The sequence below is a fragment of the Rattus norvegicus genome, chromosome 5 (assembly GCF_036323735.1).
Source record: "Rattus norvegicus strain BN/NHsdMcwi chromosome 5, GRCr8, whole genome shotgun sequence".
Taxonomy (NCBI): Eukaryota; Metazoa; Chordata; class Mammalia; order Rodentia; family Muridae; genus Rattus; species Rattus norvegicus.
Genome location: NC_086023.1, coordinates 59,994,486 through 60,116,381, shown reverse-complemented (window position 1 = coordinate 60,116,381; position 121,896 = coordinate 59,994,486). Strand labels below are relative to the sequence as shown.

Here is a 121,896-nt window from a genome sequence, read left to right as displayed (position 1 = left end):
AGGGAACTGTAAACTTCTGGATCATGCCCGTAACTGTTTTAATACACCATAAAATGTAACCACTACTCCACTTTACAAATCTGTGTTTAATAAACAGGTACGGGCTTGCTGGGGGCAAACGCTTAAAACTCTTAATAAAAATGCCAGCTATGATTATCTTCGTTTATGGCAACTTGACTAAGAGAACAGAAATTGGTCAAGTGTTAAATCACATCCGTGCTTAAGACATTTAACAACTTCCTAAAGAGCCAGTGGAACCCACAGTTCCTGTTTTCACAAGCAATGCCGTTTCACTCCTCTACCACCCACGGGCTGCTCCACACCACCTTAAGTGCTGGTACCCTTTGGACACTTGGGCTCCAGAGGGTGGTACTGTTGGCAAAGGCTGTGGCACCCGCAGGAGACGGAGCTTCTCTGGAGGAAGTGTGTCACTGGGAATGGCTCTAGAGACGTGATTGCTGGTTCCTCTTCCTGTTCAGCTTTCTAAGGGTAGATGCAATGTGACTAGCCAGCCTCTTGCTCCACCCACCATGCCTTCTCTGCCTGCTACTATGTTCTCTCTACCAGGGTGGACAACACTGGTCTGGAACTCTACACCAATATAAACCCTTCTCGCATAAGTTGTTTTTGTCAGGATATATTTCCACAGCAACAGAAAAGTACCATATTCGCCAACACGGTCCTGAAGAAGAGGCTGTGCCAAAGGTAAGGTTCTTCATTGATGAGTAGGAAGCCCTACTGTCTGTGCCTGAGACAGATGTTTGCAATGACAAATGATTAACTGTCACCGAAGAGCTGGGAGGGACTCAGAATAGGAGATATAAATAGAAGTTGTCTCAGAGGCCATTAGAGTGTGAGCTGAGCGGGGAGATCATGGGTAAGCATTTAAATCACTAGAACCAATTACGCCTCAGGTCATGATGTCACTATTCTGTTAGTTACATGGACCAATTTCCTTTTCCATTTTTTAAAAAGATTTATTTATTGCATATATAAGTACACTGTCACTGTCTTCAGACACACCAGAAGTGGGTATCGGATCCCATTACAGATGGTTGTGAGCCACCATGCGGTTGTTGGGAAGTAAACTCAGGACCTTGGGAAGAGCAGTCAGTGCTCTTAATGGCTGAGCCATCTCTCCAGTCCTACTTTTCCTTTTTGTTTAAGCCACATTGAGTTGTGCTTTTAACACCCCAAGACTGACATGACTAACACATTCTCCCTTTATATAGTATTTTCTATGACACACACACACACACACACACACACACACACACACACACACACACACAGTTGAAAGGTACGTGTACTTTGTTGCTGTGTTAAGTACATTTGCCATTTAGGTCACTGTGGATGCCAAGGGATGCCTGTTGTTTAGGAAGGATAAGGCAGTAATGAACTTGGAAAATCATTCACACAAAGGAGGTATCCATCCCTTTTACAAGAGGAAGGGAGGAAGGGATGGAGAGTAGGTGGGTCAGCACCGCATTGAGAACTCAGGTAAAGGCTGTACAGTCTAATGCTGGGCCAGCATTGGACACTGGCACAAAAAACAGAGGACACATTCAGCTGGAGGAGTGGAGAGCGGAAAAAGCTTGTTCCAGAGGCGTGGCCATGAGAAACTTCCCTTGTAGCCAGCGTCTTAGTCTGCTCAAGCTGCTACAACAAAAATCTCACAGAAGAGATAGCTTAATCATAGATATTTCTGGAGGTTGAGGAAGCCAAGATCAAACAGCCCCACCCCTACAAAGTGCCAGGCAAGAATACTGTTCCTGGCACAGCTGTTCTTCAAAACTGAAGAAAGGATAAAGGCTTTCTCAAATCCAAGATGAGGAAGCCATCCGTAACAGCAGCTCCTCAAGCCGGAGCTAGAAACAACCAAAGACACAAAAGCATAAAACTCACAGGGAGAGTAAGTACACACCCAACGAGAACAGCGCTGAGAGCGCTGCAGAACGGGATGCAAATCTTTCAACCATGTACTTCCACACCATTGAAATACTCAGAACCATGTGTCCCTAGGCGCATGAGTGTGGCATTAAAATCCAAAATGTGGAGGAAGAGCAAATTTTCACACATGCTTTTCAAATGCCTTGTGATAACACATGACGCCTGGAGGCCCGCCGTGATCCCAACTCCAAACCTGCACTAGACAGACAAAAGACCCCATTAAAGAATGTCACCCGCTCATACCGAAAGGGGCCAAGAGGGACAACCACAGCCACACCTACCAGTGACGGGAGGCATTTTAGAAATGTGCGAAAAGTGTATGAACGCCACGCTCCTGAACAACTAATGAGCCAGAGGGGAAATTAAGAAAATAAACTCCATGCGGTGAAAAAATGAAAGTCATTAACATGTCTGTGCTAACACCATGATTTGTGCAGATTCAATGCAATCCTAGGAGAGTCCCAATGCTATTTTTCCCCCAAAGATGTTTTTCTCAGAAACAAGGGCTGCCTTAAGGAACCACAGGACTCCCAACAGCCAGAGCGATACACCGAGAAGAAAAACAAAACTGAAATTATTACCATTATCAAACTTCAAAATATATTACAAAGACACAGCAATGAAAATAGCATTCTGCTAATGTAAAAAGAGATGCAGAACCCAATCCGAGAGCACGGAAGTAGGCCTACACAGGTGTGGTTATGACTTGACAAGGAAGCCAAGACACACAATGGAGAAGAGCTGTCCCTTCAACAAATGCTGTTGGAAAAACTGGATGGATTCACGCAAAGGAATGAAGCTGGACCCTTATCTCACACTATATAAAAACCAACTCAGAACAGATTGAGGACTGAAGCATAAGACCTCACACCAAGAAAGGACTAGATAAAGGAAATGCTATGGCACTGTTTATAGTTACATCTTCAGCAACAAAAAGGAAAACAGGCCTGTCAGACTGCTTCAAAACTAAAAGTTTTCTAGTCATGGAAGTAGTCAAGAGTTAGACTGACTGCAAGATAGGAGAAAACATCTGATCAATACCTACTGTCTAGAATAGGTGGTGATAGATTTCAACAACAAAGTGAAATAATTCGATTAAAAATGGGCAAAGGACTGGAATAGATATTTTTCAAAAACAAGTCACAAAAAAGATCAACACATATATGGAAAGATACTCAACACCATTAATCGTCAGGGAGCTGCAAATAAAACCATAGTTAAAACCATATCAAAAAAAGAAAGGCTAGCACTGGTGGGAGTATGGGAGGGGGATGTGCACACACAGTTGGAGGCCGTATGCACGTCCATGTAAAGACACTAAGGAGAGCAGTATGGAGAGCTCCAGAAACTCACCAAGGGCATTATTATGACCCAGAAATTCCACTGCTAGGTACGCAGCCAAAGGAATTGAAATGTTAAATGAGAAAAGCCATGCACAAAAGAAAAACAACCTCACAATCTCGCTATGTGTAACGTTAGTAGTTACAAGGGGGCCAAGAGGGCACCGTTGCTAAGGAAACCATGAAGAGTCAGCTATGAAATGAACGGGGAAAATATTACCAGCCGTACCTGAAAACATGGAAGGACATGGGACCTCACTCAGGAGGAAGGAGCTTAGAAGCTCTGTGGTACAGCATGGAGATCGCTGTTGATACCTGTGTATCATATGTTCTTTGAAAAATATATTCCTGGAAATATTCTCACCACACAGAGTAGGAGTGCAAGGCTCAATTTAGCCACTCTATGATGGTTACATATTAAAACATATCATGTACAAAGCAAATACAATTCTGATATTTTAGTTAAAAAAATAAAAAAGACACAGTTGCGTGGCAGTGGGGCACACCTTTAATCTGGCACTTGAGGAGGCAGAAGCAGGGGGATCTCTATGAGTTGGAGGCCAGCCTGGCCAACAGAGTGAGTTCTAGGACAGCCAAGGATACACACAGAAAGACCCTGTCTCAAAAAAAAAAAAAAAAAAGCAAAAACAAAACCACAACAAGAGAGAGAGAGAGAGAGAGAGAGAGAGAGAGAGAGAGAGAAAGAAAAAAAAGAATAAAAAAAGAAAAAGAAAGTTGAGACCCAAAGCAACCCCTCCCCCAATGGAAATTTTGATCCTAACAGGCACTGGTGGTCTGGAGACAAGGTCAGGGTTCAGGCCACTCATCACATAGTTCTCAGCTCTTACATAGGCATTTGTTACAGCAGCGTGAGCAGAATAAGGCACACCCCAAAATAATTCCAGTTATGAAGATCGGCGCACAGATTTTAGGGCACCAGGGAGCTTCGATTTGCTCCTTGCTGCTGCTGTGGCCGAGGCAGAAGGCATCCTCCTCTCCGCTGCTCTCGCACTGACAGGTCACACACTGGCTCCTCAATGTGCCCTCTGTGCCTGCTACTCAGATGCGGTGGCAGGAACGGCAGAGTCAAAGGCCTTTGGGGACTTACATGGCTCTCAGTGTCACAGCCGCTATGACATCCCCGACAAAATTCAATTCCAAAGCCAACACGTTTTCATGAAAATATATTTAATCTTATTCAATTAGAAATCCTGTCTCGCTCCCCGGTTACTTTCAAACCCTGTCAACAAATGTTGAAAATGGTAAAAGACAACTCACGGTGATTGGAAGGTAGGTAATCAAACACTTGGGACGGCCGACCTAGCCACAAGGTCTTCGCTCACTTGGAAGGAAGGGATCACACGATTACTATGAATTTGAAGTGTGACAGAGTCTGAAGCTATGTCGTTAACACTGGTGTGATACACGGAGGAATGGGCTCTCCAGGGAAGGGTGTCACTGAGCACAGACAGACAGAGTAACAGAAAGGGTAGGAGACACTTCTGAGATACTGGCTAGTTCTGCTGAAGATTAGTCAGAGTGAAAAAAATCAATGACCGGTGATGAGTGACTTTAAAGAGAAGGTAGCTCTCTTTGGGACTATGGACCTTCCCATGATTCTAGATTCCGGATTACAGAAAAGGATAAAAAGATTAACAAATCACCGAACTAGAGACTCCTGCCGCTGAGCCTCCAGGAATGGCAGGGCCCACTTGCTCATCTTGCTAGCACCCTCACGAGAAGTAGAGGTGGCTGCTCGCCAGGCCTCCACCAGCGGAGGCCTGGTACCTCATTGGGTCTAGCACCAAGCGCGGGTCTCCTGAGAGGCCAGCACCTACTGGGCCATCTTTCGGATCATGTAGTTCAGGATGCCTCCATTGTGGAAGTAAGTGAGCTCCACGTCGGTGTCGAACCTCATCACGGCCTGGAAGGTCTTCCCGGTGTCCAGCTGCAAGAGCAAAGAGGGAGAGCGGTGCTGAAGGCTGGCTGGACCGGGATGCCTGCCTCAGGGAGACTCCACCTGGAGGGGCTGCCCACTGGCCTCAGTGGGTGTGGGATATGCCGGCAGTGCCAGCAGCAGACGGAACCAGTGGTCTCTGCGCCCAACGAGAACCCTGGGGATTTATGTGCCCGATAGAGGTTGAGAAGCGCTGCAGAATTAATGACGCAGGTGAGAGGCACAAGGGAACAAAGTGGCCTCTCAGGACAACAGCTACGACTGCTGTCCCAATACTGTGATGCTTTTCCCGGTCTTTTCTGGACATGCTCTGTTCCAGCTGCTCGCCCTGCGTCATCCCAGGACCTCAGCAGCTGTCTCTGCAGTGCTAAATCCTCTGGGGACTCTGGTACAGGGTACTTTATTCTCGCCTCTCCTGTGTCATTACCTCTACATTAGTTAGTCTTCTGTCGCTGTGATCAAACACCATGGCCAAGGCAACTTACAGAAGAAAAGGTTTGTCTTGGCTTATGGTTCCAGAAGCTAAGAGGTCATCGTGGTGGCTGCAGGCTGCCTCATCTCCTCGACCACGGTACAAAGCAGAGGGAGGGAACTGCAAGTGGAAGCCTCTGAACTCTTAAACTCTGTTCCCAGTAACATACTCCCCCAGCAGGGCTTCCACTTAAGCCTCCCAGAGGCACCACCGCTGGTTACCAAGCGTTCAGATGCAGGAGACCGTGGGGGACTTTTCTCTTTTAAAGCACAACCATGGGGCTAATTAAAGCCCGGGCCTGGGCCGAGGTTCATGGAGGGAATGACTAGGATCTGTTGACCACGATTTCATTAAAAAAGCAAAAAGGAAAATTTAGATGACGGGAAAGCATCACCTCTGAACTTTCATCACTATTCTTTGGGCTGAAAGAGATGGAGAGAATGGGGCTGGTAGGGGACGGGAGTTCAGAATGAATTGATAAACATTCGAATTAAAAACCAACGCTAATCAGCGGATATTAGCCTCTGCTTAAAGGGAGGTACCAGACCACGAGGCTTCACATCTGATGTCATCGGGAATTAACTCCCCTCTGCCCCACTAATTTCTTTCTTCCTATCAACGGACGACAGACAAGCAACAGGCCCCTCGGGTTCTGCCAGCAGAAGCCCTGCTTACCTTTATCTGAACCTTCATGCGGGGCTTAAGGTCTTCGGGAATGTGGATCGTGTACCTTTCCCGACCCGTGAGTCCCAGAGAGTCTGCAGTTTCGCCGGGGAGATACTCAAGGGGGATCACCCCCATGCCAACCAGGTTGCTGCGATGAATGCGCTCGTAGCTCTCTGCCAGGACAGCTTTGATTCCCTGACAAACCGAGAGAGAGGTTTAGACATGGCTCCAACTCTCCTTTAGAAGGTGCACAGAAACTCCGCAAGATGCTAGATTGTAGACCCGTTAGTCCTTCATCTAAAATGCTATCTTCTGGTTATAAATAATTTGGTAGCGAGTTGTATCTGATTGCCTACCATACACCAGCACTCTGAAGGAACCTACTTGAATTCTTTCCTGCCCTCCAGCAGCCTCCAGATCTGGCCGATGCTATTACAGTTCCCTTTCACTGAGGGAGTCTCAGTGGTGGGATGCAGTGTCGGAACCCACGTGGTCTGACCATGCACTTAACCACTTTGAGATATCAGAGCCCTCAGCTAATTTGTACCTGGAAGGCACATCTCAAATATAAAAGAAATCGTTTTCCTTTCTTTGGGTTTTATTTTATTGAGGGCACACATCATCAGCAGACACCAAGGGTTTAACCAAAACTGACATTCAGAATGTACTACTAAGTGGATGGTTAGCACTCGTGGCTCTCACACCTCCTGTTACAGGAGCAAACTTCACTTAACAGTGTTGCTATGAAGCTCCCTATAAAGGACCTTTGATTGTCGGTGTGTGATTGGCATATGGCAATAGCCCATATGCCAGGGCACTGGAGTAACCAGGCTTTCCTATGAGTTATCAATTCTTAGACTCCACCTCAGCTCTACTGCACCAGCCCCACAGACTTCCCTCCAAAGTTATCCACAGACACCTGCAGAGCCGTCTGGCCCAAGCCTAGCTGATACACCTGAGCCAGTTCTCCTACGGACTGTTGCCTTTGGGTGGAAGAGGTCTACATCTACAGAGAAGCAGGCTGGGTGAGTATCACAGTCTGCTCTTTCCTGATGAACAAAAGCACAGCATCTATTCCTCCCCAGTCCCCTCCCAGCTCTGGCCCGTTCTGAGTGGCCTCACCAGGAAGCCTCTGTCCCGTACGTACCAGCAGGAAAGGACCTTTGGCTGCCCAGTCTCGGGAGCTGCCTGAACCGTACTCTTTGCCAGCCAGAACAATCAGGGGAAGTCCAGCCTGCTGGTACCGCTCAGCGGCATCGAACACATCGAGCTGGGAAGAGGAAGGAAAGTTTTATCGATGGACAAAAGGCAAGGGTGGGTACGCAGATCCAGAGGACACCGGTGACGGTACAGGGTCCCAAGGACCTCAAAGACAGCTAAGTCAACAACAACTAAAGACCCCGCCACTTGCTTGGTCTCTAAGCCATCTACTCATTCCTACCAAATGGAGCTGACTTCTGCCTGAGTTGTAACTGCTCTCCCATGTTATGAATTCAAATCCGAGGGCATCAGAGGGATAAAAGGGAACCACATCAGGTTTTTGTTTCCTTCTCTTTCATTGACTAAACCTTTTGTAACTAAAAACAAACAAACACCCCATGAAGCCTGCCTCTGTTTTGGCCCAGTACTAGAGGCCCGGTGATGGTCAGTTCTGAAAGGGAGAGAAAAGCAAGGTGGCATAGAAAGGTCAGCATAAACATGAAGCCCATTTGTCTCCATTTAAGGACCAGGCCTGATTTCGAAAAGAAGACCATGGGCACCAGCTCCAGGGACAGACCATAAAACCCAGGAACAAGGCCATAAACCCCCCTCCCAAAGACCAGCCTGGGGATAACCACAAGAATGGGAAATAATCTTATCTCAGAGCATCTGTTCTGGGCAGCCCTATCTTATCCTGTGGTTAAATTTCCTAAGAACACAGACCACTGAGCACCTGTGACTTCCTACCAGTGAAGTATTAGATTATCTAATCCTTCTAGAGAGCTCCCCCCCATTCCCTATCAGAAGGCCTGAGCACCTCTGTCCGCAGTTACAGGCTCGATGTTTCTGCAGAATAAACACTGTCTCTGCATACTGAGTCTGGGGTCTTCCTTCAGTGATTATCCGACCCTTACAGTGTGTTTACAGATCATATATCAAATGCACAGTCTTCTTGTCCCTCTACGTGCAGGCCATGGCAGGAGGCAGAAGCATGAAGCAACAGGTCAGGAAGGGTCAGCTAATTTAGTAAGTGAGAAACATCTTCCACAGACAAATTTGCTTCTCACAGGAGATTCTGCCAAGTTGAGAATTCCCCAGACATCCGATGGCATCACTGGTGATTGGTTCATTTGTTTATATAGCAAAGTGGATCAGAAACTAAAGCCCCTTAAAAAGGAGACAACTGAAAGGGGCTCAAGGCGAGCCTTCGGTTAAGCCCTAAGAGAGGCTTTTTCACATGTTGAAATCCTGGTGGACGGCTGGTGCTGTGCCTCATTTCATTTGTCGTCACCTAACCTTGAGGTAGACAGAACTCATGAATACAGAAATGCTACCTAACCTGTTGAGGTTTGGTCTGTTGCTATGTATTGTTAATGCTAAATTCTGCACGAAAAGGCCTAGGCCTATGAGTGAATTCTCACATTCATGTTTCTAAGCTTTTGTTGTGCAAATCTTGTTCCTTAATTTAAAACTACTGGTTAAATAAAATTGGATATACACCCGTTACTGGAGAGATTAGAGGCAGTCGGGTTTCGAGTTACCTAACTGGGTTTTGAGCTACCTGGTTGGGAGTAGAGAAGCAAGAGGGGGAGGAAGAAGAGGAGAGGAGGAGGAAGCCTCTATGAGCAGAGATGGACCGTGAGTAGGTGGCCAGGAGAAACAGCAAGTATCTGGGTACATCACTGGTGAGGTAGCCAGCCCAGGCCCACAGTTAGGGCAGTAATTAGGGGTTATCCCCCCAGTAACTGTCAAAGACAAATAAAATAACCCCTAGTCTGAGTCTCATTTATTTGTAAGTTAGTGGGACAAGCCTAAACTGGTTCTACCACCACAACAGGAAGTGTCTTTCTCTGCACAGGGAAATAGCAGGGGCATTAGGAAACCACCTGCCTGCCACACTCCAGAGATCACTAGCTTTGTGAACTAACAGCATGAGAGTTTGTGTCTTAAGTGCTCTTTTGAGACTGCAGCTCAGAATCCCACAGGGTAAGCTGATGCCACCTACAGGCTGGTGGTCCTTCCAGAGTTTCTGTTTTTCCTAATTTTAAGCACTGTGACTCAATGAGATCTTTGCAGTCACATACTGCTCAGAGGAGCTTTTCAAAACACATTCCTAGAGCCGTTTCTTAGTTCATTTGGTAATGTCCCCCAGCCCCTCCAGTGCCCATTAGCTCCTATCTATAGGACCTGGGGCAAATCAGTCCCTTTCCTTTGTCTTTCCCTTTGTCCCTCCGGTCTACTCCCAGAAATTTTCTAAAGAGATCAGCCTCACCTTTGAATCTTTTGATATTTTCTTTCCTTTTCCATAATGTACGAAGATCTTTGCTTATGATTGCTACTGCTGCAAAAATCTCTCTGGGGACATGATTTTTTTTTTTTTTTTAATTTTCTACTTCTTGCGGTGCCCCTGTGTCCTGCTTTCTTCCTGTCCCACCTGCCTGCTACACTTTGTTTGGGGACTGGTGTGCTGGGTAATTTTACATCAACTCGAGAGCCCTTTTAGAAGAGGGAACCTTAGTGGAAAAAATGTCTACACAAGAGTGTCTGGTGTGTTTTGTTCTATTCTAGTTTGCTTTTATTAAGTTTTATTATTCTTTAGATACCCATTTGTTTTCTAAGGCGTGAACTCTGATGAGAATGGCAGTGAAAGGAATTTGTGTTGTTGGGGAATTGTAATCAGAGTATATTGAATGAAAAAAATATATTTTCACTAGAAGAAAAGTAGAAAGAAGAGGAGGAGGGGAAGGAGGAGGAAGAGGTGGCAATAGTGACAGCAGCAGCTGGCAGGTCATTTTCAAGGAGGGTAGGCAGTTACCAGGCAGTCCCATGACGCACCTTGGGGACCTGCAGATGTGATGCCATCCTGGATCTTACAGGTCACCCTGTATTGTTTTAAGCCTCAAAGCCACAAAAGGCTGGTGTTATTTCTGGGTCATAAATTTATCAAAAGGCCTACAGAGTAAATAGCTGGCTCTGGGGTCTTACCTCAGGTGGCTGAGTCCAGGCTTTCCCACCCCATATACCCACACCTACAAATAAACAACTCCAGGATGTACACTAGCTTCAGGACTAGGCAAACCTCAGAGGGCCTCCATGGCTCTTCCTTTTGCTGTGGGTGCAGTGGATTAGAACAAGTACCAGTGGGGACACAGGATAGCCCTTCTTTTTTTTTTTTTTTCGGAGCTGGGGACCGAATCCAGGGCCTTGCGCTTCCTAGGCAAGCGCTCTACCACTGAGCTAAATCCCCAACCCCTAGGATAACCCTTCTTGATAAATATCTTAAATAATCTGAATTTAGTCTTCAAGTACTTTAAACACAGATGAAACTTTGCTCAGAGATTTTTTTTAAGCTCAACCTCCAGTGTAGGTTGATGTCAGGGCAATACATGATTGGACGGTAGAGAGAGGGGCGGGGACAAAGTTTTTGCAAGGTGCCAGAGAGAAAAGAAAGGAGGAGAATCAAGATGGAGACCCAGATTCCTGACCCATATCCCGGTGGTCTTGAATTGCCATGGTAGCTGGGATGGATTTCTGTAGGCAAATTTATCTCATCTTGGTAGGCTGTTTATAATCCTATCAATTGGTTGTAATTTTATTGTGTGGATGAATTGTGGATTGAGAATTTAACATGTAAATCTAATTGCTAAATTACAAGTTTCTGGAACTTTGACTGACTTGGCTAAAGAGATGGCTGAGAGGCAGTTGGAGTGTGTGGATCTGGTTCTGTTGTTCATGCAGGGCATGCAGAATGAGGGGTATGTGTGTGTGTGTGTGTGTGTGTGTGTGTGTGTGTGTGTGTGTGGCATGGTAACTACTGCCTAGGGGACTACACAGAGAGGGCAGCTAAAAGGGAGACAGCTGGGAGTGGGCGGCTTGCGGACCTCGTGGCAGAGTAGCAGCTGGACCATTCCACAACGAATGAAACTTAGTTGAACCCTGGTGCCCAACCACTAGTCAACAGGATACTGTAATCTCTACCATGATAAACGGCACACATACGGACACCTAGCAAGGGGACCTGTAGGAAGTCAGGCAGGCTGTGGCTTGAAGATTAGGAAAGCCACTGTGAAGATCAGGCCTCAGAGCCTGGTGGACACTGGTTTCTGCAGGAAGGGAGAGGACACTCACGGTTTCTCCTGAAGGAAGGTGGACAGTCTGAGGGGCCTGCTTGTTCAGAAACTTGTTCAGCAAGCGAATGTTGGCAAATGTCCCCCGTGCCATGATGGCGTCGTTACCCCGGCGGGAGCCGTAGGAGTTGAAATCTCGTGGCGTCAGGCTAATAACAGAAGGTGGGGTAGTGTGTGAGTGAAGAGTAAACTCAGCTTACACACAGATTAAAAAAAAAAAGCCATAAACCCAGGCATGTCACTGGATCTGCCACACTGCTCTGCCGTTTTTCTCACAGCCTTAACTGGGTTGGGCAGGCAGGAGTGGAGGAGCAGGAATCAATACACCCCAGGATCAACTCAGGAGTCTTTCATATCGGGATATCCTCTTAACTCAGCAGGAAGTTCGCACAGCTACACACACGTGCAAACTGAATCAAAAGCAACAGAGAGGCCAGTAAGATGGGTCAGAGAATGGAGGACAACCAAACAGGTTCCTACAAGACGGCCTGAATTTGGGATTGGGGATTTAGCTCAGTGGTAGAGCACTTGCCTAGCAAGCGCAAGGCCCTGGGTTCAGTCCCCAGCTCTGAAAAAAAGAAAAGAAAAGAAAAAAAAAAAAAAAAAAAAAAAGAGGGCCTGAATTTGCCCCTGAATGATCAGGGCCTCGGAGGCCAAGGGAAGCAATGCACAGGCAACCAAACATACATCTTCTCAGAGGAGAAGCCTTACGGCAGGGCCAAGGATCCTGTGCCTTATGTGTGGGAACTGATGAAAGGAACTTTATGATGCCGAGAACAGCATGTTTCAGCCAACGCAGCGGCGGCCTGTTTCTTACATACTGAGGGTCAGTGTTAACGTGATTTAACTGTCTGTATCTGGAGGTTGGCGAGCTTCCGTTGGGTTTCAGGAGCAGGCAAGCCTGCCTCAGAACCTCTGAAACCCTATCCCATGCTGTGGGTTTGTGCATGGCAGGGAGGGGGACATTATGCTTGCTCGTATTCATTGCCCCAGTGTCAGAATATCCCCTCCCCCGAGAAACAACTGTCCTGCTTCTCGAATTCCCTCTGAGCCCTCCCTCTCTCCAAGGGAACTGATTCAGAAGGGAAGGACAGAAATCAGGAATTTTTTTGGTCCTCACACGAGTCTCATGGAAATTAGACTCGGGAACCCCCAAACTCATCATCTGTACTGAGCTGACAGAGGATGATGTGGGTACGCCTGTGGCTGTCGGCTTGTCTGAGGGGATGAAGGGGTGAGTGAACGGCACACTCTGGAGAGTCCCGTGAGCACGGTCAACAGGACACACGAATTCTGGGTTATATCACTGCTGGGCCTCAAGCAGGTTCTGCCAACGATGAGCCTAAGGTGTATGCTTGCTTAGGAAGTGGTCCCTCCTGGTCATTTGTGACTCATGAGCTCTCCTGTGGTGCTGACAAGACAACAAGAGTGGGGAAACCAACTGGTTCTCGAGCACTGCTGCTTAGCACAGAAAGCGAACAGTCTGATCCCAGAGTCATGCAGGCTTCCTTGTATTTCTTCCCTCTGCCTTCAGCCCTTCCCGCTTCACCCACACTCACCCTCTGTTCGTCAAGTAGCGAGCGGCAGGGCTGTTTCTTGCAATGTTCCCCGCTGGAGAGATATGATCCGTTGTTACGGAATCTCCTAGATTTAGTAGCACATAGGCATCCACTATAGACTTGGGGGGCTGGAGATCTAAAGTCTGTGAAAGAGTGCACAAATCAGCATTTCCACCAGGTTTCCCAGACAGGTCACCAGGTGGGCTGGACACCAAGTGAACCGGACTGGGAGTCCTACATCAGTGCACGGAAACTCCTCAGGGACTGGCTCATAGTGACGATGCTTACGATTAAAAGTAAGGTAAGCTGAGTATTTTCGTCTGAACCTTGGACAGAAGGTGACATACTGGCACCAGCCCTCAAAGGCAAGAGGAATGTAGCTGCAACGACATTCTTTCTGCTTTTCCATAATTCTTCAGATGCCAAGGACAACTGGGAGGCTGACTTCTCCCCCATCACCCCTTCCCTTCACCACTCCATCCCCGCCCCAGAGCAACCCATCATGGAGTCGAAGATTTAAATAGACTGGGCAAGCCCTGAGGAGATTCTCCTGGGACAGTCCTGCAGATCTTAGCTGGCCCTCTCCTAGGTGGTGTCTCCTCACCAGAATGTCTCTGCACAGCCACACAGACCTTCTAGCCAGAGAAACAGTGCCCACAGTCCAGCCCCCGAGCCTCCTACAACTCTCTCAGCATTTTCAGGTTGAGTATGCAAACGTCTGACTGTCATAGGCAGCCTGCACAAGGCTGTGGGGTAAGAATGCACAGGAAAAAACATCTTTAAAAGAGCTTATGCTTAAAAGTAAAGAGCCAGCGGCTGGAGAGACGGCCCCGAGGTCAGGAGTACCAGGCGCTCTTAGCTTCTAGCACCCGCAATGATGGCTCACAACTGTCTGTTACTCTAGGTACAGGGGATCTCACGCCTTCTTGTCACCATCCTGGGCACTATACACATGTGGCACGCAGACATACATGCAAGCAAAAACAGTCATATGTGTTAAAACAAGAGCGATAGGCCAGTGAGATGGTACGCGGTAAAAGTTCTTGCCAACACCAACCCCGAGGGCCTGTCTGATCCGGGAACCTACCGTGGGTACAGAGAACTGACTCAGTAAACTGCTTCTGACCTCCACGTGTCATGGCACACCTGCGCCCGTGCTCACATGAGTCACGCGCGCGCGCGCACACACACACACACACACACACACACACACACACAGACACACACACACACACACACACACACACACACACACACAAAATAACAAATACAACTTAGGTACATAACATCTACAAATATAAGGAAAATCCATACCAAGCTTTCAAAGAATGGCGGTGACTTGATATAAGTAGACTTGGGGTTCCACGCATACAGCTTCTCTGAAGGGGCTGCTAAGGCATTCCAGCTTTTGTTTACAGTCTGAAAAAATTTCAAAAAAGGAGAAAAGAATCAATCACATTCCAGTCCAGGAAAAATCTGATAGGTAAATAAAACTTTGACTCCACTATGACTCTAAGCAGATACACAAAGTGGTTCCTTTGTCTTGCTAAGCGACAGGAATCCTGTCTAGTCCTGGTAGAAAGGCCCTTCGCCCTCCGCAGGGACTCACTGGCCGGTGAGCGCTCCTGTGAAGACACCAGCTACTCACCGTAGCTCTGATGGTAACTACCCACTGAAGGAGCCATGCTGGCAGTGCTAAGAGCCACTGTGGGATGGGGACCTCAGTGCAAAGCCCAGGGAGGTCCTCAGTAGATGGTGTCAGCCCAGATGGATGACTTTTGCTTGGAGCTTGGGAAGGCTGAGGCTCCCATTGGCTCTGGACCCACAGACACAACATGCTGATGTTTTAATTTGCTGAGTGTTATCTATTTCCAATATAGATGTCTATCTATTTTTTAATGATTTCATATCCATTTGTATGATGTTCTAGGGCATATCCTCCCCACCCCGTTACCCTCTTGTCCCCTCCATTTCTTACGAGCCTCGTTCCCTTCTCACCCCTCTCTCCTATGTTCATGCCTTCTTCTTCGGGCCTGCTCAGGTTAATTAGCATTGGCTCGTGAGCTCGGGCTGGGTGAGTTACTGGAGCCTGGATACGTTTTACTGAAGACAATGACTCCTCTAAGCAACCACTCATCAGGTCCATGATGGGCCCACAGATAACGGATATGTATTCTTAAAATAATGGGCTTCCAGGCCACATGGGCACTAGATAGCAAATGATAGCCACCGTGTGTCTAGGTCGGCGCGAATTTTCCTCATAGATCCTTAACGACCTTTGCTGAAACACATTTAGTCAGATGGCTCACAAGCTTCCTCACCCTACTTCCCGGTGAGCAGCTTGTGGAGGGGACAATGAGGGACTTCCATGCCACCACCCCATCCTACAGTCTTACTCCCATTTCAAACCATCACCCTGGTCAGAAGACCTTGGCCATCAGGGAAGAGCATCACTGAGGCTCTTTCTCCACCCATTTTCTCCTGTTTTATTTATTCATTCATTTAATTGCTCTGAGACAGGGTCTCGCTACATAGACCCTGGCTGTCCTGGGCTCACCATGTAGATCAGGCTAGTCTCCAATGCCTGGAGATACACCTGCCCCTGCCTTCTGTGCTGTGCTGGGATTAAAAGTGTGAGCCACCATGCCCGGCTTTTCTCCTATTTTACAATGTACAACTTTTCTTCCCCCTCATTTCAACAAGTTGGCACATTCTGATTTTTTTTTTAAAACATTCAAATGATTCTTTGAAAGGCAAATTTGATCAACTAACTTCACTCCAGTGACAAGATATAGGGACCACCATGGTCTCAACACAGACACACTCCAGGACATCTGAAAAAGAGTGAGGACAGCTACAGTGGACCTAAGGACTGCTACTGAGGCTTGGGCCATCCCTTGTCCCAATCTATGCATCATAGGCAAAGAATAACCGTGAATACTCCCCTGGACAAAGGAAGAAAGAAATGTTTCTCTCTATAGTCTGTGCCTGTTCATCTTGAGGCCTGCAGAGACACAAGAGAAATGCTCTCCAGTGTGTGCTTGCACCGTGGTGAGTCTCACCTCTATCTTCTGATAGACCTCCTTGAACATGCCGGGGATGACATACTTCCGCTCCACCTCCTGGATCTCATCTCGAGTTGGCCAGATATCCTTCAGAAACACTTGTTGGCCCTGTGCGTTCACTCCTGGGGAAGACATGTTATGATGAGAAAATTTCTTAACACCCATTTCTGTCCTCACACAGCCACATCTGTCCTGTGCAAACACGAAGCAGTAAAGACTGAATCTCTTCCTCTGTAAGAAAACCTCTGATCACATTTGTATCAAGTGATTAATACATAACGTGGTAGCGTATGCTCTCTTATTTACAGACATTTACAATAGCGGGGCCTCTAACGTGTAGGTTTTGAATTTGTTAATTTAATCAACTATAGACTGAAAACAGAAAACAAAAAAAAGAGCGCCTGCATTGAACTTGTACATTCCCCCCTCTCATCATTCCCCATGCAACATTTATCTAACGTTGACATTGTCATAAGTGTAATGCGTGGCTTGGAGGTGGCCTGCACCTAATATGAAATACTTCGTTGTTTGCTATTAGGCAGTTGAATTCTGGCAGACTTCAGTATCCTCAGAGGTTTTTGAAGCCAATGCTCTCTGGACAGAGGAAGGCCTACAATGCTGTTTTTAACTGGGGACACAGAGCCAACAGCACGCACATCGTGCCTGAACAAAGCCTGTGGCAACGTGAGGCACTGGTTTCGTGCAGAACACCAGGCTATCTAGTGTGGAAGCAAGGGCACTGACTATGAAAAGGACATTCGTTTACAGACTTGAGAGCCGAGGCAGGAGGGCAGAGTGGTGCTGTGTCTGGCTGTGGCACACTGGAGATGTGTACTGGGAGATTCAGCTTTCCCCGCAGCTGTCTTCTTGACAACACTGGGAATGCTCATTTAGGGTCAAGTACATTTCGGTGAGTAGGGATAACTGGAAATGTAGAATCCAAAGCCACCGAGGGGCAAATCTAGCTAGAGTTACATTTCCTAAACACAAATCTAAGGGATGCCGGCCACACTGAATCTCCTCAGGCTAAAGCCCATGGCAAAGCAGCACTTGGGGCTGTGAGACTCTGAAATACCCGGAGTGTGCTCAGACAGGGCGCACGGTAACAGGAAGCCTGCCTCAGGGGGCCAGCAGGAGGCAAGAGCTGAGGATCCTGAATGGCAAACTGCTAATAAGTTTGAACTTCATGTCCTTTTTGCCACCTACCACACCCAATAGAATCTTGCTTCTTCCTCTGTCTTTTGGCTGTACCGGCTCATCTCTAGGGAGTCTTTAATATTAGAGACAGTGTCTCACTGTGGAGCCCTGACTGGCCTGGGCTGACTTTTAGAGAGCCGCCTGCTTCTGTTTTCTCAGTCATGGGATTAAAGACACATGCTAACATGCCCCCAAAACAGCAACTTCCTCCCAGTCACAAACCCCCAAATCTTACCCAAAGGCTCTTTCTCGAAGTCGATCCTGACGGTGCCTGCAATTGCATATGCTATTACTAGTGGGGGAGATGCTAAGTAGTTGGCCCGGGTGTTAGGATGGACTCGTCCTTCAAAATTCCTGTTTCCAGACAGTACCCCAACAGCCACAAGGTCTCCCTGTGGGAGGCAAGAGAACTGTCAGTTCACAAGAGAGGCACTGCCTAGACGTCTGTCAGGTCAGTTTTCACATCATGTGGACAATGACGTCAGCCATCCTTCCCTCAGGTCTGCTACAGGGAGGAGGCCATCGAGACAATCCAGGTCAAATGCAGGAGTAGTGGTCAGTAATTTCTGCTCTTGAGAGAATATCAGATAGGTCAGCATAGGACATAATTTTTGCTGCAGGGGTCTAAGACCAGGGGAGAATACCAAGAAAGATAAAAAGGTGATGACAGCTAAAGGAAGCCACAGTGACAGGTCCAACAGTGCTTCTGTGGGGTCGGAAGCCAAACCAATCGAGGTAGTTTACACAAGGGGACGTGTACAATTTTGAATCATGCTTCAGATGACCAGCAACAAACAGTTTTAGAGCTCCTTCTCATCAAAACCAGCATGATCTGAGCCCTCGCCTGTGTGCCAGGCAACGCTCTAAGCACTTCATTTTCATTACTGTCATTTGCAGTGTAGGGACCCTCAGGACATCACGAGACAAAGCTCTCAGTACAAAGTGGAATGGTCTGCCCCAGAGTCTCACCAGGCAGGGCAGGGCAGAAGAGACAAAGCCAGGAGACAGAGGATGAGGGAGAAGGAGGGATATCGGTTGGGATGTGTGTGATCTGTGTGTGTGTGTGGGGGGGGCACATGATGAAGGATACTCTCTGGATAGAGAGGAGACAGAGTGACGCACAGGCAAATGGCAATTTTTAAAGGTAAAGGAGGAAGCTTGTGTTAGGAGGAGGTGCTTAATCTTGATTGGACATGACTAGGGCAGGCCAAGGGGGCTTTTGATTGTCGGGCTTTAAGACTTTGCTAGCTAGACCTTGGTAGTCAGCCTTAGGAGGAGGAAGTGGCCAAATAAGGGAATAGATGATTTTAACAAGGCAGATGGGACGGGGGAGAAGTGCAAGGCCTTGCCATGCTAGGGCCAGCTAGAGCCCCTCCATTCAGCATTCTCTAAAGCAGGTGCTATGTCATCTCCAATTTACAGTTGTGGAAACCAAGGCACAAACCAGCTAATTTAGTTGCCCAATGCCACACAGCTCGTGATTTCTCCTCGTTAATCTGACTTCTAAAGCATATTCTTAACCACATCCCAGTTTCGAGGACTGTCCTAAAACTTCGAGAATCTGCCACGAGTTACATGCACTGAACTAAGAGGTTTGCAGGGCACGGACCCCTGTAGTTACCTGGGTGATAGCCTCCACCACAGGTTCGGGGAGGGGTCCACTGTTGCCGATGCAGGTCATGCAGCCGTAGCCCACCACGTCAAACCTAGGCGTCAAAGCACAGGGAATGTCTGCTCAGTGAGCCTCTCTGCGGGAACACTCCCGGAGGCCACAGGTCACAAAGGAATGGCAGTGGAGTGAGTTCAGGACAGGATGCTACTGACATCTTAAAGCTTGTGACACAGGAGTTGAACGATTTGGAATATTTAAAAGCTGAAACCAGATGTGCCATTTAGTGTCCCCATCTCCTATTATGGTGAGTTCCTCAAACCTTTTGAATTTTAGGAAACACACGGGGAAAACAGATGTTATTCAAACTAATAACTAACACAGTAACGGGGGAGACTGTCTTGGCATCTAATCACTCATTTGCCTCAAGGACTAGAAGGGCTGCAGCTGTGCAAGGAATTACTTTCATGTCAAAGTACACACTCGCTTGCACGGCCACTACCAACCAGCCTGTGGTTCATCTCAGTGCAAATGAGGAACAGCGCCCTCTTCTGGGGGAAGGAGGGATTGTCACCCGGAAGCCCAGGGTTCCCTCTTGTATGTATGATGAACTAGTAAAACTATTCATTGGGCCCCATGCAGTTGGAGTGCTAGGGTTTAAGTCTGCCTACTCTGTGGTAAAATGCTATGAAAGTACATAGCACCAGACAAGCTCATAGCCATTACACACAGACACAGATGCCAGAGGACTACAGAAGCTAAGGCATAATCAACAAAAGAAATGACACCCTCCTCCTCACCCTAACTGGGACAGGTAAGGCATGACTCCACTCTCTCGAAGGTAGTAGGTGACCACTCCACTCCCAGGAGACAGGCTGGTTTTGACGTAAGGCTTCACATTCAGCCCCGCCTCTACGGCTTTCTTTGCTAACAATCCTGTGAAATGGCAAAACAGAGAGACACAGCACGGGTGGCCATTTATTTATGTGTTAAGGACACATTAGGAAAAAGCCTGGTTTTTTTCCAGTTACATTTCTCAGCTGACAGATCAAAACAAAAGTCCGCTACCCAGAGACAGCTGATGCACGCAGCAAGCCCAAACGAGTCACAGAAATGAAGCAAGAGGTAGGACTCTTGCTCCTTTAAATAAATACAAGTCACAGCCTGGCACGGTGGCACACATCCCAGCATCCGGGACGCAGAACCTCTGTGAGGTCAGAGCGAACCGCTGTACATCGCAAGTTCTCAAAAAACAAAAACGGTCAACAGAACAAATGAAAGAAATAAATTCACGCCATTTAGGAATATCTTATAAAATGAGTTTTTAACTTTTGGAGGGAAAATTATCTAAAGCGATGTTTGGATTTATAACTGGGAAGGCCTTTTATGAGACAAATCCATTGTGTGCTGAACGGTAGCGAATCCGGGCAGCCTGCAGCAGATCTAAAGCACAGGAATCCGTAAAGAGGAAGACCAGAGGCCCCGGGCCCCTGGACTGTGATAGAAGAGCTGGGACTCTGACTCCAGAAGCATCACAGCTATGGGGAAGACGTGAGGCAAAGAGGTGAGGGAGACAAGGCCATGAGGGGGCTGCTGCTGCCGCCTGACAAGACTGGTTCACACCAGATAAGAATGGAAAGTTTAGATGGCCAAGTTGAACTTTAAAAAGGTTTCCCTTTGGCCCACTAAGAAAGAACTGTGGGCTCTGGTCTCTGGACCCAAGGGAGGCTCTCAAGGATGACTAAACATCGGAACTAAGGAGCTCTTCCAACACTGAACTCTGCGTGTAACTATTAACTGCTTCTCAGCATTGCACAACAGGCTGGGCACACAGTGTTTGATCGGCCCATGCCCTGTGCCCCAGTTCGGCTGCCAACTGCCAGTGCACCAAGACCATGCAAAGTTCACTGTCCGGGTGGGGCTTATGGGAACAAAGTCTATGACATGACAACAGGTTCTTCTTCTATTTCTTCTTTCTCAGGCAGATTCTCGGGGTTAGCAGAAATCCGGCTTCTGCTATTTCCCTCTACCTACTTTCTGTGCTAAGTACAAAAGAAGGCTGTTATACGCTACGGATTCTACTTCGAATATCTTGTGTTGGATGCTATTGTTGCACAGGAACTTCCTGGGCCAATTGGTGTCTACATCTGCAAAGAGGCTGCAACCAGAAGTGCTCACCTGCGCCTAACATCACGGACGGATTGCTGGTGTTTGTGCAGCTAGTGATGGCGGCGATCACCACGGAGCCATGAGCAAGAGTGAATTCACTGTCGTTATAGATAAACGTCTTGTGGTCATTGTGATGGTCTGGAGCAACTTGAAAACCTTTAAATCCTTGCTGTGGGAAGGGAAGGTTGAAATTATTATGTGCAGTAAGAAAGAAATAGGGCACACACAGTCTTCCCTAAAGAGGGAAGATATATATGACCAAAACTTCTCACTTTGGAAGAACTTCAATAGTAGTTTTAAGTGCCAACTGTCAACAGAACAAATGCTTCTATGAGGAAACTTTGAAATAGTCCAGAAAATTTCAATTTCTCTCTATCCTTTTTATTTTATTCTTTTAAAAGATTTACTTATTTATTATATAAAAGTACACTGTAGCTGTCTTCAGACACACCAGAAGAGGGCATCGGATCTCTTTACAGATGGTTGTGAGCCACCATGTGGTTGCTGGGATTTGAACTCAGGACCTCTGGAAGAGCAGTCGGTGCTCTTAACCGCTGAGCCATCTCTCCAGCCCCCATCTCTATCCTTTTTAAATACTCAAAAAGGCAGTTGTGAGCTCTGGATCTTGCTCAGCAGTGAAGTTAATAACGATTGCTTTCCTCCCTCCTCAAGACTAGGAGGTTAAATCGACACACGGTTCGAAGACAGCCTTCAAAGAGCCCTAATTCATCAGTGTGCAGTTGAGTGGCTATGGCCTGAAACTGATTCTGACCACGTGGCAATCTGGAGAAGGTGACATTAACGAATCACTTTCAATGACTCTGATCAGTAATGGGAGGCACAGCGGAACATCTGGTGTAACACCGATACCTTGTGGATAAAATCCACCTCCACCTCCTTTGGGAGATGCTCACTGAGCAGCAGATGGCATGCTGGGAGCTTTGTGGCTAACAGAAAGGTTGTGATGCAAGTCTTATGCTCACTGGCACGGGTCAGTAAATCTCACAGGCAGCAATCTCAATGAAAGAAAATGGAGTCTCACCCAGTGGGCTTCAGGGTATGAGCCATGAAGTTTCAAGTGAGGGAAAGAAGACTTCCCGCTAGGAGATGCTTAGGGCCGTGCTACAGAGGAGGATATCTGAGCAGAACTTTATGGGTGGAACAGAATTGGGTGTCTGCCGGGGATGGAGCAGGGACCTGCACACACAGAGAGGGAAAAGCAGGGACCTACAGATTGTGTGTGAATAGGGCCAACCACACTGTAGAAAAAGGGTTTTCATGTGAAAAGGATCTATGCATAAACAGGTCGTATTTATAGGCAAGCTTGTGGTGCAGGGAAGCTGCTGGGCCCGTAGCTAATGGGGGAACCATGGAAGCGTTTAGGATAGAAGAAATGCCCTTGGCACCAGGCTTCAGGAAGGTTCACAACAATGTGAAGCCTGGACCCTAAGGCACAGGGAGAGTCCAGAGGCCATACCTTGGCTCCAAGGCAGCTTTCAAAGTCCCTTTTCATCTCAGACACAGCAACTTTGTCCTGAGGTCTTTTAGGTCCACTGCAGCAAGGCACAACTGTTTTCAAATCTAACTCCACGACCTGTTTGCCCAAGCCAAAAGCAATTATAGACTTCATAAAGAGCAGAACTACACCGGAGACCTTAGAACATCCCAACAATGAACAACCAAACAAACATGCAGCCACACTCCAGAACCAGGAAGCCAGCAATCCTCTTACCACATGCGAGGTTAATTTCCCAACATTCAGCTGGGCACAGGAGTAGCATGGGCTGGCAGGACTCTTGTTCACAGAGAGGACATGGGCTACCTGCTCTCTTCTACCCCCTACTCTCTAGAGTAGCTCACTCACGGCTTTCAGGCTGAGATGGGCTTTCTACTGAGGGATGTACCCACAATCCATCACTGCAGAAAATAGGCTGACAACTCAATGAGTACCTTTTCCCCTGGACACATGAAAACTGGGACCCCAAGTCTGGTTCACTTTCTAATTGTGGCTGCTTGGGAAAATATGGATTCAGTTTCTCCGAAAACAAAGCAAATCACTGGATAAGCAGAGGCACTGGTGTGGTCGAGCCTTCAGTTCTCTCTAGGACTGTAACAACAATGGCCTTGGCCCTTAAGTGGGCTCAGCTACCTTAATAAAGCTTGCTATGCAGAGTGTCAATCAGTACAGTGGGGAGGGGCCATACCTCTCCATTCGAAGAGGTTAGGTCAGCAGCCACATTGAGACGTCACCCTGGTGTGTTTATGCCCTTAACCACCCTCTGCCACCCTCTTCTGTCCCTTATAATAACAACAACACAGAGAGTAATTTCCCACAGTTGGACCACCGCTGAAAACACAGAGACCACTGCAACTGCGACCCCAGAAAGAAGCAAAGGGTTGGTTGGTAGTTGCTCTCATACCTGAGTGAAGTCTGGGTCTTGAGAGGAGTCACTGAAGTCTCGAAACATGCCTACAGCCTGAAGATACCTTTTAATGTGCTTTACTTTGTCTTCCTCACGACCTAAATGGCACGAGCAGCAAATGGGCGTGTTACTACGAGAGCCTGTCTGCAGCTCTGTGTGCACACACACCAACACTTCCGCTCTCTCAGCCTTCAGGCTGCTTCTCCCTTCTTGTCAGCACGGTCTGCTGCTCCTTCCAAGGTGACGAGTACAGAGCAGATCCTGGCTCCATTCACAGTGAAGGTTCCTCATCAGGGGGAATCCTCAGCCCGACTGCACCCATGCATCTGCCCTCAACTTGCCACAGACACTCTTAGCATTATCACCTCATAGCTCTGGCTCATAAGCACTTTAGTGTACCTGGCCTTGTGTACTAAGGGCTTCGAATGAATTACTTCAAACTCTGATCCCATGAAACAGGTACTATTATTATTATTATTACTATTATTATTCTTACTTACTAAAGAGGCAATGCCAGCTCTGGAAAATTATTCAGTAAATTCTCTAAGGAATGCAGCTAGGATGAGGCAGAACTAAGACTCCGAATTTGCATCTAATGTCTAAAGTCTTTTTTCTTTTTCTTTTTTTTTTTTTTTTTTTTTTTTTTTTGGTTCTTTTTTTCGGAGCTGGGGACCGAACCCAGGGCCTTGCGCTTCCTAGGCAAGCGCTCTGCCACTGAGCTAAATCCCCAACCCCAATGTCTAAAGTCTTAACCCCCAGTGCTGTATGGCCAGGAATACAAGCTGGAACCCGTTCTGAGTAAGTTAGCCACAGCCTTCGAGTCTCCCTCTGCTACTTATCAATCAGCCTTGGTTAGTTACATGGCTCTGATTCTGGTTTTCCTCTCCTATTGTTTAAGCAAGGAATCCGTCAATCTACCAATGTGTGAAGGGGGTACCCAAAAGGCACCCCAGAGACAACAAGTTACCATTACTAAGATCCCTTGTGCCAATATAAAGAAATCCGGCAGTTGAAAACCAGGACACACATCTGGGTTCCGGGGTACTAGAGAGCTCTTTTTGTTGGCCATCATAGGTCCACTTCACACCCCCACTTCACACCTCCTCCTCACACCCCCACTTCACACCTCCGCCTCACACCCCCACTTCACACCTCCGCCTCACACCCCCACTTCACACCCCCACTTCACACCTCCGCCTCACACCCCTACCTCACACCTCCACTTCACACCCCCACTTCACACCTCCTCCTCACACCCCCACTTCACACCTCCGCCTCACACCCCCACTTCACACCTCCGCCTCACACCCCTACCTCACACCTCCACTTCACACCCCCACTTCACACCTCCGCCTCACACCCCCACTTCACACCTCCGCCTCACACCCCCACCTCACACCTCCACTTCACACCCCCACTTCACACCTCCGCCTCACACCCCCACTTCACACCTCCGCCTCACACCCCCACTTCACACCTCCGCTTCACACCCCCACCTCACACCTCCACTTCACACCTCCGTAAATCTGACAACATACTCTGTCTCCACAGAGAGGGAGAGTAAGTCTCATACAAGAGCACGGTGTGGGCGGAGGCGGAAGGCATTCCCAGCGTCTCCGCCTGCAGCCCTTCCCTTACCTGTCTGCACCAGGTACGCGATGCTAACGTTGTCGACCGGGAAGAAGGCTGCCGTCGCGCCGTACTCTGGGCACATGTTGGCAATCGTAGCTCGGTCAGCAATGGACAGCTGGGCCACTCCTGGCCCGAAAAACTCCACGAATTTGCCCACGACCCCAACTTGTCGGAGGTGCTACATGGCGGAAATAACAGGTAAGTTTGAGGCCTGACAGCCTGTTTACAGCACAGAACCACTTCTTTGCAATGCTTCCCAAAGGCAACAAGGCATCAGGACTGGATCCCAGGGTGGCAAGGGGACATCACTGAGGGACGGGGGGCGCTGTAGTTAGGAGTACCACATCAACATTAACCTTAGTTTTGAGAAGGCCATTGTGGTATGCACATTAGGGGGGCAGGGACTCCACTAGTTTTCTATCAACCGTCCTGTAAATCTGAGATTGCAGGAAATTCTTATATTTTAAAAAGGAAGAAAAAAATGGCAAAAAAATAAAAATGAGTAGCACCAGGGTAAGTTGTTCTAAATGACAAATATCAGAACGAAGCACAGTATTTGGGTAAATGATCTGTTTTTACACACCTAATGCACAGTTCTGGCTACTACACATCCCACAGGCTGCTCATCTCCTGTCTTCCCCTGGAACCCAGCTTCACGGACAGCTGAGACGGCACAGACGGCCCTTCAGTCACATGCATTCTACCACACTTTTGGGATGAGCCCTGTTATTCCATTTTTGGAAAATACTGTGCCAATTTGTGGTGTTCAAATAAATCCAGCTCTAAAGTCTTTAAAGATTAAACCGAAGAAAACCTTTTGGCTTTTTCTGCACAAGGTCTATACAAATGGCTTCCATTCTCTATGACTAAGGGAAAAAAGCGTTTAAAGGCCAAGAAACTACCTTCTTTCTTATATAATTACAATATTTAAGTAAATGTTTTGTTTTTAAAGACATAGTACATAATACTTACTGCCACAAATCATGTTCCATGGAAAAGTAACTGAATGTTTTTGTAAAACAAGTGAATAAAAAAGGGGGCTAGGGTGTTCCTGCAAGAGTTTAAGAAAGAGCCCTAATACTTTCCAACTAGTAGATACATCTGTTACAATAAAGTGACTTAAAATAAGAAAGTGTAAAATTATTCACGTAACCAAGGTGCTGTTTACACATAAGGATCCAGGTGGGGCCAGAGAGACGGCTCAGTGGATAGAACTAAATCCCAAAGGTTCTCTCTCCTCTGTTCTCCACACATGCCTTGGCCTGTCTCACATACACTGGGAGGTAAACACGTAATAAAACAAAAGAAAAAGAACCACACAGAAAGAATCGTAGCTAAAGTGCAAAATATGTGTGGGAATACTTTTCAACCTCAGCACACTGATTATGTCGGGAAGGGATCTGCTGAACCACAAAGACATTAGAAATATTAAAATTGGGGTTGGGGATTTAGCTCAGTGGTAGAGCGCTTGCCTAGGAAGCACAAGACCCTGGGTTCGATCCCCAGCTCCGAAAAAAAGAACCAAAAAAAAAAAAAAAAGAAATATTAAAATTCATTTGCTCAGAAACAAATCTGGCAGGACATTATCACACCTTTAAATCTTGGGGACAGGAGCTGGGACACACCTTAACCAGAGTTCTTGAGAGGCAGAGGCAGGCGGATCTCTGTGAGTCTGAGGACAGCCTGGTCTACACAGAGCTCCAGGACAGCTGGGGATACATAGTGAGACCCTGTCTTGAAAAAACAATCTCAGTGACAGGAATATGGACACGATTTTAATTTCTGCATATTTTATGTCACAGTTTTTAAAATTAGGGAAAAGAATAAAGATAACCATCTAAATTTAACCACAAGAATCACTCTTACTTCATTTTATTTTAATATCTATTAACATATTGTATCCTAGCCTCTCTGGAACACAGACTCCACTGTATTTATTTCTGCTTGTTACTGGCTTTCTTTCTTTTTTTTTTTAGATTTATTTACTTATTTTAATAAGTACACTGTAGCTGTCTTCAGACACACCACAAGAGGGCCTCAGATCTCATTGGTTGTGAGCCACCATGTGGTTGCTGGGAATTGAACTCAGGACCTCTGGAAGAACAGTCGGTGCTCTAAACCGCTGAACCATCTCTCCAGGTCGTCACTGGCTTTCTGAGGTGTGGAAGAGGCAATACACACACACACACACACACACACACACACACACACACACACACACACACACACAGAGATACAGACAGGCACAGAGACACACAGACACAGACAGACAAACACAGACACACGCAGAGACAGACAGACCACACACACACACACACACACACACACACATATATATATTACCTTGGTAATGGTGAGCACAATGTCCGTGGAGGTTACCAGAGGGTGAGGCTTCCCCATCAGCTTGTAGCCAATCACCTGGGGAAGCACCATGCTGATTGGCTGACCCAGCATGACAGCTTCTGCTTCAATACCACCTACACCTGCAGTGAACAGCAGAGCAGAATAATGCTTCCACAGTCCTCACCGTCCCTCAGCCACAGACTCAGAAACCCAGCCAGCACCTTTACCTGGTATGGAGCTGTATTTCCCTAAGAACACTCATTTTTCTCTAGTCCCTCTACAGAGTGTGCCTTCCCCTAGGACCTGCACCAAAATCTCCTCAATGCTACACTTAATATTGAGTAGACTTGGCAGGCATCAATGTTAACAAACGCCTGGTTGATTTTCACTTATACAAATGACCTTAAACTTAATCCAGTTTATTTTTCCAAACAGAAAGTGAATTTTACGTCTAGGAACTGAAAATACAGCAGTAAACAGAACATACAAAGCACCTTTCTCTGTGACCATGCAAACACAGGCCGTGAGGGAGGTGCATGCTCCAGATGACCATGCAGACACAGGCAATGAGGGAGGTGCATGCAAACACACGCAGTGAGGGAGGTGCATGCTCCAGACGACCATGCAAACACAGGAAGTGAGGGAGGCGCATGCTCTAGAAGAGTGCACATGACAGGAATGTGGGAGAAGACTCACCCCAACCAAGAACTCCCAGACCATCAATCATGGTGGTGTGAGAATCTGTGCCCACGAGGCTATCTGGGTAGTAACATCCATCCTGATCAAACACTACTCTTGCCAAATACTCCAGATTCACTTGGTGAATAATTCCTGAGCCAGGAGGAATAATCCTCATGTTGCAAAAGGCCTGGGAACCCCACTAGGATTGAACAACAGGAAGAAAACTGAAGACATGTTTACTTGGTCTGCACACCTCTCCTTATGTCCCACAGACACAGAAAACCAAACAGAGAAACTGAACTCTGGTCCATACCTTTAAAAATTCAAATCGTTCTCTATTCCTTTCAAATTCCAGGTCTTGATTCTTCTGCAAACTGTCTGCCCTGTCAAAGAGAAAGAATCTAACTGTATAAATTGCAAGGCTTCAAATGTTGCCCATCCAACCTGCTGGTGATGAATCGATGAGATGGCAACTGCATCCGCAGGTTTGCAGGCTGGTATACATCTCTCTCGCCAGCTGGAAAACCGAGGCAAGCTGCAAATGCATGTTACAAATGACTTGGTTCAGGGATTCCTCCCAAGCCCTTAAGCACGGTGGAAAAACATGAGCTCAATTCCGCTGAAAGTTAAGCCCCAAGTCTCACTCGAGGGACAAACTCAAGACCTGTGACAGAGCAGCAGAGACACATAGGGAACCCTTGCTTCTGCGCCTGCTTCTCCTCTCTCTGCTGAGCCATGTGGAGGTCCATGCTGATGTGTTTATGTTGGAGAAAGTAAAGAGTAATGGCAGGGTCCACTGTCAGAGTCCCAGGCTCCTGTCTTTCACACTGGGGTTTATGCAGCTGGTTACGAACAATGGTAAACCCCAGGTCACATGCAGAGGTTTATTCGAGGCCATTCAGGTAGACTAGGTCACAGTCACAGCTCTGCATGTTTAGCACATAGAAGGCACCCACAGTCCGTATACGGGCTATGAGGAAACACTAAGCAGCTAAGCCTCAAGTCAAGCTCCACTCATACAATCACTAACTAGTGACATTACTGGAGAACAACTACTATTCTAACTGCCTGATTAATTTTCTCATTGAGTCTCCAAAATGATATTTTGAGTTAGGCACTTCTAATGTACCCATTTTCAAGTGAGGAGAATGAGATACACAGCCGCTAAAGCTGCCGGGTGCCCTGCAGCTATTAGGTGGTGAGATCTAGGCTTCTGGCTTGGTGTCCACATTCTTACCTCCACCCCACATTGTCTCTAGTGTCTCACTGTCATCAGCACAACCCACAGAAGCAGCCGGGGAGGCACAAGGAAGTCGGATGAGTTGTCGTGGTCAGATGGCTGATCAGTCTGTCATTTGAACCCTGGTCTGACTGTTTCCCAGTCTCCACTTCACCCTCAGCCCTTCCTTCCACTTACAAATTAGCTACTGAGAACTCCAAAGCTGCATTTTCACTGCTCAGTAGGCTCGGGCAGGAAAGAGGAGGAGCCAAACAAGGGTGAAGTGTTCCTACTAACTCAGGACGTGTAGGACTGGATGGCACAGGAGTGTGCAGAAAGGGCCTGAACTCAGACCAGCCGAGCTTCCAAGAAGAAGGAAATGACATCAATCCAGGCAGAAAGATGAAGGGATCCAGCCAGGGAAAGCTAGGAAGAAGGTGTGAACTAACGTTCCCTAAAAAAGCCTCCCGGATACTCACACTGATTGGCTGGGTAGAACCATTTGGTTGGACAGCGCTGGGGTGCTGCAGACCCAGAGCTAAAACTGTCTTAGGCTATCATTAGTTCCTCGGACAGTATCCATCACCCACCTCTGCTCCTGACCTGATATCCTTCTGTCAAGTGAAGCCCTTGGGATGTTTTGAGTTATTAACAGACCAAGCCAAGCATGTCAGACAACATCTACGGTCATCACCAGCTGAGCTCCCTGCCTTCTGAAACCTGACAACTGGTATCGCTGCCAATGTCTATGGCAGACGTACTGGCTCATGAAGGTGTCTATATAACCACTTCCACAGTGTGGCATGCCATTCAGGGGCAACCCACAGCCGCACTCCTAGGCCGGGGGAATGCATACTTGGTTCAGAATAAGCATCATATTCCTTTCGAAGTTAGAGCTGTGATTTTATAGATAAAAACAGCCAGTACATATTACCTCTCAAAAATGCATTTAGTGAATATACCTACCCTGTCCTCCTACCGTGACATGAATATTGAATGAAATCAATTTCTAAGAGACATTAGAGCAGGGGTCTATGAACTCTAAGTTCCAGGGCTGAATTCAGCTCAATATTGTAGATGCGTTAAGTTCCAGGGCTGAATTCAGCTCAATATTGTAGATGCTTCATCCCCAAAGAATGACTTTGTTTTAAAGACTGGGGATGGGTTATAAGACAGATAGCATGTGGCTACCAAAGCCTGAAATATTTATTTCTGAACTCTGTAGAGAAAACAGTATTGATCCTACTGAGAAACTGAACGTCTGAGTATAGCCATGTTAGAGGAAAGCGAGGAAGACATGGAGAAAGGAGAGGCCCAGCTTGAGCAGAGCAAGGCAGGACTCCAGTGCGGGCACCCACCTCAGCAGGTGGATACACGCACCGTTCCTCAGTTTCACCATCTCCCTGTTCCTCCTGAGGCCTCCAGCCCTCTGGCTCCTGCCTGTCTCTCCCTGCCCTGGTGCATGTGCATCAGGGGGAAACCCTAACACCTTGCCTTCCTTCCTACATCTTTCTCCTCCATCTGTCAACGGCTCATCTGTCATCTCCTCTCTTTCTGTCCACTATGACTGTCAAAGCATTCATCATGAACGTAGCTTCTCGGTCCACTAGACTCACTTCCATATCAGCACCAGTACCGAGTCTCCTATGTACGCACGTCAATATCAGCTTGAAACATCTGATAAACTATAAATCCTTTGTTTCAGAAAGCCAGTTCTTCAGCCTGACCCGAACTTTGCTTTTCCATTCCCTTCATATTCTCCAGTCCAACTCTCAGGTTCACCACAGGGCAGCTCTCTTATGATTCTGTCCTCTGTCCTCTCGGAGGATGATGCTTCAGTTCTTCTTTCCCTTAGTCTGGATGCTTCAGGATTCTGACTGCGTGGCCCTCTGGAGAGCCCTCTGGTCCCCAAGTCGGGATTATTTGTTCCTTCTCCGGGGTGACCACACTTGGTAAGTGCATTGAAGTTATATATTCAGTAAACCTTCTCTTTGAAATTTACTAGCTTACTGAATAAATATGGGTACAACACAGGTCTGTTTAACTTATTTTGAACACCAGAGAAGGGATCTCCAAACATTGTTTCTACCAGTACAGGTGAGACTGTGACTCATTATGTGGCTGGTGGCCTCTCTCCTGTGACACTTGAGCACTCCCGGACTGTAGTCACCACTCTGCTTTCTCAATGTCCGGCATCAGGAGGATGTGCAGCTGAAGCTCGGAATGAAGCGAATGCTTACCCTAGAACATGTTGGGCAAAATGATCTCAGGTACCTTCACAGAATGATTAAAAGCCAGAAATGCTCAGGCTGTTCCAACCTTACACCATGAAAACAAAGCATATCACACTGAGCGTGGCTCGTTGTGCCTTGCTGCGGTTACCAGAATGAACAAACAGACCTAGAATTCCAAATTCTGAAGACTATTTAGTTTAATACCACTCAAAAGTTTCCTAAATTAGTTCAGTCTAGTGAGCCTTTTCTTTTGTTCTTTTTGAGACAGGGTCTCATGTAGACAACTGGCCTCAAGCTCCTCATCCTCCTGTCTCAGTGTTCAAGGTTCTAGGATTACCAATTCGTCAACATGCCTAGCTCCAATCTAGAGCACTAATGAGATCTCCGAATGTGAATGGCCTCATAAACAGAAGGGGGTTGAGGATTTAGCTCAGTGGTAGAGCGGTTGCCTAGCAAGCGCAAGGCCCTGGGTTCAGTCCCCAGCTCCGAAAAAAAAGAAAAAAAAAAAAAAGAAAGAAAAAGAATCCCCTTAATTCCACAACGTAAATTCACATTTGTAGATCCTGAGACTTTCATGGAATAGAGCCTAGAAACTCGCAGGTAATATTCCCAGAGAAAATAGCTTTCATACTCGTGAAACCTAGTCATTAACTGTTGTGAAATTCTCGGGGAAAAACCAGCGAGATAAATACAGGACATACGACAGCGGCATACTAGTTAGGCGCACTCATCTGCAACAGAGGATGAGAGCAAAATTATATTCAAACCAGACAAAGGCTCCCAATCGCTGACGGTGTACACCCTGACACCCTTACCCAGCTCTCTTGGCTTTTCTAGAGCAGACATGGGAATTAGCCCCAGTACTCACTCCTGGAATGGTTGGCACATAGCACTTTTCATTCTTTTAAAAGGTAAGATAAAGCTTAGGTCAGCCTCCAAAACTAAAACTCAAGAAAAATAAAACAACAACAACAAAAACCCACTAAAAACCAACCCACCCAACCACCCACCCAGAAACCAACCAACCAACCAACCAACCAACCAACCAACCAACCAACCAACCAACCCATCCGCCCACTAACCAACCTACCTACCACAGTGGGGGCTGGTAGTGATGCTCAGTGGTTAAAGGTACCTGCCACCAAGCTGACAACCTAAGTTTCATCCCTAAAGTCCACACAGTGTGAGGAGAACATTTACTCCAAGTGACATGTCCTCCGACCTACACACGTGCACCACCCATACCCCCAGACAAATGCACACAAAATAAATCAACCTAAAAACATCACAATGAAAATGTTTTAAAAGTTCTAATACGTGCGTGCACTAGATCTGAATTTATATGCGACATTCAGCGTTGCATTTTATGTTTCCTAATACCGTTTCCATTTCGACCATGTAAACGAAAAAGATCCATTAAAAAAAATATAAAAACAAGAGATGACGAAAGTCAACACTTTATGTTCCAACCTAAAGGAAAAATAATCAAGGACATAGTTCAGAGACATCAATAGTGTGAACCCAGAGACACTGACGGTGTGAGCACTTGGGATTTGAGGGCAGCAGGGCAGACCTGAAATCACCGAATCCTGCTTCCAGGATCTCCAGCTTCCAAGGAGGTACCAGGAAGTCAAGCTCTCAACCTTCAGAAAGCTGCAACCCTTTCCTACAGCTCTTCATGTTGTGGTGACCTCCAATCATAAAACTACTTCACTGCTACTTCCTAACTATGACTTTGCTACTGTTATGAATCATAACGTAAGTGTCTGATATGCAGGGTATCTGATACGTAACTCCCATTAGAGGGTTGGATGGCCCCCAAGGGTTATGACCCAGAGGTTAAGAACCGCTGCTCTAAGGTAGAGTGGCTGACTTTGTGAGGTGACTTTATTATTACTTGTGAGGTAGGACTTCAGAAAATCCTTTCTCTAGTAGGGCATGATTTTGTATTTTACTTTCCAGAACAGAACCACTGAGCAGTGCTCACGTGACTTAAAGGGGGCACGGGAGAGAGACAGCACCCAAGAATGGTTCTGGGGCCAAGGGAAAGGTGAGGAGAGTCAGTCAGTTCAGGAGGCTGGCCATGTTTCTCTCGATGCTGAATTGACCTGGCTTAAACATTTAAATATTAATTAGAGAGTGTCTTATTTTCTAGTTTCCTTTGAGGATGTATGGAACCCACTTACATCTCCAATGGGGGATTGATTTTTGTTTCCCTTTGGATCTTTTCTGGTTTTATGGGAATAATTTTGAATGACAACAACCAAATAAGAGTTTCTTGTTGTAAAAATAAAGACTAAAGACTAGTTAAAACCCTAGAGGGGCTGGTTAGTAGGCTGGCACCTCCTCTGATGCTCACAAAGCCTGGTTATCGCTGCAACTGTTCATGTATACGACTTAGATTCTGGCACACCGAGCTACGATGTGAGCACATTCCCAGGGCGAACTACTCACTAATGTAACTGTGGGACACTGAGCCATCCACTTCCGGGTATGCCCTAATTTAATGCATTATTTCCTTTGGTGAAGGGGGACATTTAGAAGGGGTCTAGGTTTCACTTATGACAATGCCTTAGTTGCTAGCTGCCTTAGTTAGGATTATTAGTGCTATGATGAAGCACCATGGTCAAGGCAACCTGGGGAGTACAGGGCTGATTTCGGCTTGCACTTTCAGGGCCCAGCCCATCACCCGGGGAAGGCAGGGCAGGAACTCACACAGGGCAGGAACCTGGAGGCAGGAGCTGATAGAGAGGCCATGGAGGGGTGTCACTTATTGGCTTGCCTCTGGCTTGCTTGGTCTGCTTCCTTATAGAACCCAGGACCGCCAGCCCAGGGATGGGCTGAGCCCTCCCCCATCAGTCATGAATTAAGAAGATGCTCCACAGGTGGCCTCTCCCTCCTCTCTGATGACTCTGTTATGCTGACATAAAACTAGCCAGCACACTGGCCGGGAGCCTTTTCTGAATTTCCAGTATTAGTTAGAAGTATGCTTGAATCCAGGACATTGTAATGTCCTGTTTTTTTAAAGGTTCACTGTATTTTCAGTTGTGTGTCTGGGTGCTTGTTGGTGCATGTGAATGCAGGTCAGAAGAAACCAAAGAAGGGGGTCAGGTCCCCAGAGTTACTGGTAGTGTTGAGTCTCCTAACATCAGTGCTGGAAGCTCATCTTCGTGTGAGCGCTTATCAGCTGAGCATCTCTCCAGACCCAAGACAGACGTCTGTGAGGCATCACTACATACTGCCGCCATCATTTCCAACTACAGTGCTGTCAGCAGCACACGTAAGTGTCTCCCTCGTGACACTTGGACAGTTAAGGTTTAATCTTAATTATTCTGATAAGAGAATGTGGTATTAGAAATATTTATTTTACTTTTTTATCACCTACAAGGCTGAAAAAGCTTTTGATACTGTTCACCTCTTGAATTTTTTTTTTAAACTGGAAATATATATTGTTCTTTACAAACTCATCGGCTGGGTTTATTTTTCTAAATAGATTACATATTCCTTTCCTTTTCTGTTTTGTTTTTGAGACACAGTCTAATTATACAGCACTGGCTGGCCCGGAACTCATGGAATTCCACCTGATTCTGCCTCCCAAGAGATTACATTGTTTACATACTAGATATAACCTTTGTCACATTTTTTTTTTTGCAAATAATTTACTTCCTATTATTTTTAAAGGCACGATATCTACAGACATGTCCCTTATTTTCTTTCTTTAGTTCTAAATTTAGAAAAGTCTTTCTAGTCAAATATTTGAGACATCCAAAATATTATTTCCTTATAATTTAAGTTACTGTTATGTATCCAACATATTTGAATTAGAATGAAAATACGAACTGCTACTCTTACTGCTTAAGAGAATGTGGAAAGTCTCTTGTCCACTTACAGATACTCAACATGCTTCTGTCAGATGCCAGGCTCCTCATAATGACTGCTTCCCTACATCCAAACCAACTTTCAATAAATAAGCTTGCCTACCACAGCTGGACTGTACTTTCTACCTGATTTTGACTGAACTGTATCTGAGTCATTATCACTGTGAACAGAAGTAGCTTTGAGCTTTAAGACACACTTCGTGTTTCTGGCCACCAGCCCACCCCCTCCCCTACTGCTAGCTGCCTTCTTTAGCTTTTGAGCCAAAAAAACACAAAGGGAATGGCACTGCCCAGCATGGCAGCATGCCCAGCCAGTCCAGCCACTGCCTCCTGAGGCAAAGCTTCCCTCAGCAGGGCCAGCTCACCATCCAAGCCACCTGTAAGCATGTCAGAAAAACAATTCTCACTGCCGACTGCCACTGAGATCCTTGAGTTATTCTTATACAGCACTAGGTGACTTTCACGTCTGACTCTGCATAGGAACTTTCACGGCTTGATGGTATAAACTCTGCCTTTCGGGGAAAAGAACGAATCATAGTGTTTCCTCTTACCCTTTTCCTGCCTGCCCACACCATTTTGATTCGAAGGGCAGAGGCAACTAGTTTTTTTCTTCTCAAGTTTAACTTTCGCTGGTGTTCTCTGGGTCCACAGTACACCATGTGTACCTCCCAGATTCTACTGCGGTGCTGGAAACGCACGGTGATGTTGGCTATCTGGATGCCGTCTAGCCCAAAGATTCCTTCCCCAGTTTTAGCAAAGCTTTTGAAATGAGAATGAAGACAGAAAGTTCACCCACGTAAACAGCGCAGGAGACTGCCCGTCACTACCTGACCTGTAAACACAGAACCGCAGTTACCTGTAGAACAGGTTAGGATTATAAATGCTACAGATAGTTTGCTTAAGATGTGCTCATTTCTCTAATGTTTATGAAGGGGTCACTGCTATGCTGCTGCTTTGCGACTGTAAAGTCGTAGGTTCAATTTCTTTGAAAAGACACTCTACTACCCATACCTTTGGATGTGAAGGGCAGAGATAGGTGGAAAGGAGATACCCAATCAGCTTCAGAGATTTAGTTTGTCCCCATCTCAAGGTAGCTTGGTCATTCATGTTAATGCTACTTCTCCATTAACTTAGGGATAATTTCAAGGCCAACCGCTTTAGTTGTGGTAAGTGTGTATCACATGTACAGCTCCATTCCAGCAAACCAGGCAACTGAAGACACCCTACTCCCATGGACTTATGGATCCACTCTAGACAGAAGCACGAAAGATGAACATGACAGAGGCTAGATAATGAAGGATTTAAGCTGGCTATGAAAGATGGGATGGATTTTGGCAGGAGAGGATGAGGTATATCCCAAGCAGGAAAGATGAAAGGTAAAACAAGCAGGCACTATGGCAAGGCCCGGGTAGCCAAAGACAGAACAGTTACTTGTGATAAACACAGGGAAAACGCTGCAGTTGATTCAGAGCAACCAAACCCTTCAGAAGTCAGACATGCACTTGCACGACAACCTCTCAGGACAAAATGTACATGTGTGTTTTGAGTCAGACTTCAAGCTATAGTCAAGCTACTAGATGCAGACCACTCCTATCCAGAGCAAACACAGCAATAACGGGTTTACACAGTCCATTCCTCCCAGTATCATTCACGGGAGAGTCTATTTTCTGGCAACACCTTTAAAGATATTCTTATATACATATGTGCATTAAAATATCCTTCATCTGTTTGAATGTATACAGGTATGTGTGGGCATGCATGCTCCATGGCCCGTGTACAGGTCAGAGAGTGACGTGTGTGAATTGGTTCCCTTCTTCTCCCATGTGGTCTCAAGCATGGACCTCAGGGCCTCAGGCTTGGCAGCAAGCGCCCCAACCTGCTAAGCTGCGTCACGTACACATAGTTTAAAAAGATATACATTCTAATATTTTGCACAAAGCAGAAACCCAAAGCATTTCTCCCAAGTCTCCTCACCTTCTGTTGAAATCAACCTGGATGGAATGATCGATTACAAGGTCAGCGGGGCAGACAGGGTTTATTTTCTCTGGATTTCCTCCCAACTTCTTCACAGCATCGCGCATTGCTGCAAAATCAACCACAGCAGGCACGCCCCTGAGGAAAGAAAGAAGCAAGTGTGAAATAGCCACGAACGGGTGTGACTGGAATTTGCGGGTTTGTCAGTGTTAGTAACTGACAAGGGACCATCTCCTGAGAGGAGCTAACAGAAGGCGACTTAGACACGCGGAAGGCCTAGGCATCTACTTCTTTGGGTGGAAATCACATAGGCGGCAAGTGGTAAGACTGAGCAGAATCTCCTTGTAGAACTCTACCATATATTAACTTAAAACACAAGAAACCATGGGAGACCAGTATGTTTACACTCAAGAACTCTATGAGAGCGACTGCTTCCCAGAGCACCCCTTCAACTTTAGACCAGACTCATATCCCTTGGAATAAGACTTACCAAAGAAATAAAACGTCTCTACAATGACAACCTCAAAACACCAAGGAAAGAATACGATGACCCTAAAAGATGGTCAGACTTCCATACTCATGGACTGGAAGAATTAATGTGTAAGTAGCTACATTACCAAATCACCTGCAGGTTCAGTGTAATCCTCATCAAAATTCTAATACTATTGTTCACAGATACGAAGAAACACAACATTAAAATCCACTCGGACACCCAAAAGACCCAGGCTGCCAAAGCAACCCAGGGTGTCTTTGCCTCTTTTCTCTTTGCTGTGATAAAATGGCAAACACCACTTAAGGGATAAAGGGATTACTGAACTGTAACCAGGCTCTTGGTACAGCCCTTCATGGGGAAGTCAAGGCAGCAGCTTGAAGCAGTTGATCTAGAAGGGAGCTAAGAACACATGTTCAGCTCTCACACAGCACTCCACTCATACAGTCTGGGATCTTGCCCAGGGAATGGTCTTGCGTACAATTAAGACAGCTCTTCCTACGTCAATGAATGCAATCAAGACAGTCCACCAAAGACATTCTCAGAGACCTTTCCACCAGGTGATTCTGTCAAGTTGATGACACTAACCACCACATTAAACAAAGAATAACACTGGAGATTTCCTCGTCCTTGATTTAGAGGCTTCTGTTCACTAAAGCAAATAGTTTATCAGGTGAAAGGGCAGCTGACCCAAGGGGAGATGATCTTTGCTGTTGATACAGTGGACAGAGAACTAACATCTAGAATATGGAATGATCTCAAAAACTCAACAAGCAAAAAACCCAATCAATAAACAGACTAATGAAATGCAAAGACAGCTCCTAAAAGATAAAATAAAAATGGCCAATAAACACATAAAAATGTTTAGTCCCTCACCAGCCATCAAAGAAAAATGAATTTAATTACACTGGGATTCTACTCTGGTCAAAATGAAAGTCATTCAGAAAATTACCAACATATACGGAGGACACAGACCAAAGGGAACAACAGTACACAGTGTGCACGGCAATGTCCATCCACAAAGGCAGTCAGCACAGGGATTTCTTAAAAAGAAAAAAACCACCTAAATGGTTTTTAGATGTTCCAGATAACCTAACCAAAGTATCTACCCAAAGTCTCCAAGCCAACAGCACTTCACAGAGACACTGGACATCGGTGTTCACTGTAGCCCTGTCCCAGCAGCTAAGTTATGTGACCAACTAGGTCTCTAAGAAAGGACGGTGGATAAAAACAGAATTATGGAGCACACAGTACGAATGATGTTAGTCCCAAAGAATTAAATTTAACCCTAAAAATTAAACCATGTGCTGCAAAATGAACGCTACTGGAGATAATCTACAGAGTGAACTACACCAGTCAGGAAGACCAATGTATGCTTTCTCTCACTCGTGGCTCCTAAGTTTTATGTAGATGTATAACGCTGTCTATATGTATATCACACAGAAAGAGATGTGAAGCAGTTTCAGAGAGCAGTGAGGCCTACAGGAGGTGAAGGGAGGAGAAAAGGGGGAGTAGGAGGTATGGGGACAATATGCTCAATGGACCTTACCTACTTCCATAAAAAATCCCTTATGCAACAGTGTACCATATGCAAGGCTAATACAATTAAAAAGAATAGTTAGAACTTAGAAAAATGGGCTGTCAATCAGACTTATACTAATTAAATCAGCTCTTCTACTATCTTCAAAATATAAAATCTAATGATTTTCTTCCACATAAAGAAACCAAAGGAATAGAATAACATCACTGCAAAACAGGTGCAATGGCCTGCACATAGACTCCACTTCGCCCTCCTGCATGCTGTCTCCTACCCCTCCCGGTGTGACCAGTTATGAGGATGGCACCCCTGTCACTGGTGAGATGGGGTGACTACTAGAGACACTGCAGTCTTCTCTTGTTCCGGGGGCCCCTAGCTTTCCTTTTATCTCCTGGCTTCTCAGAGACAAAGCCTTTCTGTCACAGTAAAAACTTTCTTGATAGGCTGACAAGGGAGGCAGGGAGAGCAAGGGGGCGGCGGGCTCACGTAAAGTCCTGCAGTATGACTCGGGCTGGCTTAAACGGCACTTCTATGCTCTTATGCTGCATGATACTCCAGTTCAGGATATTCTCAATGTCATTCTTCTTCACCAAAAACTCGTCACAGTTCCGAACGGCGGCCTCCAGGAGAACTCTGATAGAGAATGGTAAGCGTCCTGGGGATGAAGACAGAAAGCGTTAAAGCCACAAGCCACAGGCACCTTTTGTTCAGAACTCTCTCGAAGGCCAACTTTAGACCAACATGACATCGATCACTCCTCTAACGAGACTGACAAGCTTAACATGTTTGTCAGGTGAAAACTGTGTGCAGGGAATAGACTTAAGAGACATTCAGTAGTTGAAAATAAAAACTAGACTAAAGACTTAGTTTATTTACTTACGTTCAATGGTGGCTTACTTTGAATTCAGTAGCAGCAAGAAAAGTTCCCATTAAGTCATCAGAGCTCATGGTCAGTCTAGGCCCTCACTGTGTGATATGTAGCAAGCAATATGTATTCTTATGGATACACGGAATAATATTTCTTAAGAAACCAATGCTCAAGAAATGAGAAAATGACCTATTTACAATTAAATGCCCTAAACATAATGTAGCATGGCCACTTCATATAACAATAATTTAAAAAAACTATTTTATTTATAAGATAGAAACTTTACCTTGAAATATATGGTGATTGCTACCACAAACCAGACGAGGCAGTAAGATGTGTACTGAGAGAAGTATGTGGGGTCTGTGTATTTAACCTACATCACGCACTGTCTCCTATGACCTCTGCCACTCTCTCCTAAACGCTATGTAACTGCATAATCAGGCACGCAACACGAAACCAATGGCTGACAGAGCAATTACAACAGAGCAATGCACCCACCATATCTTGAGTCCTCCAATTTATTCAAGTTGAAGAATTTCTTTCCTGGCTGTGCAGGGTCCAAGGGCTCGGCAAGGTGCGCAAATGGATTCTTCATGATTACTGACGGTCACGTGTCTCTGCGAAACAAAAATAATGGGGAGAGGTTAAGGGGGGGGGATGAAGATGATCAAAATAGATTTTATAAAAATCTCAAAGAACGAATAAAAAGTAATTTTAGAAGAGAAGGTAATTTTTATTTTGGAAGCTGAACCCTCTGCAGAAATTATGGAATACACTTATTTATTAACTTTTCAAAATAGGGGGTGGGATGGGACTTGAACCAGCACGAGAGTGACAGCCTCAGCAATGCGTTTCTAGCCGTGACTGAAGGCCAGCATTAGCTTCTCAAAACAGCAAACAGCCCAAGAACCGTCCCTGTTGTTTCTACAACCTTCCAACATTCTTCCACAAACTTCAAAAGAGTGGAGACAAAAGATTCATCTCACAGGAAATCCTGTCGTTAGGAACAGACCTCGAAGTTGGACTCATCTTTTAGCAGATGCCAGGAGGCCATACAGGTGAGTTTATATGTCCAGTGACCTGTCCCTGCCTCAGTAAGGCCACCACAACTGAGGAGACTGCACTGGAAGCAGGGACCCACGAGCCTGATTTCTGATCCTGTTCTATGTGTTTCTATTTTTTAAATTTCTGCAGCATTTCTAGGAAACTTGAAAGACAGTTAGAGACGTCTTCCTGATGCGCCGCGCGTGGCATCCAAGAATCTGCTCTCTCCCGCTGTTTCCCCGCTTTCCTCTGGGCTTCGGGTGAGGCTCCAACTCCCCACATGTGTGCAGGGGACGGCTACCCTAGCTCAGGAAGACATATTCCTAGGTCCACCACACATATAAAGGAGCTTTCATTCAACAACACAGCTGAGAGCAAAACACACTAAGGTGGGACTCACCCTTCCTTTAATCTAGTCTCTGGTATTTTTATTTACTTTTACTTTATGTGTACAAATGTTTGCCTGAATATTGTATAAATATAAGTGCTCCATGTGTGTCTGCTACCACTGTGGATGTTTGGTCCCCTGAAACCGGAGGTCAGGCCAGTTGTGAGCTGCCATATAGGGGCTAGGAACCAAATCCAGGTCCTCAGCAAGAATAGCAAGTACACTTAACCTCTATGCCATCAGTCCAGGCCCTCCCTAATATTTTTAATTTAAGTATAACAGTAGTTAGTATTTTCCCTGTTTCACCTCAAAGTTTATATGAGTAAGTATTATTTAGATAGTCGATACATTTATAGCACGACCAATATGCCAGGATGACAATATTGTGCAGGGTGGAAGTGTTTGTGAGGACACCAAGTATGGGTGTCTATAGACAGGTTATAACTCTTCACTAAGGACACAAGAGTCCCTCTTGGGACTGGTGACCTCAGCAGGAAGGCTTGGGTTTTATATGTTCTTTACTATCCTTACATTTCAGACTATCAGCACATATGAGTTGTAAAAACAAACAAACAAACAAACAAAAAACTAGTTACAAATTCTAAGAGAAACAGCTATCTGTGCATCAATCCAAAGTGCAGTGCAGAACTGTTTGCCAATCCCAAACGTCTTACATTTAAAATGCCTGAAAACCTGGAGCTTTTGTGTACCGAGAGTATGCCATAAACCTGAGATTTTATAACTGAACTCATGTGACTGGGTACAACTAAAACAGGTGTGTTAACAAACAGTGTACAAGATAGGCTTTAGGCACACACACACACCACACACACCACACACACACACACACACACCACACACAAACACACACCACACACACAGACACACCACACACACACACACACACCACACACCACACACACACACCACACACACACACACACACCACACACAAACACACACCACACACACAGACACACCACACACCACACACACACACACCACACAAACACACACCACACACACACACCACACACCCACACACACACACACACACACACACACACACACACACACACACACACACGGAGCGTACGATACATGAAACGTAAACAAATGGATTTAATTTGAGACGTCATTTCATCACTGAGAGATCTAATCGTGCACATGCGAATATTTCAAATATAATCTTGGAAGCACACTTAACACAGGGTTTGACTACGAAGCCCTGGCTGGCCTGTCACTCACAGTAGCCAGTGGTAGCTCTGCCCTTAGGCCAGCAACTCTGTTTTGCCTCCTGGGTGTAGGATTATAGCCAAGTGCCTTCCTGCCCAGCAACAATGTAAAAATTGAAACACTGTAGAAGGCCCGAAGCATTTTATGAATGAGTACTCAGCCTGGACTAGGTAGTCTTGGGGAGAAGCAGTTACCAGTACAGCCGGACACCCTGTTTTATATTGCATTTCTGTTGTTGTGACAAACATTGACCCGAACCAATATTTGGGGGGTGGGGTGTATTTCATCTTACAACTCTGGGGTCACAATCCATCATGGATGGAGGTCAGGGAAGGACCCTGAGGGAAGGGTTGACGCTGGGGACACAGAGAAACACTGCTTACTGGTTTGTTCCCCATGGATCGCTCGGCTTGCTCTTTTATACACCCCAGGACCACCTGCCCGGGAATGGCGTCACCCACAGCAGCCTGGGCCTTCCACATCACTCATTAATCAGGAGAATGCCCGGAGACGTGCCTACAGGCCAACCTGATAAAGGCATTTTCTTAATAGAGTGTCCCTCTTCCCAGATGTGGTGGTCTGAATGAGAATGTCCCCCAGAGGCTTAGACGCCTGAACAACTTGGTCCCCAGTTGGTGGCACTGTTCAGGGTGTTTTAGGAGGCATGCTCATGCTGGACAAAGTGTGTCCCTGGGGGGAAGCTTTGAGATTTAAAAACTCACAGGCCATTCCCAGTCCCCTCCCCAACCCGCTTCCTGCTTGTGGTTGAAAATATAAGCTCTCTGCTTCCAGATCCAGCTGCCATGGCTGTGCTGTCATCACGGACTCTCAACCCTCTGGAGCCTGAAGCCCAGATAGACTCTTTCTCAGTGAGTTACCCTGGACGTGGTGCTTTCTCACAGCAACAGAAAAGTAACTAAAGGAACACACTAGATAACTCTAGTGTCTGTCAAGCTGACGAAAAACCAACCAGCACACAGGAAGGTGGCTGCGCATGAAAAGGAGGCTGGCTGTGAGGAGGGGGAGGGATTAGTGGGTGGGGTGGAGCAGTGGTTTTAGTTTTTGTTGTTTGTTTGTTTTTGACAGGGTCTTAATGTGTAGTTCTTGCTGCCTGGAGCCTGCTGTGCAGTAAGACTGGTCTTGAACTCAGGGATATACCTGTCTCTGCCGACCAAGAGCTGGAGTTAAAGGAGACATGCACTCCCATGCCCAGCCTTGTGGCTTTCCTTTTTGAAGAGAGGGTGAGCATAAGATAAAGCATCACACAAATGCCAGAGGCTGGTTGGTGTGCCTTAGTAAGCGGGGAGCCAACCAAGTCAATACTCTTTAGTAAGAAACGTCAGAACTTGTCTACTTAGGCAGTGTGTGAACCTCTGGGCTCATGAAATTGAGATTAATCAATCTGAAGAAGGCATCTGTTTACAAACGCCACACCGCTACATCCCTTGGATTTGCCAGTCCCACATTCAATTTTTTCGCCCCACATGACTGCAACTCCAACGATAAACCTGTTGTTTTTCCTGCCTAGAAAAAAAAATAAATTGACCAAAGAAGAACTCCAGGTCTACGGTTAGAGGAAGTGTGGGAAACACTCAAAGGACTGAGCAAAACTGTCCGTCACTCCTTCAGACACTCTTTTTCTTCTTTTAAAACATTTTATTTATTTATTCTATATATGTGAGTGCACTGTAGCTGTCTTCAGACACACCAGATAAAGGCATCAGATCCCATTGCAGAGGTTGTGAGCCACCATGTTGCTGGGAATTGAACTCAGGACCTTGGCAAGAGCAATCAGTGCTCTTAACCACTGAGCCATCTGTCCAGCTCTCTTCAGATACTCTTAAGTTCCGAATAGTTTCTATCTCCATATCATGTCCTAAAGCTGCTAGGTGCCTGCAGCCAGCCAAAAATTGCTAACCTGTACCTGTATCTACTGCCATTCAGTGGGGGCCAATCAGCTGATTTCCTCAGCACTGCTCTCGGATGCCCTCGGTGTAACACTGGTCCTCGAGTGACTCCCTCTACTTCCACCAGACCTGCAGAGCCAGGTCCTTAGGATGGATGCAGTGCCCAATACGGCTCCGGCAGAAACTGGCTTGTACAAAGAGTTATTACTGACTCCTTTTACTTATTAAGTTGGCAACTCTAACAGTATTATGGCCACAAAGCAAAGTCTACTTGGAGACATTAGAGGAGAAAGGAAGCGCTTCCTATTCACTGAGCAGAAGCAGGCACCAGGCTGAGTACCCCAAGCTTCTCAAATACTCCGTATAGGATCGTGTAACTGCATGTGGGGTGGGTGGGAACACTCTAACCAACTACTAAAGATCAACTCAAAATTAAATGGGTAATGATCCTGAGGTGGTTCTGGCAGTGTTCACCCAAGCCGTGCAGAGCGGTTTCTCTGCATCCTTGCCCCTGAACACACGTGTGCACACATGTGCATGTCGTTACAGCACACAACCCCAACCGATGTTGCCAGCACATCAGCTCAAACTCAAGACTACTGTATATCATGATCTGCAGTCAAAGTTTTCTGTTCTTATAGAGTGATTTAGATATGGAAAATAAAATGTCTCAATGTTTCTTACTACTGTTCTTGTAAGTACCAAATTAGTGTATCTTTGAGTTGCAGTATGTTAAAATGTTTGGTTTTTGGGGTTGGGGATTTGGCTCAGTGGTAGAGTGCTTGCCTAGCAAGCGCAAGGCCCTGGGTTCGGTCCCCAGCTCTGAAAAAAAAAAATGTTTGGTTTTTAAAAAGTTCAATTTGATTTCTAACTTCAGTTTCATTTTTTAAAAATCATGAAATGAATCTCGGATCAGGAGTTCAACGGTTTCTATCAGTTTCTGAAATGTCCCTCCGCATGCATTTGCCATTGTGTGCTGTATGTTTATTTGAAGCCACATTCTCAGCATCGATGGCTATGAGGTTGGGAAACCAATCAACTCCAACCTTGCAGTAGCGAATATTCAGTCAAGACTTAGTTCTTCATATAAAATAAAACAAGCACATTCATCCCATCAGCCTGTAAACTGGCTTTCCCCTTAATAGATACTAAACTTGTGTGTGTATGTGTGTGTGTATGTGTGTATGTGTATGTGTGTGTGTGCATGTATATGTGTGCATGTATGTGTGTGTATGTGTGTGTGCATGTGTATGTGCATGTGTACGTGTGTGTATGTGTGTGTAAGTGTGTGTGTATGTATCTGTGTGTGTAAGTGTGTGTAGAGAGAGAGAAATTAACACATATATCAAAGATTTATTTCAAAACATATTTCTTTATATTTCAGTAAATACCTGGAGTCCATGTCTTTTTCTACACCTGTACCCAAAGCTGTGTAAAAATCCCTCAAGCAAAAAGGGATCAGGAGGGAGTGGTGTATAAGGCAGCCCTGTGCTATCTTCTGCCGGCCTAGTGAGAGCTCCACTAGTGCAGCACATCAGCATTTCTACTTCACATCTGCAGGGAAGGCAGCTCTGAGGGATTTATTAACAACGTCTTTATTGTGGGAAGAGACAGAGTGAGGTTTGAACCCTGCTGTTCCCATTGTCCCACTCCTGCTGTGGAGTAATGCTGGCCCAACCAGGCTGCCCACCTGCCCCTAGCTGAAGAGAGCTACCAGAAATCTCCAAGGACCAGCTCAGCATTGAATGGCAGAACGATTCTTTCCTCTAGCACCTCTCCTGAGTCACGCCTTATCACATGTCCTGCCCACCTTTACTGAGCCACAGGTCAAAAACAATAGTAGCTGTGTTATAGCAACTAAAAACTGGTTTTGCTTGGAGGTTGGGAAATACTCTAGAGGACTCAAGAACCAAGGGGCATTCCAAGGCTCCACCCTCATCATCACTCTTTGTGCAAACCTCCATACAGGAGGTCCCAGAGGTTTGGTAATTCCACAATAAATCCTCAGATGACCACATTTCAATGAGGAAGCAAGGGGAAAGACCTTTGGCTTGGGAATAGGTCCAGATCTAGCACAGACTCTAGGCATGGTCAATGCCTTCCAGGTCAGCCCCTTTCCCTGGTCAAACTCTAACCCATTCCTAACCCTCTAGTACTACCATAGTCTCCCAAACTCCAAAACTGTCCCAAAGTCTCCAGCTTTGTCCAGGAAGCCCACCCACTGGCTAGGGGGTCCCTATCAACTTTTGAGTAAACACAGGTTGTAGCTTTCCTCTCTCTATCCGTGCTTTCCCTCCTGTGGCCCTACTCTGGCCTCTTTCCTCTGTCTTACCTATCTAAAATGCATATAGGAGCACTGTAAGACAGGAATGGGCCCGAGTGAACTGTGGATGGGGGAAGAGGTCAGCACATTGTTCTGTTTCTTCTGTGGGTAACTGAGAAGAGTCAGCATACAGGACAGAATGTTTTAGGCTGCTGCCTTTTCTGTTTCACAGAATACAATGGTGCCGGAAGCAGGAGGAAAAAGCAAACAAGTCAAAAGGAGAAGAGAAAATAAAAAAAAAAAAAACAAAACACTGGGCAATGCTATCTTAAAGAGCAAAGCTGAGGCAACCATTTAGAGCCTGCCCACCTTGGAGCTTAGCTGAATAGTTGGGGCCCTGGAACACTCACCTCTGGCCACTCGGCCAAGTGGGAGCAGGATTTAATAAGGGACGTCTGCACTCAGCGGGAAACCCCTCACTGTACCTACCTCCTGGAATAGTAAAGATAGTTATTTGATAGGAGAGTGGCTCAAAGCTATCCTACTGTGAGGCGATGGCCACATGAACTGCATGCCAGAATTCTCCCAGTACACTCCGCACAGGAGAGCGCAGGGTACAAACACTGAGTTTTCAAAGGAAATCATAAGATAAACAAATGCCTAAGCATCAGGCACAGACACCCTAACATCAGGTAGACGTATAAAGGCGGAGCTATGCAGATAAGGAGTTCTGGGTTCTCCATGGTCTCACTGGTAACTGTCCGTGGCCTCAGTGTGGGATGCCCGTGTGCACAGGAAGCATCACGTTAACCTTCATCACACCTCGGCTCACCCTGACCGTGGCTGTTTGCAGATGTCACCTAACAACGCTGTACCTTTGTACTCGGAGCTTTAGAGGCCCCTGATCCACTTAACGGACCATCAGCTTTCAGTTCCTAGAAGCAGGACAGCTAGGTGAAAGGATTTTACATCTCTGCTTTCCCCCAAGCACCCCGGAAAGGTGATATTAGTGTTCTTTCTCACCAGCAGTGAACGGAGGTGCACAGGCCAGGCGAGATAATTTGTTCTTTTGTTTTGCCAAGTTTTGAGAGATAAAAAGCAATCTTTATATTTGCTTAACAGCTAATGAGGTTAAATGTTTCTGATGTGTCGGACAGATATGTGAATTTCTTCATTTGTAAACTGCTTATCTGCCAGTAAGGTCAAAATGGGTGACAAACTGAGATGGCCTCTGGTGACCAAATGTTCTCATCTGCAAGGAATGTGACTGAGATGTTAATATTGATAAGAGTCAGTGCTGGAACCCCAGAGGGGATGGGATAGCCCTTGCTCTGCATCTGGATTTGAGACTGAAGACTCTGGATTCTCCCTTACATGAACAAAGCTCTAAAATGTGTTGCACGATTGGCTCTGCGCTTACAAAATTGAGAGCCTCACGGCCTACAACAGCAAGAAAAGAGGCTCATTGGTTTAACGGTGAGCAAAGCGTCCATCTAGGCCGAGGTATTTTGCCATGTGTGGCCCTTGACTAAACTTCCATATCTGAGCAGCAATCTCAGAGAAAGGCTGAGTACTGCTTACGATGGATGCCAAACCATTGCCCTTGCCTGAAAGGCATGTTGAGCCACAGTCTAAGTGGCATCAGGACCAAAGCATGCATGCTGGTTTTGTCCACCAAAGACATTTATTTGGAACAAACTGCCAAAGATCAGGGTTTAAAAAAAAAAAAAAAGCAACAAAAACCTGAACAAACGAAACAGGCTGCATCTTCTCGACTGGACTCCAGCCGACGGTTTTACTAGGCCTACGTTCCAGCTCACTATCAGAGTTGAATCCTGTCAAGCTGCCTCACGTTAAAGAGGCCTACGGTCAACACTACCCTTGCACCCTCAGAGGAGGAAGCAGAGGAGTGATCCTGCAAAACAGAGCCCTATTGGTAGAGGGGCGAGTGCAGAGTTTGGGGCTTTCAGTGTTTGTTTGGGGGCAGTATCTCAGCTTCTTGGGAACTGCATGTTCTGTCCAAGCCTGATAGGGTAGGAATCACAGACAGCACCCCTCAGGATTGCTCACTTGGGGCACGCAGAGATAACAAGAGCAGATTACAGTTATAGTCTAGGCGATGGCAGGGAGCGCTTCCCTTGGCATTGCTTGCTGGCCATGGCCACCTTCCCCCATAGTCCGTTCTAAATGTGTCCAGCCTGACTGTTCACAGCTTCCAGCTCCAGTCAGTCGTCCCGCTCAGGGTTTACTTCAGTTCACTGGAAAGACAGCTAAGCTGGCCTTCGTTTTTTTCTTTCTATTTAAAGGGGAATTAATTGGTCCCATTCCCAAACTGACTGGTGTGTAAACATCATGCTACTTATAAACAACTTTTTGTTTTAAAAAAAAAAAAAAAAAAAAAAAAAAAAGCAAGGACGTCTATGTAAGCACGAACCGAGGTCAGATGTCTCCAAGAAGGCAGAATCACCATGGATTGTCCTAGTGCTAGAAAGGCTGGGCTGTTCGTGTGCTGTGGGTGCACGTGGGAAATGGATTTTCTCAGAAAACAGGGTAACTCTGATCCTTCCAGCTATTTGTAAAAGCGATTTCGACCGGATGAAAACCTCTTATGGCTAACATAACTAAAAGCTGGAGTCTTGTGTGTGGCATTTGTAACTAAATGACTTAACAGAGAAGCCAGTACAATTAAAATGAGAAACAAAGGTTAGGCTAGACTCAGGAAGGAGCCACATCTTAATTATAATCTAATATTTTCCTACTGAGTTCATGTCTCATCATATTTTTTTTTAACTCATCAACTTTTTTTTTTACTTTTCTTTTTCTTTTTCTTTTTTTTAAGATTTATTTAATGTATATAAGTACACTGTGGCTGTCTTCAGACACACCAGAAGAGGGCATCGGATCCCATTACAGATGGTTGTGAGCCACCATGTGGTTGCTGGGATTTGAATTCAGGACCTCAGGAAGAGCAGTCAGTGCTCTTAACCACTGAGCCATCCCTCCAGCCCTTGACTTTTCTTTTATTGAATAGTTTTTTATTTACATTTCAAATGTTACCCGATTTCCTGGTTTCCCCTTCAGACACCCACTATCTTCCCCTGCTTTGATGAGGGTGCTCTACCACCCACCCACTCCCTCCCAGCCTCCTCTCCCTGACAGTCCCCTACACTGTTTCTTTTTAGCTCATTACTGAACAACACTGGAAATTCTGGGTATGCAACACAGAAATGATCATGTCATTGATATACACAGGCTCTGTAAATGTCGTCATGATCTGGTGGACAGGGGCAGGCCACAGCAATGCCTGGCACGTTCTCTCCTTTTTGGGGCTTCCCAATCCTGTAGGGGGCAGGGTCTGTACCTGTATCTCAAAGACAAACCCAGTTAACTCATTTTAAGTTTGCTGAAGCAAATCAAGACAACAGAAAGCTCATTGTTATTTTTAGTATCACGGGGAGGGTGGGGAGCAGTTAATTGAAACAGTGTCACAAAATGTTGTTGAATTTCAGCATTTATAGATTCTGGAGATGTCTAGGGAAACCAGCCATGGGGCACCCAACAGTAATCCAGAAAGCAGAGCAGAGGTCAGAGGTCAAGCTCTAGGCCAACCTACCTCATTCTCTGCTTGGGAAGGGAACCCTTGATTCTTCTGGGCATGCGCATTTTCACTCTGTGGTTTCTACAGTCATTAGTGGGCTTAGTGAGCTTTGCCTGCAGAGACCCCCAACTATGCTGGCTGCCTCTCAGTTTTGAATGTCCGTGAATGTGAGTGAGTGTGTGTTGTAAATGTTACTTTATTTCCTCTGTAAGAATACACAGTGTGGGCTGAGCTCTGAGCACTTCTTTCTCTGTTCTAACTAAGTCTAGGCCTGGATGCGCCTGTAGCCTCTATACAACCTAATCTTCCAAGCTGACTGATTCAATCCAGCTTCTCTTGGCTCTCACTGAATTTCTCGGCCTGGCCTCATATTAACTGTGGTAATCTGGCTCCTAATTCTCTGGCTCATTCTGTCTTTACCTCTGTCTAGCCTGCTCTCTCTGCCACCTGCCTTTGTAAAATGGCCTGGCTAGAACGGCCACACGTTTTTCTCTGCACTACTTTAAGTATCCTCTTCTCCTACCAGTGCTGATCTTTTAAGAGTTTGGCTCTGTCCTATCTCTGGCTCATTCTGTCAAATCTTTCTCTGATTCATCACTTTGTCTGCCACTCAATTAGACATCACTTTCAAACATGCCTGCTTCCTTCTTTGAACTCATCTCACCTTCATTGTTAGGGATTAAAGGTGTGTACTAAGGGTGTGTCTGTAGTCCAGATAGATCATACTGTAATCCAGAGTGTGTCTGCAATCCAGCCAGATTACGTAGACCTAGAAAGTCTATGGATGGGATTCCTTGCCAGAGCAGCCCTGTTGCTGGATTAAAAATTCCTGTTTTCTCCCCGCCACCTCCCTCTCTCTCTCTCTTTCTCTCTTTCTCTGTGTGTGTGTGTGTGTGTGTGTTGGTTTTTTGAAACTGAATCTAGACTAGTCTGGCCTTTTTACTCTCAATCCTCTTGCCTCAGTTTCCCAAATGCTAGAATTTGGGGCTTATGTGCCACCGTTTCTGGCTTGCCTGTAAGTTTGGAGGAAGAGCAGAGGGGAGTGTTATATAGCAGAGTAGTTGAGACTTGTTTTTTGATTTTTAAAGAAATCTGAATGATTTCCTCAAGTCCCTGAACTTACATAGGGATGAACTTTTGACTTAAATTTTAAGCAACGAGAAAGGACATCACCACAAAAGGCTGTATGTGTAGCCTTCAGGGACTTCCCATGGCTACTTTTACCTTGGCATTCACCAGGTTTTGGAGGTCCAAGGTGGTCTAGTCAGGGTCTCAGAACTGTTAGGACTCAGAGAAAATGACCCATGCTAAAGAAGTTCCCGTCTCAATGATTTCCCACAAGAACAGCATAAGTCTGCAGAACCTGGGACTCCTGTCTCTCTGACCAGCACATTCCTGCCCCACACTGGGGCATAATCACAGCCAGGAGGTTGGCTACTCTGAAGCCACAGGCAGATGTGTTGCGATAGGGACCACAATGCAAAATGGAGTCCCTCAAACTCTTAGGCAATAACGTTCTAGTTCCAGCTCAGTGAACACATGTGGCATGGCTTACACACGTGACTCCCACTTCACTAGGTCAGAGATGTGGCAAATAATAGAGTGACATTAAATCTTGGTGTCTGTGCCTTTTTGGACTAAGGAAGGAATATCAAACCTGCGGCCCGTGGGCCACATGTGTCTTAGGATAATGTGACCTAGTATGTTTGGAGATAACATCACCATACTACAATGCCTCCTGGTACGAGAGAAGGAACTGATGGGGAGATTTACTCATGCATTTGTTGAGGCCTGAAGGTGGGTGGGGTCAGGACCAAAGCTGGGAAGCACAGTAACAACATCACAGACCAGAAGCAGCTACTGCTCAAGGATATGTGGTTTGTTACTGCCCTGCCAAACACCTCAGAGTGCTGATAAAATCTTTGAGCAACTCATCCACAAGGTGCCACTATCTTAGTCAGAGGGTTAGACCACCTGCTGAGGCCTCAGGTTGTTAACCTGGCTAGGAGTTAATCTTAGGCCCTGCCCCCTGCCATAGTCAACTCCCTCGCACTCAGGATGCAACCTCCCAGCTACAGGCAGAATCATTTCACATACAAATATCCACGTTAAATAGTGTTTGGAAAACTAAACTCACAAACAGCCTTCAAACTCTAATGCATCTGCGTGAGAACGGGATAGTCTCAAGCTCCCTAAAATTTCCTTAATTTGGGGCAACTTGGAAAGGATGGGTTGATGTGAATAGTAAAGGCAACAGCAGCATGAAGGCAACTGACTCCTTATCTTTGCCAGTGCAGGAAGCAACATCCTGACTCCCAAGGCTGGAGAGTGCAACCCAGACTCTCATCGTCCCGACATCTCCTTGGTACAGCTCTCAAACATGGCAGACTCTTGGCAGTTCTCAACCAAGTCTACTGACCGTTCTTCTTCTCAACCAAAGATTCAAACTAGTGAATCAGTAGGAGGCCAGCTTAGAATGATGCATCTTCATGAACCATGTCATAACCTGAAACCTGCTCTGTAGTTCTAACACACGAAGGACGAGGAAGACAATGAATAGTCAGTGGTCCATACACGTCATTTGGAGCGATGGTCCAAGGCGAGTCCTACAAAGACAAACTTCCCCAAACTGTCCTAAGGCCAGGAATGGATGAGAGAGAAGTGCAGGGAGAGTCACATCTGCAAAGTCATCGGGGTGCTTGGGTAAACTCTTGACACCAAAGTCTACGGAGCAGCTGACTCAGAGAATGAGATGTCATAATGTAGTTAATAAAGCATCCAGTGGTCAGAACCAGGGCTGAGTGGCTCTGACATAACAGTGCTTAGCAAGGTGGTTTTATGTTTCATGTCCCTGCAAGTTTGTAACATTTGATCCCCGATTCTTTGGTTTCTAATCTGCACTTTCGTTTGACTGGCCCTTAGGGCGGTAGACAAGAATTTCTTCTATCTTCTTAAAGATTAAAACAACAACAACAACAGCAACAACAACAACAGCAACAACAACCCCACTGTTTGTTTGCAGATTTAAAGTCACAGTACCTGTCTGTACATCTCTGAGCACATTACAAGGAACACTGGGATGTCTGAGTGAGTTAACACACTGAGCACTGTACATTCTGGGAGCTCTATGACATGAGTTACAGTAATTGATGAGATTGTTACCAAATTACTGCACGAAGCTTGGTAGGCTAAAAAAGTAGCCTATTCCTCTTATGAAAGATTTAAATCTATATTTTAAAACACATTTATTAAACAGAGCCAAGAAACACTCTCATTCAATAAAAGGGACCCAATAAGATACGGATTCTTAAGTATTTTTCCTGGAGTGGAAAGAAGCATCGTAAGATTAGACAGATCTAAAGGCTCCAGATACAGATGTTAATTATTTTTATTTAAAAGAAGCAAAGAGGGGTTGGGGATTTAGCTCAGTGGTAGAGCGCTTGCCTAGCAAGGGGAAGGCCCTGGGTTCGGTCCCCAGCTCCGAAAAAAAGAAAAAAAAAAAGAGAAAAAAAAAAAAAAGAAGCAAAGCAAACAACTGGTCCATCACAACTCTTTAAGACTTTCAGAAATCTATGCAAATGAGAGAAACTTAACTCAGCCATAGGTAATGTCTGAAAACGTCTCTTTTACACTCATTTTATTGCTCCGTTGATTCTTTTTCATAAATTTTTATTTAATGCACATGAGTGGTTTTGCCTGCATGTATGTATGTGTACCGTTTGGGTGCCTGGTACAGGTAGAGAGGCCAGAAGGTGGCATTGGACACCCTGAAACTGGAGTTACATGGCTGTGAGCTATCATGAGGGTGCTGGGAACAGAACCTAGGTCCTTTGGAAGAGCAACTAGTGCCCTTAAACTGGTGAGCCATCTCTCCAGCCCCGCTCCAGTGAGTGTTATCAGGTGTGCATTTCTTGAGGATCTTCTTTAGGGTAATTACTAGGTACCATAGGAGAAAGGGAGATAAAAAGACACACCTTTTATACAAAGATTACAACCTAACAGAAAAGACTGACATAGGCACACATTTAATTACAGTAGGATATGGGCCAGAAGATAAACAGCCACAAGTGGGATGGGAGGAAGGCTTTAGGAAATCCAGAGTTGGCTCAGGCGAGGGAAGAGCAAAGGCCACAGGGCTCAAGGACTCACAGAGGCTCCACCTGGCTCACATGAGGCAATTCAAAGACAAATGAACTAACAGCAGCAATGCACCGTAAGGAAAGGTGTTCTCCCTCCCTCCCTCCCTCCCTCCCTCCCTCCCTCCCTCCCTCCTTCCCTCCCTCCCTCCCTTCCCTCCTTTTCTTTCCTTAAGGTGTTTATTCTTGTTGTTAATTTAAGTAGCTGACCATGAAGAGGACAACTCCTGGCATGGGGAGAAGGTAAGGAAGGAGGAAGAAGGATATGGAAGAAAATGAGGCTGGTTACTAGGTAGTGTTCAGACTGTCGAAGCCAGATCACCCTCTTCTCCACGTACTTGTGTGCCCAAAATTCCTTATTAAAAGAGTTCAAAATGAGACATCAAGTGAGTGAGCGAGAGGGAGGCACCCCAACGATGGAGGAAGATGGCCAGCTGACAGCACTTAAACCTATAAGGAACCTTCTAAGGTCCCAGAGTCAAGCGGACAAAAGGTCGCAGTAGACTCCAGGGGGAAGTCAGCACAGCACAATGTGACTCCAGCAGTCAGTGCGCCTGTTTTCAGTTCCCCATGCCTGGCTCTCCTCTCCTCCCTCCACCGGGAAAAAACCCTGCAAAGCCCCGCCGCCAGGCAGCCTGTTGGTAACTCAGCCTAAGAATGGAGCAACTGTTTCCTCCACGGGTTACCTGTAAAACAACTGCAGAGTTCAGCTTTTATCACAAGCAAATGTAGAAGACATTTACGCTGCAAAGCTCTAAAAAGCAATGTTGAGGAAAATCCAAAACCCACGTTAACCCCAACACCAAGAGAAATCCATTCATTACTGTGGCCAATCCAGTTTTCTTACCCTGGCGAGCACACACTCTTATTTTCTCTCCTCAAAAATAGAAATCACTGGAAATACTCATTTTAGATTTTTTATTTTAAATACTACACACCAGATCATTGTAACACCAGTGCAATGGTTTGCATCAGGGCCCCTCAACGACCATTTTACTTTTAGCACTTCTAACCTCTAGCAAACACTAGGAGTATATACTAAAATGTTTTGACTTGGGAGGGTCTGCTCTGAATATTTTGAGTTAATATATACTAGTATTACACATACTCATTCCGAAATGTGACAATGTCATTTGCTGTGGTGGTTTGAATAAGAATGGCCCTGTGGTCTCATATATTTGAATGCTTGGTCATTAGGGAGTCACACTACTTGAGAAGGATTACGAGGTATTGTTGGGAGACGTGTGTCATTGGGGTTGGGCTTTGAGTTTCTCCTCTTCTTGCTGCCCGAGGATCTGATTGTCTGTCTCTATGTCCACCTTCATGCCGTGGCGTTCCCGGTCATAATCATAATGGGCTGAACCTGTGAAACTAAGCAAGCCCCAGTTAAATGCTTTCTTTTCTAAGAGTTGCCATGGTCATGGTGTCTCTTCACGGCAATAGAACCCTAAGACACTTGCCTGATTTGGGGGTGTGTGGTGTAGGAGCATTCCTACCACAGAAATCATCCCATCTCCCTTTAAGGCATAAGCTGTTTGAATTTACTTTTTTTGCTTTAAGTTGCGAAACAAACTATGAGGCCGACAAGACAGATGAGGTTCTGATATTACAGAAACTAGGAGGGGAAAGGCTCCTGACTTGGTTTCATCCCACTCTCCTACTTAGAAATGGCAACTGCTAATAGTTTAGTGTTTGTTTTCCATTTCTGAGGCTGCTTTAAATTCCTGGGTGTGAGATCACATAGGAATACAACTTATGTATGCATGTATGTATGTATGTATGTATGTATGTATGTATGTATACAGGTAACAAATATCCACATACCTATGTATGTGTACAAATGTGTATATATAACACATATAATAAATATTAGAATATACACATGTATAGGAAGATTTGTCCTTGTCCCCGAAGTTAGGAGAGCTGTTAGAGATGCTGCTGTTTTTGTGCCTACAGTTAAAGCCTACACTGTATTAGAAGGCGGGTCCATCTACCCCAGGATAAATCTGAGACAGCTCCAGAAAGCTGGGAGTAAGGATTCCCACTCACAGTGCATGCCAGGGAGTCCTTCTGCGAACCTACTTATGTTCTCCTATGGTTGATTCTAAGTCCTCTCTAGCTTCAACTTCCATATACGTCCATCTTGGAGGTTCCAGTCCCAGAATTCCCAAAGAATCTCCTTTTTGACATAGAAGATGTTTTTGAAACAGGGCTCCACTTTACAATATAGTCTAGTATAAGGGTTTGTAAACTATGGCCCAGTGCCTGTTTTGTAAATAAAGTTTTATGTGAACACAGATATGCTTCTTTGCTTATACAATGCCATGGCTACTTTCATACAGGAACAGCAGCAGAACTGCATGGCTGTGGTTTTTGCTGTCTGGTTTTTCACACACACACACACACACACACACACACACACACACACACACACACACAGAGAGAGAGAGAGAGAGAGAGAGAGAGAGAGAGAGAGACAAAATGTTGATCAATATCAGTATATTTTAAATACAGCCTCCCCTGCCCCCATTTATCAAAAATTTGGAAAATTCAAAATAAACACCCCATACCTTGTATCTTTGTTCAAGCCACGGGGTCTGGTTTTGCCAAAGAAAAGAAACCAAACAAATTAGATGCACCTTGGCTCCAACAACAGCAGCAGTGTGCTGGTAAATGTTTAGCAATTTGTTCCTGGGTAGAAAAAGCTCAGACATGAAGTGCTGGATGACTTCCATGGTGTAAATAAATATTCTCATCATGGCCTATTCCAAGCTACAGAAATGTAACACTGCTGAACACAGAGTTGAGAAGAAACAAACACAAACACTGAATCTCTCTCAGGAAACCATGGGTACTTGGGACTCCTACTATCAACAGCCTAGTTGTAAAGGCAGGGACACTAAGGTTCTGAGAGATCAATGAAGCTCCACAAGGCTAAGCCAAGAACAGACACAGGTTGGAAGGGATTTCCCTATCCAGACCATAGCCACCCCATGGAGAGGTATTTTCTCCTACAATACAGAAGAATGGAGAAAACAAGACAAAGAATGTTGTTTGCCAGGCACATGGTAATAAATGCCATTTATCTCAACTGTCGTCTTCCCATGTAGGCCTCTGGCTTCCTTTGCATGTGCTTTCAATGCACACTTTACTAGCAGATATTGCTTTTCTTACATGACCATGTTTCATGTACACAAACAGAGAGGAAATTATCTCAACGGAACAGTTGTCACCTATGCTCTTGACTTCCAGACAGGCCCTTCATCTTTCTTTTTTTTTTTTTTTTTTTTTGGTTCTTTTTTTTTTTTTTTTCGGAGCTGGGGACCGAACCCAGGGCCTTGCGCTTCCTAGGCAAGCGCTCTACCACTGAGCTAAATCCCCAACCCCCTTCATCTTTCAAAATTATCAATTTCCCAAGGTCCAGAAGAGTTGGGGATGAGATATAGATCTACTCCAGGGACAAATAAGGGAGACTCCAGCATCAATGTGAAGTCTTATACTATAACACAAGTGCTCAGAGTTTAGATCCCAGTCCCCTTTTCCCAACTGTGGGAGCAACAGCGTGTGCAGAAATAATTTCTAATGTATTGTCCAAAGTGCTTAAGCTGTTCTACCCGAACACAATAGCCTCTTTGGGTAGAAGATAAAGAACTTTGTTTGCTATATATATACACATATATACATATGTATATATATGAATGATAATATGTATACATTTTCTATCTCAAATTTATGTAGACAGCATGCAACAAAGGGAAGAATCTAAAGCAGGATTCCATCTATCACACACCGACACGCTAGGCATCTGCTTTCTAGTGTCAGAGGAAGGACCACACACAGAGCTCACCAGGAATGTGAAAGTAGCAGAATTCAGAGACTGGGACACATACTTCAACAAATACAAAGCTAGAAACCACAGACAGAACTGAACATCGGGGAAAGGAGGTAAAAACGTGCCACCTGATATTCTAGAGATGACCTCTCAGTTACTTGGTAAGCTTACACCAACCCCTACACGTTTGGCATGGCCTAGTCATACACACCTCCCGAACCCACAGGTCTGGTTTGCTACATCAATGCAGCAAACCGATGCTTACATGGAAATGGATGTTTACATAGAAACAACCAAGATACACATGAAAGGCATTGAGTTTGCAGAAGCCAAGAGTCACCACCATCTGTGGGGATCTCGTACTCAGTTCTGAAGTGAGGTCCACAGTGCTCCTGAGTATCTATCAGAGGTTAACTAGCTCCATGGTGCTGAGCGGAAGAACCATAAACAAAGTGGCAAACCCAGTGAACTATGCCTTCTAAGCATGGGCTGCCTCAGTAGTTTTAAAATACGCTGCAGAGAAACACAGGTGCAAGTATCTGGACTGTCAACACCAGTTCTAAACAACACAATGTTACATTTTCAATGATATACTTGAAAGTATACAGAAACTACATGACATGTCATACCGCAACAGGCTGAGTGTCTTCCTCGAAGCAGAGGTTTGTAGAAAGGTTAAAAAATGCCCTAACAGTGTTTGGGAAAATACAGGATTTAAACACACACACACACACACACACACACACACACACACACACACACACACACACACCGTTATGTGAAATATAATTGGTCTATTCTGAATTAAGTATATTAAATGTCTATTCGTTGTACTTATACACGACAAAATATCAATAGGTACAATCTATATAACAAAGGTTCCTTAGGTGCACAGCCGGTGTTAAATCCAGAAGTTAAGCAACTTCTGCTTGGAGGCTGTCATGCGTGCTGCAGGGAGATGTGCGGTTCTAGTGCACTGGCCTGGCCGAGCAGTACTGTCCAGTTCTCCTTAGGTTCCTCAATCGATCTCCTTGGACTCTATGCTCAACCCTTCCACTGAGGGGTCTCTCACCCTCACTCCACCTGTCTCTCCCCTGTGTTGGGGTCTCTAACATGCCGGGCACAATCGCTCCTTTCTATCCCGTGGGCCGGGCCCCGCAGACTGACACCCTGGCGGTGCGGCCCGCACACCAAGGCGAGAACTCTCGGGGCGCCGAGAAGAGCCACTCCCAGTACAAAGCGACGCAGGCTGGGGAGCGGGCAGAGAGGTCACCCTAGGAGCCAGCTCCACGGCCTCCCCGCAGATCGCCGGGTGTTCCCGGGTCTGTACCGTGGGAAAGGCCTGCACGGACGCCCCGGGGCCGCATGGTACTCACCGCTCACAGCGGGGCTCACGGAGCACGGAGCACACAGGCGGGTGCAAGCAAGAACCCAGGCCGACTTTGCGCTCCTCCCCCTGAGCGGTCCTCCGGACGCTCCGGCTGCGAGGCGGGACCCGTGGGAGAGCGGGCCGGAACCAGCTGCAGCAAGAGAGGGGCCGGACCTGGGCCTCACTACGCCCCTAGGGGCGGAGCCTGGACACCTCCTCCCTTCAGAAGCTGCAGGCTATGGCTGAGGCTTGGAGTCTGCTCAGGGCACGCCCTCCCTTCCGAACCTTCGGACGGTGGCAGACGGGCGGAGTCTAGGACCTATTCCGCCCCAAGGGCCAGAACTTGAGGTTCCGGCCAAGGGGCAGAGCTTGGGACACCTCTTCTTTCCAGAGCCCGAAGGCAGGCCATACTGAGGGACGAATCCCAGGTCCCTACATGGCCAACCCAGAGCCAACCCTGGGGACTTAGGCTGAGAGGATGGACCCGGGACCCGGCCCCGCCCCTAGATCCAGAGAATCTTGGCCTCGGGTGGGGGCAGAGCCTAGGACCTGCTCCACAAAGGCCCTAAGCTGAAGGCCATTGATATTTGTGGCTCCGCCCCATAGGCGGGAGAAACTGGGCCCTGGGGCTGCATCTAGCGTTGCTAGTGGTTCACTCCCAGGAAGTGTCTAGGCTTTTCCTCTTCTGGAGCATGGGAGAAGGCCGACTGTCGCTCACGTGGGGCAGAGTGTGACTTGTAAGTGTCTGACTAGCTCAGTGAGCCAGAAGAAGAAAAGACTTGTTAGGATTTCTGTTGCTGCGATGAAATGCCATGTCCAAAAGGCAGGCTGAGGAGAAAGGGGTGTATTTGGCTTACACTTCCAACTCATTGGAGGAAGTCAGGACAGGAACTCAAGCAGGGCTGCCTACTGCCTTGCTTCCCATGGCTTGCTCCGCTTACTTTCTTTCTTACAGAACCCAGGACCACCACCAGCCCAGGGATGGCACGGCTCACCGTGGGCTGGGCCCTCCCCATTGATCACTAATTGAGCAAATGCCTTACAGCTGAATCTCATGGAGGCATTTTCTCAGCTGAGGCTCCTTCCTCTCTGATAACTAATTTGTGTCAAGTGACACACAAAACCAGCCTGTACAGTGCCCTCTCTCCACCTTTCTTTTAAATGCTGGGCGGTAAGTACAGGCGTTATTTTCTGAGTGCCTCAGAACACTGCATAATCAGTCATCTCTGTCCTCCAGTGTCCCCACCTCCTTCCACCATCGACTCCCTACGACTGAGATGGCAGGTCCACCTGCCACACCACGCCCAGATCTTTTGAAAAGAGAGTTTCTCTGTCTTTACTTGCCCAAAGCTCGGGAAGTGGCATCAGGAACATACTCGGAAAAACAGGACCTCAACATTTCTGTAGCTTACACAGAATGCAACATTTTATATCAACTCGTCTTTAGCCTGTAGCAACCCATGATAGTGCATGCTGTCTACCCATCTGAAGTCTGAGCTGTGAGAACGAGTGTGGGGGGGGGGGTTTCTGTACTTGTTTAGCAGTTTGGCCTCTCAAGTCAATGTGAATTCAGAGATATGATTAGCTCTAGATGAAAGGCTGTAAGGTTTTGTTGCCCAGGTTGCTTGGAAATCCGGTGTAGGTTTCCACATCGAGTTAACTTGAATGAGCATTGTATAGGGAGAATGACTAGTAACTAGTCGGTCAAACACCTGGCTAGGGGTGGGGGTTTTGCTGCCCTAGGTTGTTCCCTTAGAGTTGAAGGGTCTGAGTTCCAGGAACCCATAGACTGGACTTGAGTTCCAAGCTGTCGAAGCCTAAGGCTTATAATTCCAGGTACTCGAGGCAGAGGCGTCCTGCTCTAGGCTATACTCTGCAGCAGGTAGAGTTATAATGAAAGAGTCAGAGTTGGGGCCAATCTGGGGCCAGTGGGAAAATTCCCACCACAAACCGCTGAGCACAAGGAACCTTCCTTCCTAGGAAGAAAAAAGTTGGTTTAGTTCCTGGAACAGCTTCAAGTCGAACTGTCACACAAAGCTCCCTGACTCCCAACTAAAAGTCCTGAACGATACACTGAGTCGATCTGAAAGTTGTTTTGCTCTACCAAATGCACATAGTACCCTGCCTAGTTACCTGCCCCCAATTGTTTGAATTCTTCCCCAATTGTTTGCAAGGTATATAACTACCCGTTAGAGTCTGCTCAGGGTCGTCTCCCCTTGAAGTGGGATGACCCCGACCTGTCGGAACGATTAAACTTCTCCTGCTTTTACATCTATCACCGCCTACATGAGTCTCAATCAGGAGGTCCTGGAAGAGGTTCAATTCGAGCCTCACCATAACTCCTGATCCTTGGTTGTCACGACTCTTGCCAGCAAAGAGACCAAGTTTTACAGTCTCTCCTTTTTGTTCTTCAGAGCCCCTGCCTGTCTCTATACTTCTGCTGTTCCTATAAAGTCATAGCTTTTTGCATTTACCACTCCCTAGTGTTATAGCTCAGAGTTCTTGAAGGGCTCGGCGACTCTTAGCTGCCTTCTGTGTCATCACTCTGAGCTTTGACCGTTGAGGTCTCTTAGATCTTTTGGCTCCGGAACTCTTCAGTTACCTCGTCTCTGCCAGTGGCAGTGCTGTTGTCTCTGTCATCCTTTATGGAAGTGGCATCTTCACTCCATACAACCTGCCTAGCCTGATAAAGACTGTAGTCAAAGAGGATATTTATGAGGTGCTGTATTAGGCCTAATATTGCAATCCCAGAAGAAGTCTCCCAGACTAACAACACAGTTAAGGGAAACAGTCTCACACAGCTAGAAGGAAATATGACATGCTTGTGTGTGGACTGTGATTTCACCAACTACAGCCCCACATGTGCATAGTCCTACCTAAACAAGATGACAAGCTTCACTTAAGAGCCAATCACTACAAGCCTCACATTGCACCAATCACAGTTTACTTTTCTCCCTGAGTCAGTAGAGAGAGTTACTCCCTTCTCTAGTCTGGAAGAAGACTAACTTCCCAGTGAGCAGATTCATCTAGAATTTACTGGCTCTGTCTTACAGAGAGCGGAGTCTTCCAGAGCCAGTGCAGTTTGCTGAAGAGGTCATGATTGGAGCAGGGGCTCCTGGATCAAACGTTTTAGCTTCACCAGCAGCCAGTAGGTGCAGTGCTCCTTGTTTCTATGGAACAGCTACCTGTTGAGCAGCAGCATCCTCCCAGCCTTGCATTTTTGGAAGGAAACTTCTAAAGATAGAAGCTGTAAAGGAGAAGTGAAACAATAGGATGTTTCAAGACAGGATATTTACAGGAGGATGATTCCATTCTTCGGGGAAGTTTCTTAAAACAGTAAGTAAATGACTCAAAATAGCTTCAGGAAGTCCCTGAAACTGATGAGGTTCACTCCCTACTTTAAGCATATGTAAGCCATAAGAATTGTTCAGAGTCACTCTCAGACAAGCTAAGCTGTCTAGAAGAAGCAAAGTCAAGCAGCGCTGCCTAGAAGAGATTCAGACCAACTATGCTGCCGAGAAAAAAAAAAAACAAAACCTCTCCAAAATACTGAATTTCTTGTGGGATGTTCATTGTGTTCCAGGTTTCTAGTTTTTGCGAACTGTCAACCATGCTAGAGTGGGCTTTGGTAATACAGATATCTTTGAGTAATTCTGCTCCTATAAGTAACCCCTCACATATTTCTGTAAGTAACACAAATAAAACTCATTGGTTAGCTAGGTTGGACTTTTGACTTTGGTTTCTGATTGGTTTCCTGTCTGGGGTGAGTGGACATTTCTTCATATCTCTCTAGGAATGGTGTCTTAACATTTCCCCCTCCCTGCCAGGGCATCTACAGTGCATTTAAAACAACCACAATGCCCCATGACAATCTGTCAGTTGCCAAGAGAAGCTGCTTTGTAATAGAGCCCCAACCATGGCAGTAGGGTACAAAGAACACATTTGGAAGTTGTCGGTCTAAAAATCAACCCTGCCTGGCACGTAATAGCTCAACTTATTAGGAGGGAAAGTGAGCATTTGAAATAAAGTCTTCTCATCTAGGCTTAATTATGCTTAATCTCTAGCCAGATGTCAGTGTGGGAAGAGTTGGTTCTTCTCATCTGTCTGACCAGTCTATATAGTAGACTGTATAGTCTACAGCAGTGTGTACTGCTCCCACTAGAGACTCATGGTTGAATCTTTACATGTCATTCAATTCAGCTCCTCCAACCACCACTGAAGAGTGTGAAATGTGTCATGGTGGATTCAGTCCTCAGTATATCTGACACTTGTATTTCCGTGTATGTCTCTCCCGTCATTCTACACAATGCTACCTTCTACTTACCTTTGAAGAGAAAGTATAATTTCTGTACTCTAAAGGATGAGGAGATTGTCTACCCATCTCCCAAATTCCATTCACATTCAGTGGACAATTTTTTTTCTTGGATGCCCATGTATGTTAGATGTTCACCACCAAACCTGAAGGCCAGTGATATTAGCATCCCCTGAGCATTAGGGTGAGCGTCTGTGGAAGGCTGGGAGTAGGGTGAGGACAAGTCCCGCTGACTTCGACTTACCTGAGGTAGGCCTATCTTAAGGTTCAGTGACAGCATGAATATAACTGATAATGATAACCAGAGGAGAAAACAATTCAATCACAGATGTGAAGAGAAAGGAGATAGCTGAGCACACTTGGCAACATCTGGGAGGTTCCTATACCCTTCTTCTCAGCTGCTCTTGGCCATGCCAGCAATGGCTGCCTCCCTGTGATATTTAACCGTGGTGATTAATCTTAGAAATTTTAATCTCCTATAGGCTTTGAGCCTGTGCTCTCATGATTCATGTCTTCATTTTTGGATCCTCTGTTTGAGGCCCATCCACTCTTCTCTTGTTCATCTTGTGTCAGATGTTACTCTGTAAGATGATAAGTTTTCCTTGGTCTGTGTGGTGGTTTGTATACGCTTGGCCCGGGGAATGGCACTATTAGAAGGTGTGGTCCTGTTGGAGTAGGTATGTCGCTGTGAGTGTGGGCTTTAAGACCCTCATCCTAGCTGGCTGGAAGTCGGTCTTCTGCTAGCAGCCTTCAGATGAAGATGCAGAACTCTTAGCTCCTCCTGCACCACGCCTGCCTGGATGCTGCCATGTTCCCTCCTTGATAATCATGGATTGAACCTCTGAACCTGTAAGTTAGCCTCAATTAAATGTTGTCCCTGTAAGAGTTGCCTTGGTCATGGTGTCTGTTCACAGCAGTGAAACCCTAACTAAGACAGTCTGTTACTATGCAAACTCCCTGCCACTCCAAACTGAAGCCTGCTCTGTCTCCCCCACCTTAAACGGATTATCACAAATAAATTTCAGTCCCTGTACAGGGTAGAATCCCTTACTCATTTATCTTCACACTCTTTATTTCTAGTCGTGTAGAGCATCATCACCTGATGTTCTCAGGGCACCCGCCAGTCACCATACCTCGAGTGGGAGTTGAGTATCCTCTCTTGACTCTCTGTCCACCTACCTGGTTTCTATGTTGTCCTGACCCTTGAATCTTGAATTTAAATATCACGGTTGGTTGTGAAAGGTGAACATTTAGGGGCTTGAGAGCCATCGGATCATGCTTCCACAGAATCTGCCTACCTAATGTTTCTGTCCTGGCTCGAAAAGTTGTAGTATTCCAGCAGAGTGCATATGCTTTGTGACTTTCTGAGGTGAAACTACTCAAGTATGGCAGGTGCTCCATTCTACTTTACTGGCAAGCGGCAGGAGAGCCTTAAGGGAGAGTTACCATATTGAGCTAGGGAGACTACTTTCCAGAGCCTTTACCATGAGAAGAGCAATGGTTTCATTAGTGCCTTAGTTTGGTTTTTTGTTGCTGTGATAAAACACTGACCAAGTTGGGCCCACAAGGGTTTATTTCATCTTCTGCTTCAAGGTAGAAGTCTGTCACTGAGAGAGTCAAGGCAGAGACCTGGAGATAGTCAAGGCAGAAGCCATGAAGGAATGCAGTTTATTGACTTGCTCCCCATGGCTTGCTCTACTTGCCTCCTTCCTCCCTCCTTCCCTCCCTCCCTCCCTCCCTCCCTTCCTTCCTTCCTTTCTTTTTAATTTTAAAGATTTATCTATTTTATTTATATGAATACACCGTAGCTGTCTTCAGACACACCAGAAGAGGGCATCAGATCCCATTACAGATGGTTGTGAGCCACCATGTGGTTGCTGGGATTTGAACTCAGGGTCCTCTGGAAGAGCAATCAGTGCTCTTAGCCACTGAGCCATCTCTCCAGCCCCCATACTTGATTTCTTATACAACTCAGGACCACCTGACTAGGGGTAGCCACAGTGGCTCTGCCCCACACCCCCAATCAATACTCAATCAAGAAAATGCCCCACAGACTTGCCTAAAGGGCAGTGTGATAGAGGCGTTTTCTTTCTTGCGATTCCCTCTTCCCTGATGACCCTAGCTTGTGTCAAGTTGACAGAAAACTAACCAGTACATTGGGTGGCCTGTTGGGTTCTCATTGGCCTCTTTTGGTTCCACACTGACTCCTTTGCAGTGATATGTGGCTTGGGAACGCATTCTGAGAAATGCATCCCTAAGGTTTCTTGAACGTCACTAGTTAGAATCATATGTGGCCAGAGCTGTATTGTCAGCCTCTTGTGGATTAAAATGTGGTTACAAGGTGTATTGGGCTTTCCATTTGGTGAAAGATCCTACAAACTCCATCTAGCGGGCTGTTCTGTGCTTTGCGGTTTATAATGTGTTTTCCTATGTGCCTTATTCCCTAGGAAGGAAAGGGGAGCAGAGAAGGCTTTATCATACTGCTTCTCATGCCTCGGAGTACCCTGAAAACATAAACACTACACTCATCCATGTACCCTGTCCTAAAGTGTCTGATGCATTCTCTTGTGGATGGGATCTGTTTTCAGATTCTGAGGAATCCAAGGTTTTGCACACAAGTCTGTCCTAGCGTGCTCATAGACTGGCACCGGGGACCTGCTGCCTAGAGAGATACTTCACGAGAGCAGGGAAACATGCCAGTTTGTTCCTTACCTGGCATATGGAGTCCGACACATCACAGAGGCCAGCACGGGGCTGCTGACTCTGGCCTGTTATCACCACCTCACCGCTGCTTGCTCACTGGTTCCTGTCGGTTCCCAGAATGCCCTGGCTGCAGTGTGGTAATGTAGGAAAGTGGAGTCTTCCTGGGTGGTGGGTATTAGAAACCAAGGGCAGTTCAACTTCGAATCTCAGAATAGTTGTGTAATTACTGAGTGTCTAGTATCCTTCATGTATGCTAATTCTCTACTTTCCTTTTAAATGCATTGCATCTGTTTTTTTTAAGTGGATAGGAAAATGTCAGGACTGATCCATCATCTATCCAGGCGCTGAAATATGATGCCATGACCCAAGGCAGCTGTTACTGATTTATGTTTCCACGATTGGGTAGCATTGACAAATGAAAGGAGAAAAGAACAGCAAATTTGTCGTTTGCCTGGCTCATTTCTTTTTCCAGTTCATGAAAACCGCTTCCACGTGTAGGTTTAAATGCCGGTGGAGGTTGGGGGGTGGTACCTTGTAGTGGTATGGTAGTGTAGTTCAATTGGCAGAGTGCTTTTTAACATGGAAGAACCTTCCTCATTATGTTCATGTCTTGGTGACAAGAAGCTTCAAACTACAACACAGCGCGCCTATTCCAAGTTCAGTTAGGAAAGTGCCAAGATTAAGTGAACAGGAGCATGGTCAGCTGCTGCCCTCTGTTGGCGGAACGCGAACATGTGGTAAGCCTCAGTCATGGGGAAAAGCGGAGGCAATGGTGTAACAATCAAGAAGATAATCCAGAGAGAGGGTTAAGAGTGTGTCCTGCTCTTGCAGAGGCTCTGAATCCAGGTCCTAGCAGCCACATCAGGTGGCTCACAAGCACCCTGCAACTCCAGCTCCTGGGGGGATCTAATACTTCTGGCTTCCAGGGACATTTGACCTCTGCGTGTGTGTCAAGCACTCACACACACACACACACACACACACACACACACACACGCACACACCAAAATAAAACAAAATGTTTTAAAAAGAAGAAACATTAACAGATTAATGAATGTTCTGTTCCTTCTAAGTGGATAGGAAAATGTCAGGACTGATCCATCATATCTACCCAAAGGTCAGAGCAGACATAAAAACATTTGGGTCAGCAAATTGGCTTGGTGTTGTGGGTCCCAGAATGATTGTGAGTACATTAATTAGTTCTTTGAAGTTCCTGGGGATTATTGCTGCTACTATTTTCCCAGAGCCCTTTGGTTCCCATTTTAATGTTTACCCAAGCTTGGATAGTGGTCGTCTTTGTTATATCAAAATCTAATGTTGATTATGACTTTTGCTTCTTTTCCCCAGTAATTCTAGGTTCTTGCAACACTGACCACTTTACTGCCTCTCCATTCCTGTGCCATTATTGTCTTGTATGTTATGCTCTTAGATAATAACTCTTTAAGGCATTATTATTGTTCAGTATTTATTGGATTTATGTATACACTTTTTAGCGTGCTTGTTCTTCATTCATGCCTAGCTTTCTTTTTTTTTTAAACTATTTATTTTACATATGTGAGTACACTGTCACTCTCTTCAGATACACCAGAAGAGGGCAATGGACCCCATTACAGATGGTTGTGAGCCACCATGTGGTTGCTGGGAATTGAACTCAGGACCTCTAGAAGAGCAGTCAGTGCTCTTAACCGCTGAGCCATCTCTCCAGCCCCCATGCCTAGCTTTCTTTAGAGGTTCTGTGCTCCTATTACATTAGTAATATTTCTTAATATTTTCTCTTACATCTGTCTACTGGTAACAGTTCTTCGCAAGTTTCCTTTGGGGGAGAAATGCCCTTCTTCTTCTTTCCCTCTGTTCTTCTCTGTTGTCCTTCCCACCCCATCCCCAATTCCTTTTTTCTACTTCCACAGGGTTACCCCAGGCTGGACTTGTGTACAATATGTAGCTGCCACTTTGTACTCAGCGTTTTGCATAGACTTCCTCACAGGCACGTCCCACCATGCCCAGTTTACATGATGCTGGGCGTCAGACTCAGGGCCTCATGCACTCTAGGCAAGCGCTCTTACAACTCCAGCCCCCATCATTTTATCCAGCTCTTAAAACTGACCAGACCTTTGGTTTCCATGGAGTTTGTTGAGAAGCCCTTTGTTAGTCTGGATCTCCATTCGCTGAAGCTCAGCTGTTGTTTTCATGGTTATTTTCTTATACTCTGTTGGGCTTTTTCCTGTTTAGTTTGATTTTTCTGAGAATTCACTAGTTCTTCTGCTGGATTTCTGTCCTAGTTTGCTTTCTGTTGCTGTGAGAGAGCACTGACCAAAAGCAATTTGGGGAGGAAAGGGTTTATTTGGCTTACACTTCCGTGACACTCCATCCTTGAGAAGGGTCAAGTAAGAGCTTGAAGCAGAAACAAGGGAGACGTCTGCTCACAGGCTACTGCTCTGGCTTGCTCAGCTAGCTTCCTTTTACAGTTTAAGCTCAAGTGCCTGTAGTGGACCGGGTGCCACCATGGTGTCTAAGACTAGCTCCAAGTATGTTCAGTAATCCCGGGAGGGCATGTGGAATCCATGACAGTATAAAGCAAGTACACACTCACACACACTTGGTGGATGAAACAAGCACTAGTGAGCAAGTTTCAACAACTTTACACACACACATACATACATACATACATGCATACAGACAGATAGACAGACATATGCACATTCACACATTGAGTGAATGGAACAAAACTCCAGCCACTGTATGTATGTATGTATGTATGTATGTATGTATGCATGTATGTATGTATATATGTATGTATGTGTGTGAATGTATGTATGCATGTGTGTGTGAATGTATGTATGTATGTATGTATGTATGTATGTATGTATGTATAAACATACACACATTTTGGAGCAAACTCCAACAAATAGCTCCAACCACTTTACGTACACATGATTGATGGATGGAACAAAGCTTTAAAATGCAGGCTTCAACCACACACACACACACACACACACACACACACACACACACGCGCATATGCACATATATATATATGTGTATATATGGTGGATGGAGCAAACTCCAATGAGTTGACTTCAACCACTTTATTTTTTCTTTTTTTAGCCTTTTTATACCACCTAAGACAGAATTCTCTATGTAAGAAAAAGATTACTTCATAGCCACGAGTTACATATTATCTAAAAACAATTACCACAGATTCTTCAAAAACAAAGTAAAATCATTACCGAAAAGGAAACTACAACAGGATTATTGATTGTATATTTTTCTTTCGAAACTTTTACCTAACTAAACATTTCTCATCTATCTTTCTCTCCACAAGTTCAACATAACCCAAAAGCAATAATTCTTTCATTATTGATTAACAAAGTTTAAGCAAGCTAGTCTATAGTAGAAGTGTTTCCCTATGCTTTGCTGATAACAATTTGTATTTACCAAGAAGCACATTGTCATCTATCTTATGTCTTATTTTGAAATCTTGTTCAGCTAAGTTAGCTAATCATATATCCTCTATCCCTAGAATAGAATTATTTACTCTTTATTCATAACCCTGACCTTTCATGATGTACACTGAAACCTGTGTCTGTGACTACATCCCTAGATTGCGGGATCCAGGAACTCAGACCCAACCTAGAAGAAATGTTTTCTCTGATCGTTAACTGTCCCAAGCCTATGCTTCTCTCTAGCACAATTTCATGCTTGTGATGCATGGAAACTCACTGTGTGTCAGCGCCTGCACTGCCAGTGTGTGAATATCGGGAGTAGGTCTGCGGGATTGAAAGAAAACACATACATGGGTCATCCGTTTTCAGAGAGTGCCACTAAGGCTTTACTGAGATCTCCTTATATACCTGAGGCAAAGCTGTGGAAAACAACAAGGCAGGTGAAAATCCCCAACCAGGAAATCAGGAAAAGTCTGCATGGTGGAAAGTTCTGGGCCCAATCAGGGGCATAAACGACTTCTTAACAACAACAAGCTGGAAGGCTTGGTGGGGAGGAAGGGTGCCATGGAAAATCCCAGTCCCAAATCAGGGGCTAAGAGCAGCTGCCAAGGGTGTAAACAACTTCCTGCTATAGCAGGCTAAAAGGCTCAGTGAGGGTGAAGGGAAACACCAAGGTAGGGCCCAACAACTGTGCTCCTTTTCTAACCTACGTGGCCTTTCCTTGCTATTCTACAAGGAGGGGGGCATAGTCTATTCTTGACTCTAACTGTATTATATCTTCCTGGCAAAATAATTTAAACCATTTCCTTAAATTTCCTATCAACTACTCTAACTTCCTGAAAAACTATTTAAATAAAACCAGGAATCCTCTAAAAATAATTAATTCATCTAAATAATATTTTTTATCAAAGCTCACCTTCACGTTGATCTGCAGGAGAATTGCCCAATAGAGTGGGCTATCTATTTCCCAGGAAGTGATCACACCAGGCTATAGGCAGTGAGGGTCTCGCCGCACCCAGTCACACCATGACGGATATATGAGGGATATAGCAAGACAAACATGAGAAGGCACATCAGTAGCAAGAAGCAATCCTGAGACAAAGCCCCTGGGGCTCTGCCTCTCCGGGGTACACCCATCGGAGTGCTACAAAATGGCGGGCTGTCTCCAGGAAGCTCCGTTACCCTCCACAGCTCCTCATGCATGGCATCTGCCACCACATTAATCAGCAATCGTGAAAATGACCCAGAGACGTGCCCACACCCTAACTGATGGAAGCAGGCTTTCAACTGAGATGACTTCTTTCCAGGTATGTCTAAGTTATGTCAAGGTGACAAAAGCTAACTACGATGGTATTCCTAGGGTTGACAAAGTCATCCACACGTGGCCTGAAGACAGACATGTGGTTGGAGTCAATACTTACTGAGTTCTCAACAATGGCCTACAACCCTTTACATTGCCCAGGTTAAGGGAAGAGGTACAATGTTCTTCAAAAATTAAAAAAAGGGGTTGGGGATTTAGCTCAGTGGTAGAGCGCTTGCCTAGGAAGCGCAAGGCCCTGGGTTCAGTCCCCAGCTCCCAAAAAAAAGAACCAAAAAAAAAAAATTAAAAAATTTATTTTCTTTCCTTATAATAATTTTTAAATCATAGTTGTAACAAGTTATCAGGTGTCCCGAAGTCCGGAACAATACTAATTTTTGTCCTATGTTTTGTCAGGCAGAAATGTGAAATCATGGGCAGATATCAAATTGTTGGCAGAACTGTGCTCCATCTAGAGCGTGCAGGAGGAATCCATTCTCCTTTCTTTCCCAGGGACTAGCAACCACATGTGTGCCTTGCTGTGGCCTCTTTCTCCAAGGTCAAAGCCAGCAGAGGTCATCACCACTTCTCTGACTCTCCACGTTCTACATCTCTGTCAGCCTTGTTTCCTTCCCTCTTATAAGGCTTCCTGGGACTATACTGGACCCACTCCAGTGAAATCCTTATTCCTCAGGCCTGATTTAATTGAGCCACAGCTGCATGGTTCCTTTGGCCAAGTTAAGTGTCATCAGTTTGGGTTTTCCCTGCTGTGACACAAACCCTGTGGCACGTGATGTACTTTTCAGATCCCTCCACTGGGCAAAGAGAGACAGTGCCATAGGATGCTCACGCTGCCTTCTGTATCCTGAGAACAGAGACTTCTATGACACAGGCATCTTGCATCTTCTCCAAGATCCATGAAATAATAACACACTTCATCGATTGCGAGTGCAGACCATGGCAAACCTCGATGGTGTGTGGATGCTTTTTCTCTTCATCAATATATGACCATCTTTCTTTAGTAACGACTTAGTTTCCTCTAGGTCTAATTCTTCTAGGAAAGACAAACACTTTATTTTACTCTCATCAGTCATATTCGCTTGTTTACTGCTAGGATTCAGAATAATAAACTATACTCTTATGTTTTTTCCAATGAGACCAATTGTGCTTTGCTTGGGTTCATGAACTCATGAATCTAGACATGTTGGTTTCAATATCTGCAGCATTATTTTGACTGATGCTTACATTAATCCCATGCAGTAGAAGCGTTTGCTGGTTGGCTCCTGGGTTCTTTTGATGTAACCCAGACATCCTTGATGTTGTCTTTCCATTCTGACGTAATGTGCTTCCTCACTCACTTTGTCCGATGCATTCCCTGGACCCAGAACCTGCCAACTCTCTAAAAAGCCCCATTTCCTTTAGCGGAAAATGGTCCTTAGAGACGGTAATCTGAGTACCGTGGAACTCACTGCTGTCAGGCTGATCTCTATAGAAATAATATCTTCAGCTTTTGTTTATTTCTTTGTTTAAACAGAGTCTAACTCAGAGATATCTGGCAAAATATAAATGTGGTCCAACACCAACGTCAGGGTATAAAAGAATAGATTTGTATCTGAGAGGCAACAATTTAATCTCAGTTGGTATAAGTCTCCATATGAGGGAGTATTTTTTAATTTATAAACTACATAGTATATATAGCTATCACCTTATGCTTTGATATATAAACACACTATGTATGTTGCATAAATAGCAAATTAAGTCACTTAACATAAATTCATTATGTATATTTTGGTGGTTAAAACACAATTACTCTTCGAGCAATTTTGAACGTGCAGTGTATTGTTATTATCCATAGTACCAAGATGTAAATAGACCTCTTGAACTTACTCTTCTTTTTTAACTAAAAATTTGAATTTTTGCTTAAGCTTCTCCCTAACTCCTACCACTACTCCTCCAGCTTTCTGCTAATCACCACTCTACTCCTACTCTTCCTATGAGTTCAAGTGTTTTAGATTACATGCACTAGTGACATCATTTGTCTTTCTGTGCCTGCTTAATTTACCTAAAATAATGTTTTCCAAGTTCATCTATAATCTCACAACTGACAAGGATCTCTCTTTAAAGCTCAGTTGTTGCAGAGGGACGCAACGCTGTCTTTGTTTACTCATCTCTTCCTGGACACTTGGGCTGAAACCCAATTAGTGTCTGCGAAAATATAGTTATGTCTTTGACATAATTATCTCACATTTATTGGTAATGAATCTAGTATTGGGATTTCTATATCACAGATAGTGCCATGTTTGTTGGGAGAAATAACCATAGTATTTTCTGTAATTGATGTATATTTCCACCAAAGGAATCAGAGATGTGGGTCAATAGCAGAATGCTCAATTAGTCTGGATGAGATCTGGGGTTCAATTCCCAGGACTGAAAACAAAACAGTCTCCCCAAAGCAAAACAAAACCACTCCTAATAACGCTAGAGAGGCATTTCTATCACCAACAAATGTTTTGTTAGCTATTAGATTTTCACCATTAACAACAGGTAATTATCATGCTTTTACACATGGTTGGATTATACAGAGTAATACAAAAATTATAATAGTTTCACTGTTCTTACATAGTTATATATAATGGAATACGTGTTTATTGCTCATAACTTTACAACTATACAGAGACACAGCTGACAGAGATAAGTAATTAGGAGTTACTCTATCACTGAGCCAGACAGGCTACACCACTTATTGCAAAAGTGACAGATGTACTTTCTGGGGGGCTATGCTTTGTTTTCAACAACAACAGAAAAGTACAGTGACCTTTGTTTTTAACTCTTGTACTTTTATCTCTATAAAGACTGGAGAGATGGCTCAGTGGTCAGGAGCACTTGCTGCTCTTGCAGAGGTCCTGAGTTCAGTTCCCAGCAACCACATGGTGGCTCACAACCATCTGTAATGGATCTGATGCCCTTTTCTGGTGTGTCTAAAGATAGCTATAGTGCACTCATATAAATACAATTTAATGAAAAATTAAAAAAATACAATTGGAGAATTAACTCACATGGCATCTTATTTCCAATCTGATATTCTCTTAGAAAATACATCTTTTCTTACCCTCATTTGAGCAAATGAATGCATTTTACCTGACTGCTCCCTGCATATCAGAGCATAAAAACATTTCTCAGTTGTCATAGTATGCTCATCTGTATGGAACCTCAAAGAACATTTCCTCTGCAGAAGATTATTCAGACACATGCCTAACATTCTAAATCCATTACCCATTGGGATTTTGCTGTATTTGATGGAAATCTGCAAAGGCTAAGTTACATACAAATAGCAGTGTTATTAACAGTCACGAAGTTAACGAGATTAATGAGCTCAAGTGTGTAAAATGCCAGAGTTAGCATAAGCACCGTGATGCCCCTGTGTATGACATTTTTATTTTGCCTCAGGGAAAAGTTCTGTGAGCTAATTCCCTAAGTAGAACCGATACATTATCGCTGCAATTAAACCGCTCAGTATCTTAGCTGTTTTCACAACTTTTAGAGAGAGCAACAAGGAAGTACTGTTGAAGGAGACATTTGTCGTTCCGTAGTAAGAGTGGGTTCAGACAAAACTGAAATAGAAAGCAGCTCTGAGTAGCACTCTGATTGTTGTAAGAGTAAAACATATTTACTGAAAAAAATGTGAAAGCACACACATACACACACATGCATACATATACATGCATACACACATGCATACACACATGCATACACACACGCATGCGCACACACACACACACACATACACACACACACACATACATACATACATACATACACACTGTTCAAAACTATTCACAAGCCTATATTTCATTGATGACCTATGACTGCCAAAAATGTCTGGTTCTTCTTGTCTCTATGAAGCGCACCTAATGAGATTATTTTAAATAGACTTACTGTCTTTGTCACTATTCTATTTTTGTGAAGAGTCATCATGACCAAGGCAACTCTCATGAAAGAAAGCATTTAATTGGGGCCTTGTTTACAGTCTCAGAGGTTTAGTTTGCTATTATCATAGTGGGGAGCATAGCAGTACACGGGCGGGTGCTGGAGCAGTAGCTGAGAGCTACATGGTGGATCTTTAGGCAGAAAGAGAGAAAGCCTGGGCCTGGCATGGGCATTTGAAACTCAACAAGGCCACACCTCTCAGTCCTTCCCAAACATTGCCATTCCCTGATGACTAAGCATTGAGCCTATGGAGGTCATTCTTATTTAAATCATCATGCATAACACCACAAAGTTTTCTTCAAAGATAATGGAAAGCATGATCTTTGCATGGTTACAGTGTGGCCACACATTAAGGATACTGAACAATAAAAGGAAACAGCTGTCAATACATGCATCAAAATGAACGATTCCCACATGATTATTAAGTTAAAGCATGGCCCCACACGAGTACATTCTGTGTGCTTTCTTTTATATAAAATTTAGGAAATACAAGTCAATCTGTAGTAACTGCACTGAAGTGTTGCTCTGGGATATTTGTACAACCAGAACATGGCACAGCAAGGAACTTTAAAGAGTCACGAAGATGTTTTTGGAAGTAACATCTATCATCTTGACTAATGCACTGTCATAGAACTATATAGGGGAATTGTAGGTTGGTTTCTCTGTTGTTTGGCAAAACACTCACCAAAATTAACTTAGAAGAAGAAATGGCTTATGATCTTTCAACTCTTAGATGATAGGCCATCACTGAAGGAAGTCAGGGCGGGATTTCAAGGCAGAGCCTGAAGCCATGCACTGAAGCAGAGACTACAGATCTGCACCCATGACTTACTCTTATGCAACCCAGGACTTCTTACCTAGACGTAGCACTACACCCAGTGGCTGGACCCTCCCCCATCGATCATTAATCAGGAAAATTTGCCGACTGGTCAGTCTGTTGGAAGGAGTTTCTCAGCTGATGTTCATTCTTCCCAGATGACTTTAGCTTGTGTCACACTGACAACACCTAAGCAGCACAATTGACTCCTTGTCAGTTTGATACGCAGATACATGATAAATATATAAAAATATAAATATTACCATTACTCTTCTTTTTTTTAATCCTCAAGATCACAATATTAGATATAATATAATTTTAAAAGTTTTACAGTCTTTAAAAAATTCAAACCCCTTAAAAGTTCAAAGATTCTCATTTGCAGGCTCCTATAACATATTATATAATCATAATATATGATATATGATAGAAAAGAAAACATATATATGATATCATATTTCTCTCTCTCTCTCTCTCTCTCTCTCTCTCTCTCTCTCTCTGTGTGTGTGTGTGTGTGTGTGTTTGTGTTTATTTTCTATTCCAAGAGGGAAGAATCAGGAAATTGTTTCTATCAAAGCAAAGCAAACCCAAATATCCAGCAGTGTAAATAAGTTCAGTGTCTGACACCTGCGACTCACAATCCCTGAGCCTCCTGAGGGCTTGAGCAGCTCCACTTCTCTGGCTCTGCCACCCCCAGAACTCAGAGCTTGTCTTGTAGGCTCAGGGTGGCTCCACTCCACACCTACACTGTCCTTGGTGTCATCTCATGGTCCTGGCATCTTCAAACTCTGGGGATCTCTACTGACACCGAGGCTTCATCTGCACCATTGGCTTCTCCTGGCCTCTATTGGGAGATTCCAACTCGGCCACAGAATGTCAGACTTGGCTCTGTCCGTGACCCCTTCATGCTTTTAAAGCAAGTATGAGGCAGGAGACTCTCACACACTCTTTGCCACACTCTGCTGCCAGCTTGATGTACTCTTTGCTTCCTTTAGACCCACAGCTCTTCTGTCTTCTGTTCCTGAGGCAACACCTCCAGAAGACTTCAAATCAGTGATGGTCTCTTATTAGTTACAGTTATTTCTCAGCCCCTTCTGAGAAGAAATCACATATCCTTAACTAAAAATATCATAAACAACACTTAAAAATGTTTGAGTCACTCAAACTCCCCTCTGAAATTTCATAAGCCAGACCTCTAATTTGTCTGTATTTCTCTAAAAATAAATCTTATCTTGCAAGCTCCCACAGGATAGCCCATTAAGCTCAGCACAGTCAACAGTGTTTCTAGACTAAAGTTTCAAATGTTTCTTCAATCCTCCCCAAAACTACAAGGTCAAGTCTGTCCCAACCACACCCCACGTTCCTGGTACCAGCTTCTGTCCTGGTTTAATTTCCACTGCAGTTATAAAAACACTCTGATCAAAGGAACTTTGGAAAGGGTCTATTTGGCTTCTACATTATAGTCATCGTTGAAAGAATCCTATGCAGGAACTCAAGGCAGGAACTGAATGAAGAAGAGGTCATGGAAGAATGCTCTTTACTGGCTTGCTGCTCCTTGGCTTGCTTGCCCTGCTTTCGTATACAATCTAGGACTACCTTTAATGTGATGATACTTCCCATAGTAGACGGGGTCTTACCACATCAATCATTAATTAAGAAAATGCTCCTTCGAACATGCCCACAGAGCAATCTGATAAAGGCACTTTTTCAATCATGGGTCCTTCTTCCCAGTGACTCTAGCTTGCATCCCATCAACAACCTAAGTAGCACAGTCCGTAAAGGCAAATATAGAGAGTCATTACTTTATTATAATCTCTAATACATTTAACTTGCTTATTTTAATTTTCATTACATTATAATCCTAGCCCCATTGCTGAAGTCAACACTCACATACCTTTCGAACATGAAGAAGTCAAGCTGGTGCCTAGTTACAGCCTTTAACCCATGGACTACCAGAGGAGAAAGGTAGCCATCAACCCAGATACAAACTCTGTGTTCTATAACAATGACCTGTTTGTTCAACATGCTGTTGCAGTAGCAGCACAATAGGAGTAGCCACCTACTCTGTTTGGATTTAAGGCGCACTCCATGATGTGGAACCCATGCCTCACATGGCTTGGGTAGCCAAGAACCCAAAACTAGATAGGCCGTGTTCTTAGGGAAACACAAAATTCTATTGTTCTCCTAAAGGAACATAGCAATAAAAGAACTCTTAATGACATTCTACTACACCCACAGAACAGTGGCTGGTTCAGCCATCATCAAAAAAGCTTCCTCTCACAGTAGATGGGAACAAATACAGGGACTGACAACTGAAAAATGTACAGAGTGGGAGACTTTGAAACAGTCTCCACTTCATCAAATCCCTTCCGTCAGGGCTCAGATAGCTATTGGGAAAAAGGAGGTGGAAAGATGTTACGAGCCAGTGGGGATGGAGACAGACACACATAGATTCTGGCAGCACGCACCGACCCTACACAGGTTCAGGCCAGACAGGGTTCCAGCACTAAGGTGGGGAAAGTGGACACAGACTCCTATCCTGAACCAAAAAAGCTATCTCCAACTGACAACCATTTCCAAAGGAAAATATAGCTTCTCCAGTAGAGTCCCACTGTGTATACAAACCACATTTCAGGGTGGGTGCCATGTCTACTGCCCAGCAGTAGATGGCCAACCCAAATGAGCCCAGTGGTATTTTCGTAGGCCTTTGTCTCCTATTGCTTTATGTGGCACTCTATGTATGTATGTATGTATCTATCTATCTATGTATGTATGTATCTATGTATGTATGTATCTATCTATGTATGTATCTATCTATCTATGTATGTATCTATGTATCTATCTATGTATGTATCTATGTATCTATGTATCTATCTATCTATGTATCTATCTATCTATCTATCTATCTATCTATCTATCTATCTATCTGTCTATCTGTCTGTCTATCTATTTTTTGTCTCACTAGTCTATTGGTGGTTAGGGTTCCTGACTTTGTGTTTTTGTGTGTGTGTGTGTGTGTGTGTGTGTGTGTGTGTGTGTGTGTGTGTTTTAAAATTCTGGGGGTTTCTGTTTTTTTGTTTGTTTGCTTGTTCTTTTTTCTAAATAAAGAGATAAACAAAGGGCATGGAGTTAAGTGGGTGGGGAGGTGGCAAGAACCTGATAGAGTTGAGGGAGGGAAAACCATAACCAGAATACATTGTGTGAACATTTTTTTTTCAATTACGTTATAACCCTGTCTCAGGTGACCAGTCCTCAGTAGATATTTCTTTCACTTTCTTCATATAGTTTTCACTGTGTGCCTTGAGTGGACTTCTTTCCCACTTGCTGTTCATGTGACCTGACTTCCTCAAGTGTTCATAAATGTATACTTGCATATGGTAGAGATCATAGGATTGTCACCAGCACCAGCACCCTGAAGGTAGGGGCTACTTTCTCAGACCGGTATTCCCTACACTCTGAGCTTGCTACACTCAGTGCAATTGCCCAAGGCACATCACTGTCACACGGGCGACTGCTGTTAATTTGACTTCAATGCTCAGATGATGCAAAAACTCTACACTTGGGCTTCCTGGAGATCTTCCATTCTCTTTCCACTAGAACTCCACTGGGTTCAAGCTTGAAGGAATATCCCTGCTCCTCTCAGCCCCCACCGTGTACCAAGGCATTTACAGTGTGAGAATTCAAAGCTTTCCACATCACTACTCTGACTCTCCTTCTGACTCTGTAGCTCTCATTCACACAGCATTCCTCTTGGCTTCTATTGTCAATGGTCCTTGGGAACTCCTGTTGTCAAGGCTGCAATGACTTCATGTTGCCAAGCCAACAGTCATCTCTCCTGGCCTCCTGACAGCAGTGGTCTAGTTTGCCTTGTAATTGAGCTCTCTCCATTTGGTTTGCATCAGCGGCATAACTTCTGGATATCCTGCTTACTCCCATTGGCTGCACTTTATCGGCTCCCTTTTCTCTTCTCATACACTCTGAGTGCTGTTTGAATTATAACAGAGTTATTTGTACCAAACCCTAGCAAAAGATGACAAACCAAGGCAGAAGGTTATCCCATAGCTGATAACAAGAAATATCAGAAGACCACTGTAACCATGACCTTGCACTAAGACACAGTGTTACAGGACAAATATTCCTGTAAGAACATTTGCCCCACAGCTCTGTGTCCCTCCTGGATTGATGATATCATTGTTATTGATTTTTGTAGTCAAGGATAATCATTATACAACAACCTAAATAACCCTCTTTGTCTTATCTTTAAAACCGGTGATTTATTTTTCCTCCTTGGATACTCCTACGTACATTTTCTTTATGAGATTCACTCTCAAATAAATGAACTGTGTTTGGAGACGCTCCTGGTTTGTTACTTAGATTGACATCTGCTTGACCTAATGTTGGGGAGCCTTAGGATTCTGCTATGGGATTTCTCTATCCCTCCTTCTCTTTTCCTGGTGATCTTATCCAGAATATTTATTGAACGCTGTCAAAACCAGCTCTTCAATTTAGACTCTCCTATTGTCCAAACTCATGTGATTCCTTTTCCTCCTGAGCTCTTCTCACAGGAACTCAATCACTTCCAAATTTCATAGGTCCAGAGGAGAACCTTCCTCCTCTCTCAGCAGCCTGGTCTTACTTCTCCCTACCCTTGATATCTCTGGAAGCAGCATCACCTTACCTTGCTTGAGCTGAAACCCTAGGAATCACTCTTGGCTCATCTATTCCTAGAGTCCTACATCCCATCTAAGGACAGTTAATTTCCCCTCCATCTTTTTACCTTTGTCCTAGCATTACAACCCCCTCAGCTCTTCTTTCTATTCCCTTGATGGCATTCTACCTGGGCTGTCTGCTTCCAGTCGTTTCCCACTACAATCCACGGAGTACTGAGTTTTCCTTTTAAAATATAAATCAGACTGCATTGCTCTGCCATTAAGTCTCCCCTATGGCTTCACATGGTGTTTGATATGGTCCAAATGCTTCATCTTCAATGAGCTCTTACACAATTTAAATTCTGCCTGATATCTCATGTTCACTTTGCCCATCTTATTAGTGTCTACACTGGCCAGGTTCATGGTCTACCCTGAGGCTTCTGTTCTTCTCCACATGGCATGCTCTGCTCACCTTTCTGATCTCCTCCAGTGGGACCCCAGGCATAGTAGGCATAATAGATTATGTGATTTTTGTCATTTCCCTCATGGTTCATCTCCCTCTTCTTCTCCCTCCCCCATCTCCCTCTTCCTCCCTCCCTCTCCCTCTCCCTCTGTCTCTTTATCTATCTATCTGTCTGTCTATCTATCTATCTATCTATCTATCTATCTATCTATCTATCTATCTATCTTCCTACACTAGATACTTGGACTTCCCATTCACAGCTGGCCTGTAAGTCATCCCAATAAATTCTATTCCATAAGTCCGTAAGTTCTGTGATTCTAGAGAATCCTGACTAATACAGCACCTATCTATAAGTATAGCAGAATATCACTAGGGATCATTTTTTTTATCCTATTATTTGGCTCTACCTTAGCTCTCTGGGCCATCGAGTTTCTGGTTCCTGACCATCCAGACAGTGACAGACATGGGCTCCCTCTCCTGATGTAGGCTTCAAGTTAGAGCACTCATAAGTTGGCTGAGTTATTTTTTCATCACATTTTGAATATATTTTTGTTAACAGCCCTTATCACAGCGTCTTTTGTAAATATTTCCTTCCACTCTGTGTCTTCTCAGTATCATAACATTATCTCTCACAGAAACCTTCTTTAATTTTAATGAAGGCCAGTTCTACATTATTTATTTCATGGACCATGGCTTTGGTACATCTAAAAGGTCATCACCATACCTAAGATTATTTGGATCTTGTTATGATCCGTTTTGAGTTGATTTTTACTGAAGCTCGAAGGTGTGTCTAGGGCCACTTTTTGCATATGGATGTCCAGTTTTTTCAACACTATCTTCAAAAGGCTACCTTAGTTTCTCAATTCGCATATGCTTCTTTGTTTAGGTCACTTGAATGTGTGTACCTGGGTGAGCTTCTGATCTCTTCCAGCTGTTTGATTTGCCCACTCATTCTCACTGTCTTGATCGTTGTTGCTCACAGTATCCTTTGAGTTTGAGTAGCGTCAGGCTTCATACTTTGTTCTCCCTTACGTAGGCTCTTCTGGATCTTTCCCCATGCTACACAAACTTTATTGATGCTACACAAAACCTTATTGATGGTAAACCCTCAACCAATCCACGCACAAAGTAACTTTCTCAGGCTTTAACTGGAATTGCACTGAATTTATAGAGCATGCTGGGAAGAGCTGACATCTTGACACTGTCGTTAGTCTATGTTCTAGCAACTACCTTTCATTGTTTATTTGATCCTTTGATTTCCACCATCAGAGTTTTACAGTTTTCCTCACATCTTACATATATACTTTGTTGGGTTGATACATAATCATTTCCTGTGGTGGTGGGAATGCTAAAATAAGTAGCAGTGTGGTTGTCAATTCAAATTTTTCTTATTCCCAGCATCCTTTGCTGCGCAGAAGCTTCTTTGCTTGATATGATCCCCAATGTTTCTATTTTCATCTTTTGGGACTGTGCTTGAGTGTGTGGACTTATTGTCCCAGCACCCTGTTTGCAGCTATGGAGCATCTGTCACTTGGATCCTATAGGAGAAGCTGGCAACTGGGGATGTGGTTGCCTACACATGAACAAGCTAGTCAACATTCCATCATGGATTGGGAAGGGGCTCATGTGGAATCATTGGCAGTTGATGGCAGCTGAGGAAGAAGAGTCTTTTTCTTCAGGGGTGTGTCCATCCCCTAGTAGATAGCACCATACCCATGTGATATGGGTGACACTAATTGGACTCTGTGGTGGCCTTAGTTATGGTTTTATTGCTATGAAGAGATACCTTGATCACAGCAACTCTTATAAAGGAAAACTTTTAATTGGGGCTGGCTTACAGGTTCAGAGGTTTAGTCCAGTATTATGGCAGGGGGCATGGCAGCATCCAGGCAGACATGGTGCTGGAGAAGAAGCCGAGAGTTCCATTGCTTCATCCACAGGCAGTAGGAGGGAGACTGAGACAGTATCTCCAATCAGGCCACACATAAGCCAACAAGGCCACTTCTCCAATAATGCCACTCCCCATTAGTCTATCGAGACCATTTTCATACAAACTAATATAGTGGGCTATATAGTGTAGGGAGCGGCACATATAGATAAAAGATGGCACTGACATCTGGTGGTCGTTTGTGGTTAACACCCACAAAGCGCATGTCCTTGGCATTTCTCCAGCAGCTATCAGGCCGGAGTGATATTCATGCTAATGAGGTATTTCATGCTCCACCAATCCCTAGAGGACAAGTATATAGCCATAGCCTGTCTTGTAAAGCCACTTTTTTTTTTTTTTTTTGGTTCTTTTTTTTTTCCGGAGCTGGGGACCGAACCCAGGGCCTTGCGCTTCCTAGGCAAGGGCTCTACCACTGAGCTAAATCCCCAACCCCCATAGCCTGTCTTGTACATAAGGCTGGTGCCTTTGTTCCTCAGGGTCCCCCGTATCAACAATGAGGTGTTCCTGCAATAAAGGCTGTTGAGAAGAATCCAACGGTGTTGCGTCTTCCTTGCTGGACGAGGTGGGCGTTGCAATATAGAAAAAAGAAAAGAACATGAAAGTGTGAATAATATGTGGATCAGGACTCCAGGAGGAGTAGAGGGGAAAGTAAGTGTGTGTGTGTGTGTGTGTGTGTGTGTGTGTGTGTGTGTGTGAATATAATCAGAATTCACTGTATAATTATATGAAATTCTCAGGGATCCCGGCCCGCAGCAGCTCTCTGCTCCCAGACCCGGTGAGAGAGAGACCCAACCGCCTGGTCAGGTGGGCACTCCTGAGGCTGCAGAGCGGAAGAGACCACCAACACTGCTCACCCCTGCCCACATCCCTGGCCCAAGAGGAAACTATATAAGGCCTCTGGGCTCCCGTGGGGGAGGGCCCAGGAGCGGCAGGACCCCTGCCGGAGACACCGCCGGACCCTGAAGGAAACAGACCGGATAAACAGTTCTCTGCACCCAAATCCCGTGGGAGGGAGAGCTAAACCTTCAGAGAGGCAGACAGGCCTGGGAAACCAGAAGAGACTGCTCCCTGCACACACATCTCGGACGCCAGAGGAAAAAGCCAAAGACCATCTGGAACCCTGGTGCACTGAAGCTCCCGGAAGGGGCGGCACAGGTCTTCCTGGTTGCTGCCGCTGCAGAGAGCCCCTGGACAGCACCCCACGAGCAAACCTGAGCCTCGGGACCACAGGTAAGACCAAATTTTCTGCTGCAAGAAAGCTGCCTGGTGAACTCAAGACACAGGCCCACAGGAACAGCTGAAGACCTGTAGAGAGGAAAAACTACACGCCCGAAAGCAGAACACACTGTCCCCATAACTGACTGAAAGAGAGGAAAACAGGTCTACAGCACTCCTGACACACAGGCTTATAGGACAGTCTAGCCACTGTCAGAAATAGCAGAACAAAGTAACACTAGAGATAATCTGATGGCGAGAGGCAAGCGCAGGAACCCAAGCAACAGAAACCAAGACTACATGCCATCATCGGAGCCCAATTCTCCCACCAAAACAAACATGGAATATCCAAACACACCAGAAAAGCAAGATCTAGTTTCAAAATCATATTTGATCATGATGCTGGAGGACTTCAGGAAAGACCTGAACACACTTAGGGAAGCACAGGAAAACATTAATAAACAAGTAAAAGCCTACAGAGAGGAATCGCAAAAATCCCTGAAAGAATTCCAGGAAAACACAATCAAACAGTTGAAGGAATTAAAAATGGAAATAGAAGCAATCAAGAAAGAACACATGGAAACAACCCTGGATATAGAAAACCAAAAGAAGAGACAAGGAGCTGTAGATACAAGCTTCACCAACAGAATACAAGAGATGGAAGAGAGAATCTCAGGAGCAGAAGATTCCATAGAAATCATTGACTCAACTGTCAAAGATAATGTAAAGCGGAAAAAGCTACTGGTCCAAAACATACAGGAAATCCAGGACTCAATGAGAAGATCAAACCTAAGGATAATAGGTATAGAAGAGAGTGAAGACTCCCAGCTCAAAGGACCAGTAAATATCTTCAACAAAATCATAGAAGAAAACTTCCCTAACCTAAAAAAAGAGATACCCATAGACATACAGGAAGCCTACAGAACTCCAAATAGATTGGACCAGAAAAGAAACACCTCCCGTCACATAATTGTCAAAACACCAAACGCACAAAATAAAGAAAGAATATTAAAAGCAGTAAGGGAAAAAGGTCAAGTAACATATAAAGGGAGACCTATCAGAATCACACCAGACTTCTCGCCAGAAACTATGAAGGCCAGAAGATCCTGGACTGATGTTATACAGACCCTAAGAGAACACAAATGCCAGCCCAGATTACTGTATCCAGCAAAACTCTCAATTAACATTGATGGAGAAACCAAGATATTCCATGACAAAACCAAATTTACACAATATCTTTCTACAAATCCAGCACTACAAAGGATAATAAATGGTAAAGCCCAACATAAGGAGGCAAGCTATACCCTAGAAGAAGCAAGAAACTAATCGTCTTGGCAACAAAACAAAGAGAATGAAAGCACACAAACATAACCTCACATCAAATATGAATATAACGGGAAGCAATAATCACTATTCCTTAATATCTCTCAATATCAATGGCCTCAACTCCCCAATAAAAAGACATAGATTAACAAACTGGATACGCAACGAGGACCCTGCATTCTGCTGCCTACAGGAAACACACCTCAGAGACAAAGACAGACACTACCTCAGAGTGAAAGGCTGGAAAACAACTTTCCAAGCAAATGGTCAGAAGAAGCAAGCTGGAGTAGCCATTCTAATATCAAATAAAATCAATTTCCAACTAAAAGTCATCAAAAAAGATAAGGAAGGACACTTCATATTCATCAAAGGAAAAATCAACCAAGATGAACTCTCAATCCTAAATATCTATGCCCCAAATACAAGGGCACCTACATATGTAAAAGAAACCTTACTAAAGCTCAAAACACACATTGCACCTCACACAATAATAGTGGGAGATTTCAACACCCCACTCTCATCAATGGACAGATCATGGAAACAGAAATTAAACAGTGATGTAGACAGACTAAGAGAAGTCATGAGCCAAATGGACTTAACGGATATTTATAGAACATTCTATCCTAAAGCAAAAGGATATACCTTCTTCTCAGCTCCTCATGGTACTTTCTCCAAAATTGACCATATAATTGGTCAAAAAACGGGCCTCAACAGGTACAGAAAGATAGAAATAATCCCATGCGTGCTATCGGACCACCACGGCCTAAAACTGGTCTTCAATAACAATAAGGGAAGAATGCCCACATATACGTGGAAATTGAACAATGCTCTACTCAATGATAACCTGGTCAAGGAAGAAATAAAGAAAGAAATTAAAAACTTTTTAGAATTTAATGAAAATGAAGATACAACATACTCAAACTTATGGGACACAATGAAAGCTGTGCTAAGAGGAAAACTCATAGCGCTGAGTGCCTGCAGAAAGAAACAGGAAAGAGCATATGTCAGCAGCTTGACAGCACACCTAAAAGCTCTAGAACAAAAAGAAGCAAATACACCCAGGAGGAGTAGAAGGCAGGAAATAATCAAACTCAGAGCTGAAATCAACCAAGTAGAAACAAAAAGGACCATAGAAAGAATCAACAGAACCAAAAGTTGGTTCTTTGAGAAAATCAACAAGATAGATAAACCCTTAGCCAGACTAACGAGAGGACACAGAGAGTGTGTCCAAATTAACAAAATCAGAAATGAAAAGGGAGACATAACTACAGATTCGGAGGAAATTCAAAAAATCATCAGATCTTACTATAAAAACCTATATTCAACAAAATTTGAAAATCTTCAGGAAATGGACAATTTCCTAGACAGATACCAGGTATCGAAGTTAAATCAGGAACAGATAAACCAGTTAAACAACCCCATAACTCCTAAGGAAATAGAAGCAGTCATTAAAGGTCTCCCAACCAAAAAGAGCCCAGGTCCAGACGGGTTTAGTGCAGAATTCTATCAAACCTTCATAGAAGACCTCATACCAATATTATCCAAACTATTCCACAAAATTGAAACAGATGGAGCCCTACCGAATTCCTTCTATGAAGCCACAATTACTCTTATACCTAAACCACACAAAGACACAACAAAGAAAGAGAACTTCAGACCAATTTCCCTTATGAATATCGACGCAAAAATACTCAATAAAATTCTGGCAAACCGAATTCAAGAGCACATCAAAACAATCATCCACCATGATCAAGTAGGCTTCATCCCAGGCATGCAGGGATGGTTTAATATACGGAAAACCATCAACGTGATCCATTATATAAACAAACTGAAAGAACAGAACCACATGATCATTTCATTAGATGCTGAGAAAGCATTTGACAAAATTCAACACCCCTTCATGATAAAAGTCCTGGAAAGAATAGGAATTCAAGGCCCATACCTAAACATAGTAAAAGCCATATACAGCAAACCAGTTGCTAACATTAAACTAAATGGAGAGAAACTTGAAGCAATCCCACTAAAATCAGGGACTAGACAAGGCTGCCCACTCTCTCCCTACTTATTCAATATAGTTCTTGAAGTTCTAGCCAGAGCAATCAGACAACAAAAGGAGATCAAAGGGATACAGATCGGAAAAGAAGAGGTCAAAATATCACTATTTGCAGATGACATGATAGTATATTTAAGTGATCCCAAAAGTTCCACCAGAGAACTACTAAAGCTGATAAACAACTTCAGCAAAGTGGCTGGGTATAAAATTAACTCAAATAAATCAGTTGCCTTCCTCTATACAAAAGAGAAACAAGCCGAGAAAGAAATTAGGGAAACGACACCCTTCATAATAGACCCAAATAATATAAAGTACCTCGGTGTGACTTTAACCAAGCAAGTAAAAGATCTGTACAATAAGAACTTCAAGACACTGAGGAAAGAAATTGAAGAAGACCTCAGAAGATGGAAAGATCTCCCATGCTCATGGATTGGCAGGATTAATATGGTAAAAATGGCCATTTTACCAAAAGCAATCTACAGATTCAATGCAATCCCCATCAAAATACCAATCCAATTCTTCAAAGAGTTAGACAGAACAATTTGCAAATTCATCTGGAATAACAAAAAACCCAGGATAGCTAAAGCTATCCTCAACAATAAAAGGACTTCAGGGGGAATCACTATCCCTGAACTCAAGCAGTATTACAGAGCAATAGTGATAAAAACTGCATGGTATTGGTACAGAGACAGACAGATAGACCAATGGAATAGAATTGAAGACCCAGAAATGAACCCACACACCTATGGTCACTTGATTTTTGACAAAGGAGCCAAAACCATCCAATGGAAAAAAGATAGTATTTTCAGCAAATGGTGCTGGTTCAACTGGAGGGCAACATGTAGAAGAATGCAGATCGATCCATCCTTATCACCCTGTACAAAGCTTAAGTCCAAGTGGATCAAGGACCTCCACATCAAACCAGACACACTCAAACTAATAGAAGAAAAACTAGGGAAGCATCTGGAACACATGGGCACTGGAAAAAATTTCCTGAACAAAACACCAATGGCTTATGCTCTAAGATCAAGAATCGACAAATGGGATCTCATAAAACTGCAAAGCTTCTGTAAGGCAAAGGACACTGTGGTTAGGACAAAACGGCAACCAACAGATTGGGAAAAGATCTTTACCAATCCTACAACAGATAGAGGCCTTATTTCCAAAATATACAAAGAACTCAAGAAGTTAGACCGCAGGGAAACAAATAACCCTATTAAAAAATGGGGTTCAGAGCTAAACAAAGAATTCACAGCTGAGGAATGCCGAATGGCTGAGAAACACCTAAAGAAAGGTTCAACATCTTTAGTCATAAGGGAAATGCAAATCAAAACAACCCTGAGATTTCACCTCACACCAGTGCGATTGGCTAAGATCAAAAACTCAGGTGACAGCAGATGCTGGCGAGGATGTGGAGAAAGAGGAACACTCCTCCATTGTTGGTGGGATTGCAGACTGGTAAAACCATTCTGGAAATCAGTCTGGAGGTTCCTCAGAAAATTGGACATTGAACTGCCTGATGATCCAGCTATACCTCTCTTGGGCATATACCCAAAAGATGCCTCAACATATAAAAGAGACACGTGCTCCACTATGTTCATCGCAGCCTTATTTATAATAGCCAGAAGCTGGAAAGAACCCAGATGCCCTTCAACAGAGGAATGGATACAGAAAATGTGGTACATCTACACAATGGAATATTACTCAGCTATCAAAAACAACGAGTTTATGAAATTCGTAGGCAAATGGTTGGAACTGGAAAATATCATCCTGAGTGAGCTAACCCAATCACAGAAAGACATACATGGTATGCACTCATTGATAAGTGGCTATTAGCCCAAATGCTTGAATTACCCTAGATCCCTAGAACAAACGAAACTCAAGACGGATGATCAAAATGTGAATGCTTCACTCCTTCTTTAAATGAGGAAAAAGAATACCCTTGGCAGGGAAGGGAGAGGCAAAGATTAAAACAGAGACTGAAGGAACACCCATTCAGAGCCTGCCCCACATGTGGCCCATACATATACAGCCACCCAATTAGACAAGATGGATGAAGCAAAGAAGTGCAGACCGACAGGAGCCGGATGTAGATCTCTCCTGAGAGACACAGCCAGAATACAGCAAATATAGAGGCGAATGCCAGCAGCAAACCACTGAACTGAGAATAGGTCCCCTATTGAAGGAATCAGAGAAAGAACTGGAAGAGCTTGAAGGGGCTCGAGACCCCAAAAGTACAACAATGCCAAGCAACCAGAGCTTCCAGGGACTAAGCCACTACCTAAAGACTATACATGGACTGACCCTGGACTCTGACCCCATAGGTAGCAATGAATATCCTAGTAAGAGCACCAGTGGAAGGGGAAGCCCTGGGTCCTGCTAAGACTGAACCCACAGTGAACTAGTCTATGGGGGGAGGGCGGCAATGGGGGGAGGGTTGGGAGGGGAACACCCATAAGGAAGGGGAGGGGGGAGGGGGATGTTTGCCCGGAAACCGGGAAAGGGAATAACACTCGAAATGTATATAAGAAATACTCAAGTTAATAAAAAAAAAAAAAAGAAATTCTCAAAGAATTAGTAAACATGTATTCCAAAGAATGTACATCTTGATGCTTACCTATCTGTTCTTGAAAATTATTTAATTTTTCTATAGACCCTTTAGTCTATGCTGCGCTACAGTTAAAAATTTCTTGGTCTACTAGTTCTGACATTCTTGCCATATCTACTTCTCTTACCTGCTTTGTGTCTTGAAGTTGTGTTTTATCTTATCTTGTTTGAGTTTTAACATACTCTGTTCATTCTGGTTGAATGGGAGGCATGATGTGCAGGTTAAAAGCTTGCAGTAAGTAGAACTTTGGTGGTGTGTTGGTGACAGGAAGCATTCTTCATTCTCATTATCAGGCTTTGGTATTTTGGAAAACCTGCACCTTCTGGGGATCTGACCAGGGTTTCTTAGGATTTTTCTGCATTAAGCAGGGCTGGGTGGTTGAGCTGACCTTGGGTATTTTTTCACTCCTCTATAAAGGCTACGCTGTGATAACCTACTAGCAGTCTAGATTCTGGTAACATCTTTTCCTTTGAAGGCAGATCTAAGCATGTTTCAAGATGGTTATCTTTCTCTTCCCCTTGCTGGAAACACATTGGGTATATGCCCTGACCAGCACAGTGAAGATCTGGGGGACTCCTGAGGCCATACTCCACACTATGGTTGCTTCCCTGCTAGCCTATAATTCAGCACTATGCCCTGCAAGTCTTTAGCCACTGACCTGGAAGGTTCAGGTTTCCCACTTGGCTGCTTCCCTTGGAGGTTTCAGCTTGCCAGTTTATGGTTTTTGCTTCCACAGCTGAAAGTCTCTGACTCTTCCTGTCCATGTCTCTAGTTTTTCAGGGTAATGGTTTGCTTGGAGATTTCATTTCTCTGATGATCTAAGAAGAATTATTGACATTTTCTTTTCTGATACCCTTAGCTTCTTCTTAGGATAACATGGTGACTCCCAAGCCCTTCACATGGCCAACCCGGTCCCCAGGTTTATCTTATTGGTCTTTCAAGGAGAACAAACCTGATGTCTTTCCCTGCAAGGTCACCCTTCTGCCTTCTCTCTTGCCTTGCTGTGTCTGGGACCCATTGCTCTCTTGTGTGCTGTGCTGTGTGCTCTTTGTGAGGCTCTGACAGTAGAGGGTGAGGCTCAGGTGAGACTGGAGAAGGAAGGGACTTACTTTCCATTTGTTTTTGCTTCTGTCCTTCAGAATCTTCATGGGAGTCTTATTGTTTCTTGCAGTTAGGGAACCTTACAATTTTGGGTCCTCATAGACTCTTTTTTTTCTTCCTTTTTTAGGTCAGAGATTTAGTGAAGAAGAGGCTAATGGGAAAACAGCAAAATTCTTTCTTCTTACAATGACGGTAACTTCCAGCAAAAAGCTACCCTTTGTCAAGTACCTGTTTAGTGGTGTTTACTTTTTAAAAAGCATCTTACTTAACACAGGGAGACAATTACTAGATGAAGAAAGAAACTCATGAGGAGGGAGAAGTGACTGGCTCAAGGTTAACTGGAGGAGGGTTTCTTTGTGTAGCCCTGAAACCAGGTTGGCCTTGAGCTCACAGAGATCCCCTGCCTCTGCCTCCTGAGTGCTGGGAATAAAGGTGGATGCCACCACTACCTGGCTGGCTTTGTTTTGTTTGTTTTAAAGATTTGTTTTTATTTGTGTGTGTGTGTGTGTGTGTGTGTGTGTGTGTGTGTGTGTGTGTGTGTGTGTGTTGGGAGGGCAGGTATGTGTGCATGTGGGTATCAGAACAGAACATTAGATCTCTGTGAGCCACCGAATATCAGTGCTGGCAGCACAGTTCCTGTGCAATAGCAGTCAGCTTTTAGAAATCACCGAGCCATCTCGTTAGCCCTGAAGAGCTGGATTTCAATCTCAGGTCTGAAGAGTAAAGTATCCCATATGACACTACAGAGACAGAGAGTCACACAGAGTGGACATCACAGGAATTTCAAGGACATTTTGTTTAAGCCAAGATAGGCTTACCTTGTCAGAAGGGAGTACATCCCTCGAGGGTGAAGCTTTCTTGCTGGGAATGGAATGGCGAGACTGGTTCAGGTTCAGTGTGTGGCATTAGTCTCTGATGCGTAATCATGAAAATTGGCCCTTTTGACTCCCCATTTGATTTGTCACACATAACCAGTTCTGAAAGTGAGTATTGTCATGTTGACATATCCAGTGTTCCATTAAGCCTTTAGAACGTGATTTAAAATGATTCTCGAATTTTAAGTTGTTCTCCATTAGATCTATGCACAATTCTGTTTCATGCTTTTGTTATCTTATTCGTGGGAAATCCGGCTTGGCTTTCTTTAAGAGGTAGAGACGGTGATCTAAGCATCTCCTTGGCTTTGTGTTATAGATTTATAAACTCCCAGAGGCAGAAAGGCTTTAGGCTGGGAAATGTATTTAATTACAGACAGCAGAGGGGTTGTTTTTGAGAGACACGATGAAGAGCATGTCTCCATAGAGTTACAAGGAATCATTTCATTCCAAGGTAATATTTGCTATATTAAATCGGGCCAATAGATGGAGAAGTTGTTCCATAGAAAGCAGAAGGCTTGGTTCCTCCTCTGAGAAATAAAGAAATTTAAGTTTCTGGCAAGTTGAAATGGATTTTCTTAATAAAAATGAGAAGTAGAAAAACTGGGTTACTTATAAATTTTAACAAGAAGTAGTATTAACTAGGAACAAGAATTTCACTAATTTCAATTAAGCGTACATGAAACTCTTACAGCTTATACTGTTTTTGAGATTTGGCATTTTCCACTTATAAGTAGTATGTATGTATGCATGCATGCATGTATGTATACATGCTTATATGTATGTATGTATGCTTGTGTATATGTATACATGCATGTATGTATGTATACGTACCTGGCCTTGTAAAAAAGGGTTTAAAATAATGTACAAAATTGTATACTATGATAAAAATAAAGCATAACCACATAATTAAGTTTAACAATGAAGAATGAAGTGAAGTTGGGCAACAAATATGTTCTGGAGCTTTCTAGAAGTAGACAGGGAATCAACACCATATGTACTGTCCCACTATTATAACATAAAGGGAAGGAGTCATACAATCGATGGTACCAAGACCAGGAATTATACCCCTTATAATCCGTGAAGAAGGCGCTGTGTGTAACATAACAAACAACGCCCTTATACTAAACCTGCTTATGCTGTTCTCAGTGCCGATTCCTACAGTATGAGTTGGTGCTAACCCCACAGTGTTGTTCATTAAAGGGGATCAGACAGATGAACACCACCCACCCCACTCTCTTTAAGAAAAGGGTAAGAGGGAGCCATGATGATCCGAGCAGCTCCCTGGCTTGTGTACTTTTTTTATTCTCTGGTTTAATTAGCAGAGACAATTTGCCGTCTATCAACTCTCCATAAACATTTCCCGGCCATCCCTATCCTGGTGTGTTTTGTGTACATACGTGTGTGTGTGTGTGTGTGTGTGTGTGTGTGTGTGTGTGTGTGTGTGTAGGCTAGGGTTTGACTTTGTATATCTTTCTTAATCATTTCTCTACTTATTAGTTTAAAGATAAATAGGCTCTCTCACTGAACTTGGAGCTTTCTGATTAGCTGGACTGTCTGGCCAGCAGGACCCAGGACTCTCCTGTCTCTACCTCCCCACTGCTGAGATTATAGGCATGTGCCACACCAAAATCTCTGTATAGGTGACAGGAATCTAAATTCATGTCCTCACAGTTGTGTCCAAGCTTTTTCCCCCCAACTAAACCAGCTCCATCATTTTAGATCTTATTTCTTTAACTGTGGGTTTGGTAGAGACAGCGAGATGCTCGAATGACTGAAGAACATGTTACTTGTACAACCTTTAGCCCTGAACCTGGAACAATAAAATCCATCCATGCTCAACCTGAACCATCAGCACCTTCAGCCGAATGACACATGGCAGCTACTGTGAGGACACTGGCGTATTTTTTTTCCAAAAATAATTTAAATGGCTAACCTTATCATTTCCTTCTGGAAAGGCTCACCCTAGCCCTGTGTTTGAGCTTTCATTTTGTTCCAAACCTCCAGAGCTACAATATCTTGTGGTTCTTACAGTCTCTCTCTTGCCATCTTGCTTGGTCTCTATTGTCTCTCATGTTCCCAGAAAGTTTGGTTTCTCTGGACAATGAACCACAAGCTGGTCCTTTACTCAGTTTTCCTTTCCAAGGAACGAAGATCAGAACACAGCCATCAACTTTAATAGCTCCATTCTTACTCAGACTTCCCCAGTGTCTGTCAGTCTGTGACAAGCATACATATCTTTTTTTCCCTGAACAGTGTTTGGGGAACAGAAGCTGATCTGGGAAAGTTTTTCCAGCCACTTGATTTATTTGTGTCCATGTTTTCTGCCTTCAAACACAACCATTGCAACCCAGGCAAGAAGTGACTAGAAGCCATGGAGTCCATCTGCTCAACCTCACATACAAATGTGCCTCCCACACTGGACTTTCTCTCCTCTCCACTGAGTCCATTGCCAACACTCCTAAGAAAGAATATCTCAAAAAACAATTTGTAGTCTGTCACCTGAGGATATGCCAACAGGGTGTATTTTGGCCTATATTTCTGCATACTGGTTGGGAAAAAAAAGTGCCCCGAATTCTGTTTTGTTTCCATTAACCTTACTCTGAGAAATTACCGACCCTGAATATTGTAGCTGCAAATGGATTCTTTTAACAAGTATCCTGTCAGGAGGCAACCTCTGTGTGATGTGGGCTTTTAGCCTGCAAATGCTTTTCCTGCATTCATCCATTCCCCTAAGAAGTACTTATTTGAGTGAGTTTTCATGTAGGAGGATTTTAGGAAGATTCCTGTCTCTGTGTTTTGGGAGACTCCTACTTGGAAGAATTTACTTTTTGCCTGTTTTTACAACCAGTGCTGGCTCTTTAACACGCTGCCTCTTCCTCCTACCTGCTTGAGACCTTCCCAAATCAGTGGCTCTTCTGATTTCTCTGTAGGCTTTGCCTTCACCCTGTGTACTCAGACTTCCACGAGGTTATTTGCATTCTGAAATAGTTTGCCCATTCCTGTCATCCTTGAGAAAATTATCTGAAATTCCTCCCTAGCTCAGGGCAGAGCACAGTTGCCATTATCATTGTCTGGAGTTGGAGCCAGTGAGAGACGCATAGCTCTAATGTAAGCTGGATGCTTTATTCCGCCATGATACGGATGTTTGTGCTGCTAGAGGTGCACAGGTCTGAATTGAAGATACCTTCACACACCCAAATCCTGCTTTCCCACGCTTTTAGGCATTCCTTAATTCCAGTCCAGTTGTCAGTTGGAATTAGCCATCAGCCTTTTTGAAAATCATTGGAATATTGGATTTACATCTCTTTGTGTCTAAAATTAGGGGTCTAGAAGGGGACAGAAAAACAGAGAAAGAGACATTGGGAATGCAATAAATTGAAAAGGAGCCTCCCACCCCACTCCCACCCCCTCACCCCTGCCAAAGCCTTGCTGGCGAGTCATTCCAGAAGACAAAAGAAATTGCATTCTGGTCCCCAAACATCTCTCACTCTGTAAATTCCTGACAGTGTTCCTAAGCTTCAACTATAACAAGTGAAAAGGAAGGCAGTGTTGCTTTGAGGTAGCAGGTTGGACTGCCAGGGAGTTGCTTTGGAATACCTGGGCCTTTGTTTAAAACTAACAGTGCCATCCCTTCTCATGGCCATCTCTTCTGTCCCTCCCTACACCTAATCCTGACCCCACCCCAATTCCCCTCTCCATACTCTCTCATCTACTTCCCTCTCTCCATCTAGCTCTTATGACTATTTTATCCCCTTTCTAAGTGAGACTTAAGCACCCTTACTTGAGCCTTCCTTCTTGTTTAGTTTCTTTGGGTCTGTGGACTAACATGGGTATCCTATATTTTATAGCTAATATTCACTTATAAGTGAGTACATACCATGCATGTCCTTATGGGACTGGACTACCTCACTCAGGATGATAGTCTCAAGTTCCATCCATTTGCCTGCAAAATTCATGATGTCTTTGTTTTAATAGCTGAATCGTGTTTTATTGTGCAGATTACCACGTTTTCTTTATCCATTCTTCAGTTGAGAGACATCTAGGTTGAGAATGAAAGGAAATCTGCAACTGATGGGGGTAGGGAGGAAGGGGGCATCTTGAAGATGTGACAGAGACCTGGGATGGGGAGGCACATTGTGGTCCCCAACATTTCTCACCATCTTCTTTCACTTGTTATGGTTGAAGCTTAGGGGGTGACCTTAGCTGTGACTTACAGCATTGGAGATGTGGAACCTCAAGAAGCCACTTCCTACAGGAGCCCCAGTGCAGCAATAGAGACAACAATCCACCCTTAAACTTTGGACCCAAATTTATCCTGTCTACAAGAAATACAGGGGTGGGTGTGGAGCAGAAGGAATGGCCAACCAGTGATTGGTCCAACTTGAGACCCATCCCATGGGCAAGCACCAATCTCTGACACAATTAATGATACTCTGTTATGCTTGTAGATAGGGATCTAGCAAGCCTGTCATCTGAGAGGCTCCACCCAACAGCTGACTCAGACCGATGCAGAGACCCATAGCCAAACAGTGGATGGAGCTTGGGGAGTCTTATAAAAGAATAGGGGAAAGGATTGTGGTACTGAAGAGGATAGGAGCTCCACAGGAAGATCAACAGAGTCAACTAACCTGGATCCTTGAGGCTCTCAGCAACTGAACTATTAACCAAAAAACATACAAGGGCTGAACCTCGGCCTTCTCACACATGTGTAGCAGATATGCAGTTTGGTCTTCATGTAGGTCCCAAACAATTGGAATAGGAGCTATCCCAAAAGCTGTTGCCTGTCTGTGGGCTATTTTCTTCTAGCTAGGCTGCCTTGTCTGGCCTCAGTGGGAGAGGATGCACCTAGCCTGGCAGAGACTTGATGTGCCAGGGTAGGGGGGGATATCCAGGGGTGGGGCAACAGGTCAGAGGAGAAGAGGTGGGGGGGAATTGTGGGAGGGGATGACGGGGTGGTGGTGGTGGCAGGGATTGGGATGTAAAGTGAATGAAACAACAGCAACACCTAAGCAGGGCTGATGCCAGATGGTACCTTCAGGGTACATTGTGTTCTTTTTGCACACATTGCAAGTATTTGCATTTATGGAGTATAACCCATGTGGTGAAGCTAAACACTGCCTGGGAGGCCTATGAAAGACCTTTTTAGCACAATAGCATATTGGTTTCTGTTACACTGGGGTTAACTGAGAGCTAGAAGTCATGGGGAAAGAATATGGATAGATTGGTAGTCAGGAAGATGCCTGGCAGATGGGATGATTTTTCCCCACCCCTTATTGTACAAGGGAGAATTTATTTGTCAGTTTAGGTATCATTGGCCTTTCTACATGCTAGGAATAACTTTGAATGAGCATGTTAGACCAAGAGAAAAGGAGAACCTATTGTACACACGTGGCACCTACTTAAACAAGGCTAAGAAGTGGTTCATTGTTGGGGGAGGCTGGGGCAAGACAGGGACAGAGGTAGAGTGGACAAAGGGAGTTGAAGAATGAGAATAGATCCTTCTGGTTTCTGTCTGTGCCTGAAGCTGACCCTGTTCCACAGCTCTCAGTACCCAGATCCCTCCAGGAGAGAGCTGGTCTACCAGGAGTACTGGCACACAGACTTACAGGAGGGTCAAGTCACTGTCAGAGACAGCAAGACCAGCGAACACCAGAGATAAGCAGATGGTGAGAGGCAAGTGCAAGAACCTAAGCAACAGAAACCAAGACCACTTGGCATCTTCAGAATCCAGTTTTCCCACCACAGCAAGTCCTGGATACCCCCAACACACCAGAAAAAGCAAGATTCTGATTTAAAATCACACCTCAGGATGATGTTAGAGGACTTTAAGAAGGACATAAATGACTTCCTTAAAGAAATACAGGACAACACAGGCGAACAGGTAGAAGCCCTTGTTGAGGAAGAGGAAACACAAAAATCCCTTAAAGAATTACAGGAAAACACAACCAAACAGGTGAAGAAATTGAACAAAACCATCCAGCATCTAAAAATGGAAATAGAAACAATAAAGAAATCACAATGGGAGACAACCCTGGAGATAGAAAACCTAGGAAAAGGACCAGGAGTCACAGATGTAAGCATCACCAACAGAATACAAGATAGAAGAGAGAATCTCAGGGACAGAAGATACCATAAAAAACACTGACACAAAAACCCGCGGATCCCTGCCCGCAACAGCTCGCTGCTCCCAAACCCCGTGGGAGAGATCCATCACCGCCTGGACAGGTGGGCACTCCTGAGACTGTAGAGCAGAAGAGACCACCAACACTGCCCACCCCTGCCCACATCCCTGGCCCAAGAGGAAACTGTATACGGCCTCTGGGTTCCCTTGGATAAGGGCACAGCAGCAGCGGGTACCCTGTGTCTGAGATACCTCCGGAACCTGAAGGGACCAACCAGATAAACAGTTCTCTGCACCCAAATCCCGTGGGAGGGAGAGCTAAACATTCAGAGAGGCAGACACGCCTGGGAAACCAGAAGAGACTGCACTCTGCACACATTACTGATTCCAGAGGAAAACACCAAACGCCATCTGGAACGCTGGTGCACGGAAGATCCTGGAAAGGGCGGCGCAGATCTTCCTGGTTGCTGCCCCCATGGAGAGCTCATAAGCAACACCCCATGAGCAAACTTGAGCCTCGGGACCACAGAAATGACAAACCTTCCTACTCCAAGTGACCTGCCTAGTGAACTCAGGACACAGGCCCACAGGAACAGCTGAAGACCTGTAGATAGGAAAAACTACACGCCCAAAAGCAGAACACTCTGTTCCCATAACTGGCTGAAAGAAAACAGGAAAACAGGTCTACCGCACCCCTGAAACACAGGCTTATAGGACAGTCTAGCCACTGTCAGAAATAGAAGAACAAAGTAACACTAGAGATAATCTGATGGCGGGAGGCAAACGCAGGAATCCAAGCAACAGAAACCAAGACTACTTGGCATCATCGGAGCCCAATTCTCCCACCAAAGCAAACACGGAATATCCAAACACACCAGAAAAGCAAGATCTAGTTTCAAAATCATATTTGATCATGATGCTGGAGGACTTCAAGAAAGACGTGAAGAACTCCCTTAGAGAAACACAGGAAAACATAAATAAACAAGTAGAAGGCTACAGAGAGGAATCACAAAAATCCCTGAAAGAATTCCAGGAAAACACAATCAAACAGTTGAAGGAATTAAAAATGGAAATAGAAGCAATCAAGAAAGAACACATAGAAACAATCCTGGATATAGAAAACCAAAAGAAGAGACAAGGAGCTGTGGATACTCGCTTCACCAACAGAATACAAGAGATAGAAGAAAGAATCTCAGGAGCAGAAGATTCCATAGAAATCATCGACTCAACTGTCAAAGATAATGTAAAGCGGAAAAAGCTACTGGTCCAAAACATACAGGAAATCCAGGACTCAATGAGAAGATCAAACCTAAGGATAATAGGTATAGAAGAGAGTGAAGACTCCCAGCTCAAAGGACCAGTAAATATCTTCAACAAAATCATAGAATAAAACTTCCCTAACCTAAAGAAAGAGATACCCATAAGCATACAAGAAGCCTACAGAACTCCAAATAGATTGGACCAGAAAAGAAACTCCTCCCGTCACATAATAGTCAAAACACCAAACGCACAAAATAAAGAAAGAATATTAAAAGCAGTAAGGGAAAAAGGTCAAGTAACATATAAAGGCAGACCTACCAGAATCACACCAGACTTTTCGCCAGAAACTATGAAAGCCAGAAGATCCTGGACAGATGTCATACAGACCCTAAGAGAACACAAATGCCAGCCCAGGTTACTGTATCCTTCAAAACTCTCAATTAACATAGATGGAGAAACCAAGATATTCCATGACAAAACCAAATTTACACAATATCTTTCTACAAATCCAGCACTACAAAGGATAATAAAGGATAAAGCCCAACATAAGGAGGCAAGCTATATCCTAGAAGAAGCAAGAAACTAATCGTCTTGGCAACAAAACAAAGAGAAGAAAAGCACACAAACATAACCTCACATCCAAATATGAATATAACGGGAAGCAATAATCACTATTCCTTAATATCTCTCAATATCAATGGCCTCAACTCCCCAATAAAAAGACATAGATTAACAAACTGGATACGCAACGAGGACCCTGCATTCTGCTGCCTACAGGAAACACACCTCAGAGACAAAGACAGACACTACCTCAGAGTGAAAGGCTGGAAAACAACATTCCAAGCAAATGGTCAGAAGAAGAAAGCTGGAGTAGCCATTCTAATATCAAATAAAATCAATTTTCAACTAAAAGTCATCAAAAAAGATAAGGAAGGACACTTCCTATTCATCAAAGGAAAAATCCACCAAGATGAACTCTCAATCCTAAATATCTATGCCCCAAATGCAAGGGCACCTACATACGTAAAAGAAACCTTACTAAAGCTCAAAACACACATTGCACCTCACACAATAATAGTAGGAGACTTCAACACCCCACTCTCATCAATGGACAGATCATGGAAACAGAAATTAAACAGAGACGTAGACAGACTAAGAGAAGTCATGAGCCAAATGGACTTAACAGATATTTATAGATCATTCTACCCTAAAGCAAAAGGATATACCTTCTTCGCAGCTCCTCATGGTACTTTCTCCAAAATTGACCATATAATTGGTCAAAAAACGGGCCTCAACAGGTACAGAAAGATAGAAATAATCCCATGTGTGCTATCAGACCACCACGGCCTAAAGCTGGTCTTCAATAACAATAAGGGAAGAACGCCCACATATACGTGGAAATTGAACAATGCTCTACTCAATGATAACCTGGTCAAGGAAGAAATAAAGAAAGAAATTAAAGACTTTTTAGAATTTAATGAAAATGAAGGTATAACATACCCAAACTTATGGGACACAATGAAAGCTGTGCTAAGAGGAAAACTCATAGCGCTGAGTGCCTGCAGAAAGAAACAGGAAAGAGCATATGTCAGCAGCTTGACAGCACACCTAAAAGCTCTAGAACAAAAAGAAGCAAATACACCCAGGAGGAGTAGAAGACAGGAAATAATCAAACTCAGAGCTGAAATCAACCAAGTAGAAACAAAAAGGACCATAGAAAGAATCAACAGAACCAAAAGTTGGTTCTTTGAGAAAATCAACAAGATAGATAAACCCTTAGCCAGACTAACGAGAGGACACAGAGAGTGCGTCCAAATTAACAAAATCAGAAATGAAAAGGGAGACATAACTACAGATTCAGAGGAAATTCAAAAAATCATCAGATCTTACTATAAAAGCCTATATTCAACAAAACTTGAAAATCTGCAGGAAATGGACAATTTCCTAGACAGATACCAGGTACCGAAGTTAAATCAGGGACAGATAAACCAGTTAAACAACCCCATAACTCCTAAGGAAATAGAAGCAGTCATTAAAGGTCTCCCAACCAAAAAGAGCCCAGGTCCAGACGGGTTTAGTGCAGAATTCTATCAGACCTTCATAGAAGACCTCATACCAATATTATCCAAACTATTCCACAAAATTGAAACAGATGGAGCACTACCGAATTCCTTCTATGAAGCCACAATTACTCTTATACCTAAACCACACAAAGACACAACAAAGAAAGAGAACTTCAGACCAATTTCCCTTATGAATATCGACGCAAAAATACTCAATAAAATTCTGGCAAAACGAATCCAAGAGCACATCAAAACAATCATCCACCATGATCAGGTAGGCTTCATCCCAGGCATGCAGGGATGGTTTAATATACGGAAACCCATCAACGTGATCCATTATATAAACAAACTGAAAGAATAAAACCACATGATCATTTCATTAGATGCTGAGAAAGCATTTGACAAAATTCAACACCCCTTCACGATAAAAGTCCTGGAAAGAATAGGAATTCAAGGCCCATGCCTAAACATAGTAAAAGCCATATACAGCAAACCAGTTGCTAACATTAAACTAAATGGAGAGAAACTTGAAGCAATCCCACTAAAATCAGGGACTAGACAAGGCTGCCCACTCTCTCCCTACTTATTCAATATAGTTCTTGAAGTTCTAGCCAGAGCAATCAGACAACAAAAGGAGATCAAGGGGATACAGATCGGAAAAGAAGAGGTCAAAATATCACTATTTGCAGATGATATGATAGTATATTTAAGTGATCCCAAAAGTTCCACCAGAGAACTACTAAAGCTGACAAACAACTTCAGCAAAGTGGCTGGGTATAAAATTAACTCAAATAAATCAGTAGCCTTCCTCTACACAAAAGAGAAACAAGCCGAGAAAGAAATTAGGGAAACGACACCCTTCATAATAGACCCAAATAATATAAAGTACCTCGGTGTGACTTTAACCAAGCAAGTAAAAGATCTGTACAATAAGAACTTCAAGACTCTGAAGAAAGAAATTGAAGAAGACCTCAGAAGATGGAAAGATCTCCCATGCTCATGGATTGGCAGGATTAATAGAGTAAAAATGGCCATTTTACCAAAAGCGATCTACAGATTCAATGCAATCCCCATCAAAATACCAATCCATTTCTTCAAAGAGTTAGACAGAACAATTTGCACATTCATCTGGAATAACAAAAAACCCAGGATAGCTAAAACTATCCTCAACACTAAAAGGACTTCAGGGGGAATCACTATCCCTGAACTCAAGCAGTATTACAGAGCAATAGTGATAAAAACTGCATGGTATTGGTACAGAGACAGACAGATAGACCAATGGAACAGAATTGAAGACCCAGGAATGATCCCACGCACCTATGGGCACTTGATTTTTGACAAAGGAGCCAAAACCATCCAATGGAAAAAAGATAGCATTTTCAGCAAATGGTGCTGGTTCAACTGGAGGTCAACATGTAGAAGAATGCATATCGATCCAAGCTTATCACCCTGTACAAAGCTTAAGTCCAAGTGGATCAAGGACCTCCACATCAAACCAGATACACTCAAACTAATAGAAGAAAAACTAGCAGCATCTCGAACACATGGGCACTGGAAAAAATTTCCTGAACAAACACCAATGGCTTATGCTCTAAGATCAAGAATCGACAAATGGGATCTCATAAAACTGCAAAGCTTCTGTAAGGCAAAGGACACTGTGGTTAGGACAAAACGCCAACCAACAGATTGGGAAAAGATCTTTACTAATCCTACAACAGATAGAGGGGTTATATCCAAAATATACAAAGAACTCAATAAGTTAGACCGCAGGGAAACAAATAACCCTATTAAAAATGGGGTTCAGAGCTAAACAAAGAATTCACAGCTGAGGAATGCCGAATGGCTGAGAAACACCTAAAGAAATGTTCAACATCTTTAGTCATAAGGGAAATGCAAATCAAAACAACCCTGAGATTTCACCTCACACCAGTGAGAATGGCTAAGATCAAAAACTCAGGGGATAGCAAATGCTGGCGAGGATGTGGAGAAAGAGGAACACTCCTCCATTGTTGGTGGGATTGCAGACTGGTAAAACCATTCTGGAAATCAGTCTGGAGGTTCCTCAGAAAATTGGACATTGAACTGTCTGAGGGTCCAGCTATACCTCTCTAGCTATACCTTTCTTGGGCATATACCCAAAAGATGCCCCAACATATAAAAAAGTCACATGCTCCACTATGTTCATCGCAGCCTTATTTATAATAGCCAGAAGCTGGAAAGAACCCAGATGCCCTTCAACAGAGGAATGGATACAGAAAATGTGGTACATCTACACAATGGAATATTACTCAGCTATCAAAAACAATGCCTTTATGAAATTCATAGGCAAATGGTTGGAACTGGAAAAATAACATCCTGAGTGAGGTAACCCAATCACAGAAAAACACACATGGTATGCACTCATTGATAAGTGGGTATTAGCCCAAATGCTTGAATTACCCTAGATGCCTAGAACACATGAAACTCAAGATGGATGATCAAAGTGTGAACGCTTCACTCCTTCTTTAAAAGGGGAACAAGAATACACTTGGCAGGGAATAGAGAGGCAAAGATTAAAACAGAGACAGAAGGAACACCCATTCAGAGCCTGCCCCACATGTGGCCCATACATGTACAGCCACCCAATTATACAAGATGGATGAAGCAAAGAAGTGCAGGTAGACAGGAGCCGGATGTAGATCTCTCCTGAGAGACACAGCCAGGATACAGCAAATACAGAGGCGAATGCCAGCAGCAAACCACTGAACTGAGAATAGGACCCCCGTTGAAGGAATCAGAGAAAGAACTGGAAAGCATGAAGGGGCTGGAGACCCCATATGTACAACAATGCCAAGCAACCAGAGCTTCCAGGGACTAAGCCACTACCTAAAGACTATACATGGACTGACCCTGGACTCTGACCTCATAGGTAGCATTGAATATCCTAGTAAGAGCACCAGTGGAAGGGGAAGCCTTGGGTCCTGCTAAGACTGAACTCCCAGTGAACTAGATTGTTGGGGGGAGGGCGGCAATGGGGGGAGGATGGGGAGGGGAACACCCATAAGGAAGGGGAGGGGGAGGGGCTAGGGGGATGTTGGCCCGGAAACCGGGAAAGGGAATAACACTCGAAATGTAAATAAGAAATACTCAAGTTAATTAAAAAAAAGAAAAAGAAAAAAAAAAAAAGAAAACACTGACACAACAGTCAAAGAAAATGTAAAATGCAAAAAAGATCCTAACCCAAAGCATCCAGGAAATCTAGGACACAATGAGAAGATCAAACCTAAGGATAATAGGTATAGAAGAGAGTGAAGACTCCCAACTCAAAGGACCAGTAAATATCTTCAATAAAACCATAGAAGAAAACTTCCCTAACCAAAAGAAAGAGTTACCCATAAGCATACAAGAAGCCTACAGAACTCCAAATAGATCATACCAGAAATTAAATTTCTCTAGTCACATAATTGTCAAAACACCAACTGCACTAAACAAAGAAAGAATATTAAAAGTTGTAAGGGAAAAAGGTCAAGTGACATATAAAGGCAGACCTATCAGAATCACACCAGACTTTTCGCCAGAGACTATGAAAGCTAGATGATCCTGGGCAGATGTCATACAGACCCTAAGAGAACACAAATGCCAGCCCAGGCTATTATATCCAGCATAACTCTCAATTTCCATAGATGGAGAAACCAAGATATTCCATGACAAAACCAAATTTATGCAACATCTTTCCACAAATCCAGCCCTATGAAGGATAATAGATGAAAAACTCCAACACAAGGAGGGAAAATACACCCTAGAAAAAGCAAGAAAGCAATCTTCTTTCAACTAATCCAAAAGAAGAGAGCCACACAAACATAATTCTACCTCTAACAATGAAACAGGAAACAACAATAATTGGTCCCTAGTATCTCTCAACATCAATGGACTCAATTCCCCAATAAAAAGACAAAGCAATAGTGATAAAAACTGTATGATATTGGTACAGAGATAGGCAGGTAGATCAATGGAACAGAATTGAAGACCCAGAAATGAATCCACAAGTCTATGATCACTTAATCTTTGACAAAGGAGCTAAAACAATCCAATGGAAAAGAGACAGCAGTTTCAACTAGTGGTGCTGGTTCAACTGGAGGTCAGCATGTAGAAGAATGCAAATGAATCCATTTTTATCGCCCTGTACAAAGCTCAAGTCAAAGTGGATAAGGACCTCCACATAAAACCAGATACATTGAAATTAATAGAAGAGAAAGTGGGTAAGAGCCTCAAACCCATGGGTACAGGGGAAAATTTCCTGAACAGAACACCAGCCACTTATGTTCTAAGACCAAGAATGGACAAATGGGAACTCATAAAATTGCAAAGCATCTGTAAGGCAAAGGACATTGTCATTGGGCAAAACTGCAATCAACAGACTGGGAAAAGATCTTTACCAATCCTACAACTGATAGAGGGCTAATACCTAATATATGCAAAGAACTTAAGAAGTTAGACTCCAGAGAATCAAATAATCCTATTAAAAATGGGGTACAGAGCTAAACAAAGAATTCTCAACTGAGGAATATCGAATGGGTGAGAAGCACCTAAAGAAATGTTCAACATCCTTAGTCATCAGGGAAATGCAAATTGAAACAACCCTGAAAATCCACTTCACACTGGTCAGAATGGCTAAGATCAAAAACTCAGGTGACAGCAAATGCTGGCTAGGATGTGGAGAAAGAGGAACACTCCTGTGTTATTGTTGGGATTGCAGACTGGTACAGCCACTTTGGAAATCAGTCTGGAGGTTCCTCAGAAAATTGGACATAGTACTACCTGAGGACCCAGCTATACCACTCCTGTGCTATCTGTGATAGCCAGAAGGTGGAAACAATCTAGATGTCCATTAACAGAGGAATGGGTACAAGAAATGTGGTACATTTACACAATGGAATATTATTCAGATATTAAAAACAATGACTTCATGAAGTTCCTAGGCAAATGGATGGAACTAGAAAATATCCTGAGTGAGGTAACCCAATCACAAAGAACTCACATGGTATTCACTCACTGATAAGTGGATATTAGCCCAAAAGCTTGGAATACCCAAGATACAATCCACAAACCACATGAATCTCAAGAAGAAGGAAGATCAAAGTGTGGATGCTTCAAACCTTCTTAGAAGGGGGAACAAAAATATTCATAGGAGATATGGAGACAAAGTTTGGAGCAGAGACCAAAGGAATGGCCATTCAGAGCCTGCCCCACCTGGGGATCTATTCCATATACAGACAGCCACCAAACCCAGACAATATTGCTGATGCCAAGAAGTGCATGCTGACAGGAGCCTGATACAGCTGTCTCCTGAGAGGCTCTGCCAGAGCATGACAAATACAGAGGCAGATGCTTGCAGTCAGCCATTGAACTGAGAACAGGGTCCGCAGTGGTGGGGTTAGAGAAAGGACTGAAGGAGCTGAAGGGGTTTGCAACCCTATAAGAAAAATAACAATATCAACCAACCAGAGCTCCCAGAGCTCCCAGGGACTAAACCACCATCCCAAGAGAACACAGGGGTGAACCTATGGCTCCATCTACATATGTAGCACAGGATAGCTTTGTCAGGCATCAATGGGAGGAGAGATCCTTAGTCCTGTGAAGGCTTGATGCCCCAGTGTAAGGGAATGTCAGAGCGGGGAGGTGGGAGGGAGTGGGTGGGTGGGTAAGGGAGCACCCTCACAGAAGCAGGGGGAGAGGGGATGAGATAGGTTATACCGGGAAAGGGTATAACATTTAAAATATAAATAAATAAAATATCCAATAAAAGAAAAAAAATGAGACTAGTCCATTACAAAGACAAGCAGAAATGAAAAAACAGCAGGAAAGAAGAAAAACGGGAGAGAAAAAAATCCCATAAAAGTATCAAATTCAGGAAAGAAGACCAAATAGCCCTAAGTAAAGAGAAATTATAGTCAATGCAATTTCTGGTCCTAGCAAAACTCAGAGAGTGGCTGTACTCTGTTCCTTGTATGACCCATGGTCCCAGGAACCTGACTCAGGTCCAACACTGATATAGGTAGCACAGCAGGGCAGCAGGGCAGCAGGGCAGCAGGGCAGCAGGGCAGCAGGTGGTGTGCCTGGAACCTGAGGCTGTGTTTAGGCATACATACCTGCTCTGTCCTGGCCTAGTGAACCCTACAAGTGCCCCTGAGGGCTGATCTCACTGTGTCCAGGCCGGGCTGGTTTGTGGAGTTCTGACATGGTGACTAAAGCACTGTTCTGTTTGCTTGGAGGGAGGGCAGGGAAGGGGACGGTCCGGAAGGGAGAAGCAGAAGTGAGCATCCATCTCCCTAGATCTCTGTCTCTCCATTTATAAAACGGTAAATCCTAACAGTGGATCTATTAGTAACAAATCCAATAACACACAGGGTGCTAGTGAGACGACTCAGTGGGTGTTCACTGCCAACCCTGAGGACCTGAGTTTGACCTTGGATCCCACAGGGTGAAAGAAGAGAACTGAGTCCTGAAAGGTGGTTCTCAAACCTGCACACATGCACTGGGGTATGTGTACATCCACACACATTACAAAACAATATAAATAAATAATTTAATCATCATGATGATTAAGGGAGAATATAGCAAGGGTCTACTAAAAAAATGATATTTTTGGTCCCCAATGGAGGAGATAGAGAAGGACTGAGGTACCTGAGAGGGTTTGTAATTGCATAGGAAGAACAATATCAACCAACTAGATCCCCCAGAGCTCCTAGGGACTAAACCACCACCAAAGAGTAGTGACCCCTGGCTCCAGCCGCATATGTAGCAGAGGATGGCCTTGTTGGGCATCAATGGGAGGAGAGGCCCTTGGTCCTGTGAAGGCTCCATGTCCTAGTGTAGGGGAATGCCAGGGTAGGGAGGTGTGAGTAGGTGGGTGGGTGAGGAAGCACCCTCATAGGAGCAGAAGCAGGGGGAGGGGGATAAGATAGGGGGTTTCTGGAGGGGAAACTGGGAAAAGGATAACATTTAAAATGTAAATAAAGAAAACATGCAAGAAAAGAGAAGAAAGATTTATTATAATTAAAAAATGATACTTCTGTATTTTAAAAATATATACACTATCAACTCAGAGTAGCTTTAATAATTAAAATGCTGGTTAAAAAATAGTACTCAGAACTTGAAATACACACACACACACACGCACACACACACACACGCACACACACACAAACACACACACTGTACTTACACACACACTCACACACACACACACACAGAGAGAGAAAGAGAGAGAGAGAGAGAGAGAGAGAGAGAGAGAGAGAGAGAGAGAGAGAGAGAATGGGAGAATAGATTTTCCTTTTCCTATGCTTGTCTCTATTTCTACGGAGAACCTGAATTACCTGTTTAAAATCAGACACATTATTCTTCATGAGACTGAATTAGTCCTAACAAGGTCCATTATGAGCCGTACTTTTCATACCTCCCCAAGTGTGAATTCAATAGGATTTAACATCATTCTTTTTCCCAACTGTCCCCAAATGTGAATTCAAGCCAGGCGGAAGCATTGGTGGCTACCCACCGGTATCTTTCTGCTCAGAGAGAGAAGCACACTTAGGCTCTTGGCAAGAGCTAAACAAGTTACTCTATCCTAAGTTTCTCACCTCTGCTTTAAGAAAGGCGCATCTTGTTTGTAACAAAAAGACTTTACCTCCAACTGTGCTGAATGAAGAACCTGAGAATTGCAGGCAGCCTTGGCCCCATCTTGACTTCCTAAGATCTGCAATAGGAAGCCCCTGTTGTTTGGAAGGCTGTCTTTTTGGAGTGTGCTTTTAAAGTCTGTAGGCATCACCATAAAATGTTGGCTTTTAGCAGAGACACTCTTCTGAGGGGCTCTCAGTGGAGCAGCTGTTTTGGATCCGAAAGTGTCACTCTCCAACTGAGAGTGCTATGAAGCACCTGGGGGTAGCTGGGAGTACCCAGATACAAGTGTTTGTCATTGGAGTGGCACCTTCTCTGTGCTCAGCTTGGAAACGGAAGGTATTGTGGAATGCTTGCACCACCTCTCTGCCAGAATCCATACTCATTAGTACTGTGATGTGGTGGGATCAGGTTGGGTTTTGATGGAGCGGATGCTTTTGGGGATCAGGGATAAAGAAAGGTAGAGTTTGAGAAGGAAATAGATGATGACATTGGTATCCCTTTAGGTTTTCTGCCCAGGTGGAAATTGCTGATAGACCCATCAAGTCAGACATTTGTATAACCCCTTCTACATCAACTTCCTGCTTCATATTTTCATGTTTTGGCATCCTCTTGATTTTGGGCAAAGGTTCAGCCTTGTCCATGTTGCCAGAGGCTGTGTGTGTAATAAAGGCATCACATGCAGTGACAAGCCTGTAGAAAAAGCCGTCTTGGCTAATACAGATCAAACAGGCGTGTTTCCATTGAAAAGCGCAACACCGGTTTTATTTCTGCATCCCAGCAGTAACTTGGCAGCTCAGAGTCACACACTCAGCAGCTGTCCAGGTAGGTTGACACCCAGTGATGCTGACGGACTTGGACCTCATGTCCCATAACAGCCCCGTTCTTAGGGGGAGATGCAGGCAGGGGGCCCAGGATGGGAGTTATGGAGCCCAAGTACTGGCTCCCTGGGTTGTTCAAGCCTGGGGCATGACTCTGATCCTGTGTCAGAAACTGACAACTGAAAGCTGAAGCAGGCATTAGCCATGCCCTTTCTTCATTCCTCTCCTGGCTATTGTCAGCTCCTCTTGAGGAACCTACCAGGCAGAAGGCAGGAGAACAGAACGGGAGGAAAGTCAGGCAGCTGCTTCTTCTGTTAGCAACTCTATTAAAATGTGTCATGGGGGTGGGGAACTAAGGGTAGGAAGAAAACATTGTATCATCTCCCGACTTTTGCTTTCTCTGGGACTTACTACTGAGTCCCTTCCACATACAATGGACAGAGTCTCCGAGTTAAATATTTAGTATGGAGATTTTGATTTTTTGGGTCCAACTACACTGACTGGCAAGCAGTTTGGCACTCAATGCTATTCTGCTTTGTTTCCTGCTGAGGCTCTTCCAATGTGCTCTGGTGGGCACGTGAGTCTGTGTAGAATATTCATGTCATGCCTGCTGTGCCCCAAACCTAGAGCAGCAATTCACCCGACCTGGCCAAGTGCAAGTCCAAGATGGCTTCGTGGACTTTAATTTAATAGGAGGTATAAAAATTAAGCCAGCAATTAGTGTATACTACAGTAAGTGCTCTGTTAAGGGAAGTTCTGGGTGTCTTGTAGCGTAAAGTACTGTCCTTGAGAGGAGCAAGGACTATATATATTCTGGAGGTAATGTTTTCAAATCGTTAGGTTACTCTAGATTGTCAGCTTGAATCTAGGAGCATTATGGAAGCGAATCTCTGGGCCATCTCTGAAGGAATTTCTAGATTAGGTTGATGGAGATGGGAAGGCTTACCTTAAGTGTGGGCAGCACCATTCCACAGGCTGGGGGGGCGGTGTCCTGGACTGAGTAGTGGCATCCATCGCCCTGTACATCCTGACTGTGGACCCAGTGTGACGAGCAGCCTCCTTCACCTGCCAACAGCTTTCCTCGCTATCATTGACTGTATCAACTAAAACAGTGAGCTACAATATAAACCCTTCTTCCCTTAAGCTACTTCTTGTCAGGCAATCTGCCAGAGATACGAGGATGGTAACTAACACACACATCACCTGAAGAGTGTGGTAATAAGGAGGAGAGGTGGGGGGAGATGAGTGAGTGTTCTGAGCACAGCACCACAATTCACTCCTGCTGTGAGCAGAGAGTTAAAAAAAAAAGTCACAGATGAGATTTTTGCCTTATGATTTGAAAGATTGTTATTAATAGTTCTTGCACATGCTTCTTCTTCCTCATACGAAATTGAATAGAAAATACCTCTTTTGCCTCTCTTCCCTTTTCAGACCTTTTAAATTTCTCTTTGTGATCGCTACACACAGGAAAAATAACAATGGTATAATTATTATTAATTTGACAAATATTTTAGTTCCACTTACTTCAACATGTTTAAAAGCTTCATACACTCAGGTATAGGGAGTTTGTATTAACCTATTGTATACTATTCAGAGAGAATACTTGTCTGCCTGCTTACCTTATGGTAGGTGCTGGCATTACAAAGATAGATGAATGGAGCCTCTGCCTTCAGGTTCTGGCAAGAATTACATGGTGAGCCTGTGTTAGAAACGAAGGTGGGTGGGAAGATCCCTACAGAAAGATTTTGGGTGCTGTTTTCCATGACACTGAAAGAGAATATGATTTTGATTTGAAGTTTATGGGGTTGGGAGGGGTAACACTAGGCTATTTTTATATTATCTGTGAAAGAAAAGGGACCTGTACACAAGATAACACTAACATTTACAATTAACAGAATCATCTGTCTTTAACAGGCATGGAAGCACGTAACATTGACATCTTAATTAGAAAGAATACTTACCTTATAATGAAGCCCTGCCTTCCAAATAGAACTGACCTTGTTATACATACTGTTAAGACAACATTACTGAGCCAGCTCCTCTCTATGGGGCTCTTAGGATAACTCATGCTGGTTTTCAGGCTACAAACCATCCATCCATACTGTACAAAGAGGCAAATTAACAATGGCATAAATCTAATGGGTTGTTTATTCCAGAAGTAGCGAAAGCTAGAAAACCATGGCAACTAATGTAGTCAGAGATATGTGAAAGTGACTTATACTCTTGGCAAAAATGTGTTCTTAAAAAAGTGTGAAAAATACTGAAACATTCACTAACAGTTCTAGGCAATTTAACTTTTCCTTTTTCGTGCATGTGGAGGAGTATTTGTCATTTTTAATAACACCTCTATTTTAGACTTCTAAGTTCAATGGTAGGTGCCTGGTCAAAGAGCCCAATGATGGGGCTAGGGAGTTGAGTCACTGGGTAAACTGCTTGCTGAATAAGAATTAGGACTTGAGTTCAAGTTTTAGTGCCTGTGTAAAGATGCAAACATTGTGTTGTATGTCTCTAATCCAGAACTAACAAGGTGGAGACAGGCAGATTCCTGGGACTTGCTGCTCAGATAGTCTAGTCAAATGTCTAGCTGCAGGTTCAGGGTCAGAAAATGAGATGGAGAGTGATTAAGTAAGGCACCTAATATCAACCTTCGGCCTCCATACTCATGTGCACATGTCTATATACATTTAGTTCATACTCCAACATGTACATGCATATATGCTATTGTGCTTTGAATGACAATGGTCCCCCCTAGGCTCATACATTTGAGTGTTTGGTCCCCAGTTTGTGATCACTGGGAGGTGAGCTTTGAGGTTTCAAAAGTCTCACTGAGTTCCCGTTGCTCTCTCTGACTTGTATTTATGGATCAAGATATGAACTCTCAACTGTTCCTGCTGCCATTCCTTCTATCTACCATCATGGACTAACCATCTGAAACCATAATTCCAATTAAATACTTTCATTTATAAGTTGTCATGGGGTTTTGTCTCATGGCAATAGAAACACAACTAAGACAAGAACCATATATCCAATGTATACAAACATATATACCACACACACACACACACACACACACACACACACACACACACACACACACACAAACTTATACATATGTACTACCATCTAGGTATACATGACCAAAGACATAATTTATTGTGGAGGTAGTGTTTTGTTTTTAAATTTATTTTTATTTATACGAGCACACTGTCTCTGTCCTCAGACACACCAGAAGAGAGCATCAGATCCCATTATAGATGGTTATGAGCCACCATGTAGTAGCTGGGGATTGAACTCAGGACGTCTGGAAGAGCAGTTAGTGGTCTTTTTTTTTTTTGGTTCTTTTTTTCGGAGCTGGGGACCGAACCCAGGACCTTGTGCTTCCTAGGTAAGCGCTCTACCACTGAGCTAAATCCCCAGCCCCATCAGTGGTCTTAATATACAACAGTAATGGACAGTCGTGGACAGTGATGGATGAGAGTAATGGACAGTGGTAGATAGTGGTGGAAAATAGTGGGCAGTGGTATAGAGTGGTGGACGACAGTGGCGGACAGTGGTGGACAACAGTAGTTGACAACTGTAGTGGACAGTGGTGGACAGTGGTGGATGAAAGTGGTAGACAGTGGTGGACAACAGTAGTGGACAACTGTAGTGGACAGTGGTGGATGAAAGTGGTAGACAGTGGTGGACAAGAGTAATGGACAGTGGTGGACAACAGTAGTGGACAGTGGTGAAAAACAGTAATGGATGGGAGTGGACAACAGTAGTGGACAGTGGTAGACATCAGTAATCAGCAGTGGTGGACAACAGTAGGGGACAGTGGTGGACAACAGTAGTGGACAGTGGTAGACAGTGGTGGACATCAGTAATCGACAGTGGTGGACAACACTGATGGACAGTGGTGGACAAGAGTAATGGACAGTGGTGGATAACAGTAGTGGACAGTGCTGGACAGTGGTGGACAGTAGTGGACAACAGTAGGGGACAGTGGTGGACAACAGTAGTGGACAGTGGTGGACAACAGTAGTGGACAATGGTGGAGAGTGGTGAAGAGTGGTGAACAATAGTGGACAACAGTAATGGACAGTGGTGGACAGTGGTGGACAACAGTAATGGACAGTGGTTGACAGTGGTGGACAACAGTAATGGACAGTGGTTGACAGTGGTGGACACTTGTGGACAACAGTGGACAAGAGTAGTGGACAGTGGTGGACAATAGTGGACAATGATGGACAGTGGTGCACAGTGGTGGACACTGGTGGACAATAGTGGTCAACAGAAATGGACAGTGGTGGACAGCAGTAATGGACAGTGGTGGACAATAGTGCACAACAGTGATGGACAGTGGTGGACAGTGGTGAACAATAGTGGACAACAGTAATGGACAGTGGTGGACAACAGTATTGGACAGTGGTAGACAGTGGTGGACAGCGGTGGTGTTAATGATAATATTTCAAGAACCTACGAAGAACTCAGTGTGTACTATGTATCAGTCCTCAGTCCTGATACCCTCCTTGAGAAAGTCATCTCTTGAGACTTACATGGATACTATTTGGTCACAGGAAAAATTATTATGTATAGCAGAACTTTCTCAGACCTGCCAGTAGTATTAATAATGACACAGTGGCTTCTAATATAGTTTAAAGCTTAGGCCTTTTGCTAGGGCAGTCTCCCAGCTAGTTCATCTAACTTACCTTGCCTACAACTCGACACATGGCTATTTCTATACCTTGCTCTCTGCTGTGGTCTGTGTCTGTTCTTTTCCACATCTACCCTCCGAATCTCCCACTTCTGCTTTCTCCCTCCACCCCCATCACTTTCTCTGCCTGGAAGTTCTGCTCCCTACTTCTTGACCAGCTATTGGCTGTCACATCTTTATTATAACCAATCAGCAGCAAGACAACGTTTGATATGATTCTAAATTGCCTTTAGGCAGGTGAGGAAGAAAGAATATTTACAAAATAGAAAACCCAGTGATGGACCATAGAAAGACAATGCCAGAATCCTGTCAGCATTCATTCTCTGTGGTATAGAATTAACAACTGAAAATACAGAGACACACCTTCACACAATGTGAGGAAAAGGTTACCTCAGAAACTATGCATGCTGTTTAGTCACAGGTAAAATTACTATGTCAGTTCACTTATTCACAGCATCCTCACTGTTAAAGCGGAGCGTGAGAACATCAGAATGTCTACGGCCCTGTTGACTTGTAGTCATATTACAACCCAGTGGACGCTTCATCAAGCAGAGCAACCTGCATCCGTTCATCCAACAAATAATGACGCCAAATTTCTGCTTCCAAACAACCAAGAAATAGAAATGTACTCTATGGAATTAGCTTGCTTTCTGGTTATTGCTGTTGGACCAGATCAAAAGTGGTCCTCTCAGAGCAATGGGGAGGGGCTGATCTGCCTCCTCCGAATTTGCCAGGTTTAACTGATTTCTGGGATAAGTTTGTGTGTCTGTATAAAGTCTCATTTAAAATATGGCCAAGGGGCTGGAAAGATGGCTCAGTGGTTAAGAGCACCGACTGCTCTTCCCGAGGTCCTGAGTTCAAATCCCAGCAACCACATGGTGGCTCACAACCATCTGTAAAGAGATCTGACGCCCTCTTCTGGTGTGTCTGAAGATAGCTACAGTGTACTCATATATATAATAAATAAATATATTTTAAAATATGGCCAAATGCGTCAATGAAAGCAAACTAATTCTTTAGATAATGAACTTACTTGGGAGCAGGGTGAGCGTAAGTTCAGTTCTCAGCAGAACCTAAGGGTATTTGGCAGGACATAGTATATTGTGATGGGAGGATGGTTCTAGGGAGCGCTGGAGCTCTGTGATGGAGTGGGAAGAATGAAGGCATGAGTCTCCACAGTTGTATGGAAGACTAACCCTGCTACAGCACTTGATTTCTAGGCTCCACAGAGGGGCAGAATGGTTCCAGTTTATTCAATTGAGCAGAAAATTATCCCAAAATTGTCATTGGCTCAAAAGAGTGACAAGATTTATTTTGCATATGGATCGACAGGTTAAGTAGGGCACGAGGAACCCTATATTCACTCATGCAAATACTGACTTACTGCCATTACAGATTAGTTTGCACTCTCTAGAAGTCAATATAAAGGGAATCCTATATTCATTATTGCTTATGCCTGGTTCTTCTCACATAATACGATTATCTCCATATCACTGTGTGTATTGAATATCCATCCTTTTTATTGCTGAATAGCTTACCATTACATTGGTAGATCCCACTTTTTTTTTTAAATCTCTTTGCCCCTTGATAGGCCTTTGGGTTATTACAAATAAGATACTATGAAAAATGCTTTAAACGTATTTGTGTATGTTTTTATTTTTGGAGAGGGCTAGCAGGCTGCATGACAGGCTCATGCTTACCTGTTAAGAAAATTCTTGAGCTGTTTTCTAGACTAGTTTGCATCTTCTAGAGTTATGTATGGATGGTGTCATCAAGTATATATTACCTTTTGTTTCTATTTTTACTCAGATATTTTTCTCAGCCTGTCTGGCAGATAAGAGAACTTGGGATGTTGGCATCACGACTCAGTTCAAATCCAAAGATCTCAGAATTAGGTATGTATGTGATATAACTCTAAGTCTGAGGCAAAGGCTTTGGGACCCTGAGAACTTTGCACCCAAGTTTCCAGGTCAAAATGCGGAAGAGCCTGGGTTTTTTTTTTTTTTTTTTAAAGATTTATTTATTATGTGTAAGTACACTGTCGCTGTCTTCAGACACACCAGAAGAGGGCATCTGATCCCATTACAGATGGTTGTGAACCACCATGTGGTTGCTGGGATTTGAACTCAGGACCTCTGAAAGAGCAGTCAGTGCTCTTAGCCGCTGAACCATCTCTCCAGCCCCAAGCCTGGGGTTTTAATGTTTAGTAGTGGCAGAATAAAAGTATCTTGGTCTAGGAAGCCAAGAGAGGAAGAAAGGTGGTCTGTGGCAGTGGGGATGGGGAGATAGTGTTCTGTACCGTCCAGAGAATGCTCTGCGTTCAGATTAGTGAGATAATAAAGCATATTGCAAGCGAATGTAAAAGAACAAATAGCAGTAACAGAAAGCAGCAGACCGACAGTTAAGCATCATCACTTAGGGTGCTTGCAACATCTAGCAGAGACAACTATAACATCCCAACAGAGAGAGCTAACAAAAGGTAACATCAGCCAACAGTCTGATAGAAACTTCCAGCAGAAATTGACTGGGGAGGTCCCATTGGAGCAGCCAGCTGGAGCTTCTGATTAAGACTCTCAGGTGCAGCACGGTTCCCTCTGGTAAGGCTCCCAGGGAAAAGAACCGCTATAAGCAAAAAGGTAACATCATCAAATTGGGTACTTACAGTCATCCGGCAGAAATGCCTGGGGAAGCCTTGAAACCCTCCTGCTGAAGTTTCTGCTGGGAGAGATTCAGACCCTAACAAAACATTCTCTCTTTATGGATGAGCTTCTGGATTTTCTTTTCCACTCTTCAAATTTTCATATTAAGGGAAAAAAAAACAATAGTAACATTGATTGGAAATAGTTCATCTTTTAGCTATTCTGATGGATACGATGTTTTTCTCTTGGGCTGTGTCTTAGTTTGCTTTTTTTTTGTTTTTGTTTTTTTTTTTTTTGTTTGTTTGTTTTGATAACCACCAGCAATAGCAACTTAGGAAGTAAGAGTTAAACATCGAGGCAAGTCAGGGTAGGAACTTAAGCAAGAGTGGAGGCAGGAACCACAAAGGAATGCTTCTTACTGGCATGCTCCTTATGGCTTGCTCAGCCCCCACTGACTGCCAGCACAGGGGTGGCACTACCCATGTCGAGATGGATCCACTCATCAATCATTCCTCCTCCTCCTCCTATTACTACTACTTGCCTTCACAAATATACCCTTGGGCCACTCAGAGGGAAGCTTTTCAATTAATGTTCCCTATTTACAGGTCACTCTAGTTTGTGTCAACAGGACAAATACTAACCAGCAAAGCTGTTTTGCTTTTCTGTTCTTCTCTGTTGTTGTAAAAATATATATAAAATAGAAAGGTATTGTGGTCTTTTGTCCTGCTAGGTCTACGCCACGGTGTCCCAAGATATCTGTTAGGTATCTTGGCGGAAACACAGCCCAGCCGCACACTTTTCTACACACAAACCCTCACATAAAAGAACACACAACACAATAATCTTAGATCCAACTGGTAAGATATTATTGCCCACTTAAACATACAAAGCCTGGTACTATCCGTCCCTTGAGAACATTAATAACAACCTGTAAAGACACAGAGCAGAATCTTAACATCACCTGCCATGGCTTCTCCCCTCTCTCCGTCTTCTTCTTCTCCTCCTAGTCTCCTCCTCTTCCTTCAAACTTCTCTCCCGCCCATCCTTCCTTCTCCTCCAATGACAGGCCTCTTTCTATCCTGAGTCCTTGACTAGGCAGCTGTCCTTAGGGCAGTGGAATTAGCATCAAAATACAGTAACTTCAGAGCAAACCACAACACTTCTCTGTCCCTTTTATAGAGTACCAGGGTGTTGCTAAAATTCCTCTTCTGGAAGGAGACATGAAGCAATGTCTACTCCTCATTCTGAGGTCCCAATGACAAATGGAGGCACAGAATCCCCCAGAGTTGACTCTGGGATAACAATGAGCTTTTTGGGTTTCCTTACAGCGCTACAAGGATGGAGCCCTCATTCTATTCTAACTCCTCCCCCAGGCCACGTGCAAAGTTGCCATGTCATAGGGAGTGGCTTAGTACTCAGAGAGAATCTTGTACCATACTCTGTGCCTCTGTGCAAAGGGGTGTAAATCACCAACAAGCCCAGAACCAAGATGATGGTTCCTTGAATTAGAGAACAGTCACTCACGACCCAGTGGGACATCCCAGGGAAAGAGGACTTAGGGAATACTTGAAATAGCATGATGTAATCTAGGACAGTGTCTGTAGTCAACAAGAACACATGAACATTTGCCAATATAATGTACACGATCCTGGGTAGAGGGGGAAGAGAGAGGAGAGAGGAGGAGGAGGGGGAGGAGGACGGGGAGGAGGAGGAGGAGGGGGAGAAGGAGGAGAAGGAGGAGGAGCAGGGGAGGAGGAGGAGGAAGAGAGAGAGAGAGAGAGAGAGAGAGAGAGAGAGAGATGATCCATTGTGAGTAAAGTTTTGTATATGGTTTGAGATGGGCCCCGGCTTCATTCTTTTATTCCTTGTGACTCCAAAGTTGTCTTTGTACTGTATATTGAAAATACATGTTTTGTGAAGAATAACACTTAGGATTAATTATGCATACTTTCTATACTTTTTTTTCTGTGTGACACTGAAGTTTTCATTGAACTATCTTAGTGGCCAACTTTATTATTGACATTTTAGGGCAAAAGGTATTACTCTGACCCCAGGCTTGGCTTGGCCCTCTTTTGCTATCACATTAATTAAAGCGGTGAGCGATGGTGGAAAGCAGGGGGAGGGGGATGAATTCAATGCAGCCATCCTGGAAAGAGAAGCAGACAAAGGGGCCCAGAGACCCCAAGTTTATCTTTGAGGTAATGACATTAGCCATTGGATTGAATAGAGGACAGATAGAGCAGGGAGCAAGAGAGGTTCACAATAAGGCTGACCTGACTGAGTTCTGATCATGGCCTCTACTCAATTTCTGCAGGGTGGTCCAAAGAAGTCCTGACCACTGGACGGGAGAAGATGGCTCTTAGATGATTAGGCTGTGGCCTCACCCTCATGGACTCTCAGCAGTGGGTGTGGCCTTCCCTACAAGATTCTGCAGCTCTGCAGTCCAAGATGATGCCAGAAGAAAAGTTAAGGATAGGACAATGTGCCCTCTCTGTGCCTTCAGCCAAAGCAAAGGACACAGAGTCAACATGAAGGAAGAGAGACCAGCTTTTATTACCTTGCGGGCCCACATGAGGAGTTTATGCTTTTGGAAAAACAGTTTCTAAGTGTCTGTTTCAGTTGTATGGCTGGACAAAATCTGCTTCAATTTCCTTGGGCAATAAGTCTTCTATCTTTTGTCAAGGTGTCCTGTGTATGCATCAGGGCACACTCTCAGTGCTCAGAGGCTGTGCAGCAAGGCCACAGCTTTCTCTGCCTGTGTGCTCAGTCTCCTGGACCACCAGAAGTGAGAGATTAAGACTCTCTTAGACATCTCTGACAGATTCGCACAGCCCTGCCTGCACCTGGCTGCGGTCCTAGCAATTTCCAGGAACACCTTGTAGCCTTTGAAAGCTCCCTGTGGAAATGTGTTCCCAGATTTTTGTGGTAAGTTCCATTTTTTTTTTGAATAAATGCCCTGAGAATTGGGTTTTTCCTCAATGAGTTACCTGTGAGTCAGGCCAAATACAAAGAAGCCCTGTGAGTTCCTGATGCTAATTAGTGGAAACTCCATGGAGACTTAGAGCATTTCAAGCCTGTTCTATGGTCTCCTATAGCTGCCACGATGCTGCAGTCTATATTCCTGGGGCTTCATCTACCTCAGCAATGGGGAGAACAGCAGCACACACTCAAATCCACTGAGGTCACTGATTTTTACACAAACCCAGCCACTCTTGAGTAAACACTTCTTGGATCTTAACAAAAATTTTTAGAATGGTTCTGAAAAATTTAAATTCCTAACTCTTTAAAAATATAATTTTATGTTTGTTATATTCTATTTATAGGATTCCTTGGGAATTCTATAATATATGCAATGTATTTTGTACAGGTCCATCCCTATCCACTCCCTCCAGCTCCTCCAGGACCTCTCAATACATCCTTCCAACTTCATGCCATCCTGCTCCAACTCCTTCTCCTTTTATTTAAAGCTCCGTGTAGCTTTTATCGCTG

The 121,896-nt window shown here is 44.3% G+C and overlaps 1 protein-coding gene across 1 annotated transcript; it reads right to left on the bottom strand.

Moving 5' to 3' along the window:
- Positions 1-4,461: 4,461 nt before the first annotated feature.
- Aco1 (aconitase 1) lies at positions 4,462-60,487 on the bottom strand. Its single transcript, NM_017321.2, has 21 exons — positions 60,371-60,487; positions 41,089-41,207; positions 40,209-40,377; positions 37,696-37,833; positions 28,704-28,773; positions 28,406-28,589; positions 27,710-27,849; positions 25,373-25,544; positions 23,732-23,832; positions 22,789-22,905; positions 21,321-21,480; positions 19,943-20,078; positions 19,155-19,239; positions 17,769-17,925; positions 16,334-16,458; positions 14,586-14,690; positions 13,272-13,414; positions 11,714-11,861; positions 7,533-7,655; positions 6,395-6,580; positions 4,462-5,238 (listed from the first exon to the last, which is right to left on the bottom strand). The coding sequence occupies exons 2-21, from the start codon at positions 41,183-41,185 to the stop codon at positions 5,125-5,127; spliced, it is 2,670 nt and encodes an 889-aa protein (NP_059017.2). The 5' UTR covers positions 41,186-41,207; positions 60,371-60,487; the 3' UTR covers positions 4,462-5,124.
- Positions 60,488-121,896: the final 61,409 nt, after the last annotated feature.

Excerpts from the sequence above, each read along its gene's own strand:
- Aco1 (NM_017321.2), bottom strand. The coding sequence starts at position 41,185 with ATGAAGAATCCATTTGCGCACCTTGCCGAGCCCTTGGACCCTGCACAG. Across the intron at positions 28,774-37,695 it reads CAGGTTGATTTCAACAGAAG|GGCAGACAGTTTGCAGAAGA; the intron begins GTGAGGAGACTT and ends TCTCTTTGACAG. Across the intron at positions 21,481-22,788 it reads AAAGCTGCCTTGGAGCCAAG|CAAGGATTTAAAGGTTTTCA; the intron begins GTATGGCCTCTG and ends CCCTTCCCACAG.